This window comes from Drosophila navojoa, chromosome 3 (genome assembly GCF_054131105.1).
Source record: "Drosophila navojoa isolate 15081-1374.11 chromosome 3, UAZ_NAV_1.0, whole genome shotgun sequence".
In the NCBI taxonomy this organism is placed as follows: Eukaryota; Metazoa; Arthropoda; class Insecta; order Diptera; family Drosophilidae; genus Drosophila; species Drosophila navojoa.
Window position 1 is genome coordinate 26,421,654 of NC_142891.1, and position 135,316 is coordinate 26,556,969.

The following is a 135,316-nucleotide window of genomic DNA, read 5'->3' on the forward strand; positions in this document are numbered from 1 at the left end:
AAAGAAAGCTCTAGTCGAGACTGCTCGACTACGAGATCCCCTGAACCCTACAATCAACTGATATTTCAATAATAGTTAGCACACACACACGCACACACACTCACGCATACAAACACATGCACACACACACACACACACGCATATACAGGCGATTGCGCTTGGGTTGCGCTGCAGTGTTGGCAATATTATGAGAACTTATTTGTGGAATAATTTAATTTCTAGACGTACGATCGTAATGAAACTTTCAGAACGTAATCATAATGTTAAAATGTATGTGTATACCGAAGCACAAGTCTCTAGTATTTGATATACGACTTTTACAAAGATGAGGGTGAGGGGGTGGATTTAGGGGTGGGGGATAAATTTTAACAAAAACCGAAATTGTATAAATTTCATCTTAATATACATTTTAAATTTGGAGACTCTAGCTTGAAAGATGTAGGAGATATAATTTTTAAAGTGATCTTCGATAAGGTTTTTTATCGATAAAAAAGTATCGGAATGAGTTATCGTTTTTTAGTGATAAACTCGATATCCGCGTGATATATACGGACATTTTAAAAAAAAAGTTGAAGTCTCTAGCTCTTATATCTTCTGAAATCGACGCGTTCATACATACGGACGGACGGACGGACAGACGGACAGGGCTAAATCAACTCAGTTCGTCGCCCTGATCAAGAATATATATACTTTGTGGGGTCTGCCACGCCTCCTTCTGCCTGTTACATACTTTTAACAAAACCATTATACCCTGATTTCCCATTTTCAATGGGTTCAGGGTATAAAAAGGTCTTTTATTATTATTTATTTATTTAAGCATTGAATCCTTACAATACATTTAAGGAATAGGATAAAGAGCCCAACATTCTGATATGCAGAGGAGAATATGTAAATATTCAAAATATGAATAGAATAAAGCTATCCAATATTTTTGGCAAAAACCGGCGATATTATGTTATTATTTTCCATTCTAAAGAAAGAAATAGAGCTGTAGGTATTTAGTAAAAAGTGTTTAATATTAAAATAAATATTAGTTATTTAATTAGGTTCAAAATTAAAAATATATATTAATGAAATTCTTAAATTGCATTATTTTTGCGTTTAATTGATATTATAAATAAGTATATGTACATTTTTTCTTGCCCTAAAAGTATGCAACAAAAAGATTTGACGATGAACAAATTTCCATGGCTCTGCGAAGAACGAGTGAGGTATTGCGTGTTATGCAAGTGCGGAAAGCAGAAGATAAACTTGAGTGGAAGATGACGCACTTGAACTTAGAAGCTACACACGAGTGACTTCAATCCATGCAGCAAGTGCAGCATAAATGCATAGAGACAATGAAAATTAAGTTGCAAAACTTTATGGAAATGCAGCCCGAAGCCAGAAGGACAGCTAGACAGACTGAAAGACTGTCGGACTGACAGACTGAAAGACTGTCGGACTGACAGACTGAAAGACTGACAGTGTGAAAGACTTGGAATGCGAGTCACTGGAATTCCGGGCAGCAAAAGTATATTAAAAATGTTGACAACGAAATCCATCTGTTTAATGGGTCTGCACACAGTGCAGCCACAGGCACAGCCAAGACAAGGCCCAGCCCACATACCACACACCCACCCACCCACACACACACGTGCCTGATTGTGGGTGCTTGTGGTGGGTATTGGGTGTGCGCTTCTAATCCGCAAGATTACAAAAGTGTGCGGCAAAGTTGGAGCTGCAGCCCGAGGGCAACACAATAGCCTCAAACCCAGGAGGAAGGCCCAGCCCAGGGCCAAACTATTACACTTGATAAATTCGAGATTAAAGTGCATTTGCAGTTGAGCCGGGGGCAGAACCGGCTCGGGTCTGGGTCCCTGGCCTGGGTCATCAAATTTATGGCCATACATTTGGCCAGAATTTCTTTTGTATGGGCCCACGCTTAGTGGAGTACTTGGCCGAGTCGTGGGCCCCTTTTAATTATCACACGTAATGACAGCCCCAAATGCAATTGCTAATTAATTGCCCAGGAGGCCGGCCAAAAGCCAAAGAGTCCTGGCCATCGAATAACAGAATTTATGCTCGGCCCATACATTTGCCCGACTTGACATTATTATTCCAACATGTGTGCGCTACGATGCCAGTTTTGACAAATGGGGCTGGAAACTCATCTACGATAGTTCCTTAATGCTGATGGGCTGATGGCCAATGGGGTCGGGGCGAGGGTGGCCAAGGGATCAGTTAAGCTTCCCCGTTCGCGTAATCGCAACGCAATAAAGCTGAAGCCTCAACTTGAACTTGAATGTGATTTGGCTGTTACTTTGATGGTCCGGCGGCTAATGAAGATAATCGTTTGTGCTGTCAAAATTGCCACAAAATATAATTGTGGTAGCTGCTCGAAACGCCGACTCATGATTAACGATGAGAGCGATTCGGCGCTGGGGCTAAGACCAATTGCAAAGTTCAGTTTCTGATAGAACAAACAGAAACAGAGAAAACAAAAAACAAAACAAAATACATACATCTCCAGCAGACACAATGGGATCTTTAAGATACATACTCGTTCGTACGACAGCGGAAACTTCAGTAAAAACAATAACAAAAGATGCCAGCCAAGCGATTACGGGCAATTTAATGAAGTGGCATGGTGTGGGGGAAGGGGGGATGAGTGGGATGGTGGGGTAGTGGGGGAAGGTAACGTCTTTATACGCATTTATACGTTCATAAGCAACAACTGCAAGTGCAGTCCGGCAACAAGCTCAGCGACTCACTTGGGAGCCCAGTCAAGATGTTATCTAAAAAAGCTCCAACGTCAGCCTTTAGAACAGAAACTGAAACTGAAACAGACTCTGAAACAACTGAACAGTTGGCTAGTTAATTTTTTAATGAATCTCGGCAGATATTTGAAATCGGTTTGCTGTCGGTCTCTCGACTTGCGTTTGCAATATTTTTTAGTCGTTTGTCGGCGGGTTTTAAGTGCGCACATAAGACGCGCTTCAGTCTGTCTGCAAAGCATTCAACAAGTTCGCCTGAAAACTCCCCCAAGTCAAGTCGTCGAGTCGCGAGTGCCTGAGTGCAAAAAGCACCCAAGATATCCCAACTTGTACAGTTGTTTGTGTGAAATGATCCCGAGATCCGTGGCCTATTTGGCAGTGCTCTCCTGCTTACTGCTGACTCATCGTTGCGCCCAAGGTTGTTTAGCAAATTGAGATTCGACTCTTAATTGTCTATTTAGTAATTAGTCACTTGTCATTATTTTGAACACGACTTCAATCTCAGCACGCCCACCCCAGCGCGGACTTGGGCTTTTCCAGTTCTTTGGGAATTTTCGTTGAGCTAACGCCAGAAACATAATAACAAAAATATTTCTACCAAAACTTACCCAAAGAGGTGAAGGAACTTGTCATGAGAGCAAATGTCGTTTATATAATTTATAGATTCAATCATTGGCATACAGTTGATTCAGTATGTTCAAAATATGGTTTTCGATTATTAGAAAATACTTCAGCTATTGACATAATAATATAGTTGAATAAGAAATGGAATTGGAATTAATTTTTCACGATTAATATTTCATTCATTCAGACATTTTAAATATTATTAGAAATTATTTCAATCATTGGCATGATAATGTAATTGTTTATTCAGAATATAGTTTTCCAAATGAAAGCTTTGTTTAAAATAAAATTTCGTCTTAATTTCAGTAAGATGTTCTGTAGAAATTCGCTATTTATTTTCCTAAACTTGTCTTAATTAAATAAAGTTTATGTCATAAGCTTTTTATATGGCATATAAAGTGTACGCACATAAAAATTCTTATATATTTCCATTACGCAATTTGGTTAATGTTTTAAAGTATTTAAATGTTTATTATTTATTTATTATTTAATTATTCGCTAATTATTTTGAGAGCTTCCATAAGATGTTGTATCGTAAAGTATCCTATTTTTTATATGTATATAGATCTTACTGGTTTTTTACTTAAAAGGCATTTGAGTCAATGCTGCAGGCTGTAGTAGCTCTCTTAGCTCTATTAATCAAACTGAAAAAATTATATATTGATTTTCCATTTTCAATGGTTTTATGGTATAAAAATCAGAGGCATAAAACTCATAATTAAAATTAAACCACAAAAAAAAAAATATCATTTCATATGTTAGCGGGAAAATATAATATTCTTAGCTCCATATGTTGCAAATCTCTTATATAAAGTATCTAAACCGGTACCATCTCAATCCATCTGTGATAGCGACCCATCTATATAATCTACTTAGTTAGCTGAGCAAACATTGCATACTGAAGTGCAATTAAAAGTGCCTCGTCCACTCGAGAGGAAGTCAACTGTGTATGATTGCGAGAGTTAGACAACGAAAGAGAGAAATATATATATATACACTTAGAGAGAGGGAGAGCGAGAGAAATATCCATAAATAAGTCAGCGTGAGCTAATTGCCCCACTTGGAAATTCTCCCGCCGCGGGCAGCTTGAGATGCGCTCCAGTTGCGCTGATGCTCCTTTTTGGGTGTGGATAGGACTCGGGCGTGGGGGATTGGGAGTCGATGTGTTTGCATAACTTAAATGAAATTTCTATGCTAAATCTAATTTCTATGCTAAACCGAAAACAAACAACGTTTGCTCCGCAACCAGGTCAGTCGACTAAAGTGTCATCCAAGCTGGATTTCGATGACATGGAAAGCGGCAGCAACAGCAACAACCAGACTGGTGTGCCAGTTATAATCGGACAGGGACAGGGCCAGGGCCAGGGGCAGGGGCAGGGACAGGGGCAGGGACAACAGGGCAGCAGCGGCTATGATCCGAGCACCGGACGTGGCGGCGGAGGCAACAGTGGCAATCGGCCAAAGATACACGGCGTGCGTGTTACAGTCGACACGGGCGATGGACAGCAGCAAACGAAAGGTAATTAAATTGGCTCAAAGCAAAGGGCAAATCAAATGAGACTTACACCAAACGAACTACCCAAATAGAGTCCAAGGAGAGCGTCGAAATAACGGACTTGGGTAAACACAAGAAACGTGTGGGCATCCACACAGACATCACGTTCGAGATTACGGCTGAGGGTGACGCAAATGAGACGAGCTCTGCTCAGCAGCCGGGCGAGAAGGGTAAGTGGGCGTTTGCATAACTTTCACCTTCGCCTTTCGCTGCAAGCGGATTCTCACTCACTCACTCTCCCTTGCCAGAGGATGCCAGCGTGCCCATTTACAAGGGTCGTTCGAACCATCGCGACTCCAAGCACAAGTCCCGGAATCCCAGTGATCCCAAGGCTCAGTGGAATCCCAACTACTCCAGCGAGCATCGCGGCTACGAGGGCAGCAACCGCGGCGGCTCCAGATCCAGCCCGGGCGGCTACTATCCCCAGTATTATCCGCAGCATGTCTACACGACCGGCGATGATAGCAGCGGCGGCATTTACCGCAACGGCGAGACCTGGACGCACTACGTCCCAGTCTGGACTACGGAACGTTCGCCCCATGAGCAGAGTCAGCTGCAGCGACAGCCCAGCTGGAAGCCCTGCTACTGCATGTCGTCCTATGGCAACGACTATCGCAGCCGTCGCGATAGCAAGATCAGCAGCAAAGGGGATTTCCCCAGCAGGGGAGTGGTCAAAAGTCGTCCAGTGCACATCGATGGCAAGTTGGAGCGACCCTTCTCCTGAAAAGTTCAATTTGAAGATATTCACAATGCTCAAGTTGTTAACAGAAATAAAGGAAATTCATTTTAATCAATGTCTTTTAATATTAGTCTACTGTCTATATACATATGCAATATATGTAGGTGTAATAGGCAAAAACAAATCAAAGTCCCATTGATTTAGTATTTCCCACACTTTATACCCAAAACATACCCCATTCCTGTTTCGACTATATAATACTCATTCACAGTGAAAACTGGATTCTTGATTCAAATGCATTATCTAATGTTATGGGTGTAACCCCTATTCATATATATTTCAAATTCCAAGTCTCAAATACTTTTATCAGTAGGAGTTCTTTTATACCAACTAAAGTACTTATCGATTTTCCGATTTTTACCGATTTTTGATTGCAACTTATTAAATATTAAATAAATAAAATTTAGATTTCATTGAAGAGAAATTCTCGAAATATCTTAGAGCATCTCATATTTTAGTAATTCCAATGAAATTTGTATGGATTTCAAATAATTTCTGTTTCCGTTCTCGAATTCATAATACAAAATTGATGAATGAATTTCCGAAATAATTCCTTTAGCGCTCTAGCAAGTAGTGCTCAACGACAAGATATCCTCTGTCTATTTAGCACTTAAAACTTTATTCAAGAATAAATTATTCAAATTGCTCCTGTCAGAAGGGAGCGAGTACGAGGTGCCGTCCATGCCGCAAATACAATAAAAAATCTCTATATATGTATTTTAAAATTTCGTTTTTTTTTTTATTATTAACAATTTTATTGAACCGTCTACAACGCGGAAGTAAGAATTTCGATACTACTGGTCATGGTGAGGCAGAGAGAGAGAGATAGAAAGATGAGTCGAGGATGGCGAGTTGCACCTTACGAGTGCACACTGTAGGTGCTCACTTTGCCATTGTCATCGACGGAGGCGGTGGCTGCATTGTAGCCGAACTGCTTGCCATTCACATTGTAGTTCTCGCTCTCGCCGGTGGCCAGATCCTTGTAGTTCTTCACGTGTCCATTGGAGTCAAACTGTGGAGCAGAAGAGCAATGAGTGAGATTTGCACATGGATGCAGGTGACAGGTTGTGGTTACCTCGGATTGGGATGACCACTTGGACTGCTTCTCCCACTGCTTGGTCTGGTAGCCGCTGTTGCCACCGATGCCAGCGCCGAAGTTTCCAGAGCCGGCCAATTGCTGGCCGCTAGTCAGGCCGGAGGACAGACCCAGGCCAAAGTTGTTTTGGGCATTCAGCTGGCTGTTGCTGGAGGCTCCGCCCAGGAGAGAGCCGCCCAGCAATGAGCCTTGGCTGCCGCCCAGCAGGGAGCCGCTCAAGAGGGAGCCGCTGGCGCCGGCATTCAGAGCGCTAGCAGAGTTCAGGGAGCTGGCCGCATTCAAAGAGCTGGCAGAGTTCAGGGAGCTCGCCGAGTTGAAGCCGAAGTTGGAGTTGAAGCCGTTGGAGCCGCCGTACTGCACCTGATTGGCGTTGGCCAGGCCGGCACCGCTGCTGATCGAGCTGCCGCTGGCTGCCTGCTGCTTGGCCGTCTGGTGGGCCTGGTTGATGAGCTGCTGCAGCTGGGAGCTGCCGGCACCGAAGCTGGAGCCGGCGGTCTGGCCGGTGGACAGGAGGGACTGGGCGCCGAAGTTGCTGCCGAAGCCGAGGTTCTGGTTGACCTTGAAGGCGGAGTTGGTGCCGAAGCTGGAGCCGGTCTTCGAGCCGTAGGTGAAGCTAGCCGAGGGCTGCTGGACGATCTGTGGCGCCGAGGCGGTGGTCGTCACCTTGCGCTGGTAGTAGTGCTCGGAGGTGCCAGCGGGCTGGGCGACCTGGATGTACTGGAGTGCGGGCTTCTGCTCCACCACGCGCTCCACATGCTGCACGTACTTCTGGGAGCCGCCGGGCACCGTGTAGACCACCTGCTGCGGTGCGCTGGACACAACGCGCTCGTGGTGCAAGTACTCCACATTTCCGCCACTGGCGACAGGCGCCGAAATGGCCAAAGGTGCCTGCAGATTGCCGGAGAGCAGCGACTCGGAATTGGTAGCACCGACGCCGCCGAAGTTGACCTCAGTGCCGGCATTGTTGGCATCTGCGAACTCCACGTTGCTGCCGACACTGTGAGCGGTGGCGGCGTTGAAGTTGGCGCTGTGGCTAGTCTGGAAGGCGGAGTTCGAGGAGAAGGCGCTGTTCGAGCCGAAGGAAGCCGCGTTCTGAGCTCCAAAAGCGGCCGCATTGTTGGCACCAAAGCCGACACCGCCTCCTAAGCTGGCGCCCAAGCCACCGCTGCCGCTGCCGCTACCGCTGCTGCTGCTCTCCGCGCCCTCGACGGCACCCACCGAGTCGTAGGAGCTCTCCAGGCTGCCCAACGAGGCGCCCACGCCGCAGCTGGCGCAGCCGCCGCCCACCGCCAGATCCGCACTGGCTCCTGCTCCCAAGCTGCCGCTCGAGCCGTACCCACTCGAGCCGTAGGCCTTCCTGCGCGCCGCCTCGATCGCCTGCTGATGGGCGGTGTAGTGCCTGTGGGTGTACGTCTAATTAGACCGCAGCTTCGTCTAATTGGATGAAGATTGTGCACCAACTCTAAGTACGGAACTTGCTGCACAATATTCTTCTAAATAGATTAGTGTGCTCTTTCGAAAATGTCTTGAATTTTGAGTGGGTTAGTACCATGCTGCCAATTGGAAATTTCAATTTTAGCCAAGCATAAAATGAGATCTTCAATTACGCCGCACGGCACTTACCGACTGTGGAAATCGTCCCGTTTGGCTCTAGACATTCGTTACCAAAATAAAAGTTACTCCAAAGGACAGTCTGCCAAGTGGGATCAACTTACCTGTTCTCAAAATCTAAAGAGGATTATAAGAAAGAAACAGCATTATTTTCATTGCATTCCCATGAAATTGATTCTAATTCTAATTGGGAAACTCGAATCTCTTATCTCGGCACATGCCTGCAACGAGGCGTTGCACAATTCCGTGTTGTGTAAAAAGTTCATTCAGAAATGATTCGTAATCATACGTGTCATACGTCAGCCGAAACAGCGACGGAGAGCGAGACACAGAGAGAAAGAGAGAGAGGGGGAGAATATTCCCGAATGATATGTTGTAAGGATCCTTTCTATTTTGCTTTTTGTTCACTTTTAATTGCACTTTGTGGGGCTAAGGGAGCTCTTTACCTGCACAGACCACGCCCAGGCACAGAGCGAGCACCAATATAGATCTCATATTGAGTTTGTTTTTGGTTCTTCGGGAAATGTTTGTCACTGCGTTAAACCGTGCGAGACCCGCGCCTCAGTTTCTACTAATGAACAGCAGCGTTGGGAACGCGCTTTAAAAACCAAACAAGTCGCCCAGACACCCATTGATAACGCCGAGCTCTATTCGGACTTAAGGCAGATCGCTTCTTGACCTAGAGAGCTTGCCATTGGGCAGGCAGCACAGATAACGTGGGCGCTATATACATATGTACATACATATAAGCTATAAATGAATTCAACGAAATTATAATCGGAATTGGTGCAGAAATTTTTAATACTATTTATTTAAATCAGTGATGAAAGTAATTGCGACACAAACACACACACACACATACACACATACGTTCACAGACAGCTGATAGGAATTGTTTTCGTGTCGAAACCTTGAAATCTATATACAGAGCTGCCATGTACAGTTGTGCTCTAATACATGCACAGACCTCTATACCTACATGGACTGTCTCTATATTCAAGTACAAGCCATTGATTAAACCACTTTAGCATTAGAGCATTGACCATGTGAGTATTTACACACTATATACTCCAATGCTCTCTGTGTGCGCTGAAGGAATCTACAATCATCTAAACTGATGCGTATACGAGTCGTATTTTCCTCTGTTATTTGTATACACTGAGAATGGATATATACATATGTATATGTTAGGTAAACTAAGCTAAAGATCGTCACAAACCAAATGCAGCTCAAAAATGTTATAAATATTATAATGAATTATATATATAAGCAATTCAAACAAAAATCCTTTCGAAAGAAGCCCGACAACTAAGCTATTGCAAATCTTTCTATTCTTTCTATTCACACTCAGTCAAAACGTTTCAATAATAATATTTTTAATCCATATTTAGTAAATTCTTAATAAAATAATATTTTGTATTTGTTTGTCTATTAATAAGTTAGAGTTAATATTAAAATGAAGCTAACTTAGGATAAGCACTTGCAGCTGGGGTCTCGGCTTGCTTTTATATAGATATGTATATATTTTCTTTTTTACCTTGCCCTACATGGGTCAGTTCATATTCTAACGAGAGAAGTTTAGACTTACCGGTAATTAAATTATTCAGTTGCATACTGTAGTGTATTATTTTATTGAATCCTATCTAGTGCGAGAGCGCTTAACTTAAATGTATGTAGTATATACTGTGAAGAGATATGCATATGATCCACCTAAATTTCCATGTCTATCAGAAGTGAGAATAGATTATTATGCAGATCATGTATAAACATTCTTTATCCGACAGTGCACGATCCTCGAATCTGATTGATATTGTTTTTTTAGAATTGCTTTGATTCTTTTTCTTTTAGTTTTTGGCTATGCCCCAAAAATTGAATAATGACCCAACAATTAACACCAAAGTATGGAACTGCGAGAGAAATTAGCATAGCCGCCATCCATTGGCTATTTATAGATACAATTATATTCAAGCACAAATCAAGCTGTAAGATTCTGTATTGGGTCTACATGGATCTTTGATTGTATGCATATCATATATTTCAGTGAGGCAGTAGAGTATGCATATCAGACTCTCAAGTATGTTTGAATCTATCAGCCCAATTATTCAGCCAGCGGAAATGTCATAAAATGTCTAAGCTAAACTGTAAACACTTTCAGATGATTTGAAAAATTATTAAACAATTTCGTTGAGTTCGCGTCGCTTGCAGCCAGCGAAGGTTTTTTTGTGATGGGAATCACCTGAGTGGAATTTCATTCCGCTTGGGATACTTTTGCGCATTCGCTTTGAATCGAATTCTCAATGGCACTTCCCGGAATCTGTTTTCGGTTGATTTGTAAATAAAAAATCAAAAATAATGTAAGTTGTTTACAAACAAACGCTTCTGCTTTATTGCTTCCGCTAAATGCTAATCAGAACAGTTCCAAGCGACTGCCACTTGAATAACCTCTTCCCAATTGGACTAACTAAACGCTAGCCTACGCTCAACACCAATTGGAATTTTGAAAGATTCTGGTTTCGATTTCTACCAACTCGAAAATTCACTTCGACAAGTGGAGCCAGGAAGGGGGCATATATATAAATACATATACATTGTACTTGTATATGGCCTGAACGATTTGATGCCATAAACTGCGTTCATAATGAGACAAATTCATAGCCTACACAGAGACGATTTCCTGTGGGGCCTGATAAACTTTGCTCAGGTTATTATCAGCCCGAGTTTTACCACTTATATATGTACATAGAGCATACAATATCAAGGTCATGAGCTTTTAGCGAGCAGAAATAAAATGAATTCAATTTATAAATAAAAGCAAAATGAGATAGAAATTTGCATATGATTGCCTATGCAAACGGATGGGAATTATCAGTAGAAAGCTAACAGAAGCAGAGACTTTCTAACAAACCTGTTACAGTGAAGCAGCCCTAAATGGAAAGCCCAGCAGATTAAATGACTTAATTTGAAACTGATTCAATTTATGTATGGAAACGAAAAAGGAATTTGAAATTGTTGGATAAGCAAAGATGACACGGTAGAGCTTACCTAAGAGGGAAACCCAAGTGAATCGAACTGCTGTGTTGCCTCTGCCTAAAGAAATGCAAGTTGAGTGTTATATATTTGTAAGTTTTTAGTACAGTAGAGACCCCTTAACATATACTTATGTGATATATATGTATATGCAATGTACGCATATTTACAGATTCAATACAGATTCGTTAGCATATATGCTAAGCAGCTAATCACAGTAGAGCCCCCCTTAATGAATATACATATGTATATACTTGGAGTGTACATATAATATATATTTATATATATAGTGTTTCAAAACATATAAATAGAGAATGTTTAGCTTTCGTTAGGTTTATATCATATATATGTTATGCTAAACACCAAGAGTTGAGTTAAGCTGCGCTTGGGTCCACCCTAAGAGTGCACCGAGTACGACGTCACCTTGCCGTTATCGTTGACCGTGGTCTGTGCCCCACGGCGACTGGTGCCGTCGCCGTTGCTGCTGCTGTACGAGGAGACAGAGACGCCCTTGTAGCCGCCACCGCCGCTGCTGGAGCCGAAACGGTTGACGATATTGGGCGATGCCTGTAACAGCAATAGAATGGCTTGAATTATGCTCTTCTAGTCAGCTGTCAATCATCGTTCGCTTACCGCATTGGCCGGACTGATGTAGGCCGTTTGCCTGTGTCCATTGGCGCCGATGGAGCCAGCGGCCAGGGCATAGCTGGGCGCATAGCGGTGCGAGCTGGAGCCGCCTCGGTAGCTATTCTGGCGCACCAGGTTGTCGTGGTAGGCCTGCTGGGCGGCGATCTGCTGCTGGATGCGCCTGTCAGACAAAAAGCACAAGGATTTCAGTTAGCTGCTGCGTCATCCACGATCTCAGCGTGCGGATTAGTGGTTAGTTGGGGGAGAAGTTAGTACTAGGAAAGCAGTGTAATTACGTGTCATCGTCGCTTATGGTCGCATCCGCAGATGCGTACGCATTGCCAGACGTGGCCAGTCCCGTTATAGCTCTACAAGAATAGATTACAAGCGCTGTTAGCATCCCCATCCACCAATGCCCACTTAGACTACCCCAGCAGAAAACCCCCCACAATAAAGAAATAACACCACCCATTTGCATAGACCAAATGCTCACTGTTGGGTTGCGTAGTTCTGGGCCAGAATCTGGTTGGTCAGCTGCTGGTGGAACAGGTAGGGGTCCGTGATGCCAAAGTTTGGCGCGTAGCCGTAGTCGTCGTAGTCATTGTAGGTGCCCGTGTAGCCACCCACTCCGCCCCCGCTGCTGGCGTAGCCACCTGCATATCCTCCGGCGTAGCCTCGGCGACGGCGCGACACCTTGCGAGCTGCAATAGAGAATCGAATTGGGATTAACACCACCAATTAATGAACCACCAAATGAATCCCTGCTAGCTGATTCGAATGCTTCAGGCCATACTAAGTATCTCTATCTTTAATAGCAATGGATCATTAAATCAATCGACTTTTCGTTAGCTTCACATTACAGTAGTAATTAGTAGATGATGAATTGATTTTGCTGTTGTTGCTTAATCAAGTGAGCTAAGAAGATCCGGCTCAAAGTCAACGTCTATTATTTTGCATGTCTAATGCCCAAAAATAATTAACATTATTAGTTAATCATATTTTTGAACAAATTGTTAATTAAACAAAAATGTATATAATGGCAATAATCATAATTAAATAGAATGGAAAGTATAATAAATATAATGAATTTTTTCATAGATAATTAAAATCAAATTAATTAATAAATTATTCGTTATATAAATTTCATGACATTTTAAAAATATTACTGTTTTTTTATTTTTTATTAATTACTGGAATATTTTTGGCACAGAGAGTTGAATTAGACGCGCAGGAGATGGAGAGCGAAAATGAAATGGCCAAAGAGTAAGCATAAAATAGAAAGTTGTCTTTATATGTGATGCTCTAATGGATTTTATCACTTCACATGTTCCTATATAAGACGAGCAGAAGTGCCTAATCCAGCTGCAATAGACTTCATCAATGCAATAAATTATGCAAATCACACTTTCTAATAATCTTTTCCATTATTATGTCTAAAAGTAGTAGAAATTATCGATGAAATCTAAGTGGATTAAAAAAGTAAGAATTTAATAATTTACATATTAATAAGACGATGTTTCAGAAAGAGTCCGAAACTTCGCATGAAAACGAACTATGTACGCCTTGAAACTTAATGCAAAATAGGGCTATATTTCAATAATGAGCTCATCTACCTACCAACATAACCATAACACATCATAGATGTATTTTATATAAATATTCATATGTTTCTATTTTTTTTTTTTTTTAGTATCCAATTTTTCATATGTATATTAATTTCCATCATCATGGTAAATATTTTATTTTTGTACTCATAGGCCTTAATTGTCTTTATGATTATTATTTATTTGTTGCTATTATCATTTATAAATTATTATATTTATTTTTATTTATTTACCATTAATATATCATTATATTAAGTTTCATTATTATTATTATTATTCTATTCCTCTATTTATTTCAATTTTCATCATTATTATTTTTTCCTATCGTATATAATACAATTATCATGACATGTTCTTCATATTACATTTGTATATATTTTTGTTTGATATTGAAATGTCTGTAATCACGGACACCAAATTGAATGAGCTGGCATCATCACGATTATATATACTTGACTAAGGCGGATTTAATCTCCTAATGAGTTACATCATTTGTTACATAAATAGACACGAAACTGATGTACCCTTCAGCACACTTCACACTTCACCCATGGGTGAGCAGAGCGGACAATAAATGTGAATTACGCATTTTTCTTATATCTGCTATATTATATTCTGGTGTTCACTGTACTTACTCGATGATGCAGCATCTCCCTCGGTGTATAATGCGCTCATGACGATACAAATTAGCAAAAGTTTCCACATATTATATCTGAGTTTTGATTTGCATATAAAAATTCGGTTGATTTTAGCTAGAAATACAAACAATATAAGTAAAATAAGTAAAATTAGATTTTAGGATAGAAACTGGTCTCGGCTGAGCTGTAAGCGATCCGGTTTGCTGCTGTGGCTGTTGCTCTTGACTTTGATGATTTGGTTTTTGTTTTGTTTTCATCTGCCGTTAATGGGTCTCACTTATATAACTCATAATATTCTCGATCTATGCAAATTGAAAACAATCTCTATTGCCATTGTTTGGCTGAATTCTCACTTGTTAGCTCTGAGCTTGTCTAACTTGAGTCCAGCTTGAAAAACTGCTTCTAGTCGACTATCGCATACTCTGCCCCTAAACCCGAGATGTTTGCTGAGCCCAACACGAGCCTGGACGTAATCGTCAATTAGATTTGATAACAGTTCGTTTAATTGCAACTACACGACTTTTCAATTATTGAGTTATTAATTATAGCGAACCAGAGACAGAGAGAGAGAGAGCGAGAGAGAGAGAGAGAGAGAAAGGGCTGCAGGGAGAGGGCTATTCGAGGGGGCGGTACATGTGAGAAAATCACCAAATTCAAAGCGGAAATCCCCAAAATGTAAATTAATTGATTTCTATATGATGTTCGCCGTGTATTTTTGTTTGTCCGGAGATTTCTAAACCGGTTTCACTAATTGGTTGGTCTTTTTTTTTTAGTATTTTTTTTTATTTTTTTGTCAATTAATAAAAAAACATTTATTGTTGTTCTTGAAAGCGTTTAGCAATTTGGTGCGCATTTTGTACATCACTTCCATTCAGCGCTCGGCGCTTCTTGATTTGCAATTCCGCTCGCACTCGTTGAGCGCTTATGAGAGCTCTCGGAATATTTTATTGTTGCACTTCACTGTGGCACTTTGTCCGAGCTCTTGTTTATGGTTCATTGCGGGGCTTTTTGCTGACTAGATCACCATATTTAGACGGTTTCTGTCCGAATACCGGAATAATAAATGGCCAAGCTTTCTTCACAAAGACAGCACGAAACAAAAACCAGTCAGCGAATTAACATATGATTTGGAAATTCGCACAGCTAGGCATGAGCCTAGGCTAAATGGATATCTTTGTCTGGGCTTTGTTCGATTTGGCCTCAGCCAAGGCGCGTTCTAAGTTGAATGTCTTTTCGAATGTCGTCGTTAGTGTCGAAGCATATTCTTTTTAACGCCTTATCAGCCAAAGGTGGCCTTTCCCACAGCCAGCACAGCTCACTTACTCACACACTGGCCAAAAAATCAAATCGAACTGCGCCGCCGATTCGCAAAGCCAACAAAGTTATGAAAACAAACGAAGCGTCTGTATTTAACACATCTCTCATACACCCTCTCTCTCTCTCGCTCAGTCTCTCGGTTCAGTCACTGGATCGTAATTGATATGGTGTGTCAGAGCTGAGTGACTATGATTCTTAGCCACGATCACAGCTCGCGCTCAGAACTAGCTCTCACAGATCCCTCTCGGAGCTCCCTCTCACTGTTGCCCTCTCACTCACTCTTTGATCGCGTACCTCCGCTCGTGTTTACTGTGTGGCACGCTAGCCACGTCTGAGCTGGAGCAGGTGAGCGCAGGTCCTCTTATAAACGGGGCTCACACCGAGCCGATCAAACAATGACAAGCACCTTTGCACACTAGCCACACACACACACACACACACACCCACACCTACAATGAATGTGTGTGTGCGTAATATGTAAAATGCTGTCTATGTGCTTGCTTCGCCGACTAATTATAACAAAAGGCAGCTTTTGTTTTGCCCCTAAGCTATGGACCACTTTACACTAAATCATTTGGTCTTATAAATAATTCAGTTAGAGGCTCCAAAATCAAGCCAAGTCGAACGATTTCATGCATTTTTATTCACACAACTCGCAACAGATTCAATATTAAACATTTAATCTATAATATAGTGGATTTACATGAATATATATACTATATACTATATATATATACATATATATAGTATTTTGAGTTTCAGTTTAACTGATCTCTGATTGATAGGAACAAGTGTTGATTGTTTTCGTGTCAACATCCAGAATGGGGGAATGTGGGTAATACTCGGAGAGAAACCGTTCAATTTCGCCATTTCTTTTAATTTCAATTGCTTGAATTTATTCAATAATTCTTATATTGCTTTCATTTCGATTTGTTGCAATCACAAAACTCGTCAAAGATTAAAGGAAATGAAACAATTCATGTCAAGGCCTCTATACAAATCCCTATATATGATGTGTTTACCGTTGCAGTAAGAGCTAATACCTGGATGCGATATGACTATATAACAGTAGCTGTACATCTAGCTAAATTGGTTCACCGACCGATCGACCTGCCTAGCCACTTGTCCCCCCCATGTACCGCTGCCTGGCTTAGAGCTTGGACTTCTCCTGGCCCTGGGGTATGAGCACGTCGCGCCACCACGCGGGCCGTTGGAAGGCACCCTCGTTGGTCATAAATTCGTTTTGCAGATTCTCGTAGAGCAGCCCGTCGGCTCGCGCAATCACCGAGTTGAGTGCAAAGTCCGGCGGAGCAATGGCATCGGCCACGCTCACGGCCATGTCCTTCAGCTGCGCACAGCTCTGCAGGAGGCGCTGCTGCACGGCAGACGCAAAGTCGCCGCCCACGGCAAAGCCGCCCACATAGAACGTGGTCATGTGGCTCTCCAGCAACCACAAGGCGTAGACATCGTACAGCGTGCGCAGCACCTGGACATAGGGCTCCTCCAGCCGCAGCTGCCGCACGTGGGCCACAAAGCTGCGCAGGGCAAAGTACTCGGCGTAGGCCAGCGACAGCTCCCGCGCGCCCCCCACCTGCGAGTTGTTGCGCGCCTCGAAGCGATGCACTCCCTGGGCCAGCTGCGCCTCGATGTGGGCCGTCGTGCGCGCCATCAGGTGGCACAGCAGCCACTCGTAGCAGCTGAGCGCAACTGCAATAAAGAACAGAGTTCATGCCGTTGTCCACAGTAAACTCAATCACGCGCTCGCTTACACTCCCAGCTGTCCAGGGGACTCTGCTGCCGCAGCTGCGCGAACGTCAGCTGCAACAGGGCCTCGCGACGCCGCAGGAACGTGACGCTGCCAATGGGCGACTCCAGCTCCTTGGCGCTCCACTGGCGCAGCAGCCAATTGGATGCCTGCTGGCCGAGCACGTTGTTGTCGCCCTCGTAGGTGCACAGCGGATCGTGGTCGCTGCGCATCTGGCCCAGCTTGGAGGCGTACAGGTATCCATGGCCGCCGCACGCCTCGCGCGCCTCCTGGATGGCGTCGCGCGCCGACCACGTGATGCGCGGCTTCGATGCCGAGATAATCGCGTGAATCTCCGCTGCGTTCTGGGTCTGCAAACGAAATTGAAATCAATTACAGTGGAGTTCGGTTAATGCGACGAAAATATGAGTAAACTTGTATAGTTATAGCGTCTTCCGGGTATAACAACGGCCTATTGAGAGTCCTTATAAGAGGATGCTAGTGTATTACAATTTAAAATTGGAGTGAGTTTTAAGATTGAAGCGAGTCTATATTAAGCGTATCAGATTCACGTATTACGATTTCAAGAAAGAAGTCGGAGATCTAGGGCAATATGTATCAATTAACCTAATATTCTTCATTTAATTCTTATTTGTCAGCTCTTAGTTGACTTCTATCATAATTAGGGAAAAGAAATTAATATATATATTATCCTTCCGAAAGGTGATCTGCTTGGAAAAGACAAGAAGACTAAGAGTACTTGATTGGAAGCAACTATAAAATTATAAAAATATACATTATATAATATAACTCTTAAGATATTTAATTGATAAGAATGTCTGTAGTTGGTCTAGACTGCACTTGCCGTGGCCTTATCGAATTACTAAACAAGCAAGAAGGCTCTAGTCGAGACTGCTCGACTAGGAGATACCCTGAACCCTCCAATCTGACATTCTAATCATTCTGTACTTCTTTTCTGTACATATACATACATTCATATGCATTCACACTCACGCATAAGCCCGCGCTACGCAAACTGCGCAGTAAGCATCGACTGCGCTTGGGCTGAGCTGCAGTGTGGGCAATATTATGAGAATTTGATTGATGAATAATTTAATTTCTAGACGTACGATCTTAATGAAACTTTCTGAACATAATCATAATGTTCTAATGTATGTCCATTCCAAAGCATTCTAGTATTTGAAATGAAATGGGGGCGAAAGGTGCGTGGTATCCAAAATCTGTAAATTACAAAATGTTTGTATTCATCATGTGTATATACACAGTAAATTTGAAGCTTTCAGGTCTAATAATGTTCAAATGAGGCTGAAAAAACAAATTCAATTTTTCGATTATTCTAGATAAAAAAGTTATCGGATGACTTATCGAAAAAATAAAACAAACTCGGTCTACGTATGGTATACACGAGTATGCATGCAAAATTTCAGCTCTCTAGCTTTTGTATCTTCTGAGATCGACGCACTCATACAGACGGACGGACGGACCGACAGACGGACAGGGCTATATCGACTCAGTTCGTCGTCCTGATCAAAAATATATATACCATGTGTGGTCTGCGATGATTCCTTCTGCCCGTTACATACTTTTACACAAAACCATTATACCCTGATTTCCCATTTTCAATGGGTTCAGGGTATAATAAAATGAAGCTAGTTGCAGTTGACTACAGATAAGTGAAGTGTCTAGACACATACTATAAGGAATCTCAATTCATACACGACTTGAACTAATATTTTGTATTAAGTTCCAGAAGTTTGCTCGACAGTTGCTTTTAACAGTTCTCGCCCAGTTCACCCTACCAATATGTCGAATCCGTTCGAGTCCGCCTGGGAGCGGGCGATGATCTGCAGATATATGTTGGTCAGCTCCTCGACGGCAATCTTCTGGACGCAGGCACAGGCCAAGTAGGGGAAAATGCGATATTGCTGTGAGAGAAAGAGACGAGCATTAGACCTAGAGAATAGATGAGATATACGACTCCACTTACATGCAGCTGGTACTCGATGATGGGCATCTCCTCGCCCTCCCGTTCCGGGCCGAACTGTTTGCGGACTGCGGCGTAGCGGACCGCGATGACGGCCGCGCTGCACAGGGTGTTGGCCGACTCCTGCATGATGCCAATGCGTCCCGCCGAGAAGCTCTCGAGGGCGGCGCCCAGTGCCTGGCCGGGATCGGTGAAGACGCTCTCGTAGACGCCCTCGGGCGTCACGTTGCCCGTCCGATTGAGATGATTGTCGCGCGGTATGCGATAGTTGGTGAAGACAACAAAGCCGTTGTCGATGCCATTCAGGCCGCTCTTCTCGCCAATGTCGCCGACCAGGACGCCCGGATAGGGCAACAATGTCTTCGGGTCGCGAATCGGTATGAGAAAGCCATGCAGTCCATGGTTCTCGCCGTCGGCTGTGATCAAATTGGCAAAGGTCAGGGCCACGGTGGCCATTTTGCCCAGATTGCCCACCCAGCACTTGGCCGCCTCGAAGTCCGGCGTGTTGATGACGAACTCCTGCGAGCTGGGATCGTAGGTGGCTGTGGTGCGAATTCGCTTTGTGTTGCTGCCGTGCGAGACCTCCGTAACGGCCAGGCAGGTGATGATCTCCCGGTTCCAGGCGGCGTCAATATACTTGGTATGCTTCTCGGTGCCCATCGCCCTGATCGCATTGTTGAACAGGCCCACTCCCAGCGCTATCTTCACGGACAAGCTGGGCGAGTAGCTGTTCAGCGCCTCGTTGATGTACATCAAATACTTTGTCTTGGACGAGAAGTTCAGGTTCTCGATTTCCTTGGGCACCAGATCCATTTGTTTCATGCTATTCACCTGCATCGCGACCACCCGCTTCTGCTCGTCCATTGGCAGGGTGCGCGAGGCGTGTGCAAAGAGCGGATCACTTTCCAGGCGTCGCCACACATTGTACTGAATAAGAGGGAATGGAATGGAATGCAAGTAGATTAGTTACAGTTTGAAAGGAGTTGCATTAAATTGAAGATCCTCTATTATGCTTACAGTCAAGACGTTCCGATTTTCTACGTATTCACAGTAATGCATGCCTGAATTTCTTACCTAAATAGTTCCGAAATATTCTTCTCTAAAATCTTTTATGGAAGTTATCTTCCTTATGTTTTCCTATATCTGATTTGTTCTATTCTCATATAATCAGTATAAATTATTTCTATTAAATGTACATTCAAATATACCAAAGATTCTCTTATTGTTACTGTAACTCACCTTGATGCGCAGTCCCTGTTCCGTTTCGAAGATCAAGCGCAAGCGCTTCCAGTCAAAATTAGCGCGCTTGCGGTAAACAGCAAGACCTCCGCCCGTTGGCAGATCGGGAATAAAACTTGTGTCCACGTTGTCCATGCTGTCTGTATTGCACTGTGATAGGAATAAATAATAAACAGAATTTGATTAGCTGATGTGTTAGCCGTTGCGTTGCATTGTCCAATTGGAACTCAACTGCTGCTAAGTGAAGTACTTCTGCTTCGTTAACCGCATGCAGTTGAAGCCATAGTAAATCGGTTAACGGGTAAATAGAGCAGTCAATTACCCGCTTGACACACTCGCGGTTGTGGTGCAACTGTAGCACGGCTAAGCCAAGTGACAAGCCACAGTTTTAGGGCGACTGTTTGTTGCCAAGAGCCAATACACAAACCATACAGTGACGTCTAAAATAATCATACCACAATAATATGAATCTATAATTTGTAGCCCATAATCCAATCTTCTTTTATCAATTTCTGGATCACTTTCAATTTAATTTGGAATTCCGATAGACTTCAATCTTTGGATTGTCATATACAAATAATACACCTGGAGCTGAGTGCAAAACGATTGTGGAGATAAGCGCGAGCCTAATTAAAGTATCGCAAATTCTAAAGTGTGCGATAAACGCGCTTTGTGTCGCACAAGAATCTGAATTTAAGTGATTCAAGTGCTCAAGAACATTTATGACACACACTTCACACTATCAAGCAATAAACTAATTTTAATTTTTGTTCACTTATAAACATGGAATAAACCCCACTCCAAGTCAACAACGAAAGAATTTGGGGATCGACCTCCACCTAAGGCATATCGGTTAAGTTTGAGTATGTAATGAATATTATATTAACGATTGGGGTATATAGGAAGTATTGAGCCTACACAACACGTGTAAACATGTCAAAGAAAATGGAATTTTATTTTTTTTTTTTTTCAATTTAAATTTCATACAAAAGTCATTCCAAAGGCTATTCTTAGCATAGTTTTCAATGATAGGTTTTTATATCAGTTCCATTGTTATCCATTGATTGAATATATAATATCTAAATATCCTAATTAATTCTGCGGAATTTATCAGCAATTAGCGCCATTCGCAGATAATATTGGAAGATAAGACGAAAAAATAGTTGAGAAACGAAGCTTCTCATATTATAATATTTTGATATCTCTATGGATTTTCAAGAGCGCGAATTTTGTCATTCATGGGCTTAATTAGCAATTCTCTCTCGAATTCGCCCTGTCGCACGCTCTTACTCATTCCAGCTCTCTGCCCCTGCTCAGCATATTGCCTTCCCCTCACTCTCTATCTCTTTTTATCACACACACTTTTGCACTCTCCTTCACCCTGTCTGTCTTTCTTATTTTTGCTGTAGATTTATGTTCCACGAGGGCTTCAATGTGACATTATCTATAGCCTAAAACTGAATGCTTAATATTGTCATTGTTGAAGAGTTTCAAACCTCTTACGGAAATGTGAATGACTTTCGAATACCCTGAAAATTCTGAATTACTGTGAATACTAATTAAAAAATACAAATAAAGTTAGGAGCTCAATTACTTCAATGCTCTGTCGAAGCAATTTACTTTGGACCACTTAGAGGTATTACTAGTTCATAAGACATTTGCAAAGCGTCGACAGACTTAACATACATATTTAAAGACCTAAGCGGACAGAAAATTTATACTGCTAGGCCGGCATAAAAGTTGTCGTATTCTATTGTTTGTTTACACTGACAACCGCAAAGAGTAGAGAGAGACAAAATTATAAATTCAGAAAAGAAAAAGAACAACAAGCAGCGACGACGAACAGCTACGAGAGTCGTTAAATAGACCGTAAATATGCATACATATTTATATACTCGTATATATCCATATTCGTAGGCAACTGCGGGAAGTACTTGAATTCGACTAGAAAAAGGGGCGTGCGTCAGTCGAAAACAAAACTCACGCAATAAAAAAATAAACTAGGAAAAAGTTGAACAGAACATGTGCCGGTAACGACGACTGGGAAACACTCTTGACCTCTCCCGAAATACTTGCTGAGAACATAAAAAGTTTAGTGGTTCCACTTCAGATTATGCTGATTTGAACTACTAAACGCATTCAGTGATCAGTGGGTAATAAAGTTGAATGGCTCACTTTATTATAAACGATTCATTTCATGTTTTGTGGTTCCACTTCAGAGTATCAACATCGTTCAAACGAACGACTAATCTCACGCAGTGATGTTCAATTGATTATTGTCACTTCATTTAAAAGTTTAGTTCAGCCACCCAAGAGTATATTCATTTGAACGATTCATTCAAGGGAACCACAGAATTCTATTAGTCGTTAGCACTAGTAGAGTCATTGGGTGAATGATAAATTTTAAATCGGTGAACCGTAAAGTTTGTTTACTCAATTAACTAATTCCTTAGAAATGTACATATGGTTCAACATTGAAACGATTCATTTACAGATCAGCATATGATAATTCACCTGAACTAGTACATTTTTTTAATTAAAAGAAAATTGTAAATGCAAGTTTTTAATCTTTAGCTTTTCTTAAAAATATTATCAACAAGTTCCATTCAACCATTCGCCAATCAATTCTATCGCGGCACAGACAAAATAGTATTATAAATAGCTCCTAAGCTACTTCAGCTTCATTAGACTCCTAACTGAATATTAGGAAAATTACCGAGAGAGCTTGATTTCCCAAAGTTCTTATTGATTGTTGACCTTGACTAGCATTTTGACCGTGAACCTTATCATAATCTTTGGGGAGTTCGCGGCATTAGCCTTATCAAGAGCTGCCGCAACTTGATTATAAACCGTTTTCTTGCGATTTCCAATTTCCGTTCAGATTATATTTGAGAATATATATCCAATAATTTTTAATATAAATATACATATTTAGAGTATGACTTATCTGACTATAATTAATTTGAATACTCTTCTTAGGCTTCCGTTGCTGACCTTATTCTTTTATTATTCTTGTCGAAGGTTCGGTTCGGTGGCAATAAAATTAATCAGTTAATCAGTTAAAATTATTGGGGTAAGAAATAGTATGATAAATCGATTCATTAACGCTCAAACACTGAGATGACGTAACTATTATTATGATGGGGGTAGGGCACACTTGTCAGTACTTAGAATTAAAGGGTATCAGCAGATGGCAGCTCTGCTAATTGAGTCATTATTGGCGACGTGATAAGCCATGCAAATGCAGTAGTAGTTGAGCAGTTACTGTTGAGCTTGCAATTAGCACAGTGGCCACCCAACTGTGCGTGTATGTCACTTGTGGCTGCAAAACTGCAGCTACAAACAGTTGTCACAACGCTTAACGTGTGTGCTCCACTAATTTGTCAGTGCGCATTACATGTGTAAGTGCGGCCCAGAGCAAATCGCTACATATTTTTATGGCTAATCAGTAGGTAATAATCGGAATTGCGTGTCAAGCCCATTTGGACATTCAGCTACACCCCCTCACACACACACCCTTACCAAGACTCACCTCGGCTGTGCTCAGTGAATGTAAACATTCAAATTGCTGACGCACAGTTGTGGAAGTATTGTACCGAATGCTGCAACGGTGCAGCTGTGTATGTGTATATGTTAAATGAATTTACAATGCAATTTAAGCATGAATTTAAATGCATCAATTGGCATTAAGTGATAATAACAACAACAGCAGCGAAAACAACAATCTCAACAAAAGCGAATAATAATAGCTGCAGCTCTTAATTTCACTTTTATTTACATATCGCAATCATTGACAAATTGGTGCACACACACACACCCATATACGCGCGCAAACACAGGCAGACAGTTTGAGAGTCTGGCGGGCAATTGGTCGTGTATGCCAGTGGCATAAATAAACTTTAATTGTATATCTTTCTCCTTCCTCTCTGCTCTGCGGATCTGTTATTACTCTCGCGTCAGCAAATGCGGGTGGCATGCGTGACTCTGACTTAGATTCTGATTGGGTTCTGAATCACAATAGCACCGCATGATATCATGACTCGTAGTGCACACCTCACTCACACACACACTGTTTATTTTGTTAAGGACTTGAAGAACAGTTCTCATATTACATCACCACTCAAAAAAAAAAGGCAAGAAAAGAGAACTATTTGTAAACAGTTCCTGGTAGAGAATGCAACGAAGAGTCGAATGATATAATTCACGCACACAAGTAGATTATATGTATGTATATGTGTTTATTGTTTTGCTTCTCAATGTGTGTAGATGTGTGCCTGTGTGCTTCACCAACCTGTAGCGCTTCCTGCTGACTCCGCCTGTTTTTTGACTCTCTTTTTGTTGTTGTCGGCAAGGGAACTCCACAGACGTTTAATAATACCGGATAGTTAAATTAAATAAAACGATCTGGGGAATAGCACAGTAAATACACGCACGAAACGAAAAACGAATAACGAGGCGGCGGACCACGCGACTAACAGGACCGACTCAACCGACACAGCCAACAGATGAGAAGTGAGTGAGCAGAGAGAGACTGACGCTGACTGATTCACAACAAGCGTTCGTGCTGCGAACCCTACCGCGTTTATAGGGAGCGACGGCTACTCACACACGCACACGCACGGCAATGTGGGAGCGCTGGTAGTTATATTCACACACACATGCACACACCAGTTAATAGGTTGGCGCGAGCACGCAGGCTGAGCTCAATGTCAAGCGCCAAGTGCGAGCGAGTGGGCAACCGAGCTGCCGGCCGGCATCTTTAACAGATAAAATAATTCTCTGTGTGCGTATGTGTGTGTTTGCATACAAGAGCGTAAGAGAGTGTGGGAGAGGCAATTTAAAGGTGCGCAGATGGTGAGCAAACATACAAGTTTCCTAGAGCATTCAAAACTGTAGCAAAGGCAAATTCGATAGAAAAACAAAAGAATGCCGGCCAGTTACTGATGCTTGTCGGTTTGTGTCTGCGCTAAACCAGGCAAACAGCTGCTGTTAGTTAACAGAGCAATTTTTAGCGTTTGCCGGTTTTAAAATTTTGTATTCCGTTGAAAATTATTTTATCTAATACTCATTTTAAAGAAATGTATGTATATTTCTTTCTTGTAGACAATTTGAACATGTTATATATTTGGAAAATTTTTTAATTAAACTAAGTTTGTAACTTTTCAAAGTATTAAAGTTCAAAGCGGGTTTCACTTATTAAATATTTAAGCTTTGACATCAACCTTTTTAATTGCCCATATTTACCCAAAATAAAAATCTTAAAAATGTATTATCATAATAATTTTATTTTGAAAGAGCAGAAATATCGTTTCGCCATTCAATTGGCAGGGTATTAGTGTCGTCTAATTGATTATTGTGATCCGATCTGATCTAATTTGATCTGATCCGATCTGATCTGATATATGTATGTATATCGTATGTTCACTGTTAATTATATTACTAATTTGACTCGGTTATACAAAGCGCAGATTAACTCTCGTAAGGGTAAGTAGGGGGCACATAGAATCGTACAAAAAAGAAGAAACAGCATATTAGGATCGTAACTCTATATATGTATGTATATATAGTTAGTTGTTGCAGCACATATGTAAGGGTTATACGTATTTGCCCAGTTCAACCGAATATCTTGTCGAAGCAGGCGTGGCAGTAGGGCTTATCCTTCTGCTCCTTGAACGTGCCCTTGTTCAGCTGCTTGAGGCAGAAGGCGCAGACGAAGTGTTCCGGATGGAATTTCTTGAACATGGCCGTAATGCAGCGACCCGTTATGGGCTTCGAGCAGCCGGCGCAGAGCGAGCCACGTTTGGCATGATAATGTGTCTCGCAGTACGGCAAACCCTCGTGGTCAAAGAATGAGCCGCCCTGGAACGGTTGTCGACAATCCTGCAACACACAAAGCAAAAATAATACAAATTAATACAATATATATATTCTATATACATTCTTACATCAGTTGATAATTTTAGATCTAATGGCATAATTAAGGTAAGTCTAACTGCGCCATCGGCCCAGCTTCCTGATCTATTTTCGAAGGTGTCTGCCCGGCAGGTTGCTCAAATTCAGATTCAAATTCAAATTAAATGCTAATTACATTCATAAATTAGCTGCCAGTGAGCTATTTCAAAAATTTCTGAAATTGTGAAAGTCTGAAATGTGCCAAGCGAATTATTGAAATGGCGATTGACAGATGCTTCTGCACCAGTGTGCACAGTGTGCAAAACATGTATACAATTTTGGCAGTATTTTGCGACAATTGAATTTGGTTTTGGAAAAACAATTCTACAGCAACAGCAACAACAACAACAAGACATAGAAATCGCATCAATTTAAACAATAACATTTTGCGCACGCTTTTGGCTCAGAACCAAGTCCAAACGAATAGATATAGCAACACAGAGAGGCACACATATAGATTATAATATATGGTAACAATTAAATAATATCATTATAAAATATTGCCTTGGTAAATGCAGAAAACGAAATGGACTTTCAAGCGTATATTTGCTTTGTTTTAGTTACTTTATATGATATTTATAGATATAACACATATATATATAAATAAATACATATAGATAGCCTTTAAGAGTATTATCAGAAACTGTCTCGTGGATATATAATAAAATAAATTCAATATTACTTAAACGCCTTTGCATTAATATCTCCTGCGCTTTCCTCACCTTTATAAAAACAATAAAACTGAATTAGAAATCTCAATGGAGATTATTCTTTTTATATATCTACACAGTATATTTAAAAAAACATTTCATTGTACTTTAAAACAATATTAATAATCAGAGACTTCACAAGCCACAAGGGTTCGACTAGCTGATACCCTAGCCTAATGCAAAAACAAGCAGACAAATTTAATATATTTGTATATATATATGGTGAAACAAGGAATAATTCCCTAAAAAAAATAAAGTTAAAGTTAATGACCAATTTGCTGTTGACTTGGCTAAAGCAACAGGAACTGTACATATGTATGTATATTTAAAGAATTTAAGAAATGGAGCTCATATATATTCATCACTGGAGGGGTGAAAGAAAACTTTGAAATAAAACGATTCTGAATGGAAGACCATTTTAATTGTTTAGCGATCAATGAAGATCATGATGATTGGAGAGATTTGGACAGTAAGTAAAGTATTTCTATTTTGATTGGTTTTCTAACAGTTTCAGTATATAAACCTCTGAATTAATAAGGGAAAACCTAACAGATATTAACAGATTCTTGTTTAATACATTTGATACGTGAGACCTGTCAAGCTTATGAAAATTTTGATCAATCAACAAAGGAAAAGTGTTATACACATTGTATTACATTACATGACCACCTCTTATATTAATACAGTTACAATATAAAGTCATCTTTGAAGGCTTCATAATAATAAATAAGTACTGATAGCGCTCTAAGACTGAATAATTCGTAGGTGGAAGCATTTTGTTTGAAATAAACACAAGCTCGAAGCGTTGGCAGCCAAATTTAGCGCTGATATATGGGAAATATTTGATTGGAATTTCCATAGCATTTTGAAAGAGAATCCGTTTGAGTTTCTATAAATATGCATATTTTGAAAGCTATGCAGTCCGAGTATTTTAGTCAAATGACAAATAAATAAGGGAACATGGGAGTCTCGACTCTTTCGGGGAACACTCAGATAGAGAGCATTATTTCGTAGGCGAAAGTGTTTGTGAATACAGATAAATTGCTAAACATATTCATATACAGTCGAAATCATTTGCTGATTTCGTTTGAGTTTTATATTTATGAGCGAAAAACGTCAGCAACCAAAATAGTTTTCACCCGTGGGCGGGGTCAAGGCGAGACGGAGATGGGGGGTGGGTATTGTTGGTATTGTGGCTAATCTAATCCGAAAATCTATGTAGCAATAGTGTAAATTGTTTGCAACTGAACAACAACAACAACAACAACAACGACAACAACAATTGAAGGTCGTGGCACATGCGACATTCCAGCTCAAGGTCAACGATATTGACTCTGATCTTGAACTGCGGCAAGGTCTGGCTGGACTCGGAGCACTGGGAGCTGCTCAACAGTTCCCCCCTTGTGCAGCTCCACTTGCCAAGACTTTTCGATTGTTGTTTTTGAGTTAATTTTTGTTGTGTTTTTATTTTTTGGTTGTTTTTTAATATAATTTAATTATTTAAATTTTATTTACAAAAACAAATTACAATATTGCTTCATAAATGTTTAAATTTAAAAAATACCTAAAAACTTACAACTAAATTGCATATAGAAAAGTTCAACAGTTTCAAAGGGGGCAGGGACTGGGGCGGGGTTACTCTTTGCAGGGGGAGGCAAGCCATGGCCGAGGCCATCATAATAGCGGGGGGCAAGGCGCGCTGCAGGGGCGGACATAGCCGACCCACCCAGTTGCCTGGTGGTCAGCCGTGTCCAGGCCCCCACAGAAGCCAAAGACGTGGGGGCAGATCCTTGAGTTGTTGTTGCTGTTGTAGATGATGCTGCTATTGCTGCTGCTGCTGCTGCTGGATAGTGGCAGTTGGCAACACGAGTCGTGGCAAGCGCTGAGCCCCGACAATATTAAAAAGAATTTTCACATTTTCAACGAAAATAGCCCCCAAAGAGAATGGGACACGGAGAGAGACAGACTGAGAGTGAATGCGAGACAGAAAGTGGGACGCAGCTGCCGCTGGGTAAACAATTTCATGTATATACAATTCGTATCCGGACGGGGGCTATTTTCGTGCTGCTGAACTTCAACAAGTTGTTGCTGCTGCTGTCGCTGCTGCTGTCGCTGCCGCTGCCGCTGCCGCTGCCTCTGCTGTTGCTGGGTTATGGACGCCTATTCCTCCTCATCGACGCCCACACACTGCGGACAGACCGGCTTGCCCTCCATGGCATAGAAGGACTTGCCGCGCACAGCCTTCTTGCAATCCTAAACATCGCATAATCGCATAATCAGAATCAAAAGAATAATCAGGTAAAGAGAGAGCAACGAGCAAAGGCCAGAGATATGCGCTGAGCTCTATAGGTGGTGCTTACCCGGCAGACGAAGCAATCGGGATGCCACTGCGAGTTCAGGGCGGAGATGTAGTTCTCCATGATGGCGCGGTTGCAGCCGTTGCACTTGGGCGCAAACATCTCGAAGTAGTCGTTGCGGCAATAGGGCTTGCCGTCCCGCTCATGGAAGCCGTCCTCGCCGAACTGCTGGCCGCACTGGGCGCAGAAGAAGTGCTCGGTGTGCCAGGTCTTGTCCAGCGCCGTCACGCACTTGTCCAGAATGGCGCCGTTGCAATAGGCGCAGCGCGGACTGAACAGATTGTGATAGTCGGGCTCGCAGTAGGGGAAGCCGTCGCGCTCAAAGAAATTGCGCGTGCCCAGCTCCTGGCTGCAGTGGTTGCACGTGAAGTGCTCCGGGTGCCAGGTCTTGCCCAGGGCGGTGATCACCTGGCCGACAATCGGCTTCTCGCATGCATTGCAGCAGCCCTTCTGCACTGTGTTGACTCCCTGACGACTCATGTTCGCCTGCAGATTGCCAAGCATACAATCCAACTGGTCCTCGCGGCTGTCCTCTACTATGGTCGTCTCCTCGATCGTCTGCGTCAAGTGCGCCTGCTGCTGTGTGCCCCGGTTCGGCTGTGCGTAGTCCGTCACCTGCTGTTGGTGCTGATGCTGATGATGCTGCAGCTGCTGTTGCTGTCCCGTTGAGAACTGCTGGTCGTATGCTCCGTTGCTACCGTTGCTGTTGCTGCTGACCTGCAAGAGCGAACCAAATTGATTGAGACTTTAGTTGATCAGAGCCAAAAACTAAATATTTATCCATTCCGTGTTCTTACGTCGTTGTTCGATGTGCTCGGCTCGACTGAATTCAATTTTATGCGCGCGCCAACAGAATAACTTTTGCTTTTTGCTATTTTTTCCTTCGCGAGACGCGCCTCAAAAACATTTTCTTACAACAAAGTTGTTGTTGCCGTTCGTGTTGTTGCTACAGTTTGTGTGTGTTTTGTGTGTGCTTCGTTGCGCACGACGCTCTTCTCATAAATACGCGCCTGAGCAGCATTTCTAGTTGACGTAGTTTTTGTTCATTGCCAAAAATACGAAATAACCAAAAACAACACCAACAACAACAACAAGACCAAAACGAACAACAACAACTACAATTTAAGATTTTCATTTTTCCTCAGTCTGTCTGTCTGTCTCTCTGTATGCTTTAGCTGCTCTTTAAATTTGTATACGAATGAATTTTACTTGTGTTTCGGTTTCGGCGTGTCATGCGAGTTTCCATTTCAATTTTTTCCAATTTTCTTTCATAAACTTTGCATATACATGAATATATTTACATATGTATATTTAAATTTATTTATCTGTATAATTATATATATGTATGTATATTATTCTGTTGCTGCTCTGTTGTGTCTCTGTACAAACTAGCCTAGACGCCTAATTGAGTGCTATACCCTGCATATATATGTGGGTGTGTGTGTGTGTGTGTGCGTGTGTGATCGCCTCTCTATTTATCTATTTAAGCACAGTGACGTTTCAGCAGCAGGAGGCGCCTAAGTCTAAGCATCATATTGTTATCTTAGTGAATGGAGGAATTTATATAGAGATATCTAAAAATAGATTGTTTAGATAACATATATTGTGGGCACTATAAATAATTCAATGAATTAACTAGATACCAAACACTAGGAATTCGGAATTCACGAACTTTTTAATTCCTAGGCCTGAAACTCCATCAAGTTGTATTATAATTTACGAGAGTTTATATATTAAGCTCGCATAATCGATAGGAATTAGTCAGCGTGACTCGTATCGATAATAAATTTATCGGCGCAAGTTATTGGTGTTGATATATGATATACTATTTCGGATTACATTTAATTTAAGGGCTTGGGACATCATCTTTTTAGTTAATTTTAGAATATTTGATAAAGTGCATATAGAATATAATATTCTTGAAATGTATATGACATATCAGAATTCGCGTTTGATCAAGAATTTGGCACAGATCCATAAGGAAATTGATATTCAAAACTATTTATCAGACTAAGGTTTATCGAAAGTCTCTTCCCTTCTCTTCTCTCTTAATTTCTGCCCAGCTTTCATATATCTCTCTTTTTTCTTGTTAATTATATTCCCCTAGTTTATTCCACCTCCTCACTCTTGTAGCAACACATATCACATGTATATAATGCAGATCTATTTATAGATCACATATATCAAGTGACATCATATTCACTTTTATGCATTTATAATCTTTCATATCCGCACTAAATCAAATCTATATATACTAGACCCATATTGAATCAAAACATATTTTAATATGCAAGCTTAATAAAAGCATTTTGAAATATAATAAAAAATAAGCGCCCATCGCTGAAGTAGCCCGCACTCCGCCACCCAAGTCCAAGTGATTTGGTTAATTTCTTGTTTTCCTTTGGCTTTGGCGGCTTTTTGGATGCTATTTAAAGAATCCAATGTGTGGCTACGTCTGTGATCAGAAGCTCATTGTGGCGCTATAAAGCTGAAAGCCAGCCAATTGGCCAACAGGATTCCCCCATAAAAAGCGCAAGGGGACGTTTGTTTGGCACACGCTGGCCAAAAAAGAGATGCAGTCGAAATGGTTACCGAATTCGGGACGGCGGAAAAAGGGGGAAGAGTTAGGGGCAGGGACTCGAGACAGGAAGATGCCAAGAGGAAATTTCGATCAATGAGCGACTTTTATGAATGGGGGCAGAGAGGCAGGCACAGCTGCTAAAGAGCCCCCACAGACAGTCAGCAGATTGCCAATTCGGGGCGGCAATGAAAAAAAAAGGCATAAAAATTATAATGTATATATAAATTTACATATATATATATATAGAGAAATAAATATAGACATATAGCACACATACACACAGAGAGACAGGCAGACAGACAGACAGAGAGATCTATTCAAATGGAAGAATATTAAAAAACGTGTTCAAAAATAGCCATGCAAATGATTTGCAATGAACAAGCTGAAGAAACTGAAGCAAAACCAAAATCAAAAATAAAAATCATAATAAATAAATAGAAAAAACTATAACGAGCGCTCCGTGAAAATGTGTTGACAGTGGTGACCCGAACGGGCGGCGGTGGCAATTGGCGGGGGCGTGCTACCAACTGACTGCCAGTGTCGTGTGGGCGCCCACCGATGGCCCCTCCCCTCTTCAAGCACCGCAAAGAGCCCAAAAACCAAAACGTTTGTGAGGTGCCGTGTGCAATATTGTTTATATATTTCTCGTGTATTTTATTTTTTTGCGCCTTACACACACACACACACGCACGTACACACACACTTGCTTAGAATAAGCCAATTTCATTTTCATATTTATCATCTCTTTTGCGGCATATCAACAAAAGTCACGGACACGCCACGACTCGCAGCGATGGCAAAAATTGAAAATGATATTAAATAATTAACAGACACGGCCACACAGACAAACAAACAAACACACACACACACACATACCTATATATTTGTGTATATTCAGATTTTCTTTATGATCTTTCGCCAATGACATTGAATTGCAATTCTCATATTCTCTGCCCGGCTTCCCCCGGACCATCTAACGCCGGCTAAGGCGCGACCCTCGCCAGTAGCCAAGAAATAATTAATTATTAATTAATTAGTTGCTAGCAGTAATCCAAGCAACAGACGAGAGAATGTGCCACATTAAATGCATTTCAACATAATTTGCCAAAATTGTGAAGATTATCTGCAAGTTCTACGTTCAGAGTTTCCTCTCGAATGTTTATATTTTTATCTCTCAGACGTCATTTTATAACCCGAATTCAACTGTGAAATTATATTAGTTGCGCTTTGATTTTGAAAGCAATCACCGACCAAAAAATACCCTTACTACATTATCAAATTAGTTCATTAGTTCATAGGTCATATTTGGTTCGGCGTATGTAATCATACATAAAACACTTCTACTAGATAATACCCCGAATTGATTATCTAATTAGTTTATAAGATCTATTCTTTGTGCGCAATCGTGAAATCAATTTTATGCTTCTGCATAAGGGATACCAGAATGCTAACTATTTGCAAGTCATACCTAGATAATACCCTGACTAGATTATTATCTAATTGATAAAGATGCGTACTTCCCGCTTTGCTTTTGCGATCCGGAAATAAATCATATATTCAATATATTGCAGATCTTTAGATGTAAACATCAACTAATTCGCATTTACAATCTAGTATATAGATTCGTACATATATGTATACATTTTAGATCGCACCTTTCCTACTTGCTGTTACATACATTCCTCCAACTCATTCCTTCCCCGTTTATCTCTATATGCCTGTAGATATGATAGTATAATGGAAGAATAAAAGATCTATACTTTGTGAGATTTCGCTCAGTTGAAACATTTCTTAGCTAAGGAGTTTCGATTTTTTTTTTTTTTTTTTTTTTTTTTGCCAAATCAATACAAGAGACCAATAGTCACTAAATATTGTATTATTAACCGGGTAATTATAGTAGATACAGTATTTCATGATATTTTAAATATATTAGATATATTAGAATTCAAAACAAAAAAATCTTTTTAAGTTTTAAATTTGTAATAAGCAAAACAATATTTCAGCGTCCGCCTCATATGAAAAGACTGAAATACTTTGCCCTCTGCTAAACTTAACACACGACATATTCCGCGTCTGTCTGTGTGTCACTTAATGGATTGCCTCTGTTTTATTATGCACTCAAGCTAATTAGCCGGACTAGGAACCGTATAGCTGTCAAATTGCAGCAGGCACCAAGGGCGGACATTGAATGTACTCCATGGGAATAGCCATTGGGCCTTGACATACAATATGGAGAATACTTAAACAATAACAGGACAGCTGTTGCTGTTGTCGTTGCTATTGTTTTTGTCATATATGGAACGAGCGCGTGCTAGACGATAGAAAAAATAGACGAAAAAACACGAGAAATGACAACAAAATGCAGAGCACATCTGCTCAAATATATCATCATCATCCATCCGTTGTACACAATGTCAGAAAGTTCTAAAAACAAATGTCCGAACTGCGAGATGCGGAAAAATAATATAAATCCGACAAAAGCTAAATACATGATCAACAGATGCAGAACTATTGAAACAGCGCTAAGGAAACTTTATTTGATACTGTTAGAAAAGGTAGTGACGATTAAAGTCAACTTGGATATAATATTCATTACTAACCCTGGCATTCTAACAAAATGGATCGATGATAATAGTATTTGCACGAACTATTTGAATATTTTCAAAGGTAAATTTTTATTTTATTGATAAATGTATATATATTTTATTATATATATATTTTATATGTATATTTGAATAAGTATAAAATTGATCAGGGTAGAGGACATTCAGTAAAGGACATTCAGTTAAATACATTCGATTCAAATTAAATTCAACTGAGACATCAGCAGACAACAAAATATTTACACATATATTTATATATGTATGTATAGATTAATATATCAATTAACACGTCCACTATGGGTCCATTGCTTTTACCTCCTTATGTTACATAGTTTCTAATGAAATTAGCATGCCCTCAAGATATGCCCAAGCTATGAACTTATTCCCATTGAAAAGATGCAGAACATTTGTTTACTTTATGATCGCTGATCGATTGTTTTAATGGTAGGACATAAATCAATAAATCGCTCAAAATTGACAATGATTGTATAGATATGTGTATGTATGTGAATTGATGCAGAAATTCAAAGTTTCACCTTCCAATTGGTTTCAACAAATGTCAAAGTCAAGAGCTCAAGATTTTATAAAGCAAAGAGAGAGTGAGGGGGAGAGAGAGAGAGGAAGAAAGAGAAAGAGAGGAAGGTAGAGGACAAACGAAGGAACGTGTGTATCATTAGACCTGCTTGAGTGATATGCGTCACACGATTTGACATGATAAATCTGTTCATTTTATAGTTTTTATTACATTTATGAACAAGTCCGATGCGAATAAAGACCAAAAACAAATATTATGGCCCTAAGATATAAACTATAATAGATATATGCATATATAAATGAATATATTACAATAGTATATTCATTTTTATGTATGTATAAATAAATATAAATTTGCTGCCCTTCTACAGAGAGAGAGAGAGAGAGCAATCAAACGCATAAGTAGAGTCAACAATATCGACTAGAATATACCCTGTACTAAAATCAATATTTTTATTGATCATAAAAATTATATGAACTGATATTTATATACATATGTATATTTATATTATAAAAAGAAGGCTCTAGTCGAGACTGCTCGACTAGGAGATACCCTGAACCCTCCAAGCTGATACTCTAACCATTCTGGACTTCTTTTATGCACGCAAACATACATACATATGCATCCACACTCACGCATAAGCCCCCGCTCTGCTAACTGCGCAGTAAGCAGCGACTGCGCTTAAGCTGCGCTGCAGTGTGGGCAATATAATGAGAATTTATTTGTTGAATAACTTCTTTGGTAGAAATACAATCTTAATTAAACTCTCAGAGCGTAGTCATATGGTCAAAATGTTTGTACATTCCAAAGCACAAGTCACTAGTACTAAGCGAAAGGGGCGTGGTATCTTAAATCTGCATATTACAAAATCTGTGTATTCATCATATGTATATACACAGTATGTCTGAAATCTCCACGTCTAATAGTATTACAATGAGGCTCCAAAAACAAAATTAATATTTCGATTACTCTCGATTAAAAAGTTATCGGATGAGTTATCGAAAAATATGATAAACTTGTACTGCGTGCAAACCATAATGCAAACCAAATTTCATCTCTCTAGTTTTTATATCTTCTGTGATCTCGGCGTTCGGACAGACGGACGGATGGACGGACGTACAGACGGAAAGGGCTATATCGACTCAGCACATCGTGATGATCAAGAATATATATACTTTATGGGGTCTGCGATGATTCCTTCTGCCTGTTAAATACTTTTTCACAAAAACATTATACCCTGATTTCCTATTTTCAATGGGTTCAGGGTATAAAAATAGAAATACATCGCAGAATACAAAAGTATTCATTAAGTTCTGAATGAACATAGAATGAGAGAATGAACTTAATGAACAAAAAAAAGTATCATTACGACTTGGCTCCGGGGATTTATAGTCAAGAATAATTGGATATCAGTATCGTTAGGTAATATCCCTCCTGTAGATATTGTTAATCAGCTTATATATTATTGCATATAATTTAAATCAATGGGACAATGGTTGTTGAGACAGAAGCTTGCATTATCAATCAGTTTTGGATTTAATATAACTAAGTACGGTTCAATAGACCCTGTTTCCTTACAATATTTGTATATATTGCGAAAACTTCTGCTTACGTCTTTGGAAAGTCAACTAGCCCTAAGTAAGTAACTTGTTAGATATAATTCAAGAGACCCTACTTACGAGGAACACTAATATAGATAAACTCAACAAAGACTGATCAGAACTGATATCAAATGATTTCGTAAAAGTGGCAACAATAAAGGATCTTGAAGATACATTAGATGAAATGGCAATAGAAAGAAAAAAATTGTATTGTCGAACAGGCGAAGGCAGAGCAAAACAATAAAGATAAAAAATTGAAACTAAAAACTGAAAACTCTATTAATGCTGATAAATCAAAGGATTGAAAAGTAAAATAAAACACACTATTATCAAGCTGCATTGGAAAACAATCAAATATATACGAAATAAAAGTGCCTGTATTCAACTCTATTTGATTCCAGGTGAACAATTATTCAGCGTCGTTAAGATGGCTCGGAAAATTTGAATGAACTATGATGGCTTTGGTAAGCTCCGCGGAGAATATTTCATGATTTACTTACTGACCAAATAAAAGCAACATAAACTGTATATTTATCTAAAATATTTTAATGATGGGAGAGGAGAAAAACTTTAAACTGAAGTCATTGGAAGAGTATTGATGATGCAGGTATTGCGATGACTGATCACCTAAATATGCAATTCTCAACAACAGATGCGGACCACGATAATTGGAAAACTGAAAAATGCGTGGAATAGTTGAATTCTGGAGTCCGTAATTCAACAAATTCGTGATGAATCTGAACACTCATCGACAAGAATAAGTAACTAATTTTTTCGCCAATTTGCAATTCAAATGGAATTTACAGAACAGAACATCGTACGTAAACGGACAGGGGAGCGCGAATTCACAGAATTAAAACTTGAGTGTGTATCGTGTGAACTATTATAGGAACTCTCTAAGAATATTACAGATTTTCTTCATACATTCATAGGAATTAAGTCTCTTCGTTCATTCATCGATTTCAAGTACTTTAAACTAGGGCAAATAACTCACAATTTAAATATCGCTCATCAGAGTTAAAATTAATGTACTTAAACCAACAATATGGATGATTTTGATATTAGTCAAATATGTATAAATGTTGACGATCATTTTAAGTATTTATGTACTATGATGATGTATCAAATGAAATATCTGATAATCGATGATTACTTATAGTTAAGCTTTACTAATAATGTCTCACATTCACTGATGCTGATTGCCTAACTTAGATCTATCTTTATCCTGTCCTATTCCGCTTGTTACACTGGCTTACCTTAAAGTCAGACAGCGAAGCCATTAAGTCATCCAGCTCCTTGGTAGCCTGCGATGTGTAGCCTTGATGTTGAACGGTTGGCGCTGGCGCAACAAGATTTGGCAAGTACGAATCCTTCTTCTGCACGATTTGCTCCTCGATGGTGCCAACTATAGCAAATATATATGATTGAGTAATCCGGTTCTATTTGGGGTATCAAAATACACATTGCACAGTACCTGGTCCATCGGGACCCGTGAGTTTTTCGGTCTTAGTCTCGCGCACCGTAATAGTTACATGTCGTCCAGGCGTAGGCGATTTATGTGCAGATCTAAAAGGCACAAAGATAAGTACAAAGAAATATTGATACGCGCACAGCTCTTACCCATTGGGCACAGCATAAATGTGGGCGTTATCCAGTTCGTTGAGTAGGCTGTCCACAGTGGGTCGATCCTCCACCGAGGCGTAGCTGTTGAAGGTGTTGTACTTGGAGACGGGCGTACTGTAATTAACGGGCACCTCAACTTCTGGAACAATGTGAACAATAATTAGTTGGTGACTTCGTCTTTTGGCTTCGTCTTAACTCACCTTTACGGTCCGCTCCGCCGTTGTTATAGCGCGCATTCTGCAGGTCCTGCAGCAGCGAGTCCAGCTCCGACAAGCCCGAACTGTTCTGGCCATTGCTGTAGCCAGAGCGTGGCAGCGACCCAGTGCCTTGCTGCTGATAGCCATTGCTCTTCTGGCCGGAGCCATTGTATTCAGCTGCTGTGGGGGAGCGCGTCTCCACGCTGTAATGCTCCTGGTACTGCCGCATAAAAGGGTTTCATTATTCAACTGACATCGATTCAAAGCAACTGCCACTTACCACTTGCGGCTGCGACTGTTGCGCCTTGCCCCTCAGGCTGCCGTAACCGGGCGTGTTGTCCACAAATTGTTGTTGCTGCTTGGACTGAACAATTCCATACTGCGGCTGTGACTGCTGCCCCGGCACGCTATTCTGCAAGTCGGCAAGTAGTGCATCTGCAGCAATAGAAAACAAATAGAGTATTAAATGTGGGTGCAACTTGCTTGTGGCACATTCCATTCCAACCCAGATTATCGTAGTCGCCATAGTTAGCCATGGCCTAGAAACCCTGCCCAGACGATCGCAACCAACTAAACGTTTCTCTTCTGACGCATAGCACGACTGATAGCTGCTGTCCAAACAATTATTCACTTGACTATACTCATATATCTAGCCAAAAGCCAAAAGTTACTGCTGATAAGGAATATCAACGCTTACTCGCGTTATCGAAGCAGTCAAGCAAAACTAAATACAACTTGGAGAAAATTGAATTTTTCTTAGGGCTTTCATAGTTGAACTGGGTTGCTGTCTGCGCTAAGTAGAAACAAATTTAAAAGCTTTAGATCCGAGTAATAATAGCTTAATTTGAACAGGAATGAATATTTAATATATTTATGATTTTCATAGTTTTGTTATATAAACAATAATTCTCAAGAAAAAATATCGAAAATCAAGGATTGACATGGCAAATTGAACCGTTTTCAAAACGGGTTAACAGGATTTACTAACCAAAGTATTTTTTCCAAATAATATAATTCTGTGATGATTCATAGGACTAAAATCCATTCCTAAAGAAATAATATAATGGCTGATCTGCTGTAATCATTTTTATTAAAACTGGAAGTATTTAGATCTTTAAAGCATGGAATTACCGACACATCTATGTGTTTCTAGGCTCTATTTCTATTATAGGTTTCAATATACATATGTGAACGGATGAACATAAGAACCAATTTAATACAGAGTTTTCTACAAGTTAGCTGGATATTACAGTACAGTACAGTACCGATAATTCGAAATGGCAAGGGGATACTTTTTTTTTAAAGAAATTCAAATTATCGAGCCCGAGTCCCTTTGAGAGGATAGAATTATTTTCGATTTGTCGCACCCGATATATCGGGTTACAAATTATCGTGACTCAACTGGTTTACTAAAGTTTACATTTTATGAAATACATGTGAAGCCCAACTATTTTGGCATTATACATATATACAAGCTCGGTCCGTGACGAAAATATAGCTGTAACTGATGTAATTCAATTAAATTTCAATAAAAACAATTTTATATTTATTTAGCTAATATTAAATTGGCATATATTCAGTATAATATAGTATACTTTTATAATCCAACCACGGATCTCTAAATCTACATTGAACTAACGCCTGATACGGATTTACGTTTGATACTCAGATTATATTATCACGTGAAGGGGAATTATTATTGTTATAAATAAAATATGTTCCTGCAGATAGATCTACCCTTCCATATTCAATATTAATTAAGACTGGCTTGGCTTATAAATCACAACTATTAGAGAACAACTAATCATCATAATAATATAAGTCTAATTAAAATATTATACTAATCCGATAAAACGCAAGTTAAGTTGATTTCCTAAAAGATATTTCAAGGCATATATTTATGTTGTATTATCTCTATATTTAATAACAAATGCCTAGTCCGGCCTTTCTGCACTTTCGCCAATACGCTTGAACTTGAACTTGGGATTGGCAATGGAAATCTCTTGGCCTGGCCCATGCCCACATATTACAGTTCGTCACGCACTTGTCGTCTGTGGACTTACCCAAACGTCTCTCAAACACGCCCACTTTGAAGCAGTCGTTGAGGGGCGAGCTATGGAACGACGATGATATCAGTTTCGAAGACATTTAGTTAGCCCAAAAAGGAATTTGGCCAAATTCGATGCAGATGCTGAACGAGGTACAAACGATTCGATTAGTTCCTTTAATAGAAATCTCTTTGAAATTTCAACGTATTTCAACAGCAACAACAACAACAGCAACAACAACAGCGAACTGAGAGTTCGAAATTCAGTTACTAAGCTGCATGAAAACTCAATCGGAAAGCAAAGCCAAAAAGCCACGACTCCCACACCTCGTTCGAAATGGACATAAGCAATGTAGGGTCGGCAGCAGGGGCGGAGGGTGTGGCGGGCATCGAACAGTAGACGAGGTCTACACACACACAGACTATCAAATGTTTATATGTATGTATATTATATTTATATTTTTGATATGTTTCTCGTGGGACGAACTAGACGAACGAGCTAAAAATCGCGCCAATGCACGAAATATCGCATATATGATGATTATATAAATACATATACATATGTATGTATGTATATTTACGCATGTGTGTGTGCTTGTGAGGCTCGTTGTCGATATATCGGATCAAATTAACGTTGTTTGCATTATGTTTGGCCATAATTTGGCTAAAAGCAACAAACAAACAAAAGTGCGTGATTTGGTTGAGTATGCACGACCATTATATACCCTATAAACAGCCAAGATACGACATACATATATATATATTGAAGATTTCGAAATTCGTACAACAAGAAATGAAAAAGTATCCATTTTTTTCTCATTTAATTACTAAACGATATTTCAACATTTTTAAAATATTCCTTTTTATTGCTTTCTTTACATATTGTTTTTGTGTATAGCAAATGTAAACATTACGAGTACGACATGTAATATGTAATTCAAATACTTTTCTAAGTTATGTAAAAGCTCAAATTGAATATCGACATATATGAAATATTTGGGATCGGTTGAAAACCTAAAAAAAAAAAAACTCTCCAACTACTCAAGCTTGTACAGCTTTTGACTGTATTATATGGAATCAAAACATTATTATCCAAAAACAATATTGCACGTTGTAAGCGATTCACACCTTCAGAGCTCTGCTTATTTGACCTGCCCAACCTAGGCGATACGAGAGAATAGAAAAGAAAACACTGTCGCACGTAGAACATGACAGCTAGCGATTAATACATCAGTGCTGAAATACCCAAAAATAAATCAAACGAATCATCGAGCAGGGATTTTTAAACATTATGTATATGTGTATTTATACATATACAATATACTTTGGCATCGATTCTAATCCGTTGGGTTCAAAAGTTAGTGCCACCTGCAATTGGGCCAATGCCAACAAAGAGAAGGCAGAAAACGAGTTTCACTCAAATTGAGTGAAATAGATGTTTGAGTTATATAAGAGCAACTGAGTCCGAAAATAACTCTGAACGCGATTTTTTGGCAGCAAATCTATTGTGAAAATATAAAATGATAGCTGTGATGATCTATATTTAAGAAGCTGTTTTCGGACTTTATGGAAATATCAGATAAATGGCAAATCATTTCGCAATCCGCTTAAAAATAAATCGAAAGCAAACGATCAAACTATATGGGTATTCGAACATGTGGTTGATTTTTAGAAGTGTATATGTATATGGGTATATGGGCTGAACCAGATGGCGATTGGGGATAGTTCACTATAAATAGATCTGGCAGGGTTATCAGAGCGTCGCGCTTCAGTGGGTCAACGTCAAGATTGTGAGGCCGAAAGAATTATGATCCGATTTATGTAGAAAAGGAAATGATTCGGAAATCAACATGAATCTTATTTAGTGCTTTTTGACTATATAAAAGCTAAGAAGCTAAGAATGTTTAAGGAACTGATGGCTTAGTCTGAATGATTAATGTATAACATTAAATATTTTTGTATGCCATTGTAAATAAAAAAAAAAAAAAAAAAAAAAAAAAAAAAAAAAAAAAAAACGGTGGCATTAAAAAAAAATGTTTTATACTTTTAATGTTCTGTTAGAAATTTTCTAAATATCATAACCAAAATGCAGTGAAGATGACAATTTTTAACTATTAACTGACATTTCTGTCAAGTAGCGTTCATTAAAACGCAATTAAAATCAATTAAAAGCCACCATTTAGCATGAGAGAGAGACAGAAAAAGAGAGAGGGAGATGGACATGGAGGGAGCAGCAATTGAGTGAGCATCGCATCGAAGTTATTTAATTGCAGTTTAAACAAGAAAACAAAAACAACATTAACGAGAAACGCAGGCAGAGAGATGATCAGCGGGGACAACAGGGTGACTGTGCAATCAGATTCACAATAGTCGCATTCGCAGTCGCAGCCGCATTCGGAGTCGAATTCGAACATATGACAGCTGTTATAACTTATAACGGCGACCGATGCCTTACTTAATGTACACACACACACACAGAGAGAGGGAGCGGGAGAGCACGATAGCTAAGCGAATTCGTGGGCGAGAGCGCAAAGCGTAGAGCAGGTCAAGCAGCACGCGCATTTCAATTGTTGTTATGTTGTTGCCTATTGAGTTTATTGCTGTTGCTGTTTGTTGTATTTTGTTTTATGTTATGCTCTTGACTGCGCTGCTTTTCAACAGCTTCGTCTGCGTCATATGGCTTTTGGCAATTGCTGTTGACATTGTTGTTACATATTTATGCAGCTTGCGGCTGTCACTTTCGTTTTCATGTGTTTCACAATTGTTGATGCTCTTGTTATTGTTGGTGTTGTTTTCCTTTGATCGAAATTCGCAGCCTTTATTATATTCTACACATACACATGCATACACTTTGGCGGATAAGTATAAATATTTTGTTATAACTTATAAGCAGGCGGACGCGCGAGCACACAATCAACAATCACCAACAACGATTTTACACAAACAATCGATCGTCGTTTTCTTTACGCACTGAGCAACGCAGCGGATCACCAAAAATTATTTTTCGCTCGGCAAAATCTTAAAAGCAACTGAGCAAGATGCCGGACGAAAACTGTTGCTGAAGCTAAGACAGCGGCGAGTCTAACAGCAGCAGCGCACACTGGTTACATCCATGTTAAAAATCTGTTTTCATCAACATGAGCTGCTACTGTACTAAACTTTAGCCAAGACTTATCGGTTAAATTACAACTGTGATTGAAGCTTACAGGTAAATTATAAATAATGTATATATAGGTAAATGTAAATTATAAATAATGTATATATTTTTCTTTAGCCAACCTAAAATAGTAATCCCATAATATATGCTTATGATACATAGACTTTTTTCTACTCGAACTATTTACAGTATGCGAGCCCAGTGTGCAGCGCACAACTCACTCAAGAGAGGGTGGGAAAACTCGCTCAAACTCAATTGGGCATGTGTTTGTGTGTATTTGTCGGTGTTAGTGTTGCTGCTGCAGCAGCTGTTGATCTTGTTGTTGTTGCTGATTACAACACTTTTGCGTTTGGTGTTGAGAAAACGTTGCCATTTGTGTCTGCTACAGGCAGTCTTTGTGGGCGTTTGTCTCAGAGGCGCCACCTGCCGAGCAGAATCCCGCACACTTTAAGCGTTTTCTTCTATTTTCATTCTCTTTTTTTTTGTGTGCCGCGATGAGTCACTTGACTTTGACCAAAACTAAAATTAGTATGCAGCAATAAAAACAAAACAAACAACAAACGACAAACGGCAACAAATTCAAATTGTTTTTGTTGATTATTTTGTATTCATTTGTCAGAGAGTGCTGTTGTTTCTTTTTTTTTTTTTTTTGTATATTGCTCTCTATTTCAACGCTGTCATCTACAATTGATTACTCCGATTTTCAGCGGACAGTTCAATAAGGTTAACAAGCTGAAATTTAAGTTGTCTCCATGCTCCAGCTGAAGTTGTGCTGTCTACTTTGAAACACAAAGACAAAGATTATACAAGGAACAAGTGAACAGAGTTTTATTTGTTATTGGAACTGGTTCCAACTCTATTGTAAAAGAGCTTCCGGTCTAACGAGGGAACGCATAATTATAATCCCAAAAGGTTGCATCAACATCTGGTCGGGCTTGGCGTTATCAAGGCTTATTGACTTAACATTGAATCAGCTAGCTTGGCAATTAAGACCGCTTACACAATCGCCAATCAAGGTATGTATATAAATATACATACACATAGATACATAGATATTTATAATATGCAGGCGAATATAGAACAGCAGCAGAAACTATGCGACGCCCACATTGAATGTCAATTTTCAGCTGACGCTGAATGAATGAAATGATCTAATGAATGAGCCACGTCGCGAGGGTCGCTATAGTAAACCCGTTCCGTCCCCGCCCTGGCCCGACTTTAGATTACACGATTGTTCAAGCTTACCGATTCTCATGATTTAAATACAAAATTCAATTGCACCTGTGATGGAAACCGCACGACGTTCAATCACTAACTGAATTCAAAAATTCAAATCAATGTCTGACTAGTTGAGACTTCACTTTTGATGCAATCTCGAATAGTGTGAATGTGTTGGTTCTCAATGAACTATAATTACGAGGATTGAGAAACAATTGAAAAAGCTTCAGTTCTAAGGTCTCGACTAGCAAATACCTTTTAATTTGAGGTATTTAAGATTTTCCATTTACGTCTGAATATCAGTATGAAATTTTATATCCTGTTACACTAGAATATTTATTTTATTATATTATCTATACACCCATGAAATTGTATATCCTGTTACACTGAATATTTATTTTATTATATTATCTATACAAATGTAATGGCATTTCAAGTGATATTTCTATAATTTCTTAGGACCTTGATACGACTTTCTTAATAATTATTAATTACTATAATAGAAATATATTTATTGCTCTGTTTGATATTCTAGTAATAAATTTGAAATTAAATGAGCAATATTACTAATTTTTATTAATAATAATGAATAGCTAAAATTAGTATATTCTAACCTTAGAATGCTTTTCAAGCATTTGCAGGGTATCAACAACAGACCAAAACATTTTTTCATTTTTTTCAGATACATTTACAAACACTTTCGATCTCTAGGCAGATTTCATTTCACAAAGTTTTTGTTTGTAACACAAATGTTTATACAAAGCACGATAAACGAAAACAATAATTGCGCCATTATTTCTTTAAAACTTATCATAGCTTTTGCTGCCTTTGCAACTACATAAAGAGTGTTGCAAACATGAAGTCCTCAATTCCATGTGAACAGTCGAGCGAGAAGCATCTCTAATATTATAGTTCTAAACTATAAAACTGACTTGCCTAAAAGTATGCAATAGTATGGAAACGAACTGAAGTTCTTAAGACGAGATGTAGATGGCGCTTAAGATAGTAAAGAAATACTTAGTACAAGTCTCGAATTTTATGATTCGCTGAGAAAGTAAAGAGTGCTAATTTTTTGCAATGTCTTTTGTGGTCTTTGTCTGTTTGTCAGTTTGAAGCTTATCAATAAATTTCAAACAGCGAATAGTGTAAATTCCGATATGGGAGATGCACACGAATATTGCTTAATCTATCAAGCAAATGATATCATTGAGGAACAGTGGTCAATGGCTAACCAGAACATTATTCGTAAGATTATACTTGTATGTAACTGTATATCTGTATCTGTATATACTACATATATTATATATTATACAGTATTATACAATCGCAAATCGAGATATAGTGAATAAAATAGTTCGAATTTCTGTGTAAATAGGGAAAAATCTATTCCCTTTACCTTTATATTATTTAAAATTTAATATTTAAAAGTGGGTAAAATACTTTTTAGCTTCTTCAGCCCATTGTTTGTAGTGCACTTGTTCGTAGATTTTATTCAAAGCTCCTAAACATAATCAATTCTTGGATTGTTTCTGAAAGGCGATTTTAAGAAATAGTTTTTCTTGAGTTTGAATAACTAGTTTTTTAAGTATAGCGAGAATATAAAGTTTTTTTTTTTTTGTTTGTTTGTATTTTTGTAAAGCTTTTACTTAAATTATACACTATTTCATACGGATGCCATGGAGAAAATTTAGGATTCTGGTGAAATAATTTTTCAAATCGGCTCAGTAAATATAATAATAAAATCGTTCACTTTCATGTATACATCATATATGTAACTTATGAGTTAACATAGCGAGCGACTACTGTTGTTGTTGGTGTTGCTTGGCTGTCAACTTACTTAAGTTATCAATAGTACTATCATATTTTGCACTTATCACTCAAATCGAATAGCGTTTACTTGGTTTAGTGACACATCTAATAGTCAAGCGTGCGGACGGACATTGAGACACAAAATGTGCAAACGTTTCCTGCTTTTGTTGGTATTGGGTGCTCTAAGCCTCAAAGCCACGCCCATTGATGCAGGTAAGCAGTTAAAACTGCAGCTGTAGCTAAGTTACTCCAGCAAATCTCTTGATATATCACAGCAGCTATCATGAGACCCTCTCTGGCCAATGCAACTCAGATTGGCCAGAAGATTTACTATATTGAAGAATCGTTGCGAGTGAATTGGTTCCATGCGAGCAATCTCTGTCGCCAGCTGAACGGGTTTCTGGTCAACCTGGAGAGCGAGCAGGAGCTGCTCGAGCTTAGTGCCCGATTGCACCCAGCGAAGAGCTACTGGCTATCGCTCTATGAGCTGGCCACACCGGGCGTATACGCATCGCAGGCAACGGGCAAGGATGCCCAGTTCCTGCGCTGGTCCGCCGGCCAGCCGGACAACATTGGCGGTGTGGAGCACTGCGTGGAGCTCTGGCGGCCAGGCAGCTCGTTTCAAATGAATGACGCCTCCTGCGAGACGCCTCTTCACTTTGTCTGTGAGCTGGGAACTGAATCGGATTAGTTTAATGAATACTTACAGCCCGGTTGGATGCCCTTGCTGCGCACCGTGCGATAGGGTTGTCGCGCTCCTGGATCAATTTTCCCATACATAGTTCGATCCATTTTGATTTGATTTTGATTTATATTTGTATATATATGTGTAGCACTTTGCTCTTTAGCTGCATTCAAAAGTCAATGAAAAATCGAAAGTTCACACAAACAGATTGCATCTACGATATATTAGTTGGATTTGTATAGTCTCTTATGTAGTAGCGCTCCACCCATTGCACTTGGCTGAGTTATTTAAAAGCTTTCGCATCGACTGCCTCTTCCCGAGCGCATTTTTATTTTTGGCCACGTGAGACCCGTCCGTCGACGGATTTGTCGTTTTGTTTGTGCTGAGTTTGGCTGTCATTCGGTATCCGTTTGTCTGTCAAGAGTTTTGTCCCAGAACTTCCCCGGCCACAGTCAGCCACTAAATGCTACAAATGGGGGCTAGGGGATGCCACACTAAGAGCGAGAAATGGAACTTGTTCAGCACTTTACCAGCTCTAGTTCAACTCGATGACAGAGTTCAATCTATTATTTTCATGTCGGGAACTATATGTTTGGTAGTTCATTTAGTTCAAGAGATCACAATTCATGCGACTCCAACACAGGAAAACAATATAATCGTCAATAACTAATTATTTAGCGACCATTTGAATAACTGGCTGTGAGACTCATCGTTCACTATACGAATAAATAAGTTCAGTAGATTATTTTTATGAACGAATACAACTTATTGGAACGAAATGGAATGGAAAAGAAAGTATCTAAATAGGTTATTAATCTGTAAAATCCTTTAAATATTTCAATTCTAATCCAAGAGCTAAGAGACTAAAGGCAATTAAGAAAAAATTATCTATTAGATATGCATAAAATTAAATTAAATTTATTTAACTAATTTGGGTTGTTCATTGAATATTGATGTTCAATGATTATGAATAGTATAATTAAATGATATTTTTGCAATTAAATAACCTTTTTCCACAACGGATATATTGGTTTTGTGCAATGTTTCTCTAACTCTCCGTTAATATGCACCTGTTAATACCCACCGTTTACTTAGAATTCTTTCGAATCCCAGTAGAGGCGTCTTAAACCAGAAAATATTATATTTATTAAAATTGTACTTTTGAAATAGATTTCTTTGTATAATTTCTCCAACGCTAAATAGGTGCATGTCAATTATGGATTTGTTCCTTCCTCTGTAGTTTTGTCGTAAGAAAATTATAATACATGCTCAAAGTATATACATATACGAATATCATCTGTCCCTTTTAAGCAAAAATTATATCCATAGGTCAATTGAATCAATGGCAAATCAGAAAAGAAGACAATATCTTCGTCTCAATTTTAGATCCAGAATCTCAATAGAATTACTCGAAATTAATAATATTAGACTATGAAAATGGCTTAGTAATATCATGGGCATTTTTCACAGATCTTTTATCTTAGGAATTGGCATAACTATATTATGTTTTCCGATAGCTCATTACTACATAGAAACACATAAAACAAGACATAAAAAACATTAAAGAATGAATCCAACTCATAGTATTTTTATTTACCGGATTAAACAGATCATTCACTAAAGTTTTTCAAAAGATTGGTTCAAAGACACGCCTCTAGCATTTCCCCATCTAAGCAAATGTTTCAAGTAAAAGTGAGTGGGACTTCCAACATAAATAAAATGCAGTTTTAGTTGATATATGAGACTTTGATAATTGATGATCACCCACGGATGACAGGCGATCAGGTTGATCCGGCGATGCCATAAGGACAGATTTATTGCCCATTTAGATACCAAAAGAAAATACGGTCAACATGTGTCCAAACAAATAACGACACATTGGAAAAGGTAACAAATAATAAACATAAATTCAGGCAAGAATAAAACAACAAAAATGTTCAGCGCAGCAGCAGGTTTTTGTGTTTGTTGTTATTGTCGTCGGGTTGGATGCTAGCGGGGAATCAAGGTTGCCAAATTACGTCAACGCCATGATCGAGAACTAAAAATAAATGAAACACAAAAAAAAAAAAAAAAAACAGTTCTCGCAAATCAAAGGCGACGTTTTCGCCTCGACCAGCATCAGCGCAGCAAATTCACCTAACGCCCAAAAATTAATTAAAAAACAACAACAACAAAGGAAAAGAAAAGCAGAAGAAATGCCTTTACATTTCCGCAGTGCATTGCCAAAAAGGTAGCCAAAGATATCTCCACACGCTTTTCCAGCTTTTCGCCCTGGGCAGACGCCAACAGAGAACAGATCCACAATAGAAACGAGAAAAAGAAGCAGAAGAGAAATAACTAACGATTGTGTTTGCCAGTTCTAAATTTAAATGATAATATTAGCATACCCTATGCGAGGCAAGACCAACTATTAGGCACAGGAGAAGACACCTTTGTAGGCGCCATGGATATCGATTCGTCTGTTTCCAATTTCTCAGTTCTATAGTGCTTTACTTTTGACTTACTGATCGAGAGTTCTATTAATCTTTAGTTCTACACTTCTATATCTATTTTCTGAATATGTGTACTTCTCTAGGCTTTTAGTTCTCTGGATTATATAGCTCTCTGGGTGACGGGAACATCTATACAGTTCTCTAGTTGTCTTCGTCGATAGTTCTTTAGATATCTAGCTAGTTATCGAAATCTTGTTCTTAAATTTTTTGTTTTAATAAATCTCTCGTTTTATGAATCTCTAATTCTTTAACTCTGAAGTTTTCTGGATATCAATTATCAAATTTTCTAGCTCACTAGTTCGACAGCTCGATAGTTCTTTTTAGTTTTAGTTTCTTTTTATGATCTTTCATCAGGTCAATTAAACTACTACTCTAAGAATACCATGTCAAAAATAATTAATAATAAGCTTTGCAAGGGTATTCGAATATCGGATATTCAAAGCGTGATCTAGTATGATTTTATTTTGGTTTGAGTTTTTTTTAGGCGCAGGAAATTCCGAGCAACGCCAGGCGGCCAGTGTTCAATGGACTTAGACTCTTGTTGACCGACGCCGCAGACTATAGCAAATCTCTCTATAAATACTCGATGAATATTTGATAGGTAAGTACATAAAATTTGGGCCGACCTTGCGTGAAACACCAAAGGTGAAAACGTAAAGCAATGAAAATTCTACATTCACGTGGGTGATCTCTGCTGACCTCTCTATGGGCCATAAATAAGTTCAGTTTATGCTGCTATAAAACGAATTTATACAATGTACAAGTCAAGGATTTGAATTGAATTTGAATTGTTCTCGTATCGATGTTTAGATGTCTATCAAATGAACTATAGTATTAAAGGAATTTTTTTTAGAAGATATATCGGTATTTGCTATTAGAAAAGAGTGAATATGCATTAAAGACGAATTGAATGAAATTAAGCAACGAAGGCTCTAGTTTTACTTTTCTAAAAATTTGCAAAGTTCGTAGTTCAAGTTTAGAGCTAAAAGATTGACCTTACCGAATCATTAAAATACCAAGTTATCCTTGTCTGAAAGTTTACTTTTTCCCAGCAATTATACCAACTCCAAATTTTAATTCGGGTTGACAAGCTAGCCGGGCTTATATTGCAAATATAATAGGATTTTAGTTAAGATTATTATTTAAGATTTCCGCAAATTAGAATTCCATAGGGTTTCATATAATTTATATTGTTGTTAATTTAAAACAGATCAGACTGTTGTGTGGGTGGCCCTGCTGCTCTCTGATGCGATAAGAGTGAGGCTTCTCTAAGTATTCAGCTAGAGAGTGAGAAGACACAGTCTCAAAATATCTGAAGAAAAAGCAGAGTAGGGGGAACAGCTGAGATGTTCGTCGTCATACTAATTGAAATTTTATGAGTCGGCACTTGGAGATAAGAATCGATTTGCTGATTGAAAACGAGAACTTGCGCGACTCAACCCAACTCGACTCGACTCGCACTACGCTAACAAATTGAACGATGAACTCATTGTACGCGAACGACAAACCGAGCGAGGCGATAGGGGATTGACGGCGTTTTCTATGCACAACAAAAAGGTGCTAACTTCTCTTCCATTGCATTCAGTTCGGTTCAGTTCGACAATTGCTTAGAGCAAACATATGATCTGAGTTTAGGCAGAGTGGATGCTCGCATGGGCGTGGGCGAAGAGGAGCCAACGCAAAGAGAGGGAGAGTATGTGTGTGTATGTGTGGCACTCGAGAAATACAGAGATATTGTTTGGAACTAATTGGAATTCGGTTTGGCGGCAAATCGAAAGCAATTCCAATAAGTGCATCACATGCACGAGACTCAACGAGATGATCCCCTTAAAAATATATACACATACATACATGTATGTATTCATGTGCACCCAATTGTTGAGTACTTTCGTAATGAAAGCGACTTTGTTTACAATTTATTTCAAGTGCTTGAAATACGTGTATAAAATGTCGTATATTCATAATGGCCATCGTTTGTAATTGTTGTAACATGGTATACCCTAACAGAGGGGGCATAAGCACATTCACAATAAACATGTGTAAGCGCCTTAGAGACTCTCTCTTAAAATGAATGATATTTTGACTGTATTATGCTCAAGCATAAGTTGATAACAGTGAAAGTCATCATCGCTCTACTTTTATTATTGTCTTCCACACATTTTCCAGTCAAATTAACAAAGTTCCCCGCTCAACGCCCACGCCCGGCATTAGTCTCAATTTTTCTTAAATACATATGTATATCATATAATCCGATTGCCGGGCATGTCTGAAATTAATGGCGCTAGCCAAATTTCACATCTCTTGTCACATTTAGGCATATCTCTCGTTTTTCATCTTGTTCTTTATTTAGTTGTTTATTCGATTTCTTAAAAATTAGCTTCATAATTAGTTTAAATTTAAATTTTAAAAGCTCTGCACGGATTTTAGCGGAATGTTCACGGGATTTGTTAAGTGACAGTGGGATCATTAATCTACTGTGCGAACAAATTTGCGTCTCTTTTTAAACAGGTTTTCTTTTGTTATCTCTTGGACTACTGAAATTCCTGTTTTATCACAGTCGAGGTTTATCTACGTATATTCTATTATCTTTTCAGCCAGCTAGAGTAGGCTTGATCTACTTTAGCAACTAAATACCTCAGCCTCAGTAAACAGTTTTCCCACGCTATGCCATCTGATGTTGTTGGAAAACCCACCGATTTTTCATTGACTTTTTGTGCTGCTGGTTTGACTGTTTCTTGTTTTTGTTTCTGAGCGTATTTTGATTCACATTCAGCACTTGATCGATTTGACTCTTTTTATTGTTATCGATTATGCCATTGTTATTCCATATGAACTAATTATTTATTATTTTTTTATTAGTTGCACTTTGTCCAAATCTCACAATTTGTTGTTATTGTTTATTCACGAACGCCGAATCCGACGGAAACCGAATGAAACACGCGCATCTCTTCGCGGCTCGTCGTGTTTAGGTGAACGCGTCGCAAACAACTGAAATAGAACTTGGCGCTTGTGCACGATAACGGAACATGAAATGGAACCACAATGAAGCTTCACTAAAAACAAACGCAATGCTGCTCTCACGAGCGCCACGCGCACCTAGAGAGAGAGAGGGAGAGAGAGAGAGTCTTTTACAAGAGAGTCAGTGGCAGACAAAAAGAGAGTGAGCGAGCAACAGAGCTCAAATAAACAAACGAAAAGTTGCTCATCTCATTTGTTTCACGCCACTGCCAACGTCCGCCTGACTGCGGCTGCAGTAAGTCGTGATGATGAGGTTATGACGACAGCGTCACAGCGACAGCAACAAAGCCGCAAAACGAAAGCCGCAAGTGGGAGGCATAGGGCACACTAAGAAATGAGCAGCAAAACAGACAAAGATTGTGAAGCGATCTGCACTCACAGTGGAGCGCACCGAGTGCCACTCGCGGAATGTGAAAACAAAACTAATCTGTGACCTGTCATCTCTGCTACCATTTGATATGGCTTCTACTGTCTGATTAGATTTTCTAAAATTGTTATTGGCGTGCAAAATAACATTCTCGCACAACGATGAATTGCAGCATCCGCTAAAAACAACATTATGATGATCAGGCGGCACATCAACAACGTTGCTGCACACACGCAACCCGAGTGCAGACCCAGACGTTGCGTGTGGTGATCGGTGAGCGGTGAGTGGGCAGCCTCTTTGACGGGAGTAATCAATAAAGTGGGCACACTCCACTCAAAATGCAGACTAGACAGTGCAGCGCTTTCGATGGTGTTTGCATGATGAATGAAATTTGTGCTTTCATTTTGCAGATAAGTGCACCACTGTGCGTGGGCCGACTACAATCGACTGTGCTTAAACTGTAAACTTCCTGAGAGCTGTCAACTTGGTCGATTTTCCACACAATAAGTATGAGTGGCCTTTAGTCAACTCTTAGGAATGTTTCCATTCTTGCATGTGTGAATGTGTGTGTTTATCAAAAAACATTAAGAACAAGCGCAACAAGCAGTAAACAGCCCAGAAATTGTGTCATAAAGAAAATAAAGTAAGAATAAATAGCAACAACAAGAACAATGGCAGCTGCGAATAAAATGACGATACAACATATGTATGTATGTACATACATACATATGTACATATACGTGAAGTTCGACTGATGATGACTAAAAATGTGTGTGCGTGTGTGTATGAAGAAATAAAGGCAAATATAATGGCAAACCCATTTAAAAAGTGACTGCCACAAAGAACGCATATCATTTACAATACCTGGGCTACTCAGCGAACTTCACCTCAGTGTTAATCGTTTAAATATGCCCGCGTGTGAATGATTGCAGCGTCGCTTTTAATTCCAAAGAATGCGTGTAAATCATAAAATCGCAAAAAATGCAATGGCGAGGATCTTAAGTATTCATGAGTAGCGATTAGATTAGGATATATACATACATATGTATGTACATGCATATATAAGTATTTATGTATATATTATAAACATATGTACATTTTCATTAAAACAAATATTTTAATTTATGTACAATATGTATGTACATACATATGTATGTATGTATGCCTATGTGCGTACACTTGCACTAGGCAACGACTGACAGGGCAACTCTACTAATCGTACAGCATGATTAACCAACAAAATTAGATAAGAGTGATATGTATTTATAATCATCATCTACCGGCCATTGCCAGCAACAGTAGACTTGGAATGCTAATTAACTATGTATGCTTATGCCGCTAACGACAATTGACCTTGAAAGTCGTAGCCTCAGCAATACATTATTACTGGCACACCCTGTGTAATATACAGGGTGCCATTCAATTAGGAAGTATCTGTGTGCACTCACCTAAATCATCCATTTCGTTGTTTCCGTTGCCTTGCTGTTGTTCTAGTTCAAGCGAAATTCACGTATGTGTGTGCGTGTGTGATCAATGCTCCAATTGGGTTATACGAATAGCGAGAGTTCACAAGTGCCACGCCTGATGCAGACACTTTGACGGTGTATATTCCAATTGGAATAAGCGAATTTAAAGCGAGACACAAATATAGCTAATTGACTTGAGTTTTTGATCCACGCAAACAATTTTTTTTCCTGTAACGCGACAACAACAACAACAACCACACAGCAGTTTAGAGTCGACAGCGACTGGTCGAAGTTTCATCCGTCGCGTTCGCGTTTGGAATTGAAAATATTTTTGCTGAAATGGCAGTGAGCGCTACTCGCGAGTGTCGCGTAAGTTGGAGACGAGTTTTATATGATTCACTTTAATTTTGGAGCGGCGTCGACCACAAACACGTAGACAGCACAGATATAAACAATACATACACACACATGTACACACGGCCCAACAGCTGATTGACTATCGATAACACGATGCGCGCCTGTTTGATAACTTTTTGTTTGCTCGTTTCAGTTTTCCCAGCATGGCTGCACCTTCCATGTCACTCTTGAGTCTCGACGACGATTGCTTGGCGAATATATTCAAATATCTCGTGCTGGATGAGTTAATGGAGCTGTTGGGTAAAGTTCATCCGCGCATTGATTACGCTATTGAACGGCAGCTGCACAGATTTCGTATCTTTGAATTTTCGATGCGTTTTCCGCCTAAATATGAAACAGACCAACTTCGCACGCTTGGTAAATACATCAAATATATCAACATAAATGTGGGCTACTCCATACACCAGGAGGATGCGCTGGCTATTCTTCGGCCCCTCTGTATGGGCGCTAAGGAAAGCGGACGTATCAATGCACTCAAAATACAACATGCCAACATAACGATTGAATATATGGATGTAATCCGTCTGGTGGCTCCTCTGCTGCTCAAATTGGATCTTCGTTGCTGTGACGTGGAGGATTCTGATCAATTTTCCCTGCTATTGGATTCGGCAATCAAACTAAAGATTCTGGCACTAAACTACAAGGATGTGATAGGCCTAGGATCAATGCTGCTGAGTCGGCTGAGCATTTTAAAAGTTAATTGGGTGGCGGGAACTTTCGTACACCAATTCAATCAGCCATCTTTTTCCATTTCTAAGAGTTACTATATGCCAGGGTAATTTAGGGACTATATATTTTCCCTAATAAACGTATCAGTGCGGAATTACAAAAATGTAGTCATAAATATTTCAATAGCCTTTCAGTTAATTTATTAAGGACTCTGAAAGTTGTTGTATGCCAGGGTAATTTACGGACCCTATATTTGCTTCAATAAACGTATCAGTGTGGAATTAAAAAAATGTACTCATATTTCAATATCGGTTACTTATCCTTCAGTTCATTTATTAAAGTTTTTTTTTTTAATTTCAAATAATTACGGTCGTCGGCTGATTGCCACGTGATATCGATTAATTATGCCTTATTAGCAGCTCAATACATTGTGGTGGCAGTCGATAGTAGGGTCGCAACTACATTGTTAACACTGCGCATACAAACTTAGTGTAGCAACTGTTAATTTTTTGGGTGCCCTCAGCTGTTACTGCGATAAATGTGTCATTTACCGGCAGATTTCATTGCAAATTCTGACGAAATTGAATAAAAACTTGAGCAATAATAGAATAAAAGGATCAATTAACGAAATAGATTATACAAAACTTCGATTACCTACTGCTTAAAATGGTGGTCAGGCCTTATGTTGAGGAACTGAAGTATCTGGAGAAGATCAATGATCACTGCTGGCGCATCAAGAAGGGTTTCCAGCCCAACATGAATGTGGAGGGTGTGTTCTATGTGAACAGCCGCCTGGAGCAGCTCATGCTGGAAGAGTTGAAGAACTCGTGCCGCCCAGGCGCCGTCGGTGGCTTCCTTCCGGGTGTTAAGCAGATCGCAAATGTGGCCGCATTGCCGGGCATTGTTGGCCGTTCCATTGGACTGCCGGACATCCATTCGGGCTATGGCTTTGCCATCGGCAACATGGCTGCATTCGACATGGATGATCCGCTGTCAGTGGTAAGCCCCGGCGGTGTCGGATTCGATATAAATTGCGGTGTCCGTCTGCTGCGCACCAATTTGTTCGAGAAGGATGTGCAGCCGCTGAAGGAGCAATTGGCGCAATCGCTCTTCGATCACATCCCAGTTGGCGTTGGTTCCAAAGGAATTATACCGATGAACGCGCGTGACTTGGAGGAAGCCCTGGAAATGGGAATGGATTGGTCGTTGCGTGAGGGCTATGTGTGGGCGGAGGACAAGGAGCACTGCGAGGAGTACGGGCGCATGCTAAACGCCGATCCGGCCAAGGTAAGCATGCGCGCCAAAAAGCGTGGCTTACCCCAGCTGGGCACACTGGGCGCCGGAAATCACTACGCCGAGATCCAAGTGGTGGACGAGATATACGACAAGTGGAGCGCCTCGAAGATGGGCATTGAGGAGAAGGGACAAGTGGTCGTCATGATTCACTCGGGCAGTCGCGGCTTCGGCCACCAGGTGGCCACAGACGCCCTTGTCGAAATGGAGAAGGCCATGAAGCGCGACAAGATCGAGACGAATGATCGTCAACTGGCTTGCGCGCGCATCAATTCACCCGAGGGGCAGGATTACCTGAAGGCGATGGCTGCGGCTGCCAATTTCGCCTGGGTGAACCGCAGCTCGATGACCTTCCTCACGCGCCAGGCCTTCGCCAAGATGTTCAAGACGACACCCGATGACTTGGACATGCACGTCATTTACGATGTCTCGCACAACATCGCCAAGGTGGAGAACCACATGGTGGACGGCAAGGAGCGCAAGCTGCTGGTACATCGCAAGGGCTCTACTCGCGCCTTTCCCCCTCATCATCCACTAATACCAGTGGACTACCAGCTGACCGGCCAACCTGTGCTCGTTGGCGGCACCATGGGCACCTGCAGTTACGTCCTGACCGGAACCGAGCGCGGTATGCAGGAAACTTTTGGCAGCACCTGCCACGGCGCGGTAAGAAACCCGTCCATCGTCATTATATTTTATATTATCACATTTAAACTATATCAATATAATATTCAACAGGGTCGCGCCTTGTCGCGCGCCAAGTCGCGTCGCAATTTGGACTACAAAGATGTGCTGGACAAGCTGGATCAACTGGGCATCGCCATACGCGTCGCCAGCCCTAAACTAGTCATGGAGGAGGCTCCAGAGTCATATAAGGATGTCACTGACGTCGTGGATACCTGCCACGCCGCTGGCATCAGCAAGAAGTGCATCAAAATGCGTCCCATTGCAGTTATAAAGGGCTGAAGGCTCCCAATTACCTAATGTATTTATTATATACAATGCGACATTAGAAGTCGATGTAAAACACCTTGCCGATTATTTTCTATACCCTACAATGACTGATAATGCGTGTAGACTAAAATAAATCGGCGCATATTTATATTTAATTTGTATAATATTGATGTATATAAACTAAAAATATGTTTCTTAATTATTCGAGCATTTTTTTTTTATGTTAACAGAGTATCGAATATTACTTTAACATGGTTCTAACATGATTTTCAAATACGATTTAAGGATGATTGCTAACAGTATGTTTATTTTTTATTAAAATTGTTCATAAGCAAGTGAATGTCAATTTATTTCATAAAAAGCAACCATTCTTTGCAATTGGAGGTTTAGTGAACAACAGTCATAATTAACAAATAAATACTCTAAGTAGTTTTATGTTGTGCTACGATTGAGTGTATAGTCTTTTAACAGTGTGTTTCTGCAATTAACAGTCCTAAGGCCCTCGCGCTGTTTACCTAACTTCCGTCTTCATTATTAAGGGATAGATTGTGCAAAACGCTCTGTTGAGTTAACAAAGTGCCGCCAGTATTACCAAAGTTTGTGTGTGCGCGTTGATCCTTATATAAAACTGATGCACCGTTTGTCAACTTTAAGGCCAATAATCAAATGAAAACGTGCAGATAGAATTTAAAATTTAAAAATAAACTAACACTGTTTATTTATGTGCCGAGTCGTTTTTATAAGACAGTAATTTGTAATAGCTTTAAGCTCATTTGAATCTTTTAAGTCGGTTTCCTTCTTAACAGTGATTGATACTTGCTTATGTTCCTACTCAAAATTAACATTTGTTTACATTTTTAACAGGGCACTAGTTCCACGAACATGTTCATTTCTGCCCAACAATCCATTTGACAGCTGACTGTTGGTCCAGTAGGTTACGGCGCGTGGCGGCGCGGTTGCGTTAAGTGTTCAATTTTTTTGATCGTTTAATTGTTGGGACTTTTCAAAGTGCACGCCAGTACGTTTTGTATGTAATATGAAAAAAAAAAGATTTAATTGCTTGAAGTGCAACGAATATCGTGATTGATGATACAAAGAAGACCCACATGACAATTATAAACAAAAAAAAGTTAGCTGCGCAGTTTTTACAACAATTTAGTAATTATTGAGGCAGTCAACTGCAAACAACAAAATCAACAAAATGACAAACATGCGCCCACCGCAAAAATCTAAACTGCTAAAGGTCGTCATACTGGGCGACGGAGGCGTGGGCAAGTCTGCGCTGCTCACACGGTTCGTATCGAATCGGTATGAGGAAAACAATTTCCACACGATTGGCGTAGAGTTCATGAACAAGGACATCGCTGTGGACGGCGAAAAGTACACACTACAGGTGAGTGGGGTGGTAGTCTAATTGGATGATTCACCTATTTACATATCCTGTGCTTTACATATCCACGGCTGAGGAATCGAACGCGTTTCCATTAGTTTTTCTTATTTGATTCCAACTGGTTCTGCTTAACTGTTTTCCCCTTTTCACTATTGCTTGTTTTTTTCGCGTTGTTCCGCTGACACTTGAGCTGCGTACTATCTGTCCCGCTATCAGCTCTATCTGTCCTCACTTATTCACTCACACACACACGCACACATTGATTCAAAGCTCAATTAACGTACAACCGTTTAGCATGCTGAAATGTCCAACAAGAGCAACAAAAACAATGCGTTGACTTTGTGTCATACATGTAATATACGTATGTGTGTGTGTGTGTGTGTGTGTGTGTAGTATGTGTATGCATATAATGTAGGGGAGCAAACCCTTGATAGACATATGTATGTATGTATGTATTTTCTAAGCGAACGTCTTTTTATACACAAACATACATACATACATATGTATGTACATACATATATTTGCTCACAGTCTCGCTCTTCCCATTTCCGTCGGAGAACAGGGGTATTCCCTTGTTTGCTTGTTATTGATGCAGTTTTTTTTTCCTATTGCTGTCGGCTTCCATTTGAGTTCACATTTTCACAGTCCGCCAACTTTCGAATATAGCTTATAAATATTCAACGGATGGCCGGGAGGGAGCTGCAATTAAATGAGTAAGCAAACTGGGACATAGCGTCATGTAAATAATTCGTATTGTTAATAGTAATTGCGCCAATCAATAAATTCCTTACAATTTTGCCATACCGAAAAATCTATAGCTTCAAATTCGATTATGCATACATTTAATTTGCCCATTAGAATTTGAAAAGGGTAACAGGCTTTCGTGCTTATTTATGTATGTATATAACCGCTTCGCTAATCTCGTTTCGCTAAGCTCAAGCAAGAACTTATGCCAACATGCACAATGATTCTGCTCTAATCAAGTCGACATTAGGGAAAATTAATAGAACTGATCATTCAAAAGAAAATATTAGAATTTCATCAACCCTATAAAAAATGAATAATAAATTCTAATATTTGATTTACTTCCAAGGATCATTTAATTACCTGGTACTTCAAGCCGGAAGCCCCCAAACAGGCCTAAAAATATTTGCGCACAATACGTCCATATCACTATTTACATCATGGGTTGAAATTTGAAGCCATTGCAGCGCCTGCGTTACCAGAAAAGTTACCCAATGATTTTAGCTTAAAGTTTTCCTCCGCTCCTCCAATGTTAAAGTTACTGTATCGTGCATATAGAACTTTTTTATTAAGACTCCTCAAATAAATCAACAGCTCATGTTGTTTTGATTTCGTCATTAAGTAAAGCTTCTCTAGCCCCACAAAGAATTCCCCAGCAAGATTACTAAACCCGGATCTGTATTCATACATAGTTCGATCAAAGCTTATAGAAACATCTGGGCAGAATAACTGCCCAATTGGAGTCAACTAGACTCGAAACACAAGAAAACTTGAAGGAGCTCGAGTCAGAAACCTGCATCTCGTATATATCTATTTATTTTGATTTCTTGGCTTTTCAATTTCTTTTTCAGTCCTTCGACTGAGCGTAGTAAAAGTTTTCCGAATCTTTATCATCTATCATCTTATTTTTGTTTACAATATCAGCTTTCATTTTATCTATTGTATTCTCAAGTTCGATAGCTCTTTGTTCAGCTGATCTATAGTAGTATTTTGCTTAACTATTGTTTCTTTAGTATAACCCAAAGAAATATTAGTAAATTCCCCGAGGGGCTTCCTTACTTTGTTGAAGTATCTCCTGTGGTGGTTATGGGTTTCCATGACAATGTACTGCCGAAATATTTTGATTCAATTTTAGAGCACACACATACATCGTTCACTCAAGAGGTAAATTTACATCATTGTCCAGTGATGCTAACCTTGATGATGTTATCCTCGACGTTATACCGGACGTTATCCCTGACAGAGATACAAATAAAATCAGCAATAGGCTTGCGTCTATATACATTTGACACCGGAGGAGCTAACCGCAGTTGAAATAATTTCGAACTGAATTCTCTCAGAATGCATGTTGAATTATAAAGCCTCATAATCTCAAATTTGGTCGATTTCCCATGAAGCATAGGTTAAAGTCTGAGTAATAAGTAAAAAATAGCTGGGCCCGTACTCTTCTATAAGCAGTCAAGCTACTATTATCAGGGGACCTAATATATTATTCTCCACAACAATTGCTATCAACAGCCTCTATATACATATGTATGTGTACTAGGAAATTTCTTATAAAGCATAGGTGAAAGTTGAATTTGACATATTATCTATATTAACTCTTCCACTTGAAGCTAGAATGCATACGTAATGACACAAGGCACAGCTTTAGGCATGTGATAGTCGAATATACCCGATTGAAAGCGTCTTTTCGGCGTCAGCTTTTCGTTTGTTTGCTTACTATAAGGTCTTTGGACTGAATTTGCTTTTAGCCTGGTTATCAGCACACCATTATCGGCCCACTTTGTCTCTGGCCCAGGGCCTTGGCGATCTGCCTTCACTCATTCGCACGACGCAATTAGCGCTAACTTTTCGATTTGCTTCTCATTCTTCTTCCACTCACTCCACTGTCCTTTCTCGCAGATATGGGACACGGCCGGGCAGGAGCGATTCCGGGCATTGCGCACGCCCTTCTATCGGGGCTCCGACATGTGCCTTCTCTGCTACGCACTGGACGACCGGGACAGCCTGCGTGGTCTGCGACTGTGGCACAACGAGTTCATTAACTATGCGGACGTCCAGCCGGACAGATTCCCCTTCATTGTGGTCGGCAACAAGGTGAGTTGTATATTAGATTAATGCCCAAGCTGATGACAATGCAAATGCGCTTGCATGTTTACAGAATGACATTCGAGCGGAGCGCAGGCAAGTCAGCTACGAGGATGTGCAACAGTGGTGCACGGAGCATGGGATCAGCGCCCACATTGAGACCTCCTCGAAGACGGCGACAAATGTGACAGACGCCTTTGTGCTCGCCCTGCGACAATGGAAGGCTATGGAGCGTGTCGCCGAGGCCGAGCAGCGCCAGCATGGCGACACCATCGATTTAACGCAGCCCATCCGGCTGATGCAGCGGCGCCAGTGCTGCACTGGCGGTGGTGCGGGCAAAGCCGCTGACGTCGTCGATGCGGATGACGATGATGGGCGCAATACGGATGCTGCCATGCGTTCGCCCTCCTCCATGTCGCGTCATCTGTTCGGACAATCGCGTAGCTCGCCCAAGGCGCCGAAGACCAATTATCAGCTATGAGCTGAGACGGGGCTATTACGTGTTTTATTCTCTCCTCCCTCACTCTCTCACCCTCTTCCATTTTTATGGCTTATTCAGAGGCACGCATTCACTACATTCCAGCCAAGCCGCTGATTGTAGCAAAGAGACCAAAAGCACATCAAATACTCTGTGGTAAAAACAATTTGAGATTAATGAAAAGAGTCTCGTTACATTGTATGCCAGTTATTACCGTATAACAGTCGCACATCTGCTGGAGCCGTACCTCTGCAAGGGGGCGTGGAAATTGTGCCTTGTGAGCGAAGCGATTGACTTGACCATAGAGCCTAAGGCAAACAATATTGAATTTCGACTAAGTTGTTATACAAATCTCTTTTTGTATGCTTGTATATCTGTACAACTCGTATTTATGTACGCCAAAATGACAAGACAGCAACTGACGTAATTAAAATTTCATAATTAAATGAAATGAATGAAGACAGAAAATCCGCCACTTCAAAGGCCAAACCGATAGATAGACAGATAACATTAAAGGTAGCTACATAACTATTAAATATTTGCCTTGTCTAGGGAACTAGATAACAGTCAAAGAATTTATACGAGTGTACTTGTACCAGCCAACAAAGAACTTATACGTGATTTGTCTACAGAAAAAACAAATAACTTAACTGTAAACTAGCCGATTAAGGAAGCTTTAAGGAATAAAGTGAGCTATATGAATTATGTGAATTATGCGCTGAGTGTTTCATTTCAACTTTTAGTATATATTTGTATACAAATAAGTTTTTAGATTTAAATATGTAAGTAATAAATGTAACAACAGACTATAATTAGGCTTACCCCCATGTAAATGTACTTTAGATAATTAAGATCGAATCGATCGCTTAACACTAAGGCAAACTGATTGGCTCTGACTGGACAAGCGCATATTATTAATCGAGTTTTGGGTATACGAGGGAATATCACTTGCTGTACACACTGCCCGGTGGCTGGGGCCCACTCACTTCTTCTTGTAGCCATACGAGTTGATGGCGTCGTACTCGGCGTCGCACATGAGCAACAGCTCGTACCACTGGTCGCCATCGACGCGGGGCAGCTCCAGGATGCCGCCATAGCACGAGGGCAGGCACTTGGGCGACATGTACTTGTGCAGAGACTCGCGATCGGTGCCATGGAAGATGATGCGGCTGCGCAGCTTCTCGCGCAGGAAGGGCTTGAAGAGCGCAAAGACCACATTGAAGATCTTCGGCTGATTCACAATGTGAATGGCCTTCACACGCAGCGGCACCGAGTCCTGCAGCCAGTCGACAATGCGCTTGGCGAACGGCGGCGTAAATTGCCAGGTCTGCTGCAGACTCAGGCCGTCCATGTCGAAAATGACCACGGCTCCATTGATCTGTGTCTCCGGCTCCAGCATGGCGGCCTCCAGAAAGATGACCGCACCCTTGAAGACCTCATCTAGTGTGACCTGCTTGTGCTTCCAGCGTTCTAAAAGGCAGAAGGGTAATATTAGAGAGCTATCAAAGGCTATCACAAGCATTCAGCACTCACTGCCCAGCTCCAGCAATAAGATTCGACGTCCATGCTGATCCCGATTGGGGAACACGGTGAGTATGTTGTTCTTGAAGATATTGGCCTCCCTTGTGGGCCTCAAATCGTTATATACATCCGAGTGTTTTACTTTGAAGGAGTAGTAGCGCTTGATCTGTTCAGTTATAGTCAAAACATTTTGTTATGAGAATAGTAAAAAATCATTCACGTAACACCTTACCAAATCGCGCGCGCTCTCTGGATAATACTTGCAGGGTCGCAGGAAGCGTATGAGCCACTCTTCATTGTCCTTGGGGCAGTGCAGATCGGTTTCAGCTGTGTAATAAATGATGCATAAGATATACATATATTATATATACATATATTTAATAGCTATCTCAATCGTCTCGGTGCTAAACAGAGTCCAGCTTCTGTGTACTAACGATGTCGCTTCGAAGTTGATCTCGTTGACCTTTCAGCTAAATTAATGGCTATTACACTGAGAGCTATTGGCAACGTCTCTCCAGGTTTAGTGTTAGAGAATGCATATTTATACTTAGCTCGAGGTTTACTTGACCGATTATCGCGTTGGCTACTCTAATGAGGGGTCGTTCGGCCACACTAGGAAATCGACTTTAGCCCGAACGTAATTTAAAAAAAAAGCTAACAAATCTACTATATAATTAGCCACATGCTACCACCTGACTTTTTAAGTGCAGGTCACCTAACCTAATTGAAGTCTAGAAGACATTTGCGAAAACATTTGTGAAAAAAAAAAAAAATAAAATTAAATTAATTTAATGACTGCGAAGAAATCGCTACGGAAATGGGATGCGTATAGGATATTACTACAAAGTTTTCATATATGTACATTTCCTTTAAATATGAATTGTAGAAAATCTTCAAAAACATATTTAATGCGGCTACAGATAGATTAGGCCAAAATTATATTTATATATTTTATTATTTATATTTATATTAAACAAAGCTATTATATAAGCAAAAAAAACACACACACATTTTCCCTTTGACAAAAAAGGAAAACACCATGCAAGTAGTTTATAGCTGCATATAGTTTATAGATTTTAGTTCACAATTTTTAGTGTTTGCGTGGGGGCTTTTTTAAGTCAAATGGAATTTGAGGTAGTTTCTTAACTCTAGATAGGGTTTTATTTTGGTAATAGAATTTTAAAATTGTTGCTGATTTCTAGAGATTAAGAAAATATAATATTTGAGTGCATTACAAATTGTAGTATCCATAATTGTGTTGCCAACTTCTGCAACTCCTTTATAAATAGAGCTATTAACTAAAGAATACAAATAGGGTATAGTATGATCAATGTACCAAAGATTTATCATTTGTAGAGCATCAAATTGAAAATGGGTAGAAGATCTACGGCTTGCATGGGATTTTTGTTTTATCTTAAGGGGAATTTCAAGCATTTCCACAAGCTAAAAGCATTTTCTCTATAAATAGAAATGGAAAATCTATAATCCACCTATTAATGCATAGTCTAGTGGAATTTATCGATATATAATTTCTTGCACAAATTGTGTACAGTTTGCATGCGAGCAAATTTCAAGAAACTCCCTACTTCTAGATCGTGTTGTATTCCGGGAAATATAAAATTTAAAAAGTTTTTTTTATATGGTAGATAGGTCTTACCCTCCAGTAAACGCTTCAGCTCCTGCGTTGCCTCCTTCTGCCGCTCGGGCGTCTCGCGCAGCTCGCGAGCGGCAACTTCTTTGGCCGCAGCTGAGGGTTCGCCCAGTTCGAACTGCAGCGTAAAGTCGCCCAGCTTGATCGAGGGCAGAGCTTCGATCTCTGACAACATGGTGGGCACTCCTATATGAAAGATATAGAGAGAGACAGAGAGAGGTACAGAGATGAGTATTATATGACAAATTGTGCACGTAACGCGAAGCGTGTTTACATGGAAGCTGCGCTTAGATCCCCTAGTAGTTGAACAGCGAAACTCAATTATTTGCTTATGTAAGGCCCCATTAGAAAAATACCATATATATACATATTTATATATATGTATATAGCTTTTAATCATTACTTACTCATTTTGCAGCAATTGTAATTGTTTTCGCTGTTGTTGTTTAGCTATTGTTCAGTTTAATCTTCTCTTTCTGCTAGCCTTTAATTATTGCATTAATTCTCTGGTTTTGCTTTGTGTCTGATTCGCTAAATGTCGGATTATGCAGTTTATTAATTAACTTGTTTTATATACTATATCGATATACAGACAACCGGCTTGCGATTCGATTCATTGAATCATTGCATTGCAGGCCAATGCGTTCCGATTCGGCTTTCGGCTTTGTTAAGTCTAACCTTAACCTTGACATTCGCCTTTGGCATGCTAATATTGAAAACTTTATAACGGATGCTGCATAACGATAATTATTAATATTATCTATATTTCGATCGATATATCTTTAGCTTGCTGTTTCACTAACATTGAGATTAGAATGCATTTGCCATGAAGATCTTGAGCTAAATTCTCGAATTGAACTCGTTCTACTTGATTTAATTTAAGCTCAATATCTATTGAAACAAGTTTTTAATAACCGATTTACGTACATCAATGAGTCTAGAATGGAATCGATTCATATTATTTAGAAAAATAGCAAGACTAGTTAAGAACAGATCGACAGATTAAATAAAAAATATTTAAACTAAATTACAGATGGGAATTAGCGCAATTAGATGACTTCGAAATTATCTGAATGAATCGCAAACCGATCGAGCGTGAGCATGCGTGCGCAGCTGATTATATAGGACTGCTAAGACAATAGCAAATTATGGGATGTTTCGAGATGTTTCACGTTTTTTTTTTTTTCTTTTTTCCTTTTTTTGCAAGAAACAACAATTTATTGAATGAATAGTTAATGCGTGAACCAAATAATCGTATAATTTATATAGTACACACAGCAAAACACAACACAACACAAAAGTTTGCCCAAAAACGTAAAACTTGTTTTGGGAGCTGCAACAAAATCTGTGATAAAGCTTAAGAAGAAGCAACTGACGACGCGTGTAACGGAGCCGAAAGAGCAGACGAAACTGTTGTGGCCAAAAGCGCGCTACGAAGATTTTATACCAAGCCAAGAATCACAAACTGGAAACTCGATGAGCGGGAGTCAGAGCGAGAGAGAAGAACAGAGAGAAGGCGTATGGTTGTGTGTGTGTGTGTGTGTGTGTGTGTGTGTGTATGAGCGCGTCTAAGTGTGTTTGATGTTGAACTTGAGCATGACATTCACGTGCGAGCGAGTGAGTGAGGAGCAAGTGCGTGCGAGCAAATGAGACAGAGAGAGGAGGAGAGCTTAAAGAGAGCGCATTAAGAGATGCAAACCAGAGAGGCTAATAATGCATTTGGGAAATTATGCCATCGAAAGCTGGTTTTCATTGCGGTTCGCTCAAGCTATCGTTGACGTTGTTGTTGTTCTTGTCGCTGATGACGGACATGGTCTTTCCCGCAGCATCTGCTTGAAGCACTTTGCTCATTTACAATGCGAAAAGGCCTGGGTGACCCTCAGGCATTGTACTTTCGGATCAATGCCAGCGCGATATACCCATATGTACGGCAATTAGCCATTACCTAGTAATTACACCTGTTTGACAACATTTCCATTGCTCATTGTGTATGGCCAACACGTTTCGGCATGGTACAACTTGTTTCGGACGCTTTTTGGACTAATCGACACCAACACGTGCGAGGCACCCCCTCGAGTTACACCTTCTTCCATTCATTGGCTGTTGTTGAGCGTCAGACTCTCGGTTTCATTTGTGCGCTCACAAATGAGTTTACTATACGATGAAGATTTGAAATATGTGTATGTATGTATTTTGCGTACACTCGTTATCAAAGATGACCTATTAATAGTTGGCATACATACATATGTACATACATACATATGTGTGGGGGCGTAGATGGCAAACAAAACTGCGCTGAACTGGTTTATTTTTCCATTTTGGATTCATATGAATCAGATTTGAACTCATAAAGCGTTGCACAAAAGAGTGAACTTTTTTAAGCAAACCTAATTAAGGACCGCGGCTTAAATAACTCCACATACCTCATGTATAGTTATGAACTAAATTATTAGCACAGCAACTTAAACTTTTTTGGCAACTTTTTGAATCTCTTTAAAATTTTATCTAATAAACCTAATTGAATAATAAATTACTTTAGAAATATTTGGCGAAAAAAAAAAAAAACATTTTACATATTATGAATAAAATTTTTTTGTTTAGTTCAATATTTAGTCAATTACTAGAAAATAATTTACACGGATAAAAGCTACTTCTATAGTTTCAAATTTTTTGCAAAACTTTTATAAAAAAAAAAAAAACAATCAAATTTATAATAAAATTATTTTCAACTTGCAAAAATGAACTGAGAATAGATACATAAATTATTTTTAACATATTGTTGATAGAAAATCTTTTTAAGTTCAACATTTTGTGCAGCTTTAATAGTCCCACTATAGAGATGTAGTATCCACTTTTTAACTTCAGAACAAAACGGGTTAAGGGGAAAAATCCATGGCCATCAACTTGATGATCGTTGAGATAGTCGATGTCAAGCAAGTCAGTCTGAGGTCAGAAGTCTTGGCAAAAATAAAATACAATTAAAATTGTATTCATTTAGTTGGGTAAATGGACAAGGGCAAGCCCAAGTCCAACCTAAAAAGTGCTTTAACCTTACGTGCCAAAAACGCATTACAAAAGTTTACAAAAAAAATAAAATAAAATAAAGCGTGCGAGCAATTGTGTTCGTGTGCACACACACATACGCACAAGTGTACACAAATGCATGTCTGTGCTTGTACAGCCGCCTTACCTGATTCAATAGAGACACCGTCAGAAGCGACAGCGGCAGACGCGCAGCCGGCTACCGTTGTCCTAGGCAGGCAGCTTGTTGCAGTTGCCATATTGATTTAATAAAATAATTTTCAGTTTGATTACACAGCACAAATAGCGCTAAATGCATTTGCCGTTGCACTCGAACAGGAACCGCTTCACAACGTTTAACTGGATGTGTGTCAATGCCAAACGTTTATTGAACTTTTCTCGTTCATCGTTCGCTTGTTTCGTTTCATTTTATTTTCGCACACAGCGACACAATTGCAGTGGCCCTCCTACAGTTGCCAACGCCAATAACAACAAGAACCGTTTCGAAAAGAAATGCAAAAGGAACAGTGAGCGTAGTTTTACAGTGATGGCAACTTGTTGTAGGAGAGCTGCACTTGTTGCTCTCTCGCTCCCGCTCTTGTTTTTGCATTTGCGCTCGTCGTTAGGCAAAGGTCAACCACAAAAGAAACACGAAAAATTAAAATAGGGCGCGAAAAGTGTAACGAAACCAAAACATAATGAAACACAATGTGTACGCATCAACGACTTAAATAACTGTAATAGTAATAACAGTATTTCAAAATGAAAAACTCACCTTAAATTAATAGACGTATAGCGTAGTTATTCCAAAGCTCAAAGATATGATATCCTTTGATTGCGTATTCCACTCTGATGTACTGCAGTTTTCTTCAATTTTGTATCTCCGTCTAAGCTAGGTCTATGTCTGTCTTAACACACTTAAGCACTGAAAATATAAGGCTGCTCATTCAACAGTTTTATACCCCCATATGTGTAACGAGCCGGTAGTTAAGAAGTGTGTGTAGATAACTATATATAATTTTAAAACTATACATACATACACACGCACACAAAAACAACTGAAACTAACAAAGCAAGCGATTAATTATGGCAACTGTCAGCAAGTTGGAAAGTGCATGCTTCGTTGGCTGTTATACACTTGGTTACTTTGAAATGCGCTCTGTTGTTGTTGCTTTCATTATTGTTGTCGGTAATATACAATGGAGAAATGCAAAGAATACTGCACCAGGGTTAAGGTTAATTTCAAGCACATTTATGTGCATACGTACGTATGTAACTATGCATATGTATATGTACACATGTATGTAGTTGTTTCGGCTTTTTTAAAGTTACATACATATGTACATATGTATATACAAGCGTAAAACAAACGTTTATGAACTGTTATATGTTTAGGTCAGACAATTTTTAAATTGATACGCGTATTGTTATACACCGTTAGCATCTAAGAACTGATAATCAATACGCATATAATGCATTACTTTAGTTCAGTGCAATCAGGCTCTTTTAAATTTGTAAGAACTGTTATATGCTTGCTATGATCTTAGCTCAGCGTAATCAAGCTTTCTATAAATTGTTATATGCATTTAGTTATACGCCCCGAGCATTTAAAAATTGTTATATGCCTGATAATATTTCACCCTAGTGCATTCATTCGAGTTGAATATAGTTGAACTTGTGACCACTAAATAACAACCTATGTGCCGATTATATACATATGTTTGTATATGTGTGTGGTTCAGCTGACACATAACCAGTATTAGATTAAGATGTAAGTAACACACATATATACATATATACGTATGGAAATATATGTACCTATGTACATATATATATATAAGACACTGTAAATCTGAGAAAACGGCTGCCATGCGCTCGATATGAATCGTACTAATTAATCGCACTTTGTATTGGCCACTTTTAAGTTTTAATGTCTGTTACTAATTCATAGTTATAACTTAAAAACTATATACGAAAAGCTACAAAATTCAGCAACGACGACTTTGCGTGTCGACGTTCAATCGTACAACTGACGATAATGCAAACTCATTGGTCGTACGTTCAGGCCCAACCAATTAATTAAGTATAGTGCCTGAAATATAATTCCATTTCAATTTCGCTTTCTGCTCTACACCCAAAGTGCCTCAGCGTCAGTCCGGCAAACAGACAGACAGACAGACAGATAGACAAGGCAGGCAGGCACGCAGTCTTCTAGTCAACTTAGTCAATGCTAATGCTCGTGCTACGTCAGCTTATAAAGTTCAATGGAATTTCGCATCGACTGTTGCCGATCGAATTCAGCGGCTTTGTAACTTTAAGCGAAATTGACTTGGAACAAAATACGAAACACAGAAAACCAATATTTATAGCTATTTGCGTGTGTGTTTACATTGATATATATGTATATCGTATTCGTACATATACCTGATGGTCAATCGACGGGTTTAATCGATTTGCCCGTTGCATGCCACTAATCACTTACGGACAATCGTTGATGGAGACACTTGTTATAAAAACTTGATATGGATAACATGGATTTACATGTATTTGACTTGATGATGAGTTTTTCAGTTTCAAGTGCCAAGAGCTGACATACATACATTGCGAGAGTCAAATAATATCATTACACTTACACATTAAATTATCCCTAAGTATCTAATTGGTAGTTTCGTTCAAGATCTGGTATTGTCAATACTTAAATATGTACCTATATATATAAATATGTATGCATATTGGAGTACAATTTACTAGATGAATAATATTGTGCTTTAAAAAGTGTTACAATTGCTGCTAAATATTGCTTACGTAACTCTAGGAAAGCGTTATCGAGTGTTAATGGTATGACTGACTTATACTAACTATATATGTACGTGATAATATAAAAGAATAATCAATATGTCAATGATATTCAATGCTAAAAAGTCTTAGTGTCTTTCACGAATTTGTTTGCTTTTAAGTACAGATCAGATCTAGAAAAGCTATATACATATTTTAAAAATATAATTATATTATAAACAGAAAGAAACTGTTTCAACCTGCAATACTAAAGCCTTTACTTCGGCAGTAACTTGTCCAGTTTGGTTCGGTGTTTGCCCTTACTGCCCTTGGCCTTCCAGGACAATCATTTTGGTCGTATTTTTTCGTACATAAACTGCTGCAGATGTTTGTTATCGGGCTGCATCAGCTTCTTCTTGGTAAATTCGAACTGTGCCAGTGCAAACTCGTATAATTCGTTTTCCATTTGCCAAATCTTCGATCTCTGTATGGTCTGTATGGTAGACTCATTGGGCGGTAACTTCGATGATGTCACCCGTAAATGAGATTTGTTCGAGTTTTGATAGTGCTCACGGAAGCCTTGGAAGATTCTGTATATAAGAAAAAAATGTAATTCAAGTGGATTAAAATGAATGGCAAAGCAATTCCTATTTACCTTGGCAGTGATTTCTCAAGCAGATCTACAAATTCGTACATTTGCTCGGTGACACCGACCAGAAAATATTCGTTGACCAAATTGCGTTTGGCCTGCTTCAAGGCCCAATCGCTGCCGGGTTCCCAGCACTCAGCAGCGTGGCCACAAAAGAATGGAATTTGCAGCCACATATTTTTGGGATCACAGTCGGGTTGTTTTTGAACCACGCACTCATCGAACGTCTGCATTGAAAATGTTTATATTTAAATTTTAAAAATAAATTTATATTTTTTTGTCAACTCACAATTTTATTGCCAGCCTTCTTGCGCACGAGATTCGGGCGATAATTGTCGCCAAAGCGCAGAAAATAGTAATAGGACACAAGTCTGTCGAGTGGCTTGCGCACCAGGTTTATATAGATGGGCTTATGTGCTATTTGAAATCTGCAATATTAATAGATGTATAGCGAGAGATATAGAAGATAAATCATTTTTGAAAAACGTACTTGGAGAAATCCAGAAATGCCATGTGTCCATGATAGAGTGCCGGCTTCATTTCATGCCACTTGGTTACATTTCGCACAAAGGATATCTAATAAAGAAACAAGACTATAAACCCGCTATCCGGCTATCCATGACGGCATGTTGTCGACGCACCTGATTTGGCAACGATAGGACATGCATATTTGCGGTCACATTTATATGCAGGACATGGTATCTGTTCTGTTTGCACAGATCGTAGGCTATGTTCACGAAACTGGTTGAGCCAGTCTTTGGCACACGATTGTATAGCACCACCAATTGCTCCTCATAATCAAAGCCATCGAACGTGGGAATAGTACGAGTGAGAGCTGCTTGGTCCGCCACTGATTGCTTGCCACTGTTGCCCGTGAGTTTAGACAGTGGCTTAAAAGCTGTGTGTAAATAAATATATTGTTTTTGCTTAATGAAGTGGAACGTAGTTAAAAAACGCACCACGATCCAATCGAATCTCCAGCAGAAAATAACAGGTGACAACTGCGACACAGGACAGCACGAGCCAGTGCACCGGGCGCATCGCAGGCAATATTTTGCGGAGTTTCTTATACATGTTGCTGCCGGCTTAAGCAAACGTGTTCCTCAATGAATTAGAGCGCTACAGCACATTCTTTGACAAATAGTTTATTCTATTTTAGTGTTATTCTGGTGCATTTTGTTTTTTTTCGTGATAAGGTGCTGCCTACAATGTTGATCCGCACACAAAAAAAACAGCTGTCTTACTAGTGATGTGTAACGTTCAAATAGATGATGTGAGCAGTTATCGCTTAATACGTTGGTACTCGTTGGTACTCGTGCGTGGTAAAAAATGTACCAAAAATGATACATGATTATGTCGATTGTGGTTTGCTTCATACAAATTTTGTTGTTCTAATTTATCTCTTAAAAATCAATAATTATAAAATGTATTTTCTTTCAACTAGATGAATTATATTTGTTGAATTCGCGATAGTTTTCGATTGTACCGATAAGAATCGAATCCACTTGCAAAACAGCTGATAGCTCATCATAAAAAAGACGCTTGATTTTTGTTAGTAAACTAACGAAAAAACAATATAAATTGCACACTAGAAACATAAAAAATGTCTTCAGCTATATATTTAGAAAATTATTTAGACGGTATGTAAAAAATGTGAAATAAGATAAAAGTGCTGTAATGCAGATGTAAATAATGTTTATCATCAGGCTTGGAATCGCTGCCCACCGAGCTAGAACGGAACTTCAAGTTGATGAGAAAATTGGACGATCGGGCGCAAACGGCTATGAAAAGCATCGATAGCCATGCGAAAGACTTCATGCGCAAGCTAACCGCAGAGAATGGAGCAATGAGCGAGGAAGAGCGCAAGGAGCGTCTAGAGGACATTAAGGCGCTGTTTGGCAAAGCCAAGGAATACAGTGATGATAAAGTGCAGCTGGCCATACAAACCTATGAGCTAGTGGACAAACAAATCCGAAGACTTGACAACGACTTGGCCCGCTTCGAGGGAGAGATCCAAGAGAAGGCCTCCTCAACACGCGCCAAATCCGAAGAAGTGGTCGCCAAAAGTACGTAACTCGCTTGAAACTGTTTTATGATCTTGGAACTAATTTGTAATTTGCAGAGGCTGGCCGTAAAAAGACCAAAGATGGCAAGGCGACGGGTAAAAAGAAAAGGCCAGCCTCCTCGGATGAGGAAACTGGGCGCGGCAATCAATCGAACAGCGGCAGCGGGGCTAATCTAAATGCTAGCAGCAGTGCTGGTCAAGGTAGCAAAAAGAAAAAGTCCAAGGTAAATCAAGAAAAAGAAACCCGCAAGGGGGCAGCACAAAAGGTAAATCATCCTTCATCAACATTATGCACATTTTGTCTCCTTACGTTTGTTACTCTTTCCTCAAAACTATTTAGTTGTTGTTGTTATTTTGCCTGGTAAACTACACAGTAGCAAAAAGACGCTGGATTGCCTCCGTCCCATATTCCTGTAAAGTGTATTCCTTTATTTACCGTTTTGTTTTGCATCTTTCATTTACATTTCACCTCCTTGCATGATCACTTACTAGTCTAATCTCTCAACAAGCCTTTGCCAAAACTCATATCCATTTGCTCCACCACCTACAGAAAGCCGTGGATGTGGATGACTCGGAAAAGGATTCTTGCCACACGGCCGCCACACATCCCAGCGACGTCATGGACATGCCTGTGGATCCCAATGAGCCAACATATTGCCTGTGCCACCAAGTATCGTACGGCGAGATGATTGGCTGCGATAATCCAGATGTGAGTGAAGAGAGTGACAGATTCCATTGAATGCAATATTCCTTAATTTTTGTATAATTTCTCATTCTTCTCAGTGTCCCATTGAGTGGTTCCACTTTGCCTGTGTCGGCCTTACCACGAAGCCGAAGGGCAAATGGTTTTGCCCCAAGTGCACGCAGGACCGTAAGAAGAAGTAGACAACGTTAACGGCAGCAGCAGCTACTATGTAAATAATATACATATACGGCCAATTAGTAAATAGTTTAGCATAAGTATTGTGTACTTTAAATAAATAACTTTCAATTTCATATAAATTGCTAACTGTGATTATTACTGGCTCGTTGTTATCAGTTTATTTAATCGTCTTTTATTACAGTTTCAGTTTTTCATTGGCGCCTCTCCACGGTCGATTTGTACAATAGTTATTAAATTAATTATACTTTAAATGTCCATAAAATAACATTTCACAATTAGTTCAGAATTATATATAAAAGCCTAATATACATATTTATCTTCATAGAAATCAATTAGTCATTTATCATTGATTTAAAAGTAGAATCGCAACATCATTCATCCTTAACATTCCCTGAAAAACTGTTGCGAATATGTGTTTGCTTTAATTTATTGTTCCTAGAGCTAGGTCTGATCGCATATAAATCGGCAAGAATGCGACAACTTTCTTGTGGATGATTCGTATCAAGGTATTTAATATCTACGATTTGCGAATAGTACAGATTAGCTATAAACTCACATCGGAACTAAGCTCAAAACAATCAATTCCAATAAATATTAAATACAATGTTGAATGTTCTAGTTGCCTTAAACCATGGTTAACAGAAAATAGGGGGACGGGGTCGGGATCGGGACTCTAAGGACATATGCAATTTTCAAGATCACCATCATCATCATCGTATTCGTCTGTGGTTATGTGCGTTCAGATTTTGCTACTTCAGTTACTGTCGCCTACTTTTTGGTCATTATCTTAAGGTACTCCAGGGCATTCTGAGCGGCATGTCGCTGTGCCTCCGAAGCCGTTGATCCAGTGCCATGGCAGACGCCGACTGGCAACGTGGACAACTGCACCAGGCACTGAAACTGGCTGCTAAAAGTCCTCTCCTCAATATCCACATAGGTTACCTCGAACTGGTTCTCGGCAGCAATATCTGAAAGCAGCTTGATGTAGTCAATCTTTGAGCTCTTCAGGCAAGTCTTCTGTAAGCACAAAAACAAAACGAAACAACAAACCTAAAATTAACAACATGGAATCGCAATTATGGTCGAGTTAAATGCATTGTGGGAGTTCGAGTTCCATGGAAGCGGCGCAAGTGTCGTAGGATCTGGGCCACTCATTGATTTACCTGTAATTTAAGCAGTTTTTTGCCCGTCGCATTTTTCAATGTCTTATGGAACTGGGACACTTTATTGCTGTGCAGCGTGGTCAGTGTCGGCACAGTGATATCTTTCAAATCACCATAATATTGATCGTTAATGCGGGCCTGGAAATAAGAGCGCAACATTTCCATTTAATTACGCACAGACTCTCGCCAGATGGTGACTTGAAATATATCACTCAAGTCGGACTTGAAATATATCACAAATGTGTCAAAATTAAAAGTGTGCGCAGAGACCAAACAACAAACAAACAATAATATTTAAATAAAAGTGCATGCCAGAAGTAGTTTGAGCTCAACTGAGACAATATATATGTATATCTCTGATATTACATTGAAATTGGAAAAAAAAAAGAATTTACAAAAATACAAAACTTATTTGTTAAATCAGGCAATAATAGATGGGACTTGGAGCCCGCAGATTAATAATTCTTAAAGCTAAATTTTACAAACAATAAAATCACATTTGTATTGCAGCTCAAAATTGACAGCTTAACTAATTGATGATATTGTTTATTCCCAAAAGGGGCTCCAAAAGGAATTAGCTTAGGCTTCAACCGGTAATTGGTTAATCGACCAAATTGTCGAGTTAATTGCAGAGTTTCAGGTTCAATTTAACAGTAACAAACATTAGCAAGTAATAAGTAAGCACCGGAACCAAACGAATTCAAAAAAACAAAATAAAATAAAATAATAAATAATGTGAAGGCACAGCAAACAGATTAGGGATTGTCAGACGGCAGACAGCAGGAAATTCAGTTAGTTAGCTAAAAGTTATCATCACTAAATATCGGTTATATTCAAAACCGGTGAGATGCGCTTGTAGAAGCGACTCGGCTTTACACTTGTTGCCTGGTCTACCGGCGGCAGCTGAGACTGCTGCGGCTGCTCTGTTGGATCTACAAGCGATAAATTACTCACATCGCCCTCCAGTTCGCCGCAGATGCTCTCATTGATCTTGGCCGCATCGATGGGCGTCTCCTGCAGGCGCGTCCACATCTTGTGGGCGGCCAGGCGCTTCGCTATCTTCTTGCTCTTGCCCTTGCCAACCTCATGGTAGTTCAGTATGGTGCAAGCGATCGTGAATAGTCGCTCGTGCGGTAGGCCGACCTCTGTCTCTGTCTCATATGATGGCGGCGGCCAGCGACGCTGCATGCACATCTCCTGCAGCCAGCCAATGGGATTACCCACAATCTTGTCGCCGCCACTATTATAGAGATGGGATGGGAGATAGATAGAGAGGGAGAGAGATGGAGATGGAGATGGTGGGATTTCAATGGGAAACAGAAAAACAAAAAATTACAAAGAAACGAAAATTGCATATTAAAAACTATTTAAATTGACAAATTTTGCAACAAATAATTACTCGCCACTGCCAGTGAGATTGGCATTGCCATCGCCCCCACTGCCCGCCATAGAGCAACCAACAGCGGCTGCTGCAGCGGCTGCTGAATTGCCCTGTGTCTCGAGCTGTACGCCGATGAGCTTATCAATCAGGGCGCGAGCGGCCGCGTGCTTGGCCTCCTTTTTGGAGCGGCCGGCGCCCATGGCTGTGAAGGGTGTGTCCTTGTCCTTGAACGAGACCCGAAACCGAAACGTTGGCTCGTGTATGGCCCCCTCGATCTGGACCAGCTCGTAGCCCGGCGTGATGCCGCGCCGGCTTAGCAGCTCCTGCAGTATGCTAACGGGCGTCTTCATGGCTAGCCCATTGGCATCCGTGTCGTTAACAAACTTCATCGTCTCCTCAGTCGGCAGCATACCGGTGCTGCTTGTGCCGCTCAGCTCCGACAGATGTTGCTGTTGCTGATGCTGATGCAGCGCCTGCAGCTGTTTCTCCTTTTTCATTTTCGGACGCTGTTGCATTGCCGCCGGCTTGCCCATCGAATTGCTGCCACCGCCAGCAGCCCCATTGGACAAACAGGCAGCCGCAATGGCAGCAGGCGAATTGCCCATGTTGTCATATTGACGACGCGGCGCAAAGCCCGCTTGCATGGGCATCTGCTGCTGTTGCTCCTGCTGTAGCTGCTGTTGCTGATGGAGGTGTTGCAAATGCATCTGCTGTTCGTACAAATGTTGCTGATGCTGTTGATGCTGGTGTTGATGCTGTTGCTGTTGTTGATGTTGCTGTTGTTGTTGCTGTTGCTGCTGCTGGTGGTGGTGGTGTTCGTGGGCATGGTAGCTTTTTGGTTCCATATTTAACGTGATTAATAGACTTTGTGTATCTGCAAGTATTTGCAACGTTGCTCGGAAAAAATCAATAAGTTCTAAATAAAACCGCAACTGGCGGTATCAACCACAAATTTCACTGGAGCCACTACTTACGGTTTGTTGATGGTTTTGTGCTGTTTTTTATTTAATAATAATTTATTAATTGTTTATTAATAATTCATTCTTAAATAAAAAATACAGCAAAATCCAGACGCACACACGATATCTACGTATATATGTATTTGTGATGCTGCTGTTGCCGTATTTATTGAAATTGACAGCTTGCCCTGTGGCAACGCTGTTCTGCTCTAATTCCGAATGTCAAAAGATAGGGAAAAGCAGCGCGTCATTTAAAATTTTCAAATTAACATGGGTTTTATTATTATTATCGCAAATGGTTGCTACATAATCGTTTTACATTATACATATATATATATTTTTTTTTAATTTGTATAATTAATGCACGGTAAACATTCGTTCAATCAAATCAAAAGTGAATGCATGCGTTGTATGTGTGTGTGTTGGTGTGTATGTGGAATTTGTAGTGATTGATTCTGCAATATCTAAAGCGTTTTGCTGAATCAAAAAATAATTTTCGATACTTCTAATGCATATTATCAAATAGAGCTCTCGCATCTAATCATCGCTCAGAAAGTCATCATCAAGATTAACATCTGTCGTATCTATGTTGTCGTCCAACGTAATGCCATCAATCTCCAGATCCAAATCATCATCATCGTCCTCATCATCGCCGACAGCAGCTTTGGCTGGAGCAGCGGTAGCTTTAGTGCTAGCTGCTGCTGCTGTTGTCGCTGGCAAGGATGCAGGCACAAACGGCGGCTTCTCCTTCTCCAGTTGTAAGCCGCCGCTTTGCTGCTCAGCCGCATTCAGCTCCTCAAGTGGATTGCGCTCGCTATTCAATGGCAACTGTGCAGCTAGACGGGCTGGCGCTTTGCGTGCTCGCTCCTCGGCCAGAAATTGCTCTACGCGCAGCGCATCGCCCAGGCCCGGAAAGAGATTTGTATACTGCGTGGGATCGGCCAGCGACTGGCCCGCCTTCTCGTTCACCTTGCCCAGCTCCTCGCGCCAGAGTTCGACCACACGCGACATTTGGCTGGGCAAGTAGGTGCGCGCGAAGAACGCCGCCTCGGGCAGGCGATTGGTTTCAATGAGAATCTCCAGGCAACGCTCCACATCTGAGCGAAGGAAGGCGGAGAGGAATGCAATATTATGGCGGCCTTGTGCCGAGCTGGTTGCTCCCACCTCCTCCAGCATCTGTGCATCGCCCGAGGCAGTCGAGAGCAGCAGCAAACCACTAAAGTCGTTGGCTTTCTGCATGCACTCCTTCACCAAGGCCATGTTATTCCGGCGCGAGGCAACATCTGCTAGCTGTGTCCACTTCTGTGAGTTTTCTGCTTCGCGCGCCAGCTTGAGGGCAATCTCTAGTTCGCCAATTTGCAGAGCCAAGTCGAATTTGTGGTCCGGATCGGTGGAGACCTGCAGTGCCTGCTCCTTGAAGCCCTGCTTCTCTAGGAAGTGGGCCACGCGAGTACGATGCTCCTTTGGTATGGTGGGCAGCACCAGATCAGCGCGCTCAAAATCGCGACGCATCACGGCCGTCTGGTACTCCAGGACGGACAGCTGCAGGCAGAAGCTAATTACATTCAGTTCCTTATCGCCCAGATACAAGCGATTGTCCTTGGGCACATAGCCCAGCAAGTACATGGTGCGATCCAAATGCGAGATGGTCACAATCTCTCCGCCTACATAGTAGTTGATGCGATTCACGGAATTGGTGTATATGAAGCAATCGCCCACCCACAGGCCAGTTTTCACAGATTCAGATACTTCGCCTGGAATATAAGATCAAAAATTTAAATTAATTTGTATATCAAATAATAGTAATTTTAATAAATAGCAAGCCGCGTAACACTCGTAATTGCTGGCTTACCGAGCACATTGAAAGCGCTTTCCACGCCATCATCCTCCAGTCCCTCCTTTGTCTCCAGCGCATTGGCGATTTGGGCAGTGTCCACGCCCAATATGAAGTAGGAGTCATCGGTTGCCAGGCAAACAAGAGTGCCGCTGTCGTTCCAGAAGACGTTACGTGGTTGCACCTCGATGCGGCGCACCAGCTGCAGCGACTCCCAATCGTAGAAGGCCAGACCCGACGAGGTCTTCACGCCAAAGTAGTAGCCGCCATAGATGCTCTCGGCGCCATACTCGGGCGTGAAGCTCTTGCGCTCCTTGAAGTTGCGGAACAGACGCACAGTGCCATTGCTCTCGCGAATGGCATACTCGTTGCTCTCCAGCGCCCAAACGAACTCCTGGGCCGAGCCAAAGGCTTTGTTGCGCAGCGCCATGGACGTATATATGATGTACTCGCCATCACCACAGACGACCACAAAGCGGCCGTTGGGATTATGTGCAATGGTCTGCGGGTAGATTTCGCAGGCGCCCATGTCCTTGACGGCGACGGGCAGACGCTCGCCGTCCTTAATCTCGGTGCCATCCGCAATTGTTTTCAGATTGACCTGCAAATTGCCATAAATCAGTTTTTGTTTCAACTTTGACCATTGCCATACTTAACCTGTTGCATTTCGGAATGTTTGGCCCATATGATCTTGCCGCCCACCACGTCCATGGACATGGCCGGTTCCTCGCGGCCGACTTTGATGATGATGGAGCCTTCATCATAGCCCAGGGCAACATTGTTGGTGCCACGCATGCTGGCAATGGTCCATACGCGCTCGAAGCCGTAGTTCAGACAGGTCTCCAGGCGGTAGGTGCCCGAGTGCCAAATCCTGACGGTGCCATCTTCAGAGCCGGTCAGCAGGATTGGCAGTTCGGGATGAAAGCAGACGGCCGAAATGTTTTGTGCATGTCCCTCGAGGGTTTGGACACAGGTCTTGTTCTGATAATCCCAGATCTTGACTAAGCGATCGTCGGCGCCCGAAATCAAATACGGCTTGTCTCCGCCATGATAATAGTCCACACAATTGACGCCCTTCTCGTGGCCTTCCAACGTAAAGTTTGCAAAATTTGAGCCCAGCTGCCACACCTTAACGGTGCGATCCAAGGATGCAGATGCAAAGGTGTTATTATCCTTGGGATTAAACACGATCTGCATGACATAGTGCGTGTGGCCCTCAAAGACGCGCTGACAGGCCCACAACTTCTCCCAGTTCCACAATTTGATAAGCATATCATCTACAAGGTGATGAAATCAATTATGAGATATACATATAGATATGAATCTACGTGGACAATTTGCTAAATATATTTATCAGATAATGATAAAAGCGATTACTAATTGTCTAGCGTAGACTCTACAATTTTATACCGAATGTTCACCTAACCAAATGGAGGTCAAGCGATTGTTTGTTTATGATTTTCTATTGAAGACTAGGGAACATTATCTATTGGCGAGTTCGACTCTTGACAATTTGGAAACATACCGCTGCTGGTCAGCACCAGGGGCTGTGTGGGATGCACGGCAATGCAGCGCAGATAGTCCGAATGCGCCTCGTAGGAATGGACCTTCTCCAGTGTGTTGTAGTTGAAGATGCGTATTTGCATGTCGTCCGATCCAGTAATTATCCAATTCTTGCGTGCCACGAATCGCGCGGAGCGCACTGGCACATCACATACTTCGAAATCTTTGACCAATTGCTGATTCTCGTAATTCATGATGTGTACGTGGCCATTGTATAGGGCACACAACATCCATGGCTCGGCCGGATGCAAATCAACGCACTTGACGCGGTCCGAGCGCGACGTCAGACGACGCTTGATGTCCAATTTGAGGGGCATCTTTAGATTGACAGTGATTTGTGTTCAATAATATCCTACTACAGTCAATCCAAATAAAATACACTGCGGCGAGATTGTAAAAACTTGCTGCTGCTTCTTCTTCTGCCTCTTGTTAATGTGTCAGAGTGTGGACTAGTGTTGCCACCGGCCACGTATATTTGACAGCGCTGCATTTTGTACTCGATTTGTCATAGTTTACGTTTATGCGGACGCACGACTTGAGCTTGTTTAGCAAATACTTCACAAAAGTAATAAGTCAATGAGTTATGTATCACATAAATATATTTATATTTATAAAATATTTTTATTTTCGATGCATTGTTTAGTTACATACACTTGCAAATTAGAACATTTTAAATATTTAGCAACTGACGTGTAAACCTAAACTGTGCCCTAAGCAAAAGACTTTAATGTGATATGGCAACGCCATACCTAACGCTGACGTCTTCATTGGCATTTTAAGTTTTAGATTGTTGGTCTATTAAAAAAAACATAAAAGAAAATGAACTTATTATATTAGTCAAACATCTTAAATATATTGTTAAATTAGCTAGTTACTCGTATTAAGTTTAAAGGTAAAGCATTATGTTAACAGACCGGCAATTTGGCATGCAACTTGCACTGCTGATTCTTCTGCTGGCACTTGTTGCCGCCAAATCGAAAATATCTGCCGTGCGGGAAGACATTGCAGACTATAAGGATTATAAGAAGTTGCTGCGCACCAAGAACAATATTCTCGCGCTCTACGTGTCTAGCCCTAAGGAGGCTGCCGCCGAGTTGAAACTGTTCCGGGAAGCTTCAGATGGAATACGCGGTACAGGAACAATGTTGTACGTGGATTGCTCTAATCAGGAGCGCAAGAAACTGTGTAAGAAGCTCAAGGTGACGCCTAAGCCGTATGTACTGCGTCACTACAAGGACGGCGAGTATCACAAGGACTATGATCGTCAGCTGACCGTGGAATCCATGATCACCTTCATGCGCGATCCCACCGGTGATTTGCCTTGGGAAGAGGATCCCGCTGGTGCCGATGTATTGCACTTTAATGACGGAGCTTCATTTACGAAACACCTCCGCAAGGATATTCGGCCTATGATGGTTATGTTCCATGTGCCCTGGTGCGGATTCTGCAAGCGCATGAAGCCTGACTACAGCAAAGCAGCCACCGAACTGAAGGCTCACGGTGGATATGTAATGGCCGCGATGAATGTGGAGCGACAGGAGAACGCACCTGTGCGCAAGCTCTTCAATTTAACTGGTAACTGAACTAAAATATTCGACAATGAATAACTTAATTAATATTGACAACGCTTCCTATCTTTAAGGGTTTCCCACATTAATTTACTTCGAGAATGGAAAGATGCGCTTCACATACGAGGGAGAGAATACCAAGGATGCGTTGGTGGCCTTCATGCTCAATCCAAATCAGAAACCAACGCCCAAGCCAAAGGAAGCTGACTGGTCGGCTGATACAAACTCCGAGATTGTTCATCTGACAACGCAGGGCTTTGAGGCAGTTCTAAAGGATGAGAAATCGGTGCTGGTAATGTTCTATGCACCTTGGTGTGGTCACTGCAAGAACATGAAACCCGAATACGAAAAGGCAGCTCTTGAGATGAAAGAGAAGAATGTGCCAGGCATGCTTGCTGCCCTGGATGCCACCAAGGAGTCTGCCATTGGCGAAAAATACAAGGTCAAGGGCTATCCGACAGTGAAATACTTTTCCTATGGTGTCTACAAATTCGATGTGAATGTGCGGGAGGCGTCCAAAATCGTTGCCTTTATGCGCGATCCCAAAGAGCCGCCACCACCTCCACCGCCAGAGAAGAGCTGGGAGGATGAAGAGGACAGCGCGGAGGTGATATTTCCAAACGAAGAAACGTTCAGCTCGATCCTGAAGCGCAAGAAACATGCGCTGGTCATGTTTTATGCTCCATGTAAGTAATTCGCAATCGCAGCAGTTGGAATTTGTATTATTCTCTTGGTTTTTAGGGTGTGGACATTGTAAGCACACAAAGCCGGAATTCACAGCTGCCGCCAATGCGATGCAGGACGATCCGCGCGTTGCCTTCGTTGCCATCGACTGCACCAAATATGTAGGGCTGTGCGCCAAGTACAATGTGCGCGGCTATCCCACCTTCATATACTTTTCCTACCTCAAAACGAAACTAGACTACAATGGCGGACGAAACAGCGAAGATTTCATAGCCTATATGAAAAATCCACCTAGCCCCAAGGAGCATAGCGAGCTGTGATCTGTCTAAACTACACTGTTATAGAATCTCTTCAAATTATATGTATTAATTTTCTATTTACAATTTATGTCTATTATTTACTAGTCTTTAATATTTCAAAAATAATTTATCTTCGTTTAACAACTTTGCAAGAGTATTTAAGCTTCAGAATATCGAATGTAGATCTTTAAGAAACAACTTTTTACAAACTCAAGATCAAGATAATCTTCTAGTTCTATGCCAATGTTAACCTATGCCTTCAGTTAACCTTTTGTGTATTGTGTAAGCGTATTTCGTATCATTCCCTAGTAAAGCTGAAATATATAATATTTGTAACTATTCTAACACACAAGAGCTAAACTCATAGACTTTTAAATTGTATTAACCCAGGCACCGATATTACTAATATTAGCAGTAAATTTCGGTACATGTTTGATCAAATTTGATTTGTTGACTAGTCCGTTTCAAACAAGGAAACAATTATGACAATCTCTTATCAAAGTAAAGTTCACAACTGAGTCTCACAGATACGACAGCTGTGGACTAGCAATTATACGTCAATTAAACCTCTATAGATTGATTATTGTTAATAGTTGACGTCCACTTAAAATATCGTTATAGTACTCAAAGAATATACTATCCGTAAAGGATACATGTATACAAACATTAATAAAGGTCGTAATAATTTTAAGCTGGCAGCGAAATATTCAGTTCAAATTGTATCCTTTGGTTTGCATTTGCTTAGATCGGTTATCATCTTGTAGGGAGTATCTGCTAGTCGAGCACATGCACATTTTCTCTTGCAGTGATTTGTATTAAGACAATATTCTGGACTTAGCTTGTGAATATATTTGTTTAAATTTATATGTATAATTCAATTAATATATATACAGATATATACATATACAAATACATATATGAATCTATATATCGTATATATATGTAGCAATAATTTATTTCTTTAGTGTGGCACAGAAGATGCAACATTTTAAATGCCTCCAAGTTGCGAATGGTATTTTATTGCACATTTGCATGGATGATGAAATAATTTGTTAAATTCTATAAACTAGATGAGCCCTAATTATTCAATATATTGTTCTTTTTTCTCGTTTTTTTTTTTGTTTTTTTTTTTTTTTGTTTTGTTTTGTGTGTGTGTATCTGTATATATACTTCTATGTGAATTACAACATACGATAGGATAAAAAGTTGTATTGCTGTTGGTATTTCTTGCTGCAGTTTGCTTTCTTTTGGTTTTGGGTTTTCCTCGTTTGATTTTCTATTTGTTATAGGTTATTTGCTCTCTGGAGGAACGGCAGCTCGGCGCTGTGGTCAGCGATCGACTTCGGAATCGTTTTTGACCTTGCGCCTGTGACGGCTGAGGCTGCCCAGCCAGCTGCCGCGCTGCTCGTTTGCCGTATACTCATCGTTGATTATCGTAAAGCTATTGAACATGTCTTTCATCTTGATGGCTCGGGAGCAGGCGTAATTTTTGGTAGCCACGTACATTTTGGTAAGGAATTCGGGCATTTGTTTTTGCGTGACCCACGATTTAATGTTCTGCGGAATTGGGATGCCCGGATCGTCGTAATATGTCAACACAAAGTGCAATCCCGGCTCATGGAAGCCTCGAAATGGCTTAATGACCATCAGGCTCCAGTAATCGGTGACACGCACCTTCCCAGATATAGCTGGGTATGTGTTATGCTGGGCAGCGCGACTGCAAATAAAGATTAACTTTTTAGCATCGTCTTTGTAGTAGCGCCGACAATATACGTAGTCCCGGTTGGCAAATAAGCGCGGCCACTGCATCTCCCAGTAGATCAGATGCGAATTACTGTTTGGCGCCGGATCCTCGCTAATAAGCTCAAGTCTCAGCGCCGTATCGTCCCATTGTCGGCGATAGTCCAGATCCGTTTGTACATGCAGAAAATCATCGGCCGTAATATCATCGAATCGTGCATACACCTTGTACGAGTAGAGGGATGAGTGCTCCTCGCGCCGCCAGATGCTGAACTCGTTCTTGCTAAAGTACGGCTCCCAGTTACGCTCCTCCTGGGCCTGAATGCGTATTTGGCCCACAGGCCCACGCGAGTCATAGTCCATTGACTTGTGACAGTTGCTAATGCTCGCTTCATCCTTTCCGGACTTCTGTTCGGCCTTGCCCGGTGGCACGACAGCGCCGCCCTTCTTGCATCGCTGGTTTCCCAGTGTGCAATAGCAGTACTTCATCTTCTTCGCCTTGCAGCGCTCGCACAGCTGATTCACAGGTAGCGTGTTTATGAAATCAATATCTCGTTGGCACAAATCAAAGTTAGCCAGCGACAGCCGCTCTTTGACCCAGTCGAAGCCATCGGCCGTTGGCCGTTTCACATTCAAGCCCATAATGCCCACTGCACTGAGCACCATGCCGCGCAACGGTGGCTGTATTTGACTGCGATAATAGACACGCCAGAGCTGCTTGAGTCCCTGTGTGCCATAGACGTTCTGATAGAACGTGAGCAGCTGTTGCAGCCGGCGCGAGCGCTGGGCGAATATTGACTCGCATTGATAGGTCCATGCGCGCAAGGTTTCTCTCGATTGATTTTTTATGGCTGAAACGAAACGATTGAGCAGCATGGCGACTAGTTAATTGATTGTTATTGCTGAGGCGGCTGCGGCTGCGGCTGTTGGGCTGCACTGCTCAGGTGGGGGGCTGCAGCGCTGCTTGCATAACAATCGGACAGCGGCAGCGGCTGTACTGTTATTGTAATGGTGCTTGTTCCTCCGCTTCGAATTTTGACTCACACACACACACACCTCCTGTCACATTTGTTACCCTCGTTTTCAACTTTTATAATTTTGATTGTTTTTTTTTTTTTCGTTTTGTTCTTTTTGCTTTAATTGTTGAAAATTTTGTTTATTATGTTATACATATTTCCGTCGTTGTTGCTTTGTTATCAAGGCGCCCACATTTTACGTTCAAAACGTGCAGCCTGCAATTCGTATTTGTTGTTGTTGCTCGAATCAGTGCTGGGAAACCTTTGAATTTTGCAACACCGATTACAAGCGGCTCACTACTTTGTCAATATTTGCTCTTTTGGTCGTCTTGCAACAACGAGCTAAACAATTTGTGATTTTGTAGTGAGAAAAAGAGCTCTTTTTCGTCGGAAATTGCTGAACAAACCACTGCAAATGTCATGCAGGCCCTATAAACTATTCAGATAAAAATTAATTCCGATCTAAGCATTGGGTTTACCACTATCGGAAACTAAGACTAAACAAAATTAGATATGATCTTAGCCAAACATTATTCGTTAGCTTTGTGCCACAAAATTGCAAAATATCGAACATAGAATTTTTTCCAAATTATTCAAAAACTAATTCTCAAAATATGATTTGAGTGAAATATATTTTGCTTGACCAGCATACTGTTTACAAATTGATTTAATTTCCATTTGACGTTGTACAGCACTTCTTTGGTCCAATCTCGTGCGCTGCACATTTACATCTGCTTCCATAGTTCATCACACGGCATTTCGCAAAGAATTTCTGTTGCCGAGTAAATGCATAATATATTTATGTTTGATTGAAAATAAAGGCCATGTCTTCACGACGGCAACGTATTAAGGCCACTGCCAACCTGACGCAGATTAAGCGCAAGCCGCGCAAAGAAGACGCCGATCCAGAGGCACGCGTTGAGGCTGAGACACGGAACCACCACCCCATTCCTGTGCCAAAGCATGAGCATGCAGAGGACGATGCAGCTGAAGTGGCCTTTAAAATGCCGGCGGCGAGCAACGCCGGCCAGTTGGACGATGTGTTTCACTCGGATTTGGAGGATAATGTTATACAAATGGATTTGCAGAAAACTGCGAGCGGATTTCCCATGTCGCCCAGCAAGGCGCAAGCTCGACAGCGAGTCCGGCCTACTCCCGTGTTTGGGCAACGTCGTAACAGCTTCGTGGGCTCACCGTTGGCGGCCGATCTCGATGGAGACTACCCATCTCCAGGCACGCCCACGAGGCGTGAGCGCTACTTGAGTGGTTCGTCAATGAGTGGTGTAAGTGGCACGCCGCAGCAGGTGCAGGCTTCGCCGAAGTACTTTCCAGGTGGTGTCATGAGTCCGGGCATGGGCCGAATACGTACGGAGTCCAGTTGTTCGGCTTACTCCGATAGCGGCGGCGGCGTTGGCGGCAAGCAGCGAAAGGGAGAGAGCGACAAGGTGCTTACCCAGGCACAGCAGCGCATCAATGTAAAGCGAGATTTTGAGACGCGATTCAACAAAGGCATCCCGGATAAATCCACATTCAAAATGTTTGACATGATCTTTTACAATCCCGAGAGCAATCCCATGGAGCAGAAACCCCTGATGACTACCATTAAAGCGGAGGCGAATGGCAGCAGCGTCGGCAGTGTGGACGAGTCGAAGCCTACCTCGGATGAGCTGCTGGAGGCCAAGACGGAACTGACTGCCACAACAGCAGCCATGCCTGTGCCGCAATTGAAACTGGACGCCAATGGGGAAATGATAATCGACGAGAAGACTCTGGAGATTGAGACTACCGCCGAGGTGGAGGCACGCAAGGTTTTGGCCAACTCGTCGCTTATTCTCATGGACGAAACAACTGGCGACAATGGATTCTACAAGCGGCACAAGCGGACGCCCACTTGGACACCGGCTGACACTATTCGCTTTTATCGCAGTCTCCAAATCATTGGCACTGACTTCTCGCTCATGTGTCAAATGTTTCCTAAGCGTACGCGACGCGACCTCAAGCTCAAGTACAAGCGGGAGGAGCGTGTCAACGGACAGCTAATCAATAAGGCCTTGCTTTACCCGAAAGCCTTCAATATCCAGGAGCTCAAAAATCAGCTCGAATTGGAGGACCGTGAGCGCTTAAAGCTGCACAGCGAATGGCAGCAAATCGTTTCAGCCAAAGCAAAACACCCAACAAAGGTTTGTCCCTTACCTCCTATGGCCCAATGTTTACTCAAACTGAGCTTATTTCTTTGCAGAAGCGAGCTAAGTCGCAGCAGAGCAAGGCGACGCGCGCGCTCTCCGACGGCGATCTGGTGTACGAGAACGAGCACGTGACAAAGGAAAAACTGGGCAAGCACACGTTGGCCAAACGTCGAGCTGCAATAGAAAACCAAGGCGAAGGTGGAACTGCCAAGCGCAAGCGTGAGCCTTTGAAGTGCCATCAGGTTCAAGGAGAACATCCGGAGAAACAACAACACGAGAAGCAACTGGAGAAGCTACAGGAGACTCTACAGCAGCAGAAACCAGAGAAGTTACTACAGCAGCAACAAGAGACTCTAGAGCAGCAGAAACAAGAGAAGCTACTACATCAGCAACAAGAGAAGCTACCACAGCAGCAGCAAGAAAAACTATTGCAGCAACAAGAGCAGCAGCAACAGCACAGTGTTAAACAAAAGTTGAAGCAAAAAGTGCTTAAGAAGATGCAACCTAATCCAAAGCAACCGGAGGAGTCACAGGATGTAACGGAAGTGGATCAGCCCGTGCCTGTGCATATTTTACGCGTATTTCCAGCGATCAAAAGAGAAAAGGAAATGGAAGCAGAACAAATCAGTAGCGATCCTATAATTGAGACCAAGGCTGAGCAGCTACAGCAGGAGCTTAACTCATTGCTGGACGAGGGACACGGTGAGGGCAGGGGCACTTTGACAAGTGAAAAGGTTGCTGTCGATTTGAAGGAGGGTAGGCCCACCTATGTAAAAGACATGAACACCGCCACCAGGAGCGAGACGGTTTATTCCACCGAAACCAATGCAACATATATTGTTGATTTCATTTCGGAGTCACCTACGCCTGAAGCAGCGGAGCAGAGTATCAGCTTTGGGGAGGAAGTCAATGAACACGATATCGAACAAATCATAACTGAGTTGTCTGAAGGCTCAATGGTGTTGGTCTCTTCATTAGATGCTGACCGGGAAGATCGCGTTATAAATGAGATATATATGTACGATAGTCAGACTGGGGACCTGTCCGAACAACCTTTAAAAATACCTGAGCATATTGTTCAGTGTATATTGAATGTTATGAGCTAAGTTGTTAGTTATTAATTGATATTTGTTGATATGTAATTTATTTAAAAAGTAAAATAAAATCCTATAACGAACCTAGCAGTGTGGCATCGCTGCAAACAGTGTTGGGAAGCGGATCACACAAGTCGTTTTACAGCACTCAACTTGTGACAGCTACCATCTGTGACAGTTGTTGTTGTGCTGCAACCTGCGAATTACAGATTTAATACAAGTTGAGCAACTAGACATGGCCCAAGTTCCCTTGGCTATTGTGTCGCACAAGCGCCAGGTGTGCAGCTTGTACAAACGTGCGCTTCGCAATCTGGAGGCGTGGTATGATCGCCGGTAAGTGCTCGTCGAAACGTTGCAATTGTAAGCCGTTTGATTATATAATAAATTCTGCATCTTCGTTTACATACATCTTCCGCGGAATTAGCGATGTTTACCGTTATCGTGCAGTGCAAATGCGCGCTCGCTTCGATGAGAACAAAAACAAGGATGTGGCCGAGGGCATGCGTTTGCTGGCCAGCGGTCAAAAGGAACTCTTTGAGACAAAGCATTTCCAGCCCCGAAACTGTAAGTGAGAACTTTTGGTTAGACTGGGATCATCCAACACCTTTATTTGCAGTTGCTAACAGTCCTGGCGGCTGTGCTTTCGAGCGTGAGGTCATCCTGCCGGATTGGGTACTCGACTACTGGCATCCTCTGGAAAAGGCACAATATCCGGAGTATTTTGCTAAACGTGAGCAACGCAAGAAGGAATATGTTGCCTGGTGGGAGAAGCAATACGGCAAACCAGACCCCAGCGATGTGGGACATCACTAAACTAGCTTTTAAATAAAGTAGTCAAATCTAAATTGTTTCCGAATTGAAAATACAAATGGACAACCTCAAGCCATCAAGTGGAATGAATACACGTATATCCAGAAGGAAGTGAAAATGAATGCAAATTATTTATGTTGTATCGTATTTATTATAAGCTTGGGGACATTAATATTAACGGTTATAGCTGTACTTAATAAGAATCGGGCATGTCTCAGTTGAGTTCGTTGGCCTCCAGGCGTGGGCGCTTTTTGCTATTGCTGCCATTTGTAGAGTTGTTGGTGTTGTTACTATTGCCGTCGTTGCCATGTTCACGCTTTCGCTGGAGTGTCTTTTTGTCCCACTGTTGCGTTAGATATCTCAGTAGCACGCACCTTTTATCCAACACTATTAGCTGCGCCTGGTCGGGCGCATCCTCTGTGGGCAAATAAACGGAGGCACGCTTTTGCGATGTTCTAATGCCATGATCATTGCTCAGCAGTGTGAAGTTGTTCGAATCGTATATGGGTAAGCCCTTTATAAAATCAATGACGGACATGCTTGTGCTTGCACTCTGTTACTCGTGGGGATGGGCGACACGTTATCCACTCACAGAAGTTGCTTTTTTGTGCGTTCTGTTGTCACTGAGTGCTCAGGCAAATGTGTCTATTTTATATATTATATTTTGAGTAAAATATTGTTGTTTTCTTATCTTCAGTTGCAGTTTCTTAGACCTTTTTTGTGTTGTTGTTTTTGGTGGTTGGTGTTTAGATGAGGTGTGACCGCTTGCGCTTCCAAAAAATGCTGAAATAATAATTTTTAAAATTACTTGTAGTAAAAATACTAGATTTCCGATTTTTTTTTAATTCGTTTTAAACTAATGTTTACTAATTTTAAGATGTCGATTTTTAAATTAGTTAAGCTCAGGACCAAATCGGAATTTACTCAAAGCATTACATTGCATTATTCATTATTTTGATTTTTTAAATAGAAATTATTAACGTTCATGAGATAAGAGTATTTTTTTTTTTTGTATTATTTTTAAGAATGAAAATATGTGCATATGTAATATCACTAACCAGAGCTAGTGGTAATATTAAAAGTATATAATATACATTATTTAACTGTTTGAAGTTTAATATTTTTTATATATTATAATATTAATTCGATTTCATTAAAGTTTAATTTACTTTTTATTTAATTTCAATTATTTATATTTACGCTATAGTTCTGAACAATTCTGAAATCCTCATGATATTAAGTTTCGATCAATGATACGAATTTTATTTCATTTCACAGAATGTTGATTGGATATTGCTCTATCAGTTATCTCCAATCTTATTATTGTTTTTTGTATATCATATATAAGAAAAATTGATCAATTTTGAAAAGTAGGTTACTTAGTTAATATAGCGCATTTTGGACTCCGTAATGAAATACATTTACGTATAGTTTTTGTAGATTTGAAGCTTGGAAGATGCCTACTCTGCTTGTTTTATATATAAAAATACAAAATAATTAATTTTGATCAGTTTGATATTTATAAATGAGTGTGATACGTAGCTTAACTACGATTATGACGATTTCCATCTCCTCGACGGACCACATCCTTGTACTCGTCCATGCGTCGCATACGCGCTAAATACTCTGGATCATCATCCTCCACTTGAAGTTCTATGGCTGCCTTCTCCTGGTCTTCCTTCTCGTTGGGATCTTGTGCGGCAGCAATGGCCTTCTCCTGATTTATCTTAGCCATCTTTTGTTCGTCGGGAAAGATGCCCTCGTCAACGCGCTGCTGATAAAATTCATCGACGGTCATGATCGGTACACTGGGATAGCCCAACCCGAAGACTGCCTTCTGTGTCTCATTGCGTGTTATAATAAATGGTTGTAGCGGCTTTGGTTTCGGGCCTGCTTGATGATGATGGTGATGTCCATGGGAGTGTCCATGTTTGTGACCAATGTCAGAAGCATTCGCCTGCTGATATGCTGTAGGGCTATCTAGAGGCTTCTGCTCGCCGGCTTGCATACGTGCTAGGCGCATCTTAGCCATTTCTTTCATCATACGAAGACTCTCCAGCTCCTGCTTGGATTCCATGATGCTCTTATCTAAATATTTTAAAAAGAATTCACGCCGGACTTCATCATCGACCGCTTTCTTCTTAACAGCATCGCGCATCCTAGTCATATACTCGTCGATTTCCTTCATCTTCCGATATTGTGCAATTTTATCGTTGCGATTGTATGCAGCCTCTATCAGTTCGCGTTGTTCGCTTTTCTGCTGCGCAGCATCCGTCTTTCCATCCTGCTGCGCCTTGCTCTTGGGCGCTTCACACAGCTCGTACTCTTGGCAACGTTGCAGATGGTCTCTAAAATAGACTTCACCTAGCTCTATGGCTTCTATACCATTTGGATTGTTGATCTTCGTGGTGAGTTTACCCAAGAAATATGGCAAGAGCATGAAGGGCAGCGATTCTGTTGATACCTCGTCAATCAGTTCATTGGGACTGAACATGCCCACTTGATTGACAATGACAGTCGCTTGTTCGAAATAACCCATTGCTTCTTTTACTTTACTCTAAATAAAATATTAATATTTGTCAATGCTTGTAGAACACTTGGACTTGCCATTCTTACCTGAAATGGAGCGCCATTGAAAGGCAGATCGGTTACCTCCAGCTCGTCAAAAAGATTCCATCCACTTAAAAAAATATCTGAAAGTTTCTTTTCCTCGCCGTCAACGACATCTGGAATGGCTTCAGCCATTTTTAAATTGAGTAATTAATTTTTGATTTTCACAATTATTCGCAAGCCGCTTGTATCAGCTGATTGTTACAGCTACAGTGCTGCTAAACAAATAATGTGTTGTCAGTGTTGTACAATACACAAATATGTAAGGTAGACATGGAAATGTTCGGTATACAATTAAACAATTCTATAACGACAGACACTAAATTATATTAGTTTCACATAATCTTTAAGACAGAAATCTTTCCATTTATTTTAACCTGTCAAAGACTCTTTTATTTAGGAATATAAAAGTTTTTGGACATTGTAAATTTGTGAGAAGCGTTAGTTGTTCCAGATTTCATTAGGCTAATGAGTGGATGGATGACTTGAAATGTTTAGCCTTTTAGTGACGCTTCAAGTTCGTTGTTCGCTAGCAGTTCCTTGATAATATCCAAGCCACCAATAAGTTCTCCTTTTACATAAACTTGCGGATATGTTGGCCAGTCTGAAAATGTCTTCAATCCCTGACGAACCTCTTCATCAGAAAGAATATCAAAAGTTTCATACGGCAAACTGAAATATCTCGAAATTAAATACTGTCCACAAATGTACAATTAGTGCATACTTTGTTTCGTTAATGATAGCAATCAGCTGCTTTGAGAAGCCACAGCGTGGAGCATTTCGATCGCCCTTCATGAATATCATCAGCGGCGCTTTATTGATTAGCGCTGTCAAACGATCATTCAGGGTTTGTCCAGTTGCCGCAGCGCTGCTTGCACTTTCGGCTAGCTTCTTGGACTTGCTGGTAATGGCAGCAACATCCACACCATCCACGCGATCCACAGCCGAGCCCTTGTTGAAGAATATTACTGTCGGTACTGCCTCGATCTGGAAATACGTTTTGTACAGACATCTCATTAGACGTCAGAGGTGCAGAGAACTTACCTGATGTTTCATTGATATTTCAGGGTACTTTTCAGCATTTAGCGTGATGAATTGTAACTTATCGCCCAAAATGCTGTCCAGCTCTTTGAGCACATCGGTAACTTGAGCACATTGCTCGGCCCAGTCGGCAGCGAAAAGTGCAACAGTTGTTTTATCAGCGCTAATGTATTTCTGATAGTCTTCGGAGTTTTCTACAGTTAACACAGGCATTTTTATGATGAGGTTTAATAATGTTAACTTTTTAAAGCCAATTTAGATGGAAATGCTACTTAGAATGTCAGCTGGTAAAAAGTGATGCCCAGCAACGTTTTATTTTTTCAGTATTTAAAGCCGGTAACAATATAAACGTGACAAAAAATAGGTAAATCACTTATATTGATGTATATGAATAAAATGATTTTGTAAATAATTTGTTTTAAGAAAATAGTTTCATTTTAAATTCACAAGTTAAGAATTGCAAATATTTATCGAAACCACAAGTGATAATTGATTTTTTCTTTACCGCCTTACGTCACAAAAGCATAAATATATGAAGTTGTTTATATGTACAATATTAAACAGCATAATCTATGAAATAAATTTCAGATTTATAATTTTCTAATGAAAAGATACAAAATTTTGTCATATGACAATATGCTAAAACAGTTTGTACAGATTTCATCATGCAACCTTCTAGTACTTGCAATATTGAACGTATGCAATTCTAACAAGTGTTGCAAAATGTGACAGATAGAGCTTCAAATGGTAATCGATTACAGCGGGACGCACAACACGTGCGCCCACCTCTCTCTCGTAGCAACCGCGTTCAATACATACCAGCGGAATTTGAGAAAAACTTTGTCGTTTTGTTAAGAATCAATAATGGTCACAAAAAAGAGGCCAATAAAGCGCAGCGCTGAGGTGGCTGCAATTGACAAAGGCAACGGAAGCGAAGATAGCAATGGTGCATCACAGGCCAAGGTGCCAAAGGAGTTGCTTGTGATTGCGCAGGAGGTGAAAATCGTGCGTGCATTGGCCTGCAATGACTTAACAAAGCGCAATCGTCAGATCCGCAAACTGAGAAAATGGTTCCAGCTGCGAGCGGCGAGTTCGTTTCCCTTCACCGAGGACGATTTCATGCGGATCTGGAAAGGACTGTACTACAACGTATGGATGTCGGACAAGCCGCTTGTGCAAGAAGAGCTAGCCGAGCAACTGGCTCAAATGATAGACAGCTTTGGTGGCAACACTGCTTGTAGTCTGGCGTACTTCAGCGCTTTTATGCGCACTATGTGCCAGGAATGGTTTGGTATTGATCAGTGGCGAATGGATAAATTCCTGATGCTTGTGCGTCGCATGCTGCGCTACATGCTGCGCCTACTCAAGAAGAGCAAATGGGACAAGGATCTGATAGAGGCATTTAATACAAGCATGAATGAGTCAGTGCTTGCGGCGCAGCCAAAGTCTCGTGGGATTACTATGCACTACATGGATGTGTTTTTCGAGGAGCTGGCCAAGGCAGCCAATGAGGAGATCACTGCTGACCAGGTTAATCTCTTCCTGCGCCCGTTTGTACATTATGTGGGCACACAACGTGATGCCAAATTGGTGGCGCAGTGCCGCACGCGCGTTCTCTATCACTTGCTCTACCAGAGTGAACTGGGTCGAGAGTACAGCGAGAAATACAAGGCATGGAAAGAGATGGGTTTTCCCAGCAGCTCCATAGACGACGTGGAGAAAATGGACTCTGGCTTCGATGAGGAGGAAGAGGATGAGGAAGAGCAGCAGCAAGAAGCCCCCACTCTCGATCCACGTGCAGGAAACGTAGATGTTCTGATGCCAGAACTACCGCTAAATGCCGACTGTGTGCTGGACGAGCTTCAGACACTGCTTCGCACACAGGACTACAACAGCAAGCGGCGCAAGGGACTGCGGAAGCTAGTTCACATTTTCGAGACGTACGCAAGCGGCGAATTTCCATTGGGTGTGCGCAACATGCCAAAGCCCGAAGGCACACCATTTGCAGAGCTCGTGGAGCAGAAGATCCGCGAGGCCGATGAGTTTGAGGAGTCGAACTTTGGCACTGTACGTAGTCTCAAAAAGCTTAGCAAATCCAAGCGTAAGCGTCTTCTTAAGTCCATCAACTTCGATGAGGTTGACGAGGACAACTTTGACGAAGTCATCAAGAAAGCATTGTCTCCAAAACTACAGAAGCAAGTCGAGCACAATGAGAAGGTACGATCCAGCATTAATAATGCCTGGGTGGTGGAGGAGGTGGATGCGGCGGAAAAGACTACGGCTGCGGCGGATAAGACAGACAAGATTAAGAAAGTCCCCAAGGACAAGGATGAGCAGCCCAAACAAAAGGTCAAACAGCAGTCCAAGTCATTATCTAATGAACAGCCAAAGGAGCAATCCAAACAGCAGCCCAAGGCACAGTCCAAGGAACAGGCCAAGCAGCCGGCCATTGAGAAGACAAAAGTACCACAACCCGAACAGGAATCTGCCACAGAGGAAGAAACTAAAGCAGCTGAGTCCACGACGAAGTCTAGCAACGGCTGGGACGCACCCTTGGAGGATGGCGAAAGGGATTACTTTGTGCCATCGCGCAAATCACAACTGAAGCAAGCCAACAGTAAGCTCTTGATGAATCCGCTCGCTGTCCAAGGAACTCCCAAGAATCCAGCACAACGACTAAAATCAGCAGCAGCGCCACAGACGGGAAGCGGCAGCAAACGAGTCCGCATCATGACGAAGTGCAACAGCGCCTATCCCAAGAGCGACTACTATCGACAGTTGAAACTATCGCCGCAGCTGCCCTACGATGCGAACCGGCAGCCCGGCAAAAGCGCCCTCAAGCCGCACGTGCTGCCCGGGCCCATTCATCCCAGCTTCAAGAAAACCAAACGTCTGTTCAACGATACGCTGTGACGTTGCTTAAGCTGGCTGGGACTGACGCAGGACTGAATGAGCTGACCAACCGGGACACCTACAAGCCCCATCAGACGAGAAATTCGTGTGGGCCCACTCTATCGGATGATAAGTTCGAGCATCGACTTAGCATAGTGAATACGCCATTATGTGCATCAGATATTTTTTCATAATATACCCTATATATAGTATGCTTTTTTTTTGTTTTGCTTGTAGACCAGATTTTATCGTTCAATATGCGACACATTTGGAATTCATATATAAAGTGGAATAAAAGTAAAATCAAAAGACAAACTGCAAATTGAATTGATCAGAGCCCCGCACAGTCTTCGATCTATGTAATATGCAATATGTAGATGGATTTCATTTTAATATTTTGGAGCCATATTCGATTCATATACAATTTTATAAAATGCAACAGATGGATTAGTGTTTAAATCCTCAGCCAATTGATATACATACATAAATATATAAGTATGTATTACCTATGTATGTTGTTTTTGATCGTAGAGGTACAGTCAATAAACTTGAGTGGTAAAAAATTACAGATGAGTGAAGAACAAACTTGTAAAACATGTTTATAGAACCGTTAGTAATCACAGGCATTAAAGGATAATATTGCACTAGTTGGCACTGCCTAGGAAACACTGAACTCTGCTCAGAACAGCCCTTGCAATCATTCTGCGATTCTTGAATATAGTCGTACACCCACTTCACACATTATATAAGACTGAATGGTAAATTCATTGTATAAATTTAGTTCTATATTCACATTCTTACTGAAATCTACAGTGTGTGTTGGATTAACTAAAGCAATATTCTACTTTTTGCAATATTCTACTTCTGAAACATTCACAGCCTATATATATTTATTTCAAGATTGCTTTAGAAATTCCATCGTTAATGGTAATTACATAAATTTGCAAAATTATAAAATATTCTCGAATCGTCCGATATTAATATATGAACAGGTCATTCGTTGTCATTTACATAGAGACTTATAAATTACAGTTGTCCAATTATATATACATAGATCATAACAATTTACCTGGAAAAATTAAAAATCTAGGTACTGGTACTATCGAGAGGGGTTGTCAACTGCCTAATTTTTTGCCTTTATATTTAACCATATAGATCATTTCCACATATATATGTATATCGGTAATTTTTATAAAGAATATCTCCAACTCTCTCTCTCTCTCTCTCTCTCTCCATGTACCTTAAACCATGTAATGTCTTATGTCCAGGTCGCGTTCCCTCAACTTTTGATCGGTAATTTTTATAAAGAATATCTCCAACTCTCTCTCTCTCTCTCTATGTACCTTAAACCATGTAATGTCTTATGTCCAGGTCGCGTTCCCTCAACTTTTGATCAATCCAGCGCCTGTAGTACTTCACGTTTGAGTAGATGCTCAAGAGCTGAGGTCCATCGCAACGGGCGGCACGGGCCAGCAGCCCGGCCAGCACATAGCGATCATCGCTGCCGGAGAGAGGGCACATTAGGGGTACGGCACCCATGTCGCCGCAGACAATGGGGTCCTTGTCGCCGCCAGTGCAGAGGAGCGTATCGTTCAGCGCAAAGCGACGACCCAAGATGGCCAAGCGCAACTTGGAGCCACACTGGTCGCGCGGCAGAATGTAGAGGGGCCAGCGCCTGGGCAGTGTCTCATTTGCACTGGGCTCCGAGTGCCGCCAGCCCGCCACGTAGCACTGGCTGTAGTTGTAGATGAGCTGCATGGGCGGCAGGCAGATCACCTGCACGTGAGGGGCTAGCTCGAATGCCGCCTGTGAGTGGAGCAGCAGCAGTGCCAGATTGTGAGCTGCGGGGGATTGCGTGTAGTTGGGATGAATTAGCAGCTCGGACACATTTCGCTCCTGGTGCGCCAATGGCTCCAGCTCAACTGCTGCATCCCATTCGCCTGCCACCAGACGCAGATCGGTTGCCATTTGGGCCTGGACGCAGTGTGCGGCGGTTAGAACAGCAAATGGTGTGATTAGTGCTCCACTGCAAAGGTATCCATCTGCTCCATAGATCGCCACCAGCCAGGGAAACTCGCCGAACTTTGATTCCTGCTTCTTGTATCCCATCGGGCGCAAATGGAGCCAAAGATCCAGACGCCCGCCACACTGAGGCAGTGCTGTTAGTGCATCGCTATAGTTGAACCCACTACCAACTGCAAGCTGAAGCTCGACTTTAGGCCAGATTCATGGCATAAGGGTAGCGACTCTACCTACCGTCTTGTTCAGACTGCAGCACTTTTCCATATAGTGACAGTGCTGCTCGTCCTGCATAGTGCGACTGCGATCGGAGTAGAAGTGGCCGTCCACAAGGAGACCCTCATTGCACAGGTCATGGGAGACGCAGCTCTTGCCGGGTGCACACGATTCTGCACTACCAAATACAGCTGGAGCGAAATATATGAGCAAAACTAAAAGAACTTTCTCCATCTTATGAATAGAACTGTTGCTGCGCTCTCGGTCTGAACTTGAACTGCGCTGTGAATTGGCCTCCGGCTTTTATAGCACCCACCCAAGGCTTCCAAGAGGTCAGGCCAGATTCTTGATTGGTTTAAATATAGCTCAGAGCGTGACTGTGGATTCTATAAATAGTTCTCTAGTCCAGTCACTTGATGGGCCGGCAATCAGTGCAAACGTCTGGCAAATCCAAATAAATCTTTTTTCTGCTCTACAAATATAAGTCAGTTTAGCTTTATCAAGCGTTGGGCACATACATATGTAGATATAAATACATAGTATACTATGTATATTGCATATGATAAATTGAGTAATGTTAATCAAACAAGTAATTTTAATAATCATAACGAAACAAACACAATTTAATTGATAAGGCAGCGTCAGAACTTCATCAATAGATCCTTCAATCTCTCACTATGACTTCCATATTTTATCATTTTTAAAAACATTGATTTTATATGATTATATGGTATTATTGATTTTATTGATTGCTTATATTCCAATGTATATTCATATATATTGCGAAAGCTCAACAGGATATATTGCTCCAGTTTGTGTATTTGAAATACAGCAATATCCAAGTTGATACACCCGCTGTCTACCACGATTGCTGGTGGCTCGATAGTAGAATTATCCTCTAACATTAAGTAAACTTTATTCTACAGCATATAATCAATAATATATATATAGTGCATTTACTAATCTGAAAATGCTTATTAAATTGTTTCCATTTATGCTTAGATACTATATTTCGCTGTGTCCATAGGTTTTTTAAATCATATATTTTAATATTATATTTATAAATATATATTTTGATATGAACGGAATTTTAAACCCTTTATATTTGCTCTACAAATTCCATATTTTATCTTTCAATTCAGGACTCAGTGCTTCAGTTTCAAGATAGTTTCAACTTCATATGTAATAAGTTTTATGTATAGATATAATAGGTTAATATTTTACTTTACATTGATTTTATTTACTATATGCAAGGATTCAGTTATAATTTACCCTTACTTTATTAACATCTTGATCTTTCCACAAAACATTGAACTTGTGTATATATTATAAAGATGAAAGATGTAGGAGTGTATGCAAGTATACGAGAAGACATTTCGATAGCTTCAGTTATCGTAGGCTTCTTCCACACAAACAGTCCGGCTGAAGTTTCAGGATATTTGCTAGTCGAGCAGGCTGCACTCGAGACACTTTTACTTCTGTTTTGTTTACATTGGCGACAACATCAACACGTATCCGTGTCTATTACGAAGCCCGAGATGGGGGCGGAGGCGGTGGCATTGCTGCAACTTTTGCGTCATATCTTAATGCACAATCGTCGCTTAAGTGCACGTAAATTGAATAAAATTTCGACAAGTTTTAATACACAAAATGTGCATGGTGCAAACGCAGACAATGACAGCTTGCTGAATGTGAATACGAATGCGAATTCGACTACGACTACGACTACGGATATACGTGTCTAGTTCGATAGACATACTACAAAGCTCCGCTACATAGTTTGCATGTCCGTCTGGGCTTATATATATATGTATATGTATGTACTTATTTGTGGCATTTGGAATGCTGGCATCTTGTTTGACTAAGATTTACGAAACTTGCAACAGATTCGCATTGGGAATTGTGGGTGTCATCACCTAAATTTTGTAGGCTTCCAGCTGTACGATTTCCCATTATGTTACGCCTGCTGTTGCTGTTGCTATGTAAAAGTTAATTTGCAAAATCGTTTTAACAGATGTTATCCTCAAGGAAATTAAATGTTATTTCATTTACAAGCTAAAAATTTATAACTTGCTGTTGATTTATATGCTAAACGTATGTAAATATGTATAGCAAATACATTTATATAGTGCATACCGATGTGTGTTCATGTCTATCTATAGCGTTTGTGGTTGAACATATTTTCAATTAATATGAAAATTTATGATGTTCCTTTGTTGAGCGCATCGGAAGTTCATTTTCATGATACAAACAATATATTTATCAAATTGAGTGCCGATTGCCTTTATTGACCTTCGGCAAGTGATTGAAAACCAGAAAAAAATATTATTCCATTTGCATTTTGTTAACTTAAAATATGCAAATTCCAAAAGAAGAAAAAAAAAAACAACGAAGTCCATTAAATATGCGAAATTTCATTGAAGTGTAAAAAATGAACCCACAGTTTTTGTTATTTCATAAAAATAGATTAAAATCAATTTTCAGGCATCGTAGTTTACAGAGGTTTTTTAAAAATAATATAATAAAAAAAATGGATGCTGAAGAAGGAAAAAACGTATCTATTATTTTCAATTCATTCGGTGCATAATACATCTGTATATATAAAAACAATAGTTTCAGTCAACAATAACCATAATTTCATAGTGGTATGTAATATGTAATATTATCAATTATCCTCATGATACAAAATATGTAAAATAAATATTACTTAGTTTATAAAAAGAATTTATAAAATATTTTTAATATAACTTATTAGTAATATGCAAAAAAATGTTTCTATGTTCGCCTTTTTTTATCTCTGCTCTTAGGCTGTATAATGTTATTATTATTATTTATAAAAATACTAAAATTAAATCAAACCAAAGGATTAAAAATTATAAAAAAAAGAACTAATAAAAACTAATAAGAAACTATTAAATAAAATATGAATGTTGCTAATTAAATATATAAGAAAATAAAAAAAACAATATAAATATTGGCAATTTCTATTTTATTTATTACTATTTTTTAAATTTTTTAATTAAATTTTTTTTTTTAATTTTTTAAAATTTAATTTATATAAGCACAGCAACTTTATCGCCTACTACAACACATTCTCATTATACTCATTCACGAAGTGAATTAGTATATTGGTTTTGTGCAATGTCCGTCTTGCTGTCCGTCCGTCCGTCCGTCTGTCCGTCTGTCCGTCTGTCCGTCTGTCCGTCTGTCCGTCTGTCCGTATGAACGCAGTTCATTTCGCCGCTATTGAAGCTAGAGACTTGAAATTTGGAACACATACTCGTGTATAGCTCCGATTTATAAAGTGTTAAAATTTTCCCGATCCGCCCACTAGGGGCGTGGCAAATCGGAAAATGCATTTTCCGATATACCAGAAATCATGTTAGTTGAAGAGCTAGAAAGTTGAAATTTGGTATGTAGATCCGCGTTGACCCCCCAAGTCCAAAAAGCTATGGTGGATATATCTACGCCCATTGGGGGCGTGGCAAATCAGATAAAACTGTATCTCCTAAAGTTCTAAAGCTAGAACGTTGAAATTTCACACGTGAGCTAATGCTATATTCTATAATGACTGATGGAAAAATTTATGTCTACGCCTACTGTGGGCGTGGCAAATCGGACCTGAAGATATAGTAATTTTTCAAATTTGGCTATATTTTAGGCACTATTGATGCTAGAGACTTGTATTTGGTATATATACGCGAGTTGACCACCCAAGTCCCAACAAGCTATGGTGGATATATATCCGCCCAAAGGGGGCGTGGCAAAACCGCAAAACTTTATATCTCCTACAGTTTAAGACCTAGAAGCTTCAAATTTGGATAGTTGAGTTACTGGTAACCTCCTCTATCGATGCCCCAAAAATAATTATCACGCCTCTTTGGGGGCATGGCATATCGAAAAATACCCTGTAATTTTCACATTTTTTGAGCGTAAGCATTCAAATTTCGCATTTACGTTACCGTTAGCTCTTTCTAACAACTGGCCAAAAATGATGTGTCCTACGGCCACTAGGGGCGTGGCAATCGGCATTTGTAGTATCAAATTACGACATTTATATGCCTGAGCTATCTATGTATGTACATGTATATACAAATAGGCTTAATAGGCATTGATAACACGGAAGGAAACATTTTTATAAAATTTAAAAATAAAATTTAAATATTTAAAAAATATAAAAGAAGCTAAAATAACAAAATTTGCAATTTACAAAAAAAGAGTTTTCCGCGGGATTTGAACTCGCACCCAAGCCATGTTTGTCAAAATAACAAAAACAAATTTAGCCGGCGCCTTTGCCGACAGCGCTACCCGCCTACTGTCAACAATAGTAATTAAAATGAAATCCAAAAATAAGATTCTTGTTATGAGAGTAGCGGATGGTAAATTCAAGAACAAAGCAAAAACAAATCAGTCTCATTTCAACGCTAGAGTATGCATTTATGTGTACATACATACACACATACAAATGAGCGCGTGCATAAGAAAGGCTGGAATGCTTGATGCTACATATGCGTGCAGACTTATGTATGTACATACATATACATGCATATATGCGTACATACATATATGAGGGCTTTTTAAGAAGAATAAAATATCTATTTTATAAAAAACGAAATATGTATGAAAAAAAAAGAAACTCAACCCTGATGGAGACTTGAACCTCCGCCACTCTAACATAACTTGCGACGCCTTTAACGCCCACGCTATTGCTTAGCTGGTAGCTAAAATACAATAAGGTAATAACAGAGCGTCATCTGACAAAACTACAACAACAGCTAGAAAATCCAGAAATCATCGCAATTCTTAGAATGCTAAAAAGCGCGCAGTTGTAATGTAAGCAAACGCTAAAGAATCTGCAATAGGTGTGACCGAAAGCTATTAACGAAAATTACCATACATTTGTACTCAAAAAGTGCACGATCAATATAATAATTATCGATTACTCGATAAAAATTACCAAAAGCTACAATATAATCAAAAAGCATAATTGTTTTGTACTAATTTTTTTTTAAAGCCAAATTAAATTAAATTTACAAAGGGACTGTGAATGAGTATTCCGCAGTCGGTAGCGCCCGACTGCAACGTTCTTACTTGTTTTATTTTTTCATTTATCGAGTTTAGTTTCTGAGTAACTCTTTGAGTAATAAAAATTTCCTCTTCAGATAAAAGCAGTCGCATTTTCTACAGTGAGTGTTAAATGTTTAACGAACTGCTAGTGAGTGCAATGAGGAACTCAACGTTCGACTGCAGAATGAGCGAAATACCGGGACTCTCTTCGCATATTAAAGCTCAAGTGCATGGCCTGTCTGATTTTGGTTCTCCCTCAAAGAGTTGCAGATGAGCACTTTAATATATCTCAATGCATTGCAGGTTTCTACTCTTAGTCCTTAAGCTCAATGTGTTGCAGAGTGAGATTGAAATTTGTCTCTCTTTTCGTACTCGTAGTTACTTAGAGCATTGCAGCAACAGCTGAGTGAGTGGAATACTCTTCGTCTCTCTCTTCATATATCCGTGTTCAGGGGAATGACTTGTTCTCACTCAAAGAGTTGCAGATGAGCGCATTTAAATACTCAATATGATGTTGTGCACACTCACTCCTTAAGAGTTGCATGAGTGAATTTCTGTTCACTCAAGGCGTACACGTACACACGCATCGAAGGGAGAAACTTTGGTATTGAGTTTTTGTGTGGATAATTAATAATTGACTCAAGTTGCTGTTGAGTGAATAAATGCAGATTCTGCTTATTAATTAAAGGATTTTACTGGCAGATGGCATCGTCTGGATTATAGTCTGATGCAACTATCTTAAAATTTGACAAATTTACTCTTGCTAATACTCTCTGTGAGCCTGCTGTTACTGTGGGTGGGGCATCCGGATTACTATAAATTTACTCACGCTAAGGACTTTAAATTGAAAACGAGTATTCAGTTCGACTAAAGCCAATATCATCAGATCTTAAATAGCAAATAGGGAAACTCTTGAGAAAAACATAAGCAAAAATTAAAAAAGAAAAAAAAAAAAGAAAACAATTATAAATTAACGCCAATTAAGCTTACGGAAATCGTTAAGGAATTTAACTGGTCCTGTTAAACGATTACTAAGGATGGCATGTAGATTAACCTCTTTCTTTTTTATTTCCAATAAATAAAAATAATAATTTCAGCGTATAATATATATATTATAATAAAACTAAAACATGTGTTCTTCTTGTTTAACTCGGGAGTGCTCGACTCTGAAATGTTCTGAGCTCTCTATGCAGAGCATCATTATTGAGGTCTAATTTAATCAGTATAATTAAATAGTTATTTGCTTATTAGAGATTAGAATGAACTTCAAATTTAAGGCAACTTAGTAAATGAAGAACTGGAAACTAAGACATTCGAATACAGTTAATAACCATTATTATATTAATAATTTCTTAAAGATATGTGTATATACACTAATATGTACATATATATGTATATGAATATATTTTACTCATTTAAATCGTTGATTGATTAATCAAAGAAATTCTAACAATTTTTCAAGACCTGCATTAAGCCTCTATAGAAGTTTGTTTAGTCTTGAAAAAGGTGTCAAATGAACGCAGTAGTTCAACCGAACTGCAGCTGTCGATTGCTTGTTTAGAATTGTCGGAATGGCCACGGAATCAATGGCATTTCTACGAAGAACAGCGTTTGAATAACTTCGTCACTGTAGCGACAATATAAATAAAGCCCAGCAATTGAGCTCGATGTTCACTTAGAAATCAGTTGTTTAGTGGAGTACAAGTGTTTCTCTGTATTTGAAATATGTTTGGCTGTCGCCCAATCATTCCGCTGCTCGGCTTGGTTCTGGTGGTGCGTGGGCAATTTTCCATGTTCGGTAAATCCTTCGAGGATGACTTTGTGGACATGCAGTTCGACGGGATGCTGAGCAGTGCGAGCACAACTTTCGGAACATGGTCTTCATACTGAAGAGCCCTGATGAGACTGAACAATCTGTCATTTCCATATACTCCATTGTGGTCATTATCATTTGGCTCTGCCTTGGTGTTATGGTAGCTGTGCAGCGTTGGCGAAAATTCAAATTTGGGGCATATCGTGCGTACGAGCTGTTGCGCTAACTGCTCCCACAAATCAATCAATCAAATAATACAAAATATAATAAATATTAGCTGATTCCAATAATATTGATTCTGATTCTGATTGTGACTCTGACTCTGACTCTGACTCTGTCTCTGATGTATTCCTCAAAGAGCTTGGGCACTCGCAATCTGCGTAAGATATGCGAAAATCGGGTAGATTAGTTATTAAGTGTGCGCCAGGAGCAGCTGTGCGTTAACTGCCGCCATCCTTTACCATTTCTTCCTCTTTATTTTTTGGCACACATTTGTCTTGTCGCACCGGTTAACCGGTTTGTCTGCCTGTGACTGGAATCTGCCCGTCCGGAGTCGGATGCAACTGAGTTATGGCCAGTTGCTGGTCGCGCTGCTTTGCATGTTGCTGGTGTCGTCGATGGCGTCTAAATTGAAAATTGAAAAATTGCTTATTGCAATTTGTTGCCACAATCGGCTGACCAAACACACAGACCGATAGAGAGAGAGAGAGAGAGCGAGAGAGAGAGAGAGAGAGAGAGAAATGGAGAGTGGAAGAGGGGGAGCATCGTACCATTGCAGTTTGGCCCGTTTCGTATCGTAACATGCTCTTTACGCTTTTGAACTTCCGCTTGGCATTTGGCGCGGTGCACGTGCTGGTCGACTCCTGGCAGCGAAAAGGTCCTCCTGCTGCTCCTGTGTTTCCTGTGCGAGAATTTAGCAATATATTTTTCTTATTTCGTTTGACGTTGCCCGTGCCACTATCTCTGTAGCTGCACTGGGCAACTGGCAATGGCAATGGCAAGTGGAAACTGGAAACTGAGAACTGAAAACTGAAAAGAAAAACTTTTGCATATTTTGTACTTTATGCTTGAAATATTTATGATCTCATGCAATTTGTGGCTTACTTTTTGGTCAAGCAACTGTCTGGCCAGCCAGCCGCCCGCTCGACGTGTCTGCCAATCTGTGAAATATGCTGCTAATGCACTTATTGCCATGGCTATTGAATTTATATGGCAAACGTCGCCGTCGCCGTCGTCGTCGTCGTCGTCGTCGTCTTCGTGTTCATCTCCATCTCCCTCTCCGGGTCCGTCAGTTGAAGGTACTTATTCGCAGCCTTTGCTCTCTGATGGTTGCTCTGCAGCAATTTAAAACAAGTTTTCGTGGCTTAAGTTCAACATGTGTCCAGCACTCTGCTTAATTGTATTTCCGGTGCAACACTTTGAAGGAGTAAATGCAGGAGCTTAAGTTATATATATTTTATATATATTTGCCTCTGGGACAACCTTGTATGCAAGTCTAGTTTTGGCTGATCAAATCAGTGCAATAAGAAGAGAATTTTCAATAAAACTAAAACGGTTTCAGACACAACATTTCTGATTTAATTTTCAATCTGTACTCTTGTAATTACATCTCAGCTCACTTATACACGATATGAATGAATCTGCTCTAAGATAAAAAAAATATGTAACGATTCTCAAACTTCTCGAGAATCTCATTACATATAAGGGCGTAAACCAAGACTTGAATAAAGATTCTTATTTTTTTCACATTTTTTGTAATTATAGTCGAATGATGTAGATAACTGTAAATAACTGATTAAAGTGCAAAAATTAAAAAATATTATCACTCTTGCTTAAACAGACTTTTTGTGTTTGTGTTGTGGAAGGAAAATTCATATATTGTCTTGAGCTCGCAGTAAATTAAAGTATGCGAAAAGCTACCCCACATTTACAGAGAGTTTATTATTGCTCATTATTTACATTTAATCATTATCACTTCTGTTAAAAATTGATTCCATTTGAATGCGAAATGTATTTATTCCGGAACTTGTTGCTAATCTTGCTGATGAGTCTGCCTGGGGATTAAGTGGGTCAGAGGTGAATAATGTAAGCGAATCTCTTGAGCTACACGTGTGAATATGTGTTACAATTGTTATATAATTCATATGCCTCGAGAAAAATTTATAATGAAAAGCTGTTTATGTCCCTTTTACAATATGCTTCCACGATTCAAGCGAAGTGAAAGCCGTTCGATGAACTTATGAGCAATAGCCTAGCGAAAGCGACATAAAGTCCTTGGAGTACCAATTGAAACAAATAGTTACCAGAAATGATAATACGCACTGTAAAATATAGAGCTAAAGAGAAAAGATTCTGAAGAGGAGGAAAACATTAGGCAGAAAACATTGGAAGTTTATTCTAAAGAGTACACGCGATTTCATGGCTTACAAACTTAATATACAGTTCTCAACGCCTGATCAAGATCACTATGGGTGGACAAAAGGAGATGCGCAATAGTCTGTAAACTGTGGTTTATTATTACGTTTCATAATTGAAATTATTTCTTTTTGATTCGTCATTATTCACTACTCCTATATATATATTTGCATGTATGTAAGTATATTTATATTTTCAATGCAATTGTTTTTTTTTTTCATATATCTTTATATATATATATATCTATATCTTTATGATCCATAATTTGCCTAACACAGATCTCTGGCTAGCCCTACTGTACGCATCGTTCTCTGTCTCCAATCTGTACTCCCTTTGACTTCTTTCTTTCTTTCTCTTTTATCTTCAGTTCACAGTGCTCGAGCGAATGACTATTCTACATATGTATAAAAAGATAACTAAATTGACTCAACTCGATATTCAGATCAAAAATATATGGCTTAATAAAACTTGTTCAAAAAAAATATATACATAAATTAAATTGATAGAACATCATATTAAAAGTACAGGTTTTCGTATTTATAATGAACATATTTTTCTAAGCTAAACTAAGCTCGATTCTAAAGTAAATATTATATATTTAAAAAAAATTTTCCAAAATAATTGAAATATAAAATATTGAATTGAGAAACAAATCGAGGCAGACATTTTGTAAATTCGATTTTAAAATAAATCGTGTCGTTCTCATACACCACTTATATAAATTGTTGCACTTGCCGTGCAATGTGCAAATCCACGCTGTCCTCTGACCTTTGAATTTTTAACTTAGCTGGCGGCGACGTGACCCGGGCAGATTAATTGCCTCACCAGGATTTGGTCCTTGGTCCTTGGTCCGTCCATCGTCCGCTTGTGGGAGTGAATGGGAAATGTTGCCGCTCAGCGCATTCGAGCTTCGCCGGCGCCGTTAAAACTCGCCAGCCTAATTTATGGTCCACTAAATGAAAAAGCCCCCAAAAGCACATTTGAAGTTGCGATTCGAGTGCCGCTCCCCGTGCGATCCGATGCGGCCGATGCCGTTAAAGCGTCCAGCCATGGCGTCAACACAGCCACAAAGGAACGAACGAGCAGCCAACGTTGTGTTTCACATTTGGTTGCATTTGGTTACCGGACGATTCGATTCTATTCGAAGCGCTTTGATTCGATGAGTGCTCGTTGTTGTAGTTTTTTTTATTTGCTTCAGTTTTGTCTATTTTGTGGGGCAGGCAGTCAAGATCTGGCCAAGCCCATGGCTTAGCTGTGCTCTTGCGGTTGAGCATGGCCAAAGTGCTTAATCAATTGGAAATGCATGTGGGCAGCCTGTGGCTGGGCAGGACGACGCCTTTAAAGCCCGCACACATACTAAGCTCTCATATATTAGCTGCGGAAATTCTGCAACAAATTTTTGTTAGCAAATTTCTCATACAGAGTGTATGAGGTCATCTGACCATCTAACCAGCAGACACCAAGTGTTCTCTGCCAGCCTCAATGGCGATTGCTTCGGTCTGTTCCCCATGATCCGGGGCTGCAACTGCATGCGCTTCCGTTAAGGAAATTACCAAACAACGCGCGCATCCGGCTGATATGCACCGCCTGCGGAGCTGCTCCTGTCTCCTTTCGCCAGTCCCTCACTTTTCTGCTCCTGCTGTTCCAGACGTTCGCGTCGCCGGCCTCTGGATTACAAAAGCACAAAAATGAACTGGAATTAATGAAATGCCTAGCAGCATGCCATGTCTCTTATCTTTCTATCTGCCATTGCCTTCTTCTTCATCTTCTTCTGCGTTTCCCACGGCTTTTATTTCGTACCATCGAGCTGGTGTCTGGCAATTTAAAATGGGCCAAGTTCTGCTGGGAGAATTTTCCCAAATTAGTTACATTTTTAACTGTTTAGATTCTAATTACTGTATTCAAATAGATGAGATATTTCTGATAATTTTTTTGAATCTTAAATAGATTGGACGGAGTTATCCAAGCATTGTAGTAAGAATAAATATCGTATACTTTATAATGCTTATACCTAATTAAGTAATTTTAGATGATATAACGTCTAAGATAGGTTCAAATTACCGTAGTTCGATATGTGTAGATGACAATTAAGAAAAATGCGAAGAAAATATATAGACTATTCAATTTCACACACAAAAACTTTGAATATAAATAAAAATACTTGTATACAATGTACGTATATACAATATTTGTACAACTGTGTATTATTACAAATACATAAAAAACCTAAAAGAATTTACCCACCTCACATACCAAGTTTATTTAATTTGAATTTCGTTTCATTACTAAAATACAATATACCTGCGCATAGGTCTATTTTCCTATTTTCTCGGGATCCTTACTTTAAGTTGGGGCTACGCAAATGTGGGAAACCACAATTAATACGCTTCAAGCGCTCTGCTGGGATGCTGGATACAGATATTAACGAAATCTTACAATGCACTATGGGTAAAAGTCGATTTTTTTTTTGGCATTATCAAAAAAAAATTTTGTTTTACCAATTAAAATTTTCTTTTATTTATTGAATATATATACTTCAACTAGATTGAATAGTATTTTTTTTTAAAATTTAGCGACTACCATTAATATTTTACACATACTCAAAGTCAGCTGTTGCATAGTTGCGTTTGATATATAAAAAGCGTGGGAAATTTTGTTCAACTTGCAATTAAAGTGGAGCTTTTGTGTAAACATAAACAAAAAAAAGTGTATAATGGAAAACGTACCTAATGGTATGTACAATAAGTTATTGCTATTACTTTTTGATTGTAATTGTGTTTTTGTCCAGTTGTCCAGTGTGTTGTCTGTGTGTATTTTTAGCTAAAAATTAACAAATGTACTTGTGTTCCGTGGAGTATTACTTTTGTGCAGCACACCACTTCACAGAGGTTTGATATAACAGTTGTTGTGTATTATGTCCAGGTTCGGAATCTATTAACCTCGTTTGCTCCTTTTTGTTCCTTTTGGAAAAAAATTAGTTTTTGCAGTTAAAAACGAGCTTTGTCGTGCAGAGCTTGTGGAGGTATGGACCAACAACAACCGCCAAGAAGGCGCGGTAAAAAACTTTATTATTTAAAAAATTAACAATAATATTAGCGAAAATATTAATAATCTAATTGATAAAAGAGTAAAGCAATTTGTAGAGTATATAAAGAAGCATCTGCCAAAGTGCAACCGGAATTTGGAAAAGTTTAAAATGCATCATGCTAGGTGGCTTGAAGGCAGGGTGATAATTGATTGTGAAGGTACTTTGGAAAGTACTTCGGTACTTCGGAAATTTTTAGAACTTCTTCTACGAATTTGCAATATGGAGTTAGCCCTCTGCATGCTTGGATTCGATTCCTTGAGTTTGTATTGAAAATATCGTACAGAATCGAAATTAAAAAATGGCGTGTTAAGGATGTCGACAAAAAAAAGGTATCATTGCGTAAACAAGAAATTAAGCGGAGGCTGTGGGATGAAATGGGTCTTCATGTGGATAAACCCAGGCCTAATGGAAGTGGAAATATCAATGATGTTCACAAAATTTTGGTGCATGGATACCAAATTATGGGCACTTGCATAATTCTTGTTGGCATATTAGGAGAAAACGCGTCTGAATCCCGGAACAAGCTGTATAGAAATGATAGGAAATCTCACGCCAGGAAATGTAGCCGATTAGGGAATTTAACTGATATATTTAATAGGGCTTTAGACTCATCTGATCCACTTCTCTCTTCACTCAGTTTAAAAGAACGCGAAAAGAAAAACAAGAAAAAAAAATTCCCAAAATAAGTTATTGAACTTTTGGAAGATCCCAATTTTCAATTACCAGCAACATTTGAAGGCTTAATGGAGCCAACCTTAGTTGGAGAAGAAAATGAAGACGAAAATGAGGATGAAGATGAGGAAAATGAAGATCAAAACATAGATGATAAAAATTTAGAGTTAAATTTTGAATTAGATGAAGAAAATGAAGACCATTCAGTTTAAAATTATATCGCATATATTTTATATATCCCTAAGAGTCTTCAAATATTAATATTTGCTTGTAGTTGAATGAAATATAATAAAAATATAATTTAAATTTGCTAAAAGTGTACAAAAAAGTTTTTAAAAATAATTTGAGCCCACAGGTAATGATTTTTAATTTAATATAATATGTAAAAGGGGCGGAAAATTTGAATGCCACGCCCAATTGTAAAAAAAAAAAATCCGAATTTCCTTTTTAATATTAATAATATATTCCTAAAATTTCAAGTTCCTAGCTCTTCATTTACAATTAATGCCAAAAAAATCGACTTTTTACCCATAGTGCAATGCTCAATTTTGTTCCATTGTATCTCTTTCTCTTGCAGTCGTTTTATAGCTCTGTTCTGAACTCTAGGAGTCCAATGTGGATATGTATGATATGGTCTATGGTAGTGCTATTTCTAATATTATTCATCTAAGCGTAGAGAGTGAGCTTACATAGACATACATTCCAGTCTGACCGATGGATATGGTTCGATTCACTCGACTCTTGCTGCTGATTAAAAACTTTGGTCTTCTGTCTGTTGAATATATTTTAAGAAGCCTCTTATAGCACTCAATTTAGCAAACTTAGACGTAAAACACAATCAGGAAAGTTCAGATTTATTAAAGTTAATTATGGGTAAGTAAGGCAGACTCGGGCTGGGAGCAGCAGCGACTGCTCCTAAGTTGAGCACGCTTTACTCGTTATCCGGCTCATCATTTTGGTTATTTTAATCATAATTTCAAATATAGTCGACTGCACGCGAAGTTAAGTGGCGGAGGTAAGTGGCTGCTGTGCCCGGATTGTGGGCCAAAAATACTTTACTTAGCAAACTCATCAAAGTTGAGTTGCCTACACGGCAAGGCCATGGACCTGGAGTAGGAAGCAGCACTCACAGAGCATATGAACTTAGTGATACGGTGTCTATCTGCGCATATATATATGTATATGAATATATATATATATCAATTATATATATATATATATATATACATACATATATGAATGAAATATATATTTTTTGGCAGCCGCTACTTGCACTGGGAATTGAAGACAGAAGCAGAGAAGTTGAGAAATACTATAATAAGTTGTCCCGAATTTGTTTGCCCTGCTGAATTTTCATTTCAATTTTCCAGCTGCAGTTTTATTTAATCTCACTTCAGGTGCAACGAATGCGTTCGAGTGTTTACCTTGTCGGAGTGCCGGCAGCTTGCCTCGCCGTGCCATGTGTTTGCACTGCCAGTCGAATTTTGCTGAGATGCATGTGGCTTATCTAAGACTTGCTTCCTCACATTCTGTACATTCTGTAGCCATTAGGCATGTTGATCCACCTGTATATCGCAACAAGCGGTCGACGCCAGCTCGTCTCTCACCACAATTATGCTGTCAATATATTGATAAACTGCGATAAACTTTGTAAGCAAAATGTTTTTGGATACTTCAAAAGCTCAAATCACATATCAAAGTTTGCTCCATCAAAATTTTTTACTTGATTTCTTAAGCATAATTCATAGAATATAACGCCTATGCCATTGTTTATGCCAGCGTTTTAATGTATTTGTTTTTAAGCTTACTTTGTATAGGTAAATTATTATTATTATTTTCAAGAGAGGTGTAATATTTGTTCTTGGACTCCGATGCAGAAATAAATTGACTAAATAATAATTATAGATCACACCCATACGGATTGTAAGTAAGCCTTGAACTCACAGCAACTTCATTCATCTCAGTAATTTATCCTTATTAATAAAGAATACCTGAATGGAATTGCAAAGTTAAGCACATACACTACACTCAATTGAATTGATTTCACATTGAATGCAATTTATATTTCAGAATGATATATAAAGATATCAAACGTATCGTACACACTCCGAGTTTCAGCCAAAGATATTTCAGATAAAACTTTTACAATTCATATGTTTTTGCATTAAGCAGAAATGTAGTAAACTTGTAGTAAACTTGTCTTCACATCAATGGAAGATAAAGTCTATTTTATGGGATTGTCAATAGAATCACCAGAATATTTTTGTATATCATGTAGCATTTGAAAACGGTAAACGAAGTATGTACAATTTTAAAAGTATTTTCTGTTTCAATTAAGTCGATATATTACGATATTAAAGTTTTAGATATCGGCAAATGTTACAGGTGGAATATTATGGATCTCTATAGTCTTGTAAAAACAAATCATCTGTATTTATATGTATATATTATAGCTATCATATAGTTAGTTTTTCAAACTTTTCTGCTGGAATTTTGAACGGGTGTTGTGAAGTCCATAAAGTCCTACAGAATCTTTTATAGTTTAATTGAAATACAACTTTAATATTTTATGGTTTAGTGCTGGCAACATCGATTGCCAGCTAGTCTAGATCAATTGAGCTTGTTTGGCTGTCTGCTTGAGAATTTCAACATTTTGCATTGGTTAATTTGTGGTATTTGCTGCACTCTGTGGCCATTTCTGTGTGCGTTGTTAGCTCAGCAAATTAGAAAGATATATCACATAATCTAATGCTGCGGCTCTGACTGTGGCTGAGGCTGTGGCTGTGGCTGTGGCTGCCGAGAGTCGAATGCAGCTGTAGGCCGAGATCATTTCTGGTAACTCTGGGCAATAACTTTGGCTATTACTTTGCCATTGTTGCAGTCGCAATGACAAAAGTTTAGCAAACAAAACTGTTTTTCTCAGCGCCCAGGGTCGACGTCGATGAGGATAGCTCTGGCTGCATTTCCTTTTCCGACTCTGGCTGGCTATTCGGTAGCAACTGCAGTTAGGAGGCGTTGTCGTCGTAGTCTCGAGCACCTTTTTCTTTGCATATTTGTTTTGAAAACTTTTCAATTGCTTACTGGATTTTCACACAAATAAGAATGCACACAGACACACATACACACACATGGACACACTCACAAAGTGTGTAAAAGCGATGGAAGAAGTGGAGCAAGAGATGGGGGACAGTTTGAGAGACTCTCGTCTTGTATTTGCAGACCCTTCCCCTTGTTCTCGGCCCTTTCGACTTTTCACATGGAGTTCGTTTTTGCCTTTTGCAATTTGTTCCCAATTGATTTCAAACACTTCAAATTTATTGGTTTTCAAAAACTTTACGAATTTTATTGTTTCCGCTAATTCCTTTGTCCAGCTCAACAGACGCAGACGCAGCTGCCCAGAGACAAATAGCCAAGCATTCAACAGTCGGTCTAAACTCAACAAAAAAGAGTAAAATGCAAGTTGATAATGGCATTGGTGAGAGAAGGGAAGAAAAGCTATTTGTGGCAAGGACTCGAGCAGGATGCGCTGTGCATCCTTGCAGCTTTGAAAATGGCCAAAATATATATGCACCAGAGTTAGGCCGGATATGAAAGTCATAGAAATGAAGCACTCTATATATATGTATGTGTGTTTGTGTAGCAACATAGTTGTTTTTAAAGAATGTGACTTAATTAAATATAACTTAAAATTTTGCTTAAGCAATGTCAATGCATGTGGGGTAAGACTTTTTCTTTTTAAGTAATAAATATATATTTTAATATAATGCAATAAATTAAGATAAGAATACCATTAAAATAAATCAGACTTTTACATATTCTTTATATTTACATTTCTCTCCTTCTTTATAAGTATCTATTAGGATGAATGTTTCAACTCGAGAATCGGTTGAATGGCTGTTATTTCATTTGTTTTGTTACACCCAGTAATCCCTTAATGGGTATCTCATACAAACATACCAATTTTCAGCTTTTGGCCACATGCACATACATATAAATATAAAAATGAAGTATACATAAATTGATATAGACATAAAATAAATATTGTATATCAATTCATGCACATATGCAATATGCAGCTACATATAATTTTATACCTTATGTTTGCATAGAAAATATTGGAATGTATGTAAATAAAATGATATAAGCTAAAAGATGTATATACAATATAGATTTACATGTGTACCTTAGAATATAATATCAGAATTATTTATATATTTTAATATTGCAATTTGCAAATACGTACATATTGTGAATATGTACACACATGCACACAAACACATGCATACATGTATGTATTATTATTACATTTTTGAACAGTTAAAAAAAAGTCAAATCTGGACCTTGAATTGAATTTGTGGTTGATTTCATGATTGTAAAGGGCAATGCATGCATAAAAAGCTTACCTACATATAGCATACGTATGTGTACATTTATGCATGCATGAAAAGAAACATGCATACATTTATATCATTACAAATGGATGTAATTATGTTTGAATATCTTCTCGTATTTATCCTGCCTTCATATATTTGCATACTAGAATACATATAAATAATCATTTATTCATTTATATTTAAATTTTGTCTTTTACATGCTCAAATACATGTTTACATGCAAATGGTTTGGCTAGCTGGTCATGAGAATCGCACAGAAGAGCTGTGTGAATAGATTTATTTGCTTTAATGTTTTTACCAATGAATAAATTCAAAATACATGATTCCTATTTTCTATCCTTGCATTTCGATCTGAAGAAAATTTTTAAAATGAGATAATGATAAATGATAAATCAATTTAATTTCGAATATAAATGCAGTAATTCTTTAACGACTTTTCTAGAATTTCGTTTAATTTTATCAACAGCTGTTGAAATTCTAGGGAAAACATCAACAGCTGTTTCTCTGATTGCCAAGGCACTGCGCATGTCCTGCGTCCTGTTGTTTTTCATTTGCTAGAGAAAGAGAAAGAGCGCACTTGGCTGTTTTGACAGTTGACATAACTAGCCAGTCGAAAATATAGTGAAAGCGTGCAGAAATATAACTCAGATCTTTGTAAAAGTCAAGTGTAAAAAGTTTCGGCTCATCTGCGGTGTAGTTAAGTGCACGAATCGCGTTGTGAAATGTATTAGAAAAAGGTGAAAGACGAAAATGTGGAGGCAAAGGCCAGAGCTTGCTCAAAATGGAATATTTGCTGATGCCATTTCGTCGCAGCACGGGCCGAAATAGTCTTTTGCACCTTTCCTTAGCTGCAGCTTAGGCAGGAAAAGTCATATTGGCTTGAACCTGGAGTTCCCTTAAATTTAGCTGAGTTAAGCTTAAATCACACATCAGGAAATGCGCTGCACAGTTTTTTATTGATTTTTCCTTTTATATTGGCCACACAAGGAAAGCTGTCAAGCAGCAGCGCTTACGCTCTCGTTCTCTTTTACTTTCGCTCTTGCGCTCTCTTTTCGCCTTTTGTTTTGCTACGCGTGTTTATTGCTCATCATAGCGTGCCACATTTGTTTGCCTTTTCAGTTGCCGCAGATCAAGTAAAGAAAAAGCCATGCCAAATACTTAGGATCAAAAGTTAGCCCATAAGCCAAGCAAAGCCACGCCAAGCCAGGCCAAGCAAACTTCCGCAAGTGTCCAGAAACTAACCACGTACCCACTCACCCACCACCCACCACCCACTTGCACTCCGTCATGTTAGGCAGCAGGAGCCCCCCAGCTTACAAGCCGCTCGCATCGGGATCGGGGGGCTCCGCCAGCGCCATCAATCTCAGCTCCAGTTCAAAATCGAGCAGCAACAGCTCCCACAGCGGCCATTCCTATCCGCAGGCCTACGCCGGCCACTCCCACGCCTGCTACCATCATCAGCAGCAGCATCAGCATCAGCATCAGCATTCCCATCATAGTCAGCATAGTCAAGGAAGCCGCACGTCGCTAACACCAACCATGAAGCGAGGCAAGAAGAACTGGGGCAGTCGAGAGCGATCCAGCATGAGTTTCCTCATAGTCATTCTCTTTTTCGCTGTCTTTGGTCTCATCATATTGACCGAGGTAAGTTTATGAATTCGTATGTAATAAGAATTTTATCTTCTTGACATAAGGGAAAAAACTTGAATTCTACGAGTTGTCTTGTAATTTCATTTACTATACATTTGTGTATTAATTACCATTGTATATGAATGTGAGGGATAATAACTTAGTGAATCAGTTAATGAAAGCTGAACAGTCACAATTATCGAGTAAAGCTAGTAAATTATTCATATCCCTTAGTGCCGTCGATAGTTTACCTCGATTATGTAGAGTTTATTGCCAGCTTAGTGGATATTACTATCAACTAAAAAAATCTATTAATTTATCGCTACATACTCCAATTAATTTAAAATAACAAACTGCAACCAGGGCGATTTAACAATTATATTATTATATAGATTGACATATATTTTAATCTGTCTAGTGAATTCTTATATACTGAACGCATCGAAAATGGGAATTCATCATATGTATGTTAATATAATAATTTCACTATAATGCATATAACAATCAGTAGGTGTTCTCGGGAGATACCATAAAGCCTAGCTGAGTTGATATAGCTACACATATAGTCTGTGCCTCTACTTTAATATGTCTTCCTACTTAACAATGTCCTATATATCAGTAGCAGTATGACGCTATCATTTGCTTGATAACCATTGCTTGATACCTTGTTTCAGAACCGTAATATTAATACCAGTAGTTAATATAAATATATAGTGAAGGTTCCCGTGATTTTATGTACTTATTCTTTTACAATGCATATAATAGGCGTGACAGAGGCTATAAATTAAATATATTCTCGATCAGGACGAGCTGAGTTCAGTTAACGCTAGCCATCCGACCGCTGAGTGTGTGAATGTGTTTATGTATGTATGCAATAAAGAATCGTAGAACGAATCGAGCAGTCTCGACTTAAATTTTCATATCGGGGTCCAGGGGCTCTCGACTAGGGGGATCCCTGATTAAAGACTTTTACTTGCTTCAATTTATTTTATTTAGTTATTTTTGTTACACAATCTGATTGATTGCGAAAGTGCTTCCAGGGTCTCTAGAGGTCGGGCTCCCCCTCTAGAGTCTTGTTACTTGTTTATATACAATATTGGTCAACTAATTCCAAAGATGTTTGTTAGGAAGTAAACATGCCTTTGCTCATAAAATATGCATGAAGCAATTAAAAAATGATTTTTGATTGGAGCGAGGAGTTGCGAATGTACCGCGGCTGTATTTTAAATTCAGCGTGAAATTCATGACGGCCGCAGACGTTAATTAAAATGCCTAAGCATCGCCGCTAGGAATTAGCTTAAAATTAAGCCAGGCAGCCGTAAATCCATCCCAGACATCCACTGACTCCTCTTACCTCTTTCGCCCTCAGGTTTTCATGATCGACGAGCGCTCCCACAGCGGCCTGATGGCCATGAGGGCCGGCGGCGGGGGCGGAGCCAGCCTGGGCGGTCGCCTGGGTGACGCGATGCCGGATTATGATAATGTTAAGGTAAGTTTTGTTATGCAAATCTATGTGGCGCTGCCAGCCAAATGGTCAACAATTGCTCCACCTGCCGGCGTGATACGTGGGCGTGGCAGCTTAACTACTGCGCCCATTTCACGGCGGGGGCCGTGGGAAAACAAAAGCTGCGGCGATTCGCCATATTGCGCTGCATACCTTGCGGCTGGCGGGAGGCAAAGAGATTTGCATATTTAAGCAAGCAGCATAGCGCATAATGCATATGATTTACTTATCCTTTCATTTTTGAGTCTCTTCTCTTTTCTTTTTGTGCAAACAAAAGCTGATTTATTTGCAGTTTTGAAACCAGAAGAGCAGCCATAGCCCATGAGCTGACAGTTTTCATATTTCATATCCAAGTGGGTTTCTCTTGAGCATGAATTGAGCAAATGAATGTAAATAAAATATCCTAATATCACGTAGATTCAGTTCTTAGTGGGAAAGGGGCTCTCGAGTTGTACTCTGTGAGAATTGAATGGTTAAGTAAAAGTTTTAAGAGTTGCTCTGGGCTCATGATATTTCATTTACTCATTCTGAAATCCATTTATTGCATTGCATTATTTATTTACTTTTGTGTTCGCAGGATGATTACGATCTGGACGACAGCATTCTGAGTGACAATAAATTGGGTTTTATACAGTTCCGTGACAATAAACTCAAAATTCAAGGTGAGTGGTAGATGGGTAAGTGGGTAGATGGTAGATGGTAGATGGTAAATGGCAATCAGCGCCACACAATGCCAAGCGAAATGCAATCAGAGACAGCCATGTCTGAGATAACAAAGGCCATCGAGTGCTGAGATGAAACTCACGGATTTCAACAATTCACAGAAGCCGCAGGCGCCGATGGCCAACGTCCGAGGTATGCGGGCATGCTGCTCAATGGAGGAGTCGGAGCGGGCGAGGGCAACGGCGCTGGCGCCTTCGGCGTGGGTGTTGCCGGCGCCAGCAACGGGCTGAGCATGCCGCTGATACCGTGGGGCCAGCTGCTGCCCGCCCAGGTGGAGGAGACGCTGCCACATTTCCCGTTTGGCACGGCGCCAGGCGACGGCGCCTGGCAGGTTGTCAATGGCACCCGGTTCAAGTTCTTTGTCTATTCCGCCTACTTCGATCGACGCGATGGAGCACGCCTTGTGCGCGTAGTTGGAGCCACCAAAACACGTGGACCAGAGCGCGTCTGGTGCAGATTCTGGTATGGCCCGACCACCTACAACAGCAGCGAGCCATTCCCCTCAGCAGCACGTGCCAAATACACCTCGGCCACGGTGATGGCTCGCGTTAAGGTGAGTTCGGTCAATAATCGCCCAACCATTACAGATATTAACTCAATGAAATGAACACGGATTGGGTGGCTCTAATGCAATTGAATTATGCTCCTCAGCGGATGCGTATAATAGGCAAAGGGAAATATCTATAATAGTCTTTCTATACCCTGCGACCATTTAAAATGAGAACTCTGGAAAACTTATTATATACTAACAGGCAAAAGGAGGCGTGGCAGGTCTCATAAAGTATATATATTCTCAATCAAGGCTATGAGTCTGTCCGAATATGTCGATCTCAGCAGGTATAAGAGCAAAAGACTTGAACTTTCCTTTCGTATATACCTCGCACATATCGAATGTACCGTCATATAGTCATATCCTTAGCAGTGAGAAAGCAAAATTTTCTGAGGCCATCAGACAAGGATTGGATGTGTGTCATGAGAGAATCATTGAGAGATTCCTTCAATAGTTAGAGGGTAATTCAAAGTATAACTGATTACGCTTTACAGATCATACGCGAGAACTGGAATTTGAAGTACAGCGCGTGCTTCGTGCTCTGTCCGGTGCGAGCTCCATTGTTGGAGGTGCCCCAATTTGTGAGCGTGGTGTCCAGATTGCGAGCACCGCCCGGCAACTTGATAACGTTGCGCAACACGGATCAGGACGCGGACTTCGCTCAGCAGCCGGTGCCGCCAGCGTCAGCGAGCAATACCAGCGCCGCGGGACACAGTGGAGCTACGCGTCGTCCCAATGCCCAGGGACCGCCCAGCGGCGAGCAGATACCTGATAGGATTGCCGTGTGCGTGAAGCCGTTTCACTTTAGCTACGATCAGGCCTTGTATCTGATGGAGTATCTGGAGTTCTATGCTCTACTGGGCGTCTCGCACTTCACCTTCTACAACCATACGCTTGGTCCGCACGCCTCCTGCGTGCTGCAGAGCTACCAGCAGGGCCAGGTGCCCGGCAACCTGACCGCCTTCGACTGGGAGCCGCTGCAGCCCGCCGAGGCAGCCGGCAATGCAACGCCGCGTGTGCTCAAGTCGCTGCACTACCAGCGACCCACGGTCAGCATTCTGCCCTGGAACCTTCGCATGCGCTCCCAGAAGGAGATACGCACCGAAGGTCTCTTTGCAGCCCTCAACGACTGCCTCTACCGGACAATGTACCGCTACAAGTATCTGGCGCTGGTCGATCTGGATGAGTTCATCGTGCCGCGATACACGGACACGCTCAATGAGTTGCTAAGGTGAATTAAACATGCCTGCTGAGATGAGATGATTCACGTATTCACTTACCCCTTCCTCGACAGCTCGCTGAACCAGCGCTTTCGCAACCGCAATACCGGCGCCTATTCCTTCCAGAACGCCTTCTACTATCTGCAGTTTGCCGACGATCCGCTCGCCAGTTCAGGAATCTCGGGCGGCAGCGATCAGCTGGCCAGCGTGCGAGCCTCCCTGGTGACGCAGCGCAAGACGCGCAGGTGGATATGCTGTGATTGAATCTCTTACTCGTAGAGCTAATTTCAATCTATTTCACACAGGCGGTACAAACTGCATCCGCAAAAACAACGCTCCAAATACATTTGCAAGCCCGAAGCTGTCGTCGAGGCAGGAAATCATTTTGTCTGGGAATTCTCTCCGGGCATGGGATCACTCAATGTGCCACCAAAGGAGGCCATATTGCAGCATTATCGGGTGAGTCGATGCGTTAGTGGAACGTTTGCATTGTGTGGACAATAATGGATTATTTCAAACAAATATGAGTACCCTACTACGTGTGATAACTCTGGACTGGATGGATGTATACATACATATATGGCATCCAACCAATAATTCAGTTATATAATTTCTCTTGGCAGGACGTCTTCGATTTTTGTTTTCCCTTATTGGACTCAATCTTCAGTTTGAAATAGCTTATAGATGAATTGAGTACAAATATTTATTCTCTTATGTTTTTTTGGCAGGTTTGTGAATTTGGTGGCAATGACTGCATCAAGGCACCGTCTATACTGGATCGCACCACCACCAAGTACGTGAACCGCCTGGTGCAGCGCGTGGATGCCGTCTATCGGCATTTGAGGCAGCGCTGCGATCTGCCGGCGCTGCCAACGCTGCCCAAGCGCTCGAGCGCCCAGGCCCAGGAGCAACAGCACAACGAGAAGCCCAAGTTACTACAACAGATGCGCGAATCGAACGCGCAGCAGAGCCAGAAGGAGCAGCATGATCACAAGGATCCGAGTGCGTCGCTCAAGGCAGCAACGAGTGCCACAACGAAGCAACAGCAACAGCATCAGGTAAGGAAGCCGACGACGACAACGACAGCCCCACTCCAGGGTAAGAGTGGAGCACAGAGTCCACAGGGAGCAGCCACAATGACGGCCAGGACAACAGCCAACGATCCACTCAAGCAGCAGCTGCCGCCGCCGGCCAATGTGCGCAAGAAACGCAAATTGATCGTGTTTGAGTTAGATGATATGGGGGTACCCATAGCGCGCGTTGAGTATCACTGAGAAACGGTTTTAGCTGGCGAAATAGTCGCCTAGGCGCTGGCCTCTTCCTGCATGTGTGCATTTGTGCCAATTAGTTGGAGTTTTAGCAGCGAATAAAGCAGAGCTTGATTGATTATTTTGAATAGGTTTTCGGAATAGGTTTTTGCCCTTGGGTTGTGCTTCAGAGCGGTTGTTCCACTACATTTTGCTCAATGTCATATCAGGAAATAAAAAAGCGAAGTTCTCACGAACTTTTACGATGTCGCATTGATTTCTCATGACATTTACAGCCTTTTTTGTGTATTTAATATTAACATTTGCGAATAACATTGGATAGTTACTTTGGTCATCCTAAAAATATCTCAATATGGTATATATATATATATATAACGAAATTATTCCTATTCAAAATTTGAAATAAATTCCTAAGGATAAAGTCAAACTGTTAGCGTAAGTTTAGTGTAAGCGCCCAAACTTAAAAGTACTGTTAGCTATACGTATTAATTATATCCGGATATTTCAATTGCAAAAATATTTACCGATCCTCAAGCTAAGCACCAAATACAACTGATAGAAACTATACTTAGTTAGTCCCTCTGCCCCAGTATATCAAGGCGGAAATGGAGCTACCAATGAATTGAATAATCAACAGAACGAAACGAATTTTAAAATGCTTCAAAGTATCGCACATATTTGTATATTTGTTTGCCTTGAACAGCAAATAGCACGCAGCAAGCGTAGAGTTGCATCTATTAGATATACAAATATTTATACAAGCTATCTAGTCGTAACGCTCAGTAGTTGATAAGTGATAAACATGCCTCATTATATGGCAAGTGTTTTCCAATGAATAACAGTCAATAAAATTATGTGCAAACAAAAATAAATTTCATCTATTTTTTGTAGACTTTCGGTTTGGGATATTATGTGTGAGCCCCTCATTCTACACTAGCGAATTCATGAACCATATTTGGGTAGAGCAGGTTTATAAATATAAAATTGTATAAACTCTTATAAATGTCTCATCTAGGACATTTATATGAAGTTTATAATATAACAAAATATCCCAAATAAATTGACAGATTTTAGCGAGTAGAACAACGTAGATCTGTTTGCTTACATAGCTCTGTGGTAATGTAAATCTGTTAGTTTGCAGCTCGAAAGTGCCTTAGATTTCTGTCATATTAGAAAAGTTTTTTTTTTTTTTGTCTTACTACCCAAAATGCAATATAAATTGTATAACAACAAGCTTTCACACTACGTACAATTAAAAGTGCTCAGCTTTTCCTGAAGCATTTGTTTGTATAAAAACTTTCGGTTAGGGAGTTCATATAACAAAATTTCACAGCTTGGTTTGTAATATGACAGTTTTTGGTTTAGTAACATAAAAGCAGTGCGAGCTTATATAACAAAATAAGCTTACATACTTGTGTTGAGCTTTATGTAATTCTTTGCTACAGCTTTATTCCGTTTGCTTGTTGCGGAAATTTGCCATGTGGACAAAACCTCGGAATGCTGGTATAAGACAGAGTTGAAATATAAATTTATGGTTAAATAAAATATAAAAATTATGGTTAGATATAAAAGGGGAAACGGGGAAACGCTTGGATGTAATGGAAATTTTAAGAGGGGAAGTTAAAAACAACCCAAGCTTGAGTGAGAACAATTTTATGCATATCAAAAGCTAAAGTCAACAAAGAGGTGCATGCATAGTATGTATAAAAATACATATTTATTATTCTCTATATACATACATACTAGGAATTTAATTATTTGTACAGCAATAATTCTATACTCGTTAGTTTGCAGTTTTTGAAACAGATATAACTACATCACTTGATGTGCTCAAATGTTTGCGAACGCGCGCAACACGCAAACATTTGACCAGTTGTTAACAACTATATTATGTTTCAGCGCTAGAAAACGGTGAAAATGAACAATCAAATGTAACCGTAAACTGTAGGACTGCTTGGCAATATACCTGTAGAATCTTATTACATTTGCGTTAAAATCTGAAAAATAACTGATTTGCTGCAGAGCTAATTGCTACATAACCCTTAACAAGAGTACAATATTGGGACCTTATCTTGATCTCGGTGAAAATACTCAAATCTTAATTAACTAACTTCATATGACTCATTTGAATTACTTAAAACCTAAGCAGATGCAGTCAGACACAGATTAAAGTCATGTCATCGTCTGTCGAATCGTTCCTCTCCGCAGGGAGAGAGGGTTACGAAGTAAAGGGCGGCAATAAAAAGGAGATACCGGAAATGTAGCAGGAAACAAAATGACTTAATGCGCTGCAATTGCTATAGAATTGGTCAGACATAGCCATGGGATACGGGAAACAGAGAGAGATGTAGGGGCTAACGTTCCGGTTACGGAACACCGATGCACTTAAGCAGGCGGCGCACGTGGTGCGTGGGTCAGCGGAAAATGGCGAATGGCGAATGGCAAATGGCGAAGCGGCAAACGGTGAATGGCTTCATAATTGGAATGGAAACGAAATGGAAATGGAGATGGAAATGAATGACCGCCACATGAGGCGGGCGAACCACAAGGAAAATGCGACGTTGCATTCATTGAGTAATCGACAGATTTTTGCATTGAGCTTCAATTTTTATTATGCTGCTTTAATGGCCCACCACCTGTATAATAATGCTATAATGCTTTAAATCGGGGATTCCCGTTAGTGTGTAAGAAATTATTAATTTGTGTCTTCATCGCCACTGGGTTCCGAAGAGTCTGTTGTCGTCGTCGTCGTCGTCGTCGTCGTCGTTGCCGTAGGATTCAACTTAATGATGTTCTTGACTTTTTCTTCACATATATCCTTCTTTGCATCCAACTGTTCCAAAAAGATATCAGTATTGCTTTTCGCATACGTTCCTGCTTCGACCAGGGATTTGCTGCTCCTTATAATCGTATTCAGATTGCTTTGTGCGCTGTTAAGCTTCACCGCTAAAATGTTCAGACTGGTACAGCGAGCGACCCTCTTGGTGTCTTCTAGACACCGGTGCAATGCATCATTCAGCGCCCTAGCGTGTCTGGTGTAAATATAAATTATATCCTGTACTGTCTCTTCAAAATTATTCTTTTGCTGCTCGTAGTTGTTCAGAGTGCGCTCTAGATATACTGTAGAGACTTCGGTAAACAGTTTAATGGCATCTTTTGCCTGCCGTAGTCCAGCTGCATTGGTATTATTTTTCGCTGTATCGAGCTGGGCCTCTTCCCACTCCGACAGTGTAGAAAGTGTGCCGGTAATCGTCTTATTGAGATCCTCGGGAAGCTTGCTGTTTATTTCAATGATTTCAGATTCGAGGTCAGTAACAACTTTACGAAGAGATTTTAATGCTGTCAGCCCCGTCGTCAGTGGCTGAATGGGGTTTTCTTCCTTATTTATTTCCACTTCGAGAGCTGAAATCTCGTCATCTAATTTTTTTCCTGATGCTGTTATGTCACTGACAAATTTCTCAGATAATCCACTCGATGAAGATTCAGTTGATGACTCAGTTGAATTTTCATCGGCATTTCGTCTTGTTCTCCAGATTTTCCCAACAAGACTCTTACCACCTTCAATCAGATTGGATCCTATGTTACCAAAGAATGAGGGTTTTCCCAAGGAATCATCTCCATCTTCGCTTTGGTCCGATACTGATTCGTTGGCAGACTCTGATAAGTGTTCGTCAATAATTTCATCTAGGTCTCTCTCAGATTCAACCATATCATCAGCCAACTGCTTCAAAAGGGATTTAACCTCTCGACTGTCATACCAATTTGTTCTTATCAGTGCTTTGCCGCTTTTTAACGCGATTTCCAGTTTGATTTTGTCAATGCTTAACTTTTCTACTGACTCCTTTGCCCGTACTGCGCACTGGACGGCGCTAATGGGGCCGTACATACATTGATTCAAATTATCAATCAGCGCCGTAGTGTCTTCTATATAAATGCTTATGTTTTTTAAGATCTGCTGCTCAAGCTCAATTTTTTTGAGCTCTACGCCACTGAGCGCATCAATAAGATTTTGTGAAGAGCGTTTAAGTACCTCTTGAATGATGTTGGTGGCCTTCTCAAGGCCGACGCCATTGGTCTTACTGTTCACACGCTGCAGTTGCTCCTCTGCCCACAGCAGCAATCCATTTAGAGTGTTATTAACTTTACCCATGTCGTCCGATATTTTACTGCTCACATCCAGGTATACAGATTTCACGTTCAAGGCTATCGAATGAAGATCCTTCAGCGCTTCAAACCCACTCCTTAATGCCTCTCTCTTCAGCGGATTCAATTCAACTTTACTCTTTCTTTCAAGCTCTGCAATTCTGCCCGAAATGTTGTGGAATTGACTGATTATTGAATCGGAAATTGCGTTTGATATCTCTTTTCCAAACTGGGTCAAATCATCCAGAAACTGGCCCTTCGCATCGTGTATATCTTGGAATAAGTCTTGGAGGTCAGCACCGTGTGCGCTTGCATTCAAAAGATCTTCAAAACGATTTTTGCTGTTCTCACGTAGCCTAGATAACAAATCGGCAAACATTGAAAATTTCTCTGATGATTCATGGGATATTTCAGATTCATTGGATGCTCCAGATGATGCTCCATTGGATGTTCCTGATGATGCTCCACTCGATGCTCCAGACGATGCTCCTTTGGATGTTCCAGATTCATTGGATGCTCCAGATGAAGCTCCGTTGGATGTTCCAGATGAGGCTCCATTCGATGCTCCAGATGATGATCCATTGGATGCTCCAGATGATGCTCCATTGGATGTTCCAGATGATGCTCCATTGGATGTTCCAGATGATGCTCCATTGGATGCTCCAGATGATGATCCATTGGATGTTCCAGATGATGCTCCATTGGATGCTCCAGATGATGATCCATTGGATGTTCCTGATGATGCTCCATTGGATGCTCCAGATGATGACCCATTGGATGCTCCAGATGATGCTTCATTGGATGCTCCAGATGACGATCCATTGGATGCTCCAGATGATGCTCCATTGGATGTTCCTGATTCATTTGATGCTCCAGATGATGCTCCATTGGATGTTCCAGATTCATTTGATGCTCCAGATGATGCTCCAGATGATGCTCCATTGGATGTTCCAGATGATGCTCCATTGGATGCTCCAGATGATGATCCATTGGATGTTCCAGATGATGCTCCAGATGATGCTTCATTGGATGCTCCAGATGATGATCCATTGGATGCTCCAGATGATGATCCATTGGATGTTCCTGATTCATTTGATGCTCCAGATGATACTCCATTGGATGTTCCTGATGATGCTCCATTGGATGTTCCTGATGATGCTCCATTGGATGCTCCAGATGATGATCCATTGGATGTTCCAGATGATGCTCCATTGGATGCTCCAGATGATGATCCATTGGATCCGGACGATCCTCCGTTAGCATCAGTTGAGCTTGGATTGCGGGCAATGATGTCAATAAGATCCTTTTCGAATTTAAGTTTATTCTCGGCCAAATTTTTGATGAGCGATTCGATGGATACTGTAGCGCTTACTCCCGCTTCGACCAAAGTGTTGCCTTCCGTCAGTAAATTCAGCAAGTCAGCTTTCGCATTCCGCAGGTTCTCCATTGATTCCTCAATCAGTGATCTGCATTTAAAGATGCTGATACCACTGCAACTGTTCATGTCCTCAATAAGTTTCCTGACGAATTCACTATATTCGTGGATTTTGTCGTTCAACTTTTGTTCATACAAGGACTTTTTAACATCGAGCTCTACCAGTACGGCATTTAGATCCTCAGAGAAGCTTGATATGAACTTTGTAATAATGTCTTGCGCTTGCTTCAGGCCAGTTTCATCGGAAGCATTTTCCACGCGATCCAGTTGTTCCTTACTCCAGCTTAGCACTTCGTTCGGTATTTCAGCTAGTTGATCATTTACTTTCTTCGCGAGCTTCTGATTTATATCAAAATGATGATGCTTTAGATCCGTGGCTACTGTGTTGAGCTGCTCAAGCACTTCCAGTCCACTGCTCAGTGCCTTACGCTTTATTGGGTTCTTTTCAGTAGCAATATTTTGTTTGAACCTTGTAATACTGGAAGTCAGGTTTTGCGATAAGTCCTTAATGCCTGTTGTTAACGATTCCGATAATCCATTAGATATATCTTTCCCTAGTTGCGATGCATCCTTCAAGAAATTTTCATTCGCACTGCCTAGCTGGTCTAGAAGGTCCTTGTTAATGGCAGCGCCATCCTGAGTTGCATTCCTTAGTCCTTCGATAATACTCTTGCCACCGTCTTTCAGATCACCCCATATGTCATTAAATCCATTGGATGTGCCCGATTGATTGGATGCTCCAGATGATGCTCCATTGGATGTTCCAGATGATGCTCCATTGGATGTTCCAGATGACGATCCATTGGATGCTCCAGATGATGCTCCATTGGATGCTCCAGATGATGCTCCACTCGATGCTCCAGACGATGCTCCTTTGGATGTTCCAGATTCATTTGATGCTCCAGATGATGCTCCATTGGATGTTCCTGATGATGCTCCATTGGATGCTCTAGATGATGCTCCAGATGATGATCCATTGGATGTTTCAGATGATGATCCATTGGATGCTCCAGATGATGCTCCATTGGATGCTCCAGATGATGATCCATTGGATGTTCCAGATGATGACCCATTGGATGCTCCAGATGATGATCCATTGGATGTTCCTGATTCATTTGATGCTCCAGATGATGATTCATTGGATGCTCCAGATGATGCTCCATTGGATGCTCCAGATGTTGCTTCATTGGCGGTTCCAGATGATGCTTCATTGGATGTTCCAGATTCATTTGATGCTCCAGATGATGCTTCATTGGATGTTCCAGATTCATTTGATGCTCCAGATGATGCTCCATTGGATGTTCCAGATGATGCTCCATTGGATGTTCCAGATGACGATCCATTGGATGCTCCAGATGATGCTCCATTGGATGCTCCAGATGATGCTCCATTGGATGCTCCAGATGATGATCCACTGGATGTTCCTGATGATATTCCATTGGATGCTCCAGATGATGACCCATTGGATGCTCCAGATGATGCTCCATTGGATGTTCCTGATTCATTTGATGCTCCAGATGATGCTCCATTGGATGTTCCTGATTCATTTAATGCTCCAGATGATGCTCCATTGGATGTTCCAGATTCATTTGATGCTCCAGATGATGCTCCATTGGATGTTCCTGATGATGCTCCATTGGATGCTCCAGATGATGATCCATTGGATGTTCCAGATGATGACCCATTGGATGTTCCAGATGCTGCTCCATTGGATGTTCCTGATTCATTTGATGCTCCAGATGATGATTCATTGGATGCTCCAGATGATGCTCCATTGGATGCTCCAGATGTTGCTTCATTGGCGGTTCCAGATGATGCTTCATTGGATGTTCCAGATTCATTTGATGCTCCAGATGATGCTTCATTGGATGTTCCAGATTCATTTGATGCTCCAGATGATGCTCCATTGGATGTTCCAGATGATGCTCCATTGGATGTTCCAGATGACGATCCATTGGATGCTCCAGATGATGCTCCATTGGATGCTCCAGATGATGCTCCATTGGATGCTCCAGATGATGATCCATTGGATGTTCCTGATGATGCTCCATTGGATGCTCCAGATGATGACCCATTGGATGCTCCAGATGATGCTCCATTGGATGTTCCTGATTCATTTGATGCTCCAGATGATGCTCCATTGGATGTTCCTGATTCATTTGATGCTCCAGATGATGCTCCATTGGATGTTCCAGATTCATTTGATGCTCCAGATGATGCTCCAGATGATGCTCCATTGGATGTTCCAGATGATGCTCCATTGGATGCTCCAGATGATGATCCATTGGATGTTCCAGATGATGCTCCAGATGATGCTTCATTGGATGTTCCAGATGATGCTCCATTGGATGCTCCAGATGACGATCCATTGGATGCTCCAGATGATGCTCCATTGGATGCTCCAGATGATGATCCATTGGATGTTCCTGATTCATTTGATGCTCCAGATGATACTCCATTGGATGTTCCTGATGATGCTCCATTGGATGTTCCTGATGATGCTCCATTGGATGCTCCAGATGATGATCCATTGGATGTTCCAGATGATGCTCCATTGGATGCTCCAGATGATGATCCATTGGATGTTCCTGATTCATTTGATGCTCCAGATGATGATCCATTGGATGCCCCAGATGATGCTTCATTGGATCCGGACGATCCTCCGTTAGCATCAGTTGAGCTTGGATTGCGGGCAATGATGTCAACAAGATCCTTTTCGAATTTAAGTTTATTCTCGGCCAAATTTTTGATGAGCGATTCGATGGATACTGTAGCGTTTACTCCCGCTTCTACCAAAGTGTTGCCTTCCGTCAGTAAATTAAGCAAGTCAGCTTTCGCGTCTCGCAGGTTCTCCATCGATTCCTCAATCAGTGATCTGCATCTAAAGATGCTGATACGACTGCAACTGTTCATGTCCTCAATAAGTTTCCTGACGAATTCACTATATTCGTGGATTTTGTCGTTCAACTTTTGTTCATACAAGGACTTTTTAACATCGAGCTCTACCAGTACGGCATTTAGATCCTCAGAGAAGCTTGATATGAACTTTGTAATAATGTCTTGCGCTTGCTTCAGGCCAGTTTCATCGGAAGCATTTTCCACGCGATCCAGTTGTTCCTTACTCCAGCTTAGCACTTCGTTCGGTATTTCAGCTAGTTGATCATTTACTTTCTTCGCGCATTTCTGATTTATATCAAACAGATTTAGTTCCGTGGCTACTGCGTTGAGCTCCTCAAGCAGTTCCAGTCCACTGCTCAGTGCCTTACGCTTTATTGGGTTCTTTTCAGTAGCAACATTTTGTTTGAACCTCGTAATACTGGAAGTCAGGTTTTGCGATAAGTCCTTAATGCCTGTCGTTAACGATTCCGATAATCCATTAGATATATCTTTCCCTAGTTGCGATGCATCCGCCCAGAAGTTTTCATTCGCACTGCCTAGCCGGTCCAGAAGGTCCTCGTCAATGGCAGCGCCATCCTGAGTTGCATTCCTTAGTCCTTCGATAATACTCTTGCCGCCGTCTTTCAGATCGCCCCATATGTCATTAAATATTTCAAAACTGGGCTTACTCCAAATGCCCCTTGCGCCTAAGCACAGCGTCAGCAGTAGCAAAGTTCCCTTGTGCGACTGCATCTCGTTAGCTGAGCTTCCAGTTCATCGTCGGCTTCGCCATTTCCGCGCCTTTTATAGCGCCAGCCGGACGGCAGTGCACGGGTATTTTGTGATCAAATATTTAAGCAGCTGATACAACCGACTCACTAATATTTGCTCACTATTGTCCGCTTTGCACATAGACTGTCCGAGAAATTATGCGGACAGTGGGAGGTGTGGAGGCTGAATGGGCACACACATGCGGGCGATTGTTGTGTAACAAAAAAAATAAAATAAATTAGGTAAAAAAAAAAATTATAGAATAAAAATCAAATAGATTGTACACATATACTGGTCGAAGGTATCCGAGGTAGGGATGACAAACAAATATATTAATCGATTATTAAATCATGTTTATAGTTGTTATTTAAGATATTGCATATTGTAAATTGTACAGCAAACTAAATAATTAAATGTTAAGCAATATATGTTATTATGTCTTCAATTTAGAAACAATAGCTCGGAAAAATGAGTTGTTGTTAATCTGTTCCTCTTTACCGTTAAAGTGGCACCCGCTTTTCTGTATAAATACTTTAAAAGCAGACGAGATTTTTTTTTTTCGAATAAGCGATTATGGTTTTAATTAATCACAGTCCATTTTGCGATAGAATTAAATCGCCAATGGAAGCAAAATAATTGATTATTGCGTATCACTTCAGCTTTGGTAAATCTCTTTAGAGTAACCCTATTGTCATATAGCCATTTTGGGGTTACAGCTTTGTGAAAGTTGTTAGATATATGTACTTTCTGTAGAAGAAAATTGCACACAATCAAGTGAAGCTGCCTTTATTTAAGATAGTTCTGGTTACGACAGGGAAGGGCTTAGCCGTTGAAAATATGTAGGAAGTTTGATTGCGTATCACATTCATTTACTGTGCCATCGTCTGTCGACAAAGTTCATAATTTGTGTTGCATGAATTGATTTAATTTGGCCAATTTAAGAATCATTTCAATGCGAGTCATCCCACATATGCGAACGACAAAGGCAGAGGCAACCTTTGCATTTCGTTTCATTTAGCAATTCAAGCCCCACAAGGGGCGACCCTTGCCATACTTTGTGCATAAATAACT

The 135,316-nt window shown here is 40.3% G+C and overlaps 24 protein-coding genes and 1 long non-coding RNA gene across 54 annotated transcripts; 11 read left to right on the plus strand and 14 right to left on the minus strand.

The window, feature by feature from the left end:
* Positions 1–2,881: 2,881 nt before the first annotated feature.
* LOC115563763 (uncharacterized) lies at positions 2,882–5,715 on the plus strand. Its single transcript, XM_030387234.2, has 4 exons — positions 2,882–3,174; positions 4,630–4,899; positions 4,968–5,105; positions 5,184–5,715. Exons 1-4 carry the CDS (start codon positions 3,105–3,107, stop codon positions 5,657–5,659), a joined length of 954 nt encoding a protein of 317 aa, XP_030243094.1. The 5' UTR covers positions 2,882–3,104; the 3' UTR covers positions 5,660–5,715.
* Positions 5,716–6,387: 672 nt separating this feature from the next.
* On the minus strand, positions 6,388–8,985 carry fon (fondue). Of its 3 annotated transcripts, none has more exons than XM_089257206.1 (5): positions 8,828–8,985; positions 8,486–8,498; positions 8,394–8,417; positions 6,750–8,169; positions 6,388–6,686 (listed from the first exon to the last, which is right to left on the minus strand). In XM_089257206.1, the coding sequence occupies exons 1-5, from the start codon at positions 8,874–8,876 to the stop codon at positions 6,534–6,536; spliced, it is 1,659 nt and encodes a 552-aa protein (XP_089113332.1). In that variant the 5' UTR covers positions 8,877–8,985; the 3' UTR covers positions 6,388–6,533. The 3 variants fall into 3 exon arrangements, with proteins under 3 accessions (XP_089113332.1, XP_030243087.1, XP_030243088.1); XM_030387227.2 differs by having other exon boundaries at positions 8,394–8,420; XM_030387228.2 differs by lacking the exon at positions 8,394–8,417.
* Positions 8,986–11,662: 2,677 nt separating this feature from the next.
* Positions 11,663–15,980, minus strand: LOC115563767 (uncharacterized). 5 transcript variants are annotated; one of them, XM_030387245.2, is made up of 6 exons: positions 15,874–15,980; positions 14,275–14,391; positions 12,529–12,736; positions 12,332–12,403; positions 12,042–12,216; positions 11,663–11,975 (listed from the first exon to the last, which is right to left on the minus strand). In XM_030387245.2, the coding sequence occupies exons 2-6, from the start codon at positions 14,342–14,344 to the stop codon at positions 11,805–11,807; spliced, it is 696 nt and encodes a 231-aa protein (XP_030243105.1). In that variant the 5' UTR covers positions 14,345–14,391; positions 15,874–15,980; the 3' UTR covers positions 11,663–11,804. The 5 variants fall into 5 exon arrangements, with proteins under 5 accessions (XP_030243105.1, XP_089113867.1, XP_089113868.1 ...); XM_089257741.1 differs by having other exon boundaries at positions 15,889–15,965; XM_089257742.1 differs by lacking the exon at positions 15,874–15,980 and adding an exon at positions 15,601–15,665.
* A 237-nt stretch (positions 15,981–16,217) lies between these two features.
* Positions 16,218–25,139, minus strand: LOC115563758 (peroxisomal acyl-coenzyme A oxidase 3). The gene is made up of 6 exons (XM_030387222.2): positions 24,874–25,139; positions 20,583–20,732; positions 19,347–20,270; positions 19,159–19,284; positions 17,364–17,709; positions 16,218–17,301 (listed from the first exon to the last, which is right to left on the minus strand). The coding sequence occupies exons 2-6, from the start codon at positions 20,715–20,717 to the stop codon at positions 16,745–16,747; spliced, it is 2,088 nt and encodes a 695-aa protein (XP_030243082.1). The 5' UTR covers positions 20,718–20,732; positions 24,874–25,139; the 3' UTR covers positions 16,218–16,744.
* Positions 25,140–25,847: 708 nt separating this feature from the next.
* Pax (paxillin) lies at positions 25,848–55,472 on the minus strand. 11 transcript variants are annotated; one of them, XM_030387225.2, is made up of 9 exons: positions 52,843–53,142; positions 47,680–47,820; positions 39,022–39,176; positions 38,745–38,961; positions 38,542–38,683; positions 38,396–38,487; positions 38,178–38,326; positions 29,605–30,318; positions 25,848–26,462 (listed from the first exon to the last, which is right to left on the minus strand). In XM_030387225.2, exons 2-9 carry the CDS (start codon positions 47,762–47,764, stop codon positions 26,196–26,198), a joined length of 1,821 nt encoding a protein of 606 aa, XP_030243085.1. In that variant the 5' UTR covers positions 47,765–47,820; positions 52,843–53,142; the 3' UTR covers positions 25,848–26,195. The 11 variants fall into 11 exon arrangements, with proteins under 11 accessions (XP_030243085.1, XP_089113859.1, XP_089113860.1 ...); XM_089257733.1 differs by having other exon boundaries at positions 47,680–47,871; XM_089257734.1 differs by lacking the exons at positions 47,680–47,820; positions 52,843–53,142 and adding exons at positions 40,805–40,932; positions 43,760–43,891 and having other exon boundaries at positions 38,542–38,680.
* LOC115563768 (uncharacterized) lies at positions 34,827–56,721 on the plus strand. 6 transcript variants are annotated; one of them, XM_089257749.1, is made up of 2 exons: positions 34,827–34,849; positions 55,551–56,721. In XM_089257749.1, exon 2 carries the CDS (start codon positions 55,561–55,563, stop codon positions 56,194–56,196), a length of 636 nt encoding a protein of 211 aa, XP_089113875.1. In that variant the 5' UTR covers positions 34,827–34,849; positions 55,551–55,560; the 3' UTR covers positions 56,197–56,721. The 6 variants fall into 6 exon arrangements, with proteins under 6 accessions (XP_089113875.1, XP_030243110.1, XP_089113874.1 ...); XM_030387250.2 differs by lacking the exon at positions 34,827–34,849 and adding an exon at positions 44,190–44,961; XM_089257748.1 differs by lacking the exon at positions 34,827–34,849 and adding an exon at positions 50,728–50,750.
* On the plus strand, positions 46,953–47,865 carry lectin-37Db (C-type lectin 37Db). Of its 2 annotated transcripts, none has more exons than XM_030387253.2 (2): positions 46,953–47,185; positions 47,251–47,865. In XM_030387253.2, the coding sequence occupies exons 1-2, from the start codon at positions 47,116–47,118 to the stop codon at positions 47,661–47,663; spliced, it is 483 nt and encodes a 160-aa protein (XP_030243113.1). In that variant the 5' UTR covers positions 46,953–47,115; the 3' UTR covers positions 47,664–47,865. The 2 variants fall into 2 exon arrangements, with proteins under 2 accessions (XP_030243113.1, XP_030243112.1); XM_030387252.2 differs by having other exon boundaries at positions 46,959–47,185; positions 47,248–47,865.
* RtcB (RtcB RNA ligase) lies at positions 56,592–58,535 on the plus strand. Its single transcript, XM_030387230.2, has 2 exons — positions 56,592–58,045; positions 58,118–58,535. Exons 1-2 carry the CDS (start codon positions 56,753–56,755, stop codon positions 58,343–58,345), a joined length of 1,521 nt encoding a protein of 506 aa, XP_030243090.1. The 5' UTR covers positions 56,592–56,752; the 3' UTR covers positions 58,346–58,535.
* A 689-nt stretch (positions 58,536–59,224) lies between these two features.
* Positions 59,225–64,381, plus strand: Rab9 (RAS oncogene family member Rab9). The gene is made up of 3 exons (XM_030387243.2): positions 59,225–59,726; positions 62,373–62,567; positions 62,632–64,381. Exons 1-3 carry the CDS (start codon positions 59,535–59,537, stop codon positions 63,037–63,039), a joined length of 795 nt encoding a protein of 264 aa, XP_030243103.1. The 5' UTR covers positions 59,225–59,534; the 3' UTR covers positions 63,040–64,381.
* LOC149091943 (uncharacterized) lies at positions 60,212–104,197 on the minus strand. Its single transcript, XR_016196458.1, has 2 exons — positions 103,789–104,197; positions 60,212–60,341 (listed from the first exon to the last, which is right to left on the minus strand). It is a non-coding gene; the product is annotated as an uncharacterized LOC149091943 (long non-coding RNA).
* Positions 63,762–70,154, minus strand: LOC115563764 (alpha-tocopherol transfer protein-like). Of its 2 annotated transcripts, none has more exons than XM_030387239.2 (5): positions 70,005–70,154; positions 66,215–66,394; positions 64,790–64,884; positions 64,570–64,723; positions 63,762–64,506 (listed from the first exon to the last, which is right to left on the minus strand). In XM_030387239.2, the coding sequence occupies exons 2-5, from the start codon at positions 66,381–66,383 to the stop codon at positions 64,019–64,021; spliced, it is 906 nt and encodes a 301-aa protein (XP_030243099.1). In that variant the 5' UTR covers positions 66,384–66,394; positions 70,005–70,154; the 3' UTR covers positions 63,762–64,018. The 2 variants fall into 2 exon arrangements, with proteins under 2 accessions (XP_030243099.1, XP_030243097.1); XM_030387237.2 differs by lacking the exon at positions 70,005–70,154 and adding an exon at positions 69,399–69,717.
* Positions 70,005–73,853, minus strand: Hs2st (Heparan sulfate 2-O-sulfotransferase). 4 transcript variants are annotated; one of them, XR_016196457.1, is made up of 7 exons: positions 73,613–73,853; positions 73,295–73,551; positions 73,144–73,229; positions 72,943–73,081; positions 72,660–72,880; positions 72,265–72,594; positions 70,005–70,154 (listed from the first exon to the last, which is right to left on the minus strand). XR_016196457.1 is itself a non-coding variant. In XM_030387235.2 (6 exons), exons 1-6 carry the CDS (start codon positions 73,725–73,727, stop codon positions 72,351–72,353), a joined length of 1,062 nt encoding a protein of 353 aa, XP_030243095.1. In that variant the 5' UTR covers positions 73,728–73,853; the 3' UTR covers positions 71,753–72,350. The 4 variants fall into 4 exon arrangements, 2 of the variants coding, with proteins under 2 accessions (XP_030243095.1, XP_030243096.1); XR_003980443.2 differs by lacking the exon at positions 70,005–70,154 and adding an exon at positions 71,753–72,207; XM_030387235.2 differs by lacking the exon at positions 70,005–70,154 and having other exon boundaries at positions 71,753–72,594.
* Positions 74,139–75,720, plus strand: Ing5 (inhibitor of growth protein 5). Of its 2 annotated transcripts, none has more exons than XM_030387240.2 (5): positions 74,139–74,293; positions 74,360–74,719; positions 74,776–74,984; positions 75,269–75,427; positions 75,502–75,720. In XM_030387240.2, exons 1-5 carry the CDS (start codon positions 74,257–74,259, stop codon positions 75,601–75,603), a joined length of 867 nt encoding a protein of 288 aa, XP_030243100.1. In that variant the 5' UTR covers positions 74,139–74,256; the 3' UTR covers positions 75,604–75,720. The 2 variants fall into 2 exon arrangements, with proteins under 2 accessions (XP_030243100.1, XP_030243101.1); XM_030387241.2 differs by having other exon boundaries at positions 74,776–74,942.
* loqs (double-stranded RNA-binding domain-containing protein loquacious) lies at positions 76,096–79,274 on the minus strand. Of its 2 annotated transcripts, XM_030387231.2 has the most exons (5): positions 79,120–79,274; positions 78,164–79,019; positions 77,719–78,004; positions 76,765–76,902; positions 76,096–76,618 (listed from the first exon to the last, which is right to left on the minus strand). In XM_030387231.2, exons 2-5 carry the CDS (start codon positions 78,988–78,990, stop codon positions 76,370–76,372), a joined length of 1,500 nt encoding a protein of 499 aa, XP_030243091.1. In that variant the 5' UTR covers positions 78,991–79,019; positions 79,120–79,274; the 3' UTR covers positions 76,096–76,369. The 2 variants fall into 2 exon arrangements, with proteins under 2 accessions (XP_030243091.1, XP_089114274.1); XM_089258148.1 differs by lacking the exon at positions 76,765–76,902.
* Positions 79,418–82,960, minus strand: beta'COP (coatomer subunit beta'). The gene is made up of 4 exons (XM_030387221.2): positions 82,464–82,960; positions 81,596–82,215; positions 80,957–81,539; positions 79,418–80,858 (listed from the first exon to the last, which is right to left on the minus strand). Exons 1-4 carry the CDS (start codon positions 82,816–82,818, stop codon positions 79,642–79,644), a joined length of 2,775 nt encoding a protein of 924 aa, XP_030243081.1. The 5' UTR covers positions 82,819–82,960; the 3' UTR covers positions 79,418–79,641.
* Positions 83,233–86,471, plus strand: LOC115563760 (protein disulfide-isomerase A5). Its single transcript, XM_030387229.2, has 3 exons — positions 83,233–84,076; positions 84,144–84,755; positions 84,811–86,471. The coding sequence occupies exons 1-3, from the start codon at positions 83,404–83,406 to the stop codon at positions 85,071–85,073; spliced, it is 1,548 nt and encodes a 515-aa protein (XP_030243089.1). The 5' UTR covers positions 83,233–83,403; the 3' UTR covers positions 85,074–86,471.
* LOC115563762 (stAR-related lipid transfer protein 7, mitochondrial) lies at positions 86,039–87,668 on the minus strand. Its single transcript, XM_030387233.2, has one exon. The coding sequence runs from the start codon at positions 87,666–87,668 to the stop codon at positions 86,382–86,384; it is 1,287 nt and encodes a 428-aa protein (XP_030243093.1). The 3' UTR covers positions 86,039–86,381.
* On the plus strand, positions 88,459–91,196 carry Bdp1 (transcription factor TFIIIB component B'' homolog Bdp1). Its single transcript, XM_018098953.3, has 2 exons — positions 88,459–89,988; positions 90,048–91,196. Exons 1-2 carry the CDS (start codon positions 88,633–88,635, stop codon positions 91,098–91,100), a joined length of 2,409 nt encoding a protein of 802 aa, XP_017954442.2. The 5' UTR covers positions 88,459–88,632; the 3' UTR covers positions 91,101–91,196.
* Positions 91,218–92,020, plus strand: ND-B22 (NADH dehydrogenase (ubiquinone) B22 subunit). Its single transcript, XM_030387254.2, has 3 exons — positions 91,218–91,421; positions 91,513–91,652; positions 91,705–92,020. The coding sequence occupies exons 1-3, from the start codon at positions 91,324–91,326 to the stop codon at positions 91,899–91,901; spliced, it is 435 nt and encodes a 144-aa protein (XP_030243114.1). The 5' UTR covers positions 91,218–91,323; the 3' UTR covers positions 91,902–92,020.
* Positions 92,027–92,676, minus strand: LOC115563771 (DET1- and DDB1-associated protein 1). The gene has a single exon (XM_030387255.2). It carries the CDS (start codon positions 92,434–92,436, stop codon positions 92,113–92,115), a length of 324 nt encoding a protein of 107 aa, XP_030243115.1. The 5' UTR covers positions 92,437–92,676; the 3' UTR covers positions 92,027–92,112.
* Tap42 (immunoglobulin binding protein Tap42) lies at positions 93,135–94,737 on the minus strand. The gene is made up of 2 exons (XM_018098300.3): positions 94,515–94,737; positions 93,135–94,455 (listed from the first exon to the last, which is right to left on the minus strand). Exons 1-2 carry the CDS (start codon positions 94,641–94,643, stop codon positions 93,442–93,444), a joined length of 1,143 nt encoding a protein of 380 aa, XP_017953789.2. The 5' UTR covers positions 94,644–94,737; the 3' UTR covers positions 93,135–93,441.
* Grx3 (Glutaredoxin 3) lies at positions 94,869–95,864 on the minus strand. The gene is made up of 3 exons (XM_018099114.3): positions 95,553–95,864; positions 95,233–95,495; positions 94,869–95,180 (listed from the first exon to the last, which is right to left on the minus strand). The coding sequence occupies exons 1-3, from the start codon at positions 95,760–95,762 to the stop codon at positions 95,003–95,005; spliced, it is 651 nt and encodes a 216-aa protein (XP_017954603.1). The 5' UTR covers positions 95,763–95,864; the 3' UTR covers positions 94,869–95,002.
* On the plus strand, positions 96,293–98,653 carry Nnp-1 (Ribosomal RNA processing protein 1 homolog Nnp-1). Its single transcript, XM_030387218.2, has one exon. It carries the CDS (start codon positions 96,414–96,416, stop codon positions 98,460–98,462), a length of 2,049 nt encoding a protein of 682 aa, XP_030243078.1. The 5' UTR covers positions 96,293–96,413; the 3' UTR covers positions 98,463–98,653.
* LOC115563756 (phenoloxidase-activating factor 2) lies at positions 99,772–100,991 on the minus strand. Its single transcript, XM_030387219.2, has 2 exons — positions 100,698–100,991; positions 99,772–100,643 (listed from the first exon to the last, which is right to left on the minus strand). The coding sequence occupies exons 1-2, from the start codon at positions 100,908–100,910 to the stop codon at positions 99,786–99,788; spliced, it is 1,071 nt and encodes a 356-aa protein (XP_030243079.1). The 5' UTR covers positions 100,911–100,991; the 3' UTR covers positions 99,772–99,785.
* Positions 104,198–118,697: 14,500 nt separating the features above from the next.
* Positions 118,698–125,140, plus strand: LOC108658654 (uncharacterized). Of its 2 annotated transcripts, none has more exons than XM_089257520.1 (9): positions 118,698–118,862; positions 119,219–119,769; positions 121,124–121,243; positions 121,836–121,920; positions 122,083–122,534; positions 123,026–123,762; positions 123,826–123,996; positions 124,057–124,210; positions 124,480–125,140. In XM_089257520.1, exons 2-9 carry the CDS (start codon positions 119,413–119,415, stop codon positions 125,023–125,025), a joined length of 2,622 nt encoding a protein of 873 aa, XP_089113646.1. In that variant the 5' UTR covers positions 118,698–118,862; positions 119,219–119,412; the 3' UTR covers positions 125,026–125,140. The 2 variants fall into 2 exon arrangements, with proteins under 2 accessions (XP_089113646.1, XP_030243080.1); XM_030387220.2 differs by having other exon boundaries at positions 119,245–119,769.
* The last annotated feature ends 10,176 nt before the right edge of the window (positions 125,141–135,316 follow it).

What these genes read in the sequence shown, in the direction of transcription:
- LOC115563763 (XM_030387234.2), top strand. Translation starts at nt 3,105, where the DNA reads ATGATCCCGAGATCCGTGGCCTATTTGGCAGTGCTCTCCTGCTTACTG. An exon ending in GACTCATCGTTGCGCCCAAG is followed by an intron (nt 3,175 to 4,629) that starts GTTGTTTAGCAA and finishes CTCCGCAACCAG; the next exon opens with GTCAGTCGACTAAAGTGTCA. An exon ending in TCAGCAGCCGGGCGAGAAGG is followed by an intron (nt 5,106 to 5,183) that starts GTAAGTGGGCGT and finishes CTCCCTTGCCAG; the next exon opens with AGGATGCCAGCGTGCCCATT.
- fon (XM_030387227.2), bottom strand. Translation starts at nt 8,876, where the DNA reads ATGAGATCTATATTGGTGCTCGCTCTGTGCCTGGGCGTGGTCTGTGCA. An exon ending in CGGGACGATTTCCACAGTCG is followed by an intron (nt 8,170 to 8,393) that starts GTAAGTGCCGTG and finishes GTACACCCACAG; the next exon opens with GCACTACACCGCCCATCAGC. An exon ending in AGTGGTCATCCCAATCCGAG is followed by an intron (nt 6,687 to 6,749) that starts GTAACCACAACC and finishes TCTGCTCCACAG; the next exon opens with TTTGACTCCAATGGACACGT.
- LOC115563767 (XM_030387245.2), bottom strand. Translation starts at nt 14,344, where the DNA reads ATGTGGAAACTTTTGCTAATTTGTATCGTCATGAGCGCATTATACACC. An exon ending in ACCATAAGCGACGATGACAC is followed by an intron (nt 12,217 to 12,331) that starts GTAATTACACTG and finishes TTTGTCTGACAG; the next exon opens with GCGCATCCAGCAGCAGATCG. An exon ending in ACATCAGTCCGGCCAATGCG is followed by an intron (nt 11,976 to 12,041) that starts GTAAGCGAACGA and finishes TTGCTGTTACAG; the next exon opens with GCATCGCCCAATATCGTCAA.
- LOC115563758 (XM_030387222.2), bottom strand. Translation starts at nt 20,717, where the DNA reads ATGGACAACGTGGACACAAGTTTTATTCCCGATCTGCCAACGGGCGGA. An exon ending in CGAACGGATTCGACATATTG is followed by an intron (nt 17,710 to 19,158) that starts GTAGGGTGAACT and finishes TTTCGTTTGCAG; the next exon opens with ACCCAGAACGCAGCGGAGAT. An exon ending in TCCCCTGGACAGCTGGGAGT is followed by an intron (nt 17,302 to 17,363) that starts GTAAGCGAGCGC and finishes TCTTTATTGCAG; the next exon opens with TTGCGCTCAGCTGCTACGAG.
- lectin-37Db (XM_030387252.2), top strand. Translation starts at nt 47,116, where the DNA reads ATGTGCAAACGTTTCCTGCTTTTGTTGGTATTGGGTGCTCTAAGCCTC. An exon ending in AGCCACGCCCATTGATGCAG is followed by an intron (nt 47,186 to 47,247) that starts GTAAGCAGTTAA and finishes GATATATCACAG; the next exon opens with CAGCTATCATGAGACCCTCT.
- Pax (XM_030387225.2), bottom strand. Translation starts at nt 47,764, where the DNA reads ATGGATCGAACTATGTATGGGAAAATTGATCCAGGAGCGCGACAACCC. An exon ending in CAAGGGCATCCAACCGGGCT is followed by an intron (nt 39,177 to 47,679) that starts GTAAGTATTCAT and finishes CTATTGCTGCAG; the next exon opens with ATGCACTACTTGCCGACTTG. An exon ending in CACGGGTCCCGATGGACCAG is followed by an intron (nt 38,327 to 38,395) that starts GTACTGTGCAAT and finishes TATTTGCTATAG; the next exon opens with TTGGCACCATCGAGGAGCAA.
- LOC115563768 (XM_089257749.1), top strand. Translation starts at nt 55,561, where the DNA reads ATGGCTGCACCTTCCATGTCACTCTTGAGTCTCGACGACGATTGCTTG.
- RtcB (XM_030387230.2), top strand. Translation starts at nt 56,753, where the DNA reads ATGGTGGTCAGGCCTTATGTTGAGGAACTGAAGTATCTGGAGAAGATC. An exon ending in GCAGCACCTGCCACGGCGCG is followed by an intron (nt 58,046 to 58,117) that starts GTAAGAAACCCG and finishes AATATTCAACAG; the next exon opens with GGTCGCGCCTTGTCGCGCGC.
- Rab9 (XM_030387243.2), top strand. Translation starts at nt 59,535, where the DNA reads ATGACAAACATGCGCCCACCGCAAAAATCTAAACTGCTAAAGGTCGTC. An exon ending in GCGAAAAGTACACACTACAG is followed by an intron (nt 59,727 to 62,372) that starts GTGAGTGGGGTG and finishes CCTTTCTCGCAG; the next exon opens with ATATGGGACACGGCCGGGCA. An exon ending in TCATTGTGGTCGGCAACAAG is followed by an intron (nt 62,568 to 62,631) that starts GTGAGTTGTATA and finishes GCATGTTTACAG; the next exon opens with AATGACATTCGAGCGGAGCG.
- LOC115563764 (XM_030387237.2), bottom strand. Translation starts at nt 69,489, where the DNA reads ATGGCAACTGCAACAAGCTGCCTGCCTAGGACAACGGTAGCCGGCTGC. An exon ending in GCTGAAGCGTTTACTGGAGG is followed by an intron (nt 64,885 to 66,214) that starts GTAAGACCTATC and finishes TTTATTACACAG; the next exon opens with CTGAAACCGATCTGCACTGC. An exon ending in CTTATTGCTGGAGCTGGGCA is followed by an intron (nt 64,507 to 64,569) that starts GTGAGTGCTGAA and finishes TCTGCCTTTTAG; the next exon opens with AACGCTGGAAGCACAAGCAG.
- Hs2st (XM_030387235.2), bottom strand. Translation starts at nt 73,727, where the DNA reads ATGTATAAGAAACTCCGCAAAATATTGCCTGCGATGCGCCCGGTGCAC. An exon ending in GCATTTCTGGATTTCTCCAA is followed by an intron (nt 73,082 to 73,143) that starts GTACGTTTTTCA and finishes TTAATATTGCAG; the next exon opens with ATTTCAAATAGCACATAAGC. An exon ending in CTTGAGAAATCACTGCCAAG is followed by an intron (nt 72,595 to 72,659) that starts GTAAATAGGAAT and finishes TCTTATATACAG; the next exon opens with AATCTTCCAAGGCTTCCGTG.
- Ing5 (XM_030387240.2), top strand. Translation starts at nt 74,257, where the DNA reads ATGTCTTCAGCTATATATTTAGAAAATTATTTAGACG. An exon ending in TTTAGAAAATTATTTAGACG is followed by an intron (nt 74,294 to 74,359) that starts GTATGTAAAAAA and finishes GTTTATCATCAG; the next exon opens with GCTTGGAATCGCTGCCCACC. An exon ending in CGAAGAAGTGGTCGCCAAAA is followed by an intron (nt 74,720 to 74,775) that starts GTACGTAACTCG and finishes TGTAATTTGCAG; the next exon opens with AGGCTGGCCGTAAAAAGACC.
- loqs (XM_030387231.2), bottom strand. Translation starts at nt 78,990, where the DNA reads ATGGAACCAAAAAGCTACCATGCCCACGAACACCACCACCACCAGCAG. An exon ending in AATCTCACTGGCAGTGGCGA is followed by an intron (nt 78,005 to 78,163) that starts GTAATTATTTGT and finishes TCTCTATAATAG; the next exon opens with TGGCGGCGACAAGATTGTGG. An exon ending in AAAAACTGCTTAAATTACAG is followed by an intron (nt 76,619 to 76,764) that starts GTAAATCAATGA and finishes TTGTGCTTACAG; the next exon opens with AAGACTTGCCTGAAGAGCTC.
- beta'COP (XM_030387221.2), bottom strand. Translation starts at nt 82,818, where the DNA reads ATGCCCCTCAAATTGGACATCAAGCGTCGTCTGACGTCGCGCTCGGAC. An exon ending in AACATTCCGAAATGCAACAG is followed by an intron (nt 81,540 to 81,595) that starts GTTAAGTATGGC and finishes GGCAATTTGCAG; the next exon opens with GTCAATCTGAAAACAATTGC. An exon ending in AAGCGCTTTCAATGTGCTCG is followed by an intron (nt 80,859 to 80,956) that starts GTAAGCCAGCAA and finishes CTTATATTCCAG; the next exon opens with GCGAAGTATCTGAATCTGTG.
- LOC115563760 (XM_030387229.2), top strand. Translation starts at nt 83,404, where the DNA reads ATGTTAACAGACCGGCAATTTGGCATGCAACTTGCACTGCTGATTCTT. An exon ending in CAAGCTCTTCAATTTAACTG is followed by an intron (nt 84,077 to 84,143) that starts GTAACTGAACTA and finishes CCTATCTTTAAG; the next exon opens with GGTTTCCCACATTAATTTAC. An exon ending in GGTCATGTTTTATGCTCCAT is followed by an intron (nt 84,756 to 84,810) that starts GTAAGTAATTCG and finishes CTTGGTTTTTAG; the next exon opens with GGTGTGGACATTGTAAGCAC.
- LOC115563762 (XM_030387233.2), bottom strand. Translation starts at nt 87,668, where the DNA reads ATGCTGCTCAATCGTTTCGTTTCAGCCATAAAAAATCAATCGAGAGAA.
- Bdp1 (XM_018098953.3), top strand. Translation starts at nt 88,633, where the DNA reads ATGTCTTCACGACGGCAACGTATTAAGGCCACTGCCAACCTGACGCAG. An exon ending in AAGCAAAACACCCAACAAAG is followed by an intron (nt 89,989 to 90,047) that starts GTTTGTCCCTTA and finishes ATTTCTTTGCAG; the next exon opens with AAGCGAGCTAAGTCGCAGCA.
- ND-B22 (XM_030387254.2), top strand. Translation starts at nt 91,324, where the DNA reads ATGGCCCAAGTTCCCTTGGCTATTGTGTCGCACAAGCGCCAGGTGTGC. An exon ending in GAGGCGTGGTATGATCGCCG is followed by an intron (nt 91,422 to 91,512) that starts GTAAGTGCTCGT and finishes CCGCGGAATTAG; the next exon opens with CGATGTTTACCGTTATCGTG. An exon ending in GCATTTCCAGCCCCGAAACT is followed by an intron (nt 91,653 to 91,704) that starts GTAAGTGAGAAC and finishes CTTTATTTGCAG; the next exon opens with TTGCTAACAGTCCTGGCGGC.
- LOC115563771 (XM_030387255.2), bottom strand. Translation starts at nt 92,436, where the DNA reads ATGTCCGTCATTGATTTTATAAAGGGCTTACCCATATACGATTCGAAC.
- Tap42 (XM_018098300.3), bottom strand. Translation starts at nt 94,643, where the DNA reads ATGGCTGAAGCCATTCCAGATGTCGTTGACGGCGAGGAAAAGAAACTT. An exon ending in TCAATGGCGCTCCATTTCAG is followed by an intron (nt 94,456 to 94,514) that starts GTAAGAATGGCA and finishes TATTTTATTTAG; the next exon opens with AGTAAAGTAAAAGAAGCAAT.
- Grx3 (XM_018099114.3), bottom strand. Translation starts at nt 95,762, where the DNA reads ATGCCTGTGTTAACTGTAGAAAACTCCGAAGACTATCAGAAATACATT. An exon ending in AAATATCAATGAAACATCAG is followed by an intron (nt 95,496 to 95,552) that starts GTAAGTTCTCTG and finishes ACGTATTTCCAG; the next exon opens with ATCGAGGCAGTACCGACAGT. An exon ending in GCTATCATTAACGAAACAAA is followed by an intron (nt 95,181 to 95,232) that starts GTATGCACTAAT and finishes GAGATATTTCAG; the next exon opens with TTTGCCGTATGAAACTTTTG.
- Nnp-1 (XM_030387218.2), top strand. Translation starts at nt 96,414, where the DNA reads ATGGTCACAAAAAAGAGGCCAATAAAGCGCAGCGCTGAGGTGGCTGCA.
- LOC115563756 (XM_030387219.2), bottom strand. Translation starts at nt 100,910, where the DNA reads ATGGAGAAAGTTCTTTTAGTTTTGCTCATATATTTCGCTCCAGCTGTA. An exon ending in GCTGCAGTCTGAACAAGACG is followed by an intron (nt 100,644 to 100,697) that starts GTAGGTAGAGTC and finishes GTCGAGCTTCAG; the next exon opens with CTTGCAGTTGGTAGTGGGTT.
- LOC108658654 (XM_089257520.1), top strand. Translation starts at nt 119,413, where the DNA reads ATGTTAGGCAGCAGGAGCCCCCCAGCTTACAAGCCGCTCGCATCGGGA. An exon ending in GTCTCATCATATTGACCGAG is followed by an intron (nt 119,770 to 121,123) that starts GTAAGTTTATGA and finishes TTTCGCCCTCAG; the next exon opens with GTTTTCATGATCGACGAGCG. An exon ending in CGGATTATGATAATGTTAAG is followed by an intron (nt 121,244 to 121,835) that starts GTAAGTTTTGTT and finishes TTGTGTTCGCAG; the next exon opens with GATGATTACGATCTGGACGA.